At 54.0% G+C, this 110,799-nt stretch overlaps 6 protein-coding genes and 1 long non-coding RNA gene across 14 annotated transcripts; 4 read left to right on the forward strand and 3 right to left on the reverse strand.

Annotated features, from left to right (window-relative positions):
- Nucleotides 1-1,945: 1,945 nt before the first annotated feature.
- On the reverse strand, nt 1,946-16,630 carry HEATR6 (HEAT repeat containing 6). Its single transcript, XM_082068215.1, has 20 exons — nt 16,421-16,630; nt 15,800-15,907; nt 15,263-15,403; nt 14,233-14,348; nt 13,748-13,862; nt 13,396-13,497; nt 12,850-12,987; nt 11,430-11,728; nt 10,881-11,058; nt 10,424-10,630; nt 9,716-9,815; nt 9,170-9,516; nt 8,126-8,248; nt 7,508-7,594; nt 7,075-7,209; nt 5,793-5,915; nt 4,801-4,925; nt 4,039-4,135; nt 3,404-3,608; nt 1,946-2,966 (listed from the first exon to the last, which is right to left on the reverse strand). The coding sequence occupies exons 1-20, from the start codon at nt 16,607-16,609 to the stop codon at nt 2,416-2,418; spliced, it is 3,486 nt and encodes a 1,161-aa protein (XP_081924341.1). The 5' UTR covers nt 16,610-16,630; the 3' UTR covers nt 1,946-2,415.
- A 9,785-nt stretch (nt 16,631-26,415) lies between these two features.
- On the reverse strand, nt 26,416-32,003 carry DYNLL2 (dynein light chain LC8-type 2; the record flags this gene model as incomplete). Of its 2 annotated transcripts, XM_082068372.1 has the most annotated exons (3): nt 26,416-26,819; nt 28,469-28,607; nt 31,844-32,003. In XM_082068372.1, 2 exons carry the CDS (start codon nt 28,598-28,600, stop codon nt 26,682-26,684), a joined length of 270 nt encoding a protein of 89 aa, XP_081924498.1. In that variant the 3' UTR covers nt 26,416-26,681. The 2 variants fall into 2 exon arrangements, with proteins under 2 accessions (XP_081924498.1, XP_081924497.1); XM_082068371.1 differs by lacking the exon at nt 31,844-32,003 and having other exon boundaries at nt 28,469-28,621.
- Nucleotides 32,004-42,485: 10,482 nt separating this feature from the next.
- SRSF1 (serine and arginine rich splicing factor 1) lies at nt 42,486-46,223 on the forward strand. 2 transcript variants are annotated; one of them, XR_014185669.1, is made up of 5 exons: nt 42,486-43,110; nt 43,264-43,448; nt 43,652-43,824; nt 44,089-44,806; nt 45,708-46,223. XR_014185669.1 is itself a non-coding variant. In XM_082068708.1 (4 exons), the coding sequence occupies exons 1-4, from the start codon at nt 42,917-42,919 to the stop codon at nt 44,281-44,283; spliced, it is 747 nt and encodes a 248-aa protein (XP_081924834.1). In that variant the 5' UTR covers nt 42,486-42,916; the 3' UTR covers nt 44,284-46,223. The 2 variants fall into 2 exon arrangements, 1 of the variants encoding a protein (XP_081924834.1); XM_082068708.1 differs by having other exon boundaries at nt 44,089-46,223.
- A 10,625-nt stretch (nt 46,224-56,848) lies between these two features.
- VEZF1 (vascular endothelial zinc finger 1) lies at nt 56,849-71,099 on the forward strand. 4 transcript variants are annotated; one of them, XM_082068834.1, is made up of 7 exons: nt 56,852-57,087; nt 62,311-63,116; nt 63,717-63,780; nt 64,786-64,969; nt 66,264-66,476; nt 68,544-68,588; nt 68,936-71,099. In XM_082068834.1, exons 1-7 carry the CDS (start codon nt 57,055-57,057, stop codon nt 69,361-69,363), a joined length of 1,773 nt encoding a protein of 590 aa, XP_081924960.1. In that variant the 5' UTR covers nt 56,852-57,054; the 3' UTR covers nt 69,364-71,099. The 4 variants fall into 4 exon arrangements, with proteins under 4 accessions (XP_081924961.1, XP_081924960.1, XP_081924963.1 ...); XM_082068836.1 differs by having other exon boundaries at nt 56,856-57,087; nt 62,311-63,008; XM_082068835.1 differs by lacking the exon at nt 68,544-68,588 and having other exon boundaries at nt 56,849-57,087.
- Nucleotides 71,100-71,300: 201 nt separating this feature from the next.
- LOC309447842 lies at nt 71,301-72,735 on the reverse strand. The gene is made up of 3 exons (XR_014185674.1): nt 71,483-72,735; nt 71,411-71,444; nt 71,301-71,362 (listed from the first exon to the last, which is right to left on the reverse strand). It is a non-coding gene; the product is annotated as an uncharacterized lncRNA (long non-coding RNA).
- Nucleotides 72,736-75,861: 3,126 nt separating this feature from the next.
- Nucleotides 75,862-94,092, forward strand: CUEDC1 (CUE domain containing 1). 2 transcript variants are annotated; one of them, XM_082068838.1, is made up of 11 exons: nt 75,862-76,006; nt 84,978-85,420; nt 85,715-85,842; nt 86,620-86,764; nt 88,066-88,249; nt 88,720-88,803; nt 89,582-89,671; nt 90,280-90,373; nt 90,547-90,605; nt 90,928-90,998; nt 91,192-94,092. In XM_082068838.1, exons 2-10 carry the CDS (start codon nt 85,130-85,132, stop codon nt 90,993-90,995), a joined length of 1,143 nt encoding a protein of 380 aa, XP_081924964.1. In that variant the 5' UTR covers nt 75,862-76,006; nt 84,978-85,129; the 3' UTR covers nt 90,996-90,998; nt 91,192-94,092. The 2 variants fall into 2 exon arrangements, with proteins under 2 accessions (XP_081924964.1, XP_081924965.1); XM_082068839.1 differs by lacking the exon at nt 75,862-76,006 and adding an exon at nt 77,640-77,700.
- Nucleotides 94,093-95,593: 1,501 nt separating this feature from the next.
- Nucleotides 95,594-97,797, forward strand: MRPS23 (mitochondrial ribosomal protein S23). Of its 2 annotated transcripts, none has more exons than XM_082068571.1 (5): nt 95,594-95,753; nt 95,839-96,006; nt 96,757-96,834; nt 96,946-97,069; nt 97,344-97,797. In XM_082068571.1, exons 1-5 carry the CDS (start codon nt 95,710-95,712, stop codon nt 97,500-97,502), a joined length of 573 nt encoding a protein of 190 aa, XP_081924697.1. In that variant the 5' UTR covers nt 95,594-95,709; the 3' UTR covers nt 97,503-97,797. The 2 variants fall into 2 exon arrangements, with proteins under 2 accessions (XP_081924697.1, XP_081924698.1); XM_082068572.1 differs by having other exon boundaries at nt 97,401-97,797.
- Nucleotides 97,798-110,799: the final 13,002 nt, after the last annotated feature.

The raw sequence follows: 110,799 nt of genomic DNA on the forward strand, positions 1-110,799 counted from the left end.
ATGCTCAGAGCGCAACAGCCGCACGGGAACTCCCGCGTTATTGTCTGTGCGCCGAGTCCATGAAGTGAGAGTTCATAATCAAAACAACAAAAGAAAAAAATCACTCCACGAAGGCAAGGGGAGATGCATAACAGTCCCCGCAGCCACTGCAAGCTGGGGTTGTGGTCACCAGCGAGGAGCTTTACCCAACAAAACCTAGCCCATGGGTTGAGCAGGACGTCACGGGCAGGCCAGCCCGGTCCGGCCGAGAGCTGCGATGCTGCACGGAGGCTGCGCTGGCGCTCGGGCAGCGCGCTGGGCATTCACTGACCCACGTAACATCGCTACGTGCAAAGGGCTTTACAGCCCGAGCTTTGAACTCACTGGGTTGCTCCTTGCTGGTTTCTCGGGGGTTGCCCAGCGCCAGCGCAGCCCCAGGGAACCCCTGGGGTGACAGGTGGGCACGGGTGCCCAGGGAAACACTCCCTCGGGGGCTCGGCCGCAGGAGACACCCCCGCGCTGGGACCGGGTGGGCTGGGCACTAAACCCCTTTGTTTCACCCACACAGTGACCCCGCGCGGAAGAACAGGCGGATTGTCTTTCAAACGGAGCCGATGTGGAGCTTGAATGTCCCTTGCCACCTTGGCTATAAATCATTCCGCATGTGATAAGGTAATTACCTTCTCCTTGAAACTATTCATAGGAAAACCTATAAAGCGCCTGGCTTGTAAACACAACAATAAAGAGGCAGGACAATAAAACCTTGTCCAGGGTGGGGAAGGTGCTGCCTTTTGCTGGCCCCGAGCACCTCGTGCTCCACCAGTCCCCAGCCCAGGCTGCGTCCACCCCGCTGCTCTCATCAGCGGCGAGTGAGCTGTACAGGGCACACACAGCCCAAACTGCTCTGCCAAGCACCAAAAATGAACATGCAACACTAAAAAGACACATAAAATCATCACTGACCTTCATATCCCCATGGACAGAGTCCCTCCCAGCTCTGCTCCAGCACCAGCAGCACCCCATGGGGTTGGGAACAGGCACAGCTGAACCCCATGACTGACCCAGCCCCCCCAGCAGCAGTTCATGTGTTGCCCATGGAAATTAGACCTGAATACCTGCAGCTGCCCCCTCCACCTTCCTGTAACACATCTCTCCCCAGGGAGATTGGCCACACACTATTGGGAATCCCGGCTGCTCCCATTTGCTTCTTGGGTGCAGAAAGTCTGAGATTTCCCCGTTCAGAACACCCTGAGACGGGACGGGGGCTGCTGCCCGGCACAGGAACACCCGCGGCTGCTGCCCCGCACAGGAACAGCCGCGGCTGCTGCCCGGCCATGTGCTGGGTACCGGGTCCAGATCCACCTCACCGCCTGGGTTTCAGCTGCTGCAGAGGCCGCAGCAAACCTGGGCAAGAAACCCGCACAGCTTCAATAGGATCTCAGATACTCAAACACTTGAGCTCCACTGAAACCAGCAGCAAGGATGGAAAAACAAAGCAGATAATGTTGTATCCCAAAGAGCTTTTACGACGGGCAGGGCTCGCGCTGAGCTCTGCTCAAACATCCAGGCCGAGGTTAGGGCGGCGGGCGCTCAACTCGCGCAGGGTGGCTCATTCCTGGAGGCGTTGACTCGTCCCCAGCAACATCAGAGAGCTCCGTCCTCCACCGGCGCGGGAGCACAGCAAACGGAGCACAGCGTCACGGATCGAAGGGAACAGCACTGCAGACACACAGGGTTTAGAACATCCCTGCCTGTCCCATAAAAGAGTCAAAATTCCAGTGCCGCGGCACCGACTTTAGTTGTTGCGGCTCACACAGCACAGAACCGGCCCCTGGAAACACGCAGCTCTGAGCTCTGGCAGACAGGTGAGCGGAGGCCGCGGGAGGGCAGGCAGGTGTGAGACCCCCGGGACACACAGGCAAAGGCAAAGCCTGTTTGCTCTAAGCTATCACACAAATATTGGCAGATTTGGGTTTATTGCAGGAACACAAGAATGACAACATTTGCAGTCCTCAGAAAAACAGAATTCTTCCAGCCCCCTCCTTTACAAACATCGTTTTGAATACAGCAGCAATAGTAACAAAATGCTTTTAGATAAGCTCAGAGAACAGGCGGCTTTTATAAAACGTACAAAGAAGGAAAAGGCTTTTGTTTTCCAAGTGGTAACGCTGTAACAGGTAAGAGCACAAACAAAACCACGTGAGGACAGTTTAAGAGTTCACTAAACATAAAAATAAAATAAGTTTTTTAAAAAAGTAAAAATTATGTTCCACAGATCTTTACATCAGGCATTATGAATGATTTGAGTAAGCTTGAAATAAGTTGTTTAACACCAGCAACAGGAAACTTTTCTTCTGGATGCTCTGCGCAAAGGAGAGCAGCGTTTCTGCTCCGTGCCCAAAGCGTCAGTTATTGGTCACCAAAACACGTCTCTTTCTAAGCCTCTGTTAATTCAGTGGCATTCGCGTGGTCCGTCAAGACGTCTTCCAGATAAACAGACACTCTCAGCCTGGCTTTGCCCCCCAGCTGTTTCTCTATCCCACCCAGATGTTCAATAGCTCCTTTTAACACTCTCTCCCTCTCGCACGAGTCCGTGTGCGTTCCTGCTTCATTTTCTTCAGCTCCAGATTTCAGATATTGCAAGACATAGGATCTGATCGCATCCCCGTCGCGGGTGATGCTTTCCCGAATGAGCGGCAGGTCCGTGCTCCTGGCCAGGCTGAGCAGGTGCAGCAGCGCCTGGCAGAGCTGCGTCCGCAGGCTGGCGCTGTACTTGAACTCCAGGAAGTCCTCGGTGTCTTCGCTCTTCTGCAGGGCGACCACCAAGGCAGCCCAGATGTGGCGGAACTGCTCGGCGGAGCCGTAGCACTCCCGCCTGCCGGGGACCGCGAGCGCCATGGCCGACTTGATCCGGACTTTAAAATTCTTGCAGGACTTCACCACCGAGGAAAGCGCGCTGTATGCTTGTGTTGTCCAAGGAGCCTCTCCTGGAAAACAAACCAAACCACAACAACCCTTCTGAATCAGTCAAATATACAAAACTGTCAATGTATCTCCTAAATATTTAATGAGCTCACAGTTGCTGGTCTAAACAACAGACTCAGAGGTCATAAAACTAAAAAGTAGTTAAAAAACAGTTAATCTTCTGAAGTTTTGTAAGGGGAAAATGTCATTTGGCATCTATTCCCAGCTATAATCCCATCCTCATGTTCTTTTCTAACGTGACATCCAACTGGACACAGCAGTTACTCTATACACCTGTATTCGCAGGATCTGAGCCTGTTGCAGTGACAAGAGCTCTGGGAAAGCCACGACAGCGAGATCCAGCTCCCTCTGCTTCCTCCCCAACACACTTCTAACAGACCTTCTGATCAAACCCACAACCCATGGTGCAAACCCACAGCCCGCGGGACAAGCGACTCACCGAGGGGCAGGGCAGGGTTCTTGAAGACATTCCCCAGCGCGTAGCAAGCGTTCCAGCGCACCTTCATCGTGGCCTCGCTCTCAACGGTGGAAATAAGGGCCTGAAGAGACTCCTCGATGGCTTCCTTGAACCTGGGGTTCGCTACGTGATACGGCTGCAGGAAATGAAGCACGTTCCCAAGGGCCCGGACCGCGTTACTCTTTACCTGGAACACACATATACAGAAAAACCAGTCTGGCTTTCAGCTTATAGGCAAAGACTTTGTCAAGCCTGCTAGGAAATCAAGCTCAGAGCCAACAAGGAGCCCATCTGGAATCAGCCTGGTGTCGTATCAGGTGGTAACTCCCTAAATGCCACCAGAAAGACCATTCCCTGCAGATGGTCAAAACAACACCACCAAACCAAAAAACCCCCACACACTGTGGAAAAGTGCAATCAAACACCCTGCAGGTCAAACAACACGGGCAGCTCCAAAGCCCAGCCCTCAGGAGAGGCTGCTGAGCTGCAGCTCCCTGTCCACCGGGGCAAAACATCCCAACCCCAACTAACTGGTGCCTTTTTTCCTCTTCTTATTTTTTTAAATGCAAGAGTTAACCACCCCATGGTAGCGCCACCCTCCTTCCCCTCGCTCGTACCTTGTCTCTGTCCCTGGATGCTTCAGTCGCAGACCGTAACATTTTCAGCAGGAGGAGATCAGAAAACTCCTCTTGAAAGCGCTGTCCCATGGTTTCCCTGGGGGAAGAGTCGCCCTGTGAGAGCCCAGCCCCGACAATCCGGCCCCAAAGGTGTGAGACGATCCCTTATAAACGCCTATGAACAACCTTCACTCTTCAGAGGGCTAATATGTAAGGCAGACCTTCCTACATGTGACCACTATGTTTATTAATTTAAAACCAAACTATCAATGCAAGAAAGCCGGTTAGCAATGCGTTGGGTCTAATAAAAAACAGAGGGCAACGGATTGCTCAGAGGCAGGAATATAGGATAAACCGTTTCTCCTGTTAAAAATGTAACAGTAGGTTAGAATTCCTTCAGTCTTTGGCTTGAGGAAGTGTTAAATATTTATTAATTTTACTTCTGTGTTATGGTGAAAGTGAAGTAACCAGGGAACACGCAACTCCACACAGCAACACAGGAGAAATAACAAACTGAAAAGGAAACTTGGAATATACTCCAGAACTAATGATCAGAAAGACCTAAGCCCACGCAGTTTAGTAGAACTCAACCCCAGCTGGACATGGGATACTTATAACACATTTTCATATGCTGAGAGACACACAGGCTGAAGAGTGCTCAAAACAAAGCATCCAAGCCAAATTTGGGCTTTTTGTGACCCTGTGTGACGCTGTGGGAAGGGGGCAGGGGGGCGTTCCACGGGCCGGGCCGCACTCACGTACATGTTGATGATCAGGGTGTCTGTCAGGTTGCCCAGGGACCAGGCTGCTTTGGCACGGACGTTCGGAGACTTGTCGTGGAGGGAATTCAGAATAGCGTTCGCTGTGTCTGCCACAAACATCACGTCCTAAAGGCAAAAACTGCTGCAAAGTTAGAAAGTTTTAAAAACTCGGGTGATTTCCTCAGTAACATACACATTGTGGCCTTTCCAGGGCAAATGGTACCTGCACACACACCAGATCTACTCGGTTCTTTTGCAGGCAACAACCTTTAAGAGGTTTCTGGTGCTCGCTGTACATCTTCGTTTGGCCCTTCGTTACCAGTCTGGGCCCACACACTGACAAAGTTCACCCCTCTCTCAGGTAGTTGTTACTGAAAAGCTTCAATGCATTATTTAATTTCATTGGTGCTCTAGTTACCGTGGATTTTAACACAATTACCTGGACTGCCAATCTTACACTCATCAAATCCCGCTCTTAATCCCGCTTACACTCATCAAATCCCGCTTCTCCAAACTCCCTGCTAAGTTGCCTGTCCAATCTTTGCTTCTATGGCACATCACACTTGCTTCTCATTCCCACGCCTATGGCAAAGGATCTTCTTTCAAAATATTTTGGAATCAAATCTCAGTGTCAGCTACTGCATACATTTTGTATTACAAGCACTCAGTTAAGGCCACATTGCAAAAACTACAGAGTCTTCCAGCTGAGCCAAGCTAAGATCAGGTATTTTGTGGAAACAAGCCAGCATTTTTCCCTAGATAAGCCTTACTTCTTAGTTTTAAGCAAAACTGAAGCCTTCACATTAAAAACTTGCACCGGTTCTGTTGACCACACAAAGGCAGGAGGTCTGGAGACAGAAAGGAAAAGCTAAATGCACATACAGACCAGAATCAAGAAAGTCAACTCATTCCAAAAGAACTCACCCCACATCTTATGGTTCACCAAACCAGTTATAAAATGGCTCAAAATAAGAAAAATAGGCCAGTTCTGACCTGCCGAAGGCAAGAGAAGAGGACGTAGACTCCCAGCGCACGCGCGGCAGCGGCTTTTACCAGCGGGTTCTCGCTGTGGTTCAGGCCCAGCAGCAGAGTGACACACAGGATCTGCTGGTCGTCCTGCAACGAGGAGCAGTGATGGCACCAGAGGGAAACCAAGAGAGCTCTGGCCCACAAAGACAACCGGCACACACTCTGAAGGACCGTAATATGTGGAATGTATAGAAGCTACCATTCAGAGACCACTCTTTTCTTTAAAGTAACTGAGTGGCATTTCAGGATGCCACGTGGGAAATGGGAATGATTCCAGCAAACATGATCTTGTTGTTGTTAGATGAGCCCACAAAGGAAACCAAAATACGACCTATCATCCAAACGCAGAAAGCATGGCCCATCAGTGGTAGAACAGACTGGATCGGCTGCTTTTTCCCGTCTTACTTACCTCACTCTTTCCCCTTCATTAACAAGGACAGCCAGGCAGATTAAGTTCATCCTGGACAGATTGTCAGTTTACCAACCCATGACAAAAATCCTTGTTTCATCAGAGCAAAGGGTCAGAGTGGGCACTGACTTGACCCCACATGGCCACGGGGACGAGAGAGCATATGTGATCAAAGTACAGGGGGATGAAGTACACGCTGTACTTGGAGAAACCAGAGGGAGAATTCCAGAGATACTGCTGGACCGGCAATTCTGGGGCAAATGAGATCTGGCAGAGCACTCCCCATCGAGAAGGGCACAGTGACACAAAAGGAGCTGCACAATGCAGCGGTGACACACTGCCAAGGCTTTTATGTTTAAAAGCATATTTAATGTTGCAAAAGGAGAGTAAGGCCAACACATTTGTTTGCTCCTGCCAGGGCGATCGCTGCAGTTTAGTGTTTCAAAAGCCAGCCAAAAGAAAAAACCATGCAAATTGGTGACCAACGTCAGCCCATGGCTGTTTGCTCGGCTGTCGCATCGAAGACTTAACCAGCAAAATAACAATCCTTCACCCCTCCTTCGTGCAATGCCGTTCTTGCCCTCCATCTCCCATGCAGCATCGCCAAGGCGGAGTATTTGCGGTGGGGCCAAATGGCTTCTGTGACCCACAGTTTAATTATTTGACAGACTACGCCCAACATTGCTTTTCCCAGTCTTCAATAGTCACAACTTGTTCAGAATGTACAAAAAATCTGGAAGGTTTCTCTGCTCTCTCCTTGTAAGTTTTTCAAAGGCTTTACACTACTGCAATCTGGTAGCCAGGTAAAAACGCCCCGATTCGAGGGCACGCTCCTACCTGCAGGCTGCTGAAAGCTTCTGGCAAGATAGAGGACAGGGCATCGCAGGCGCTTGTCTGAAGAGTCGCATGTGGAGAGTTCTGAAGAATCCCAGGTAAAGGGCCATTTAACATCTTCGTCCAGAAAGTCACAACCTACAGAGGAAGCAGCCAGGTTTGCCTATTTAAAGTCAGCAGTTATGCTCCAGTTCTACAGTAGATTGTCTTTTTCTAAAGAAGAAAAGAAAAAACCCACAACACAACACATCTGCCTATAGACAAAAACCGGATACAATAATAATGCAGGAAGTCTATAAAAATTGTGCATATCAGCACCTATAAAGCCACAGGGTACCGAGTCCCTTTCTGCTTTCCTGCAATTGATTTATGTCTCTGTGGCAGCAGCTCTGTGCAGAGCTGAAGGAAGCAGCCCCAGAGGAGCGCGCACACTCACCCGGCCGAGCGGCACCCTCTGCTCGGGGGACACGGCGGAATCGGGTTTGTACTGCTGCAGCACTCCTGTGCCCAGCTCCTCCAGAAGCTGCAAGGAAACAAAAACCAACCAGATCTTTACCAGGGATGACTCAGGTACCATGGAACTATAGCAAACTTCACCCAGGTAACAAAAATAAAAGATTCAGTATTAGTTTGGACCCTATTCTGTCCCTGCTAGTGCAGAAATGAGAGGAAAATCCTTTCTTACGTAAAGTCTCCAGCTAGAACAGCGTAATAAATTGCTGTGCAAAGAGGAAATCCCGCTGAGCTTTCCTCTGGGTGACAGACTATGGCTCCTGCCCCAGCTGAGGCTACGTCAGGGAAAGGCCAGCGCTACAGTCTTTGCAGTTCCCAAGCTTCCTGGTGACTCAGCAGAGCAACAAAATTCTGCTAAGAATTCAAGATTGGAAGCAGAAAGCGCATTTCTCAAAGTGTCGGGGTACTGCGAGTGCCAAAGAGCTACAGCAGGCGCCCAGAGATGCTCTGGATATTCACCCCGCTTACCTGCATTAGCAAAGCACACTAACAGGTAAAACTGACTTGGCAAAACAATGTTGATGTTTCCTCCTGTTCTTACTTTGGCTCCATGAAGCTGAATGGATGGATCCATTTCTTCCATGCACCTGCAAGCCACTTCTCCGAGTTCTAGGAAATAGCTCTGAGCCAGAGAGAAATAACCTTTCACAAGAAGAGCCAACACCTACACACAAAACAAAGAAAGTCCATTCAGTGTCATTGCCTTCTGTTAAACGAAAATACCCCGAATACACACAGAGAGGATGTTAATGGGCTAATCAACACCTGGACCACATATTAAACTCTGATGTAACAGATACACCTTGCAGCACAACTTCTAGAATTATACAGCTAATTAAAAACCTCCCTATTCCATTATCTTGTTCAAAAAAGGGCCACAAAAGCACTATCAGGTAGCAACACCATGAATTATTTACTGTTGAGGTCTCCTGTAGCTAAAAAACCAAGCAAGACTGCCTGTAAGAGCAACATATTCTGTATCACCCGTAGTATTGCTGCTGCATTCTGTGAAGCTGAGTTTAACAAATATTCACTGTTGCAGAGTTAAAGTGAGATTTCTGGGGATGCACGTTACAAAATAGTATTATTTTTGTAGTTACAAGAAGAAAAACAAGGCCAAGTCTCAACATTCACAGGTACTGCTTTAGTCGTACCAGCACCGCTCCATAGTTCCCTGCAGACTGTTCTTTGGCTGCAAGGTTCTTCCCCACTGTTCTCTAGCAAAACTTGAATTTAGATTCTGTATGGAGGAGTTTGCATGGGGAAGGTTCGCAGCCTTCACCAGGTCTCAAGACACGCAGACAAATAATATTTAAAATTAATGAAAGCAACAAAAATCACAGGCTGATGCGCTTGCTACAGCGGGTGTTACTATGGGACAGTTATGCTGCAGCCACAGTCACACAATCAAAACGTTATTCCCCAACGCTGCTCTGTCAGTCACGGCAGCACAGACGCTGCGTGAGTCTAAATCTCACTGAAAGAGCGAGGAGCAAAGGCAACCCATGTCCGAGGCCTGGCTGACATGAGGTAGTTTGCTGTTTTACCAAAATGTTCATTTTACAAACCTCCTGCTCATCCCCACCTGTAAGGCCTCCAGCCGAAGGGGACAGGGCTCATAAACGCTGGAAAAGGCTAAGTTGGCATCGCTGTCAGAACAGGAGTCCTCTCTGGGCAGCACGATGATGGAAACGCAGAGGCAGAGGAGCCAGCAGGGCTCCGTGCACACCGCGGGGTTCTCTGGAGCGCCCCCCTCCGAGGGGAGCCCCTTCCTCCACGCGTCCCAGCTCCAGCGCTGAGGGGTTGCGCTGCCGCTGTTATTCAGCCCTGCGGAACTGGGCTGCTGCAAAAGTAACTGCACCTCTGGTAAAGGTGCTTGGACAGATACTATGGCCCCTAATAACGTGAGACTGGAAACTCGAACATTCACATCTGCAAGAAAGAACAGGGCAGGGGAAGAAAATCCAGTCTGTTAGCATCTGACCGACACTTCGGCATCCTTCTTCAGTGCTTTTTGGATGAGACACATCATAACGTACAATTTGACAGCAATGCACGTTTTGCGGGGAGGGGGAAATGCACAACTATTTTGTAATAACCAGTGTCAAATTAAAGTATAACATATCCACACCTTTATGGCAAATGTATGGCTTTATCTGGTTCCAAACTCTCGTCAGCAACCCAGGTTTTAAACGGCTGTAAGGTGCATTTGAAACCAAATTCGCAAGGCACTGAAACACACAAAAGAACATACATGGAGCAGTGGTTACAATGTCAGCCTGGCCTCCAACAGATTTGTTCTTACATTTGCAATTTAGGTCATTTAGACAGCTAATTATCTGAGGGCACCTGAAAACAAATGCGCCAATTATCTGCTGTTTCGAAAGCCGGTTACAAACTTGGCTCCTAAGAACAAGTATTTAACTACTATGACCTGGCATTAAGACCATGGAATTTCAATAGTTCTTCATGACAATTGGGATTCCAGTTTCAAAGTTTTCAGAATCATTTCATAAGTTGATTCAGCTCCAGAAAGACCCCATGAAAGAAATGCAGGAACAAAAGAGTTGTGCTGGAGAGAAAAGAAACCCCAGGACTCTGCAGGAAGTCCGTGAAGCCTTGGGAGACGACAACAGTCAACAGGGTGTTTCAAAAAGATGGACTCGATCTGAAATCACTATGTGTTACAAACCAGGTCCAACTTTTTAAACGACCCTGTATTCCCCACCTCACCTTAGTCCCCAACAGCTCCAATATTCGTGTAATCTTTCTTCAAGACGTAATGTAGAGAAAAACATCATCTCTTGGGCAGCATTTGAAACAGGTATGGTGCAGTTACCTTGACAATCTGTGTCAGCGTTTGGGAGGAGGACTCTGCCACCAGGGCGAGCAGCAGGCAGCGGTGCAGCTCCCGCACGCTGGACGCGACGGTGACCGAGAAGGGAGTGAAAGCTCTCTTGTGGTCACTGGCATCTTCGGCAACAGAAAGAAACTGCTTAGAACCTTCCAGGATGGCTGAGAGAACTTGAAGAGCACAGGCACGGGTCTGAAACGACAAGACGTTTCTGTTACCCACTTTTAACACCTCCTCCAAGCTGATGGGGAATGTTAAGATTTATAAAACTAATCCTTTGTTTCCTCAACCAATACATCCTCTTATTTCTGGTGTTACGGTGATCAAGCAATACAGATACAGTAGCCAAAGTACTTACTGAAGGCCACAGAAAACAACTCTAAAGATTAATAAGGGAAAAAATACAAAAATACAATGCTTTCTCTACTCAGAACTGCCTCACCTTTGGAGAAGGGTCCTTTAAAGCAATCGTCATCAAGGACACCGACTGGGGGCTGCCAATACCGGGTGCATCGGGGACAAACGCTGACCAGTAGCCGTAAAGAACTCTTTTTTCTATTGATTTTATAGTGGAGAGGAAACAGGCTAGAGCCCCTTGACGAACATTGGCTTGGTAAGATCTAAAAACAAACAAAAAGACTAATGAAATCACAGCAGTGCGAAGTAATGGATGTAATCGCTTTCACATCCGAGAGTGGCGAGCTGTGAGAAGAATTTTTTTAGACCAAGAGTAAATTCACTTTCAAACCAGCACAAGAAAACTGGAAGGCGGTAATTCGTATCACCACAGAAATCAAAAGGCAAAGTGATTTCTCCAAGAGTTTTGATTAAGAAAAAAGCACTAAGATCACGTGGAAGTGTCTGCACACATGTAAAAGTTGTGCCAGATCGACAGGCGCAAAAGCTGGGCTTTAAAATGACACGGGAGCTTAAATCATTACGAACAGCACGCTCTGCTACCGTGCTTTCTGTTCACATCGACGGCAATCACCTCACTTTGCTCTGTATTCCACCCTCGGCGTCCGAATACTCCGACTCGCTGCTGCTGATTCTCTTCCAGGCGGCGCAGCGTGGGGACGAGGGCTCCCTCCCCGCGGGCACGGCGGCCCCGGCTGCAGCGCCAGTGCCGGTCCCGGGCTCCGCACGGGGGCTGCTCCGCACGCCCCCCAAGTGCAATTTCAGCATGTCGGCTCCAAGCGCTGATTCGTTTCCTGCATCACCCAAACCTTCTTTTCCTTCTTCCGCAAGCTCTCCCTTCTTTTGCTTCCCTTTGGACTTCTTCCTTCGGTTCTGTTGTAAGACAAAAAATAGATTTTTATTTCAATCTTTTGAAGAAAAGACATGCAAACATTTTATAGTTGTAAATCTCAGGAAAAAAGGTCTTAACTGAAACAAAACTAACTGCTAATCCACCATAAAAACAGAGTTTAAGATAATAAATCATGTCGTCTGTATAGAGCATCAACATTAAATTATACACATTTCTAAATGAGTTTTCAGATGAGATTTAATTTAATCAAGAGTTATCACAGCTATGTAGCCGTCTTCCGATGCAACAATACTGCACAAAAGTGCAATTACATGAATGTGCAATACTGTACATACAGAAACTGCCACTTCTCTAGCATCTGAGAGTTCGCAAACCTTGCTTATTAGTAGCAACAGTACATCAGTACAGAAATATCTTAGTGTAAGTATGCAGTTTATATCTAAATAGCCTCAAAAATTAAGCTTTGGCCTCTTCATCAGCAAAGCAAAAGATCTGCAAGAAAACTTTTAGTTAAAAATCAGATTTCACACAAAAGTGATTAAAGAAGAGAAAGAGTAAACACTTCTCTAGTTCTTTTTAATTTACAGTAGGTATTTAACATGTCAAAGAAACAAGTCAACATGACTATGCAACTTCATTTTCTTGAATGTCTTTCAGATAATCGGTAATCCAAAATATTTACAGGGTTAAAAAATAACCTGCAGAAGGATTAAGCAGAACAGATGGGGGAGGGAGGAGGAAATCAGCCTCTAGATGAACTTGACTTCCCTAAGAAAGAGTCAAACTATTGTGCAAGTGTCAGAAGGGAAAATGTAACTTATAAAATAAAAAGCTTTGCCTAGTCTGCAGGAACCAATCCCCTGTCTGTAGGCCAAGAATTCTTGGCCACAGATGAATAACTGATGCACAGAGCGTAACTCAGGAAAGCCAGGCTCTGCAGAGCCGGCTGCTCTCAGCATCCGAGCGCACAAAGCAGCGCAGAGGTTTACAATCAACACCTTTACAGCAAAGAATGTGAAATGTATCACATGCTCAGAACACAAAGTGCCTTTTAGCCACTAATATCACCCCAGGTAACGAACAACCGCAGCAAACACACACACAACGAGCAAACGGTAGCATCGGTATAATTTCAGCTTACCCCTGTCTGCTTAAAGGCGGCCGGTTCCGATGGCTCCTGTTTGGCGGGTGACCTCTTGTCGTACTGTGGCAGCGGGGCCGGGTACAAGGCTGCGGGCATTTCTATGCTCAGTCCCGGCAGTCCGTGAAACATGCATTTCTCGAACAGTCACAAAAACGTTAGCATTCTCCCCCTTCCTGACGTACAAAGATTTACTATAAATACTTGGCTGTTCATCAAGTTTTGTTTGGGCTGGTGATCCTTCCCCCAGGTCTCTCCTCTCCCCGTCCTACTTAACAGCTACGCAACACCTGAAATTCAACCATCTCTAGAAGGATCTTAGCAGGTCCAAAAAAATGAACCTCCTGTCTTTCTATCACATTTTTGTGGGAAGTGCAGTTAAGATGCTGTGAGAGAAACTCAATCCCTTTCTCCCTCACACAACGTTGTCCCCCACGCTCTCTCTGCTCCCTCCTCGTCTTCTCCTGCTGTTTCCCACTTCACAAGCACCTGGAACATGCACCTTCCTGTGTCTGCCTCTTCCTCCAAGCAGATTTAAGTATTTACCTTTAATACTGCAAGAAGAGATCCAATTTGGTCAGTTTGCATTAGTTTCATCTTCCCACCATTGAGAAGCGACTGGATACCTTTCAGTGCATTTTGCAGTAACTGGAAACCGAAAGACAGAATTACTTTTCCTTCCCAAAACACTGAATGTTCACCTCTTTCAAGTGACCTTCTAGGCACTTATGTTCTTGCTCAACATAATTACTGGGACAGTTACTCATGATTATTAAAAGAGACTATTTAAGCAAAATCTCAGTTGACAACATTCCAAATGTCATACATTCCAAATTCCAACATTCCAGCAGCACAATCTCCTAATTAGATTATTCTAGACAATTAGGCTTACACTCACCATGCAAAAAGTGATCTCATCTACATCAGAGGTTTTTGAAGACTGCAGCACACTGAGAAAAGTTTGAAAACAGACGTTTCTGTAGGACTCATCCAAGTATGGCTGCCCAGGCACGCTACAAGGAGAGGAGACAGATGGTTGATTCACAGTCTGTCCCACAGCTTTAGAAAGTTACACCAGCTCAGATCCAAGTGGTCCATAATCCTTCCTTTTTTTTTTTTTCTTTGTTTTCTTATGTTTAATCAGAATTTCCTGTATTTCAGTTTGTGCCCATTGCCTCTTGTCCTTTCATTGGGCACCACTGAGAACACCACTGAGGACTTGGCACTGCTGTGGCATCAGCATGTTTGCATGTGGAACAGAAAAATGGATTAATTGAAAAAGAATCACTGACAATAACTATAAAAACAGAGCACAGCGGCTGTGCCAGCGCTCAGATGTACATCTAAAGCATCTGCTCACCATCTGAGCAGGCTGGTACGCACCTGAGACACAGGTTGGCCATGCCGCGAACCGCTGCCCTCCGGAGCTCCACGTCTGCCTGAGCCGAATCACTGAACTGCACCAGGAGCCCAGTCTTGCCCAGCAAATCCGGGAGATACTAAAACAAACCAGCAGAAGTCATTAGGGGTCAGTGCCCTTCCCTCAGCCTCCCAGCTCTTCTGTTTGGTAACTAGACGTATCTATGCTACAAAAAAAGATTTGTCAGCTGCAATTTCAGATTCCACAGACAGATTATAGAAATGACATGAAAATATTAATTTCCAAAGGTCTTTTACTTTGTATTTAAAAAGTATTGAGCATGAGCATAGTTCAGATCGAGTCCAAGCTTATCCTTTCTGCCCAGACATAAAATTCAACCAGTAACTGCCGTACCAGACTGCTGCGGTTACACAGGCTACAGACCCACGCAAGCTGGCAGCTCCAGAACCGCCAGCATCACCACCCCGAGCTTCAGCCCAACACCAGAAACTGCTCCGCAAGCTGCCAAGAGCTGCTGACAGCAGAATTCATTGCATCAAACGCTCCCGGTCATGCTGCAGGAACAAGGAGCTTCGTGCAGACCTCATGGCTGATACCCAATAGTTTCCACTTTGAAACGGCTTTGAGCCCATCGCACACAAAAGACCTGATCTGGTTACAGGATAAATTTGAGGGTCCTCAGTGGAGCCTGCTGAGTAACGAGCAACATGAAGCTCCCTGTGTTCTTCCTGCCTGATCCACAGGCACATCGGGGTGGTCAGTCTGGTGCCTTTCTTTGATAGTGCGCCTTTGGCTCAAGCCAGATATTAAGTGGTCTTGATTACTGGTATATACACCTATCACACCTCAAATTCAACTCTTCTACAAATATCAGTCACTATTTAAATGGGATTATTCTTAACATAAAAGGTGTGGTGATTTGAGAACATGGCACTTTTTTATTGTCTTTTTTTTTGTAGGAAAAAGAAAAGTAGAAACAGCAAAAGGGTGTAAATATTTTTGTGGTTACTTTCTCTTGGCTTGTAAACTCACCTTCTGACATTTAGGTCCATTATTGTAAACAAGAGCTGCTAAGGCTTGCAGAATTTCCACGTGTGTCCAAGAGTGGCACTGCTTAAGAGCAGAGATGCAGTAGGAGAGAAGAAAATTCAAGTTCTGTTCATCAACCATCACCTGACAGAGCAGAAAAGGACTGTGGTCAAGAAAACATCATCATGTTGGAGTCTATACACGCTGATATATTGATTACAGACTCGGGTGACCTGGCTGTTAAGATCGCACACAATCAGAATCAGTCGACACTTAAGAAGTGGATATATCAAAACAAGTGTCCTATAGCCAAGAGTATTTCCAATGGTTTGTCATTTGTGACTGAGCTGTTTTCTCAGCAGGAACCCCTCAGCCATGCTGGAGCCACAGATCAGAACCTTAGCTAGGAATAAATAAGCAATACAGTGAAAATCTGAGAAAGTCGGCATGAAGGTCGGCTCCACAACCCCGTAAAAAGACAGAAGGGCTTCCCAGGGAGCCAGCACAGGGAAAGCAGGGACAAGGCCAAACCTTCCATACCTGAAATCTGTTAAGTAAGTGATGGATGAGCTGACAAAGTTTGCTGACAAGATGTTCCTGATCAAGGTGAACCAGCTGACAGGCTTGGACAAGCAGAGCACAAACATCCTGGAAAAGAAAAGCCTCGGTTTATTATTTCGAGACTACAAAGCTGGGTGGAAACCACATCATCAGCTGAGACTTCGATCACACAACCCGATCTGTGCGGATATCACAGACATCAATACGGAGAATGTAACGAAACGGATGGAACTGCAGCTCGTGAGCTTCCCCTGCGGCAGCGCGGCCCACGGCCCCACGCGGGACGTGCGGACACGGGGCCGCAGGGCGGCTCAGCGACACCGGGGGCACCGGGGCTGACCCGCCGAACTGCGGCACAGAGAAACAGAGCTGGATCGAGGGGCAGGGAGGGAAAGGAGCATCGTCCACAACAATTACTGCCAAGTTGCGTGACGTTGGACCCACGTGACGTGGACACCCGCGTGACGTGGACACCCGCGTGCGAACGCATTCTGCCCCCCCGCCCCCGCGGCCCGGACCCCCGGCCCCGCCCGAGCGCCAGCACCGGCCCGTCCCCCCGCCGCCCCGGCCCCGGCCCCAGGGCCCCGGGCCCCGGCGCACCTTGGCGCTGGGCGCGGCCGCCGGTGCCGGCCCGCAGCTCTCCGAGATGAGCTGGTCGAAGAGCAGGTGGAGCTCGGTGCGGCGGCCGCCGTCGGGCCGCTCCGCGCCGGGCTGGGAGCGCAGGGCGCCCAAGCGCTCCAGGTACCGGCGGAAAGAGCCGCCCGGCTCCTCCGGCCGCGCCGCCGCCATCTTCCGCCCTCCCGGCAGCGGCGCTATGGCAACGGGAGCCCTTCCGGGGCGGAGGGCGGAGAGCGGCTACGGCGGCCGGGCCGGGCCGGGTGGCAGCGGGGACACCCGCGCAGCAGTGACACCCACAGCGGGGACACCCACAGCGGGGACACCCACAGCGGTGACACTCAGAGCGGTGACACTCACAGCGGGGACACTCACAGCGGGGACACTCACAGCGGTGTCACCCGCACAGCTCTGTCACCTCACAGCCACAGCAGTGACACCCTCGGCGGTGTCACCATCCTCACAGGTGCCCAGCCTCCCTGTGCAGATTTCAACCATCGTGGGCACTCAGTGTTTCTTTAAAACCCACCGTAAGGGATCGATGCGGCCTGAAATCAGCCCCCCGGCTGCGGAACCACAGCCCCCGCCCTGTCCCGGGCCCGCCGGTGCTCGGATGTCACACATTCCCGGCACCGGGGACACAAGGGGCTGGGGGCTCGGAACAGAAACCTGCTCATGTTAAGGATATGACTCCAACTTTGATTTCTTGCTGGTGGGTAACATCAAATGAACGGACTCCCCGCCATTCCCTTGTGAGGAGGATCCCAGGAGAGAGGCCAGGGACTGGAAGGCCACGGTTGATGGGGAAATACCCTGGAATGGGGACAAGTGTCACCGCCCTGCGCACAGAGGAACTGCCAACGCGGGGACCCGCGTCCCCCGAAGGGAGCGGGGGGGCTGCAGGCCGGGCACGGCGTCCCCTCCGTCCCTGTCACAACCAGGCGCAGCCACCATTGGTACCTCACTCAAGTTCTTACCTCCGCTTCACCTCGCTTCACCTTCCTTTCGTTTCCTTGTCGGGCCAAGCACCTCGAGTCAGGAAAGTATGTGCTGTGCTCCCAGTACCGCCGCCTCGGCTTTCTTCTGTGCCCTGGGCTGTCTGATATGGCTGATTGCTCTGCTTCTTACCTCCGTCGTTCCATTTATTCCTTATTATTTGTTCCTCCAAAGTCCCTAACAGGCCTCTGAGGCAGGCACAGTGAAACACGTAGGAGAGACAGCCTCAGGCAGCACCACGTATTAATATTGTGCTCGGCTGATTTTAGAGAGCTCTTTGCCATCCCAGCCCAGCCGTCGCTCTGGGGAGAGCCGCTGTTTGATATCCTGTAAGTGCTCTGCGAGCCACTGTAAAAAAAAGACTTATTTTATTTTGTGATTTATTCTTTTTAAAACTTCTTAATACATATTTAAAGCTCTTCCTTTCTTCTCGTTCTCTGTTTTTAAAATGGTGCTGAAATTCACATTTTTGACAGCAGCCCCCGCTTTTGTGAGGCCCTAATAAATCTGTGACTGAAAGCAGACTCACACCGCTGCCTGGGTTTATAAAGCAATGAAACCAGCTGAGAGCTGGGTAAAGACGCTGTGGATTTAGGGAATAACTCACTGCAGCCAGCGATGTTACACCAAGACACATTTTACCAGCGCCTAGAAAGCCTTCGCCCCAAATAAAAGCAAACATTGCAGTATCCAGCAGTGGCCATGAGGGAAAATAGCAAAAGTCGGTAACTGTTAACCGTGCTCAGCTACTATCATGCAAATACATCTGGTTCAGCAGCTCAGAGACCGACTTCAAAGGACGGAGAAGTCATTAGAATCACAGTTCAAAGAAAAAGAATGAGCAGCTGGCTCAGGCCATCTGGTAGGGGACATAAAATGGGCTCTTTCTTCCCCAGTCAGTCTATGAAATTTTCATTAATTGTAGGAACACCTTCCAACATTAACCAACATAATATTGTTAAAAATGTAAGTCTTATTAAATCATCAATACCCCGGTCTTAGGAAAACAATGTAGCTAGTCTGGTGGGTTCTTTCCTCCCCTGTAATACAGCATGCCATCATTACAATTTTAGGTTGGTGTTTTCAAAGCAAATTAGTGGGAATTGGATTCCTCAGCTCCTTTGAAGGTCCCAGGGAAGAATGTGGATAGGATGGCTCCCCAGGCGGCAGAGGAATCTCCCTCTCTGTTGATTTCAGGAGCCACATTTGGCTTAAAAACACGTGCAGTGAGTGTCCTCCTGGGCTGTGCCGCCTGGGCTTGTTTCTCCTGGGCCGGGTCCCCCCAGACGTCCCAGCCAAGAGAAATTGCAGCTCAGGGGTGCCAGCACAGCACAGCAGAAACCCCCGGGCTGGCTGTTTCTGATCTCAAGGCCATCAAGAGCTCCCAGAAATTTATATTCCTGCTGAATACATGGATGAGATCCTTGAAATTCAGGCAGGTGGTTTGATAATGCAGGGATGCTGACAGCTGCCACGGGGAAGCCAAATTAAAGAGGAGCCACGATAGATAGCTCAAGGGCATGGCAGATACCTGCTGGTTTCAACAAAGTGATAACCTGGGAGCTGCTGCCGGTTCTCTCTGCCTCCTCCTCGCCTTCCAGATTTGTCAGCTGTGTCTCTTCCTGTAACAGGCAAAATAGAGGGAGTTCATCTTAATCTTGTTGCTCTGGGAACATAACTGGCCCAAAACTCAGGGGGAATTTAGGAGGGTTACAGTCCCAGGCTTTCTTGGACACTGCTGTTTCTGCCTGTCTTGCCTTTGGTTCTCTTTCCTGGGACTGTCCAAATTTACTGACTTTTCCCATCAGCAGCATTTCAAAGCAGATCGAACACCTGAACCCAGGAAAAATCCCCGATCCTCTGACATGCTCATACATGTGGGGAAGTCGATGTGGCTGCACCAGTCACCTGTGTTTTGCCTGCGCTGTGCAGAGCATCGCCAGGCGTTACACAGCGGTGTCACGACCTGTGCCGTCCTCAGCCATGCTGGTCCTCCGGGGACCGGCTCAGGGTGGGGAGCGGCCAGGCTGAGGACAGCGGGAACACAAGAACCACTCATCCCAGAGCTGAGCTGGGGGCAGGGGCTGCCCGGGGAGCCCCCGGCCGCAGGGGGGTCCTGCAAACCTGCACACACAGCCACCCCATCCCTGGGAGGGGGTTTAGCGAGTGCCCCTGCCTGCGCCAGGATACGCACCGTTCCCCAAAGGCATCTGCAAATACAGCGTTATCTCTGCTGGTGCCCGAGGTGCCTCCCAGCGCCTTCCCGGCTGTTTTCCCAAGCTGCTGGCCAGCTGACGGGACAAACAGCGCTGGCTCCGGGCTGCTTCGCCACTGAAGGACAGACACAAATACTTGAAATACTTTCCTAATCTCATTTTCTCAAACAAACAACTGCTGGGTTGTCAGGGATGTCACTCCAAGGCAGCAGCAGCGATGGGACGTGGGGATGGGACACCCCAGCCTGGACCCCCCAGTTGGTTCCCTGAGCCCTCCCCCTGGGTACAGGTGCCCTGGTGATTTGGCTAATTAGGATAATTCTACCCCTGCACTGAGGGCCATTAAAACACCTTTCACGTGGAAACCCCCGTGGGTTGGGGTCGCCAGCCCTCCTGGGCTCAGGATTCCGGAGCTGTTTCTCCTGGAAGGGCTGCAGGCTTGATTTAACGCGGCTTTCCTCGCCCGTGCGCTGGGAACGCAGCTGAGGCTGGTGCGCAGACTTTGGAAACGCTGCCGCCGCCTCCTCCTCGCGATCCTCTCCCTGGAGCTGGGAATGTTTCCACGGCTGCCTTCCCGGGAGGCGCTGGGGACGCCGGGGACGCCGCTGAAGCCTGGCTGGTGGCAGCAGAGCCCGCAAACGCCTCCTACTCTATACTAAACAGTGCAGGCTCGCTTTTTCAGTTTTGCACCTAAATCTTGTTTTCATCCATTGCGCGTTTTCAAAAAAGGTGCCATAAATTAACACAGACAAAAACTACTTTCCCAGGCCCCAGCGGGGCGAAGGCGCAGGGGCTCCATCCTCCCGGCCGGTCCCCAAGAGGCTCCGGGGAGCGGGGGACCCGCAAGCGCAGGGACGCGCCGGGAGCTGGCGAAAGCGCTCTGCTCGCTGCCCGAGCGCCAGCAGCCTGCCAGGGCTGCACAGCAAACATGAGCTAATCCCAACAAAAATAGGAGTGAAATCATAATTCATCTGCATAATTCATGTGCATAATTTTATCTTTGCTGTATATTCTCCAGGGATGTATTCTAGAAAATGCTTTCTTTCCCCTCCCTTCAGCGCTCACGTCCTTCCAAAAAGTGCCGTAGATGCAAATCATTGGAGGCAGCGAGAGGTAGTAGCTTTGCTAGGTTACTAAATAAATGCTAAATTTGTCTGAGTTTCTAGCCTACGTCCTGGCAAATTATGCAGATTGAAGCTGTTGCATAGACATGCAGGCTTGTAATGATCACGGGATTTTAATTGCTTGCATTGTGAACCCTGGCTACTGATTGTATCTGCATGGAAAACTCTAACAGTTTGCACTTGCAAATGCTAAAAATGTTAAACAATAATGGCAATTAAGAGATAATTATAGTTATTCTGAAGCAAGGATTGGAGTTAAGACTCCAAGACGACATCCCAAACAACTGGGAAGCATTGACTGCACAGACTCCAAGCTGCTTTTTCTATGATGTGAGATTTACCAGATTTAATTGCTTAATGATTTTCTATAAAATATTTAAGTAACACGGGATCTTTAGCCAGCCCAGGCTCTGCCTGTATCGCACGCGTCAGTCAGGGGACGGGGCAGCGCCGCAGCCCTGGCCTGGAACCCGGAGCTCGCTGAGTCACACTGTGGTTTTCTTCTGCTAATTACAACCCAGCAAAGGTGCAGGGACCCCCTGCCCGCGGAACCACCAGCACCCGCGGCGGGGACCCTGCTGGGCACAGACACATGGGTGCCGTCCCCCAGTCCCCCTGCAAGCTGCCGTTTCAGAGGAGACTTTGCAACGTGGGTCCAGGTTTACCCCGTCCACGCTGACCCACGGCAGAGCAGACACTTTTGGCCAGGTCATTGTGAACCTTTAGAGGAAATAGGACTTTTAAAACCAGATTCAGAAAGAGGTTTTGTCCTTGTGGAAGCATTCTGGGCTTTCCTCAAAAACAAAAAAGGCATTTATTTTTTTGCAGAGCCGCGTTCCGGGCTGGGTGCCAGCCGCCTGTGCGCAGGCTGCGGCGGAGGCACGGCCTGGCTCCGTGTCAGCCCCTCCGTCCTTTCCTGCCAGAGCAGGCAGCAGGCGAGCAGCGCGGCCAGACGGGGAACGGGGCAAGATGGGCGCGAGATTAATCCCCAAACCTGTAATCAAACACTTTGTGGAAAAATATCTGTGTAAGAAGGGATTTCCATTCCTCTGACTCAGCTTAAGCAGCACCAGGCTCAAGCCGGGGTCACACCGTGTGTGTCAGCAGGCGCTCAGCCCAGCCTGGGGAAACCTTCCATGGCACCCGGCGGTGCCCAACGCTGCTCCCCCGGGTGCCTGCTCAGGCCGGGGTAAGGGATGTGAAATCCCTTCCCGAAAGGCCCCGGTGCAGCGCGGCGCCCGCGCAGGGGCTGCGAAGGGTGACATGTCAGCAGAGCACCCGTCCAGCCGTGCAGATTCCAGCCCCGTCCCTGTGTGGGACGCCAGGGCTGCAGGAACAAAGGGCGGCTTTCACTGGCTCACCCCGCGCAGGGACCACCGTGGCGAATTCCTCAGATGCTTTTATGGGTTGCAACCAATGCACGGGGAGAGCAGGGCTCCCAGCGATCTCCTCCCCCTGAAAGCACTTCATTCACACGCAGGCTGGAAGGAGGTGAAAGAAAAGGCCGTGCCTGTGTTTAAATGCAGGGGGGGCTTGGATCTCTCCCCCAAATCCTCCCCACCTGGCAGGCTGAGACTGAGGGCACACAGGCTGGCCGGGGTCTGGGCGAGCGGCTGAGTCGCACTCGGGCTGCTCTGCAATGGTCATAAATCAACAGAGACACATAAGCAAAGGAGGGAACAAAGGACATGGAGCGATTCCATGGCATCTGGCAGGGGAGGGCCGTGGTGGCCGTGCCAGAGGATGGCGGCTGAGGAAAAGCTCTGAGCAAGCCTGCAAGGGTCCCAGCCCCACGCCGTGCAAGAGGACAAGAGCCGGACCCGCTCTGAGGGGCCCGTGAGCAAGTGCTGCTGCTGCACGGGGCAGCGAGGGGCCAGCACACGGGGACAGGGGACACGGCCGAGCAGGGGACACGGCCGAGCATGACACCCGCCTCGCCCCTCTGCGGCACGCTGCGCTGCTCCACCATCGATTTTTCCACAGGCCACAGCCAGCTCTGGTGCATTTGCTCCATGTCCCCAGCACTAGGACAGAAAGACGTGGCCTGCAAGGCCAGAACTGCTTCCAGAGGCAGGAGAAAAAACAGCTACACCAGGGCTGGACAAGACCTGTTCCTCAAGCTTAACTCAGGACCAAATCCTGCAGAGCGGAGCCTGGGGCCGTCCCCCCCAAGGTAGGGACAGGACAGGGATTGGTGCAGGGTCTGGCAGGGCTGCTCCCTTCTCACCCCCATAGGGGTGCTGAGCCCCCCAGTGCTCAGCACAGAAACACAGTGCCTGCCGTTGGGAACAAGAAGGGCTGGGGAAGGCACTGACCTGGTGATAAGCAGTTATTTGTCTCGTTGGTAATGAGTTATTACTCAGCCTCAGCTAGACATTGCCTTAAGGGAGGAAACATCTGATCATCTTTTAATAAACAGTCGGCTCCTGCAGCTCCTGTATCTATAAAGCGCTCCAAGACACATGGCTTATGCACAGACACTGCTGCTATGAGTCACAGGCTGGAAAAGGGTGTCAGAACCGTTGCTCAATAAATAGAACAAAGCAGGGAAACCTCGGGTGGGCAGGGATGGCACAGCCCCACATCCTTCATGGAGTGGCACTGGTCTCCTAAGGATTTGCCCGTCAGACTGAAAGTGAGATAAAAATGAATTCCGTGTTTTGTCTCTTCATTTCAAATCTCCTGCAAAAGCACCGTGAAAAGGAACACGCCTGTTGGGTCCCGGGTTCACCAGCGACAGGCTCTGCTTCCACGTGCTCGGGGGTGATGAAGCCTGCAGGGGCAGCGCTGCAGGCTCCGCTGGGAGGGAAGGGGAGCACAGCCCTGCAGGCTGCACGTCCCCACAGGAGCAGCCTGCGACACCCAGGCCCTGCGCAGGATTCCCGGGTGGGGAGGACATCACTGTCACTTTGTCCCTTCCCGAGTGTTGCAGGTGGTCACAGAAGAAGGGGAAGAATATCACACTAGGCAGGCATGGAGCAAGGCTCCCGCTAATGGGATCACACGCCTCCTGTGGCTTCACAGCGTGCCCCCCCTCAGAGGAATGAACCCTGGATAACGTCTAGTACAACATGGAGCACGGCTACCAGAAACCAGGCTGTCCGCTCCACAGGGCCACAAAACACTGCTTTTGTAAGGCCACATCTGGAAAAAATACTTGACATGAGGAATTGAATAACTTGATTTGTACAAGAGAAAACAATGTGACACTCTCCCCAGCCAAGAACCACACTGTTCCCCGCAGCAAACACACACACACACACACACATATATATCTACAGGCACCATCCCGTGCCCAGCACCTCCGCCTCCCCTGCAATCAGGGGTTTTGGAGCACTTGTAAGGCAGGACAGTAACATATTAACATTTAAATAGTATTTTTGGCCAAACACATCTGGAACGTTTCTTCTGCCAGATGTTTTCCCCATATACATACCTTCCACTCAGTGCCCCAGATCCAGATGTTTCCAAATAACTTCATGCTGCTGTTGAAAGGGAGTGGCCGTCCTTGGGACACTGGTGGCCTCTCCAGCACAGCAGCAGTTAATGCTCACAGGCATCACACCAGACACCTGAGCCTGGTGGAAACTGGAGACAAAGTGGAGCTGGCAATGGAAAAAGTGAAAGCCAAAAGCCATCAGACAGCTGCCAGGAGCAGGAGGCGAAGGCAGCGGGACAGAGAGCTCCCCGTTAAACCTCAGCCTGCTCTTGGCTGCGCAGAGGGAGTGCTGCTGAACTTCAGGCAGTCTGCATCTTCCAGAGCTACACAGACAATGGCTCAAGGGGACGGCTGAGGACACGGCACCGGTGTCACACAGGGCTGAGCAGGGCTCAGGTTCACTGCCTAACTGCTAGAGGTGGAAGCTAGAGTTTATTTTGTTCAGCCTGAAGCAGGATCCTGCTGCAGTGACACATCCAAGGAAGCATTAAACCCACTTTCTACTTGCATGTGTCAGTCCTGGGGCACACTGCCCCTCCTGCAGCACCCTGGATGCAGCCACACATTCCTGCAAGTGCTGCTTTCCCACAGACACAGCTCAGGCTGGGATGAGTTCCTGCCTCCTTCAGGTCATCGGCATCTTCCAGGGCAGAGAACTCCCTGCTCAGCCTCACTGGCCAAGTGCAGTTTTCTCTTGGGACAGCTGGCAATGAAAAAGAAACTAGAGGCTGTTTAAATGTGTCAATTCACCTTTAATGTTTGAAAAAAATAAATGGTATTTGAGCCATTGCAGTTATGAAGGGAACAGATCTTGCTCCATGAGAGACTGTGAACAGGTTCACATTAGACTCATGCTTGGAAAAAAAACAAACCCAGAACATTCTCCTTTCAGATCCAGAGCAGACTCCTGAACAGACAAGACCACAAAAGTGCCCCAGACAGTCCAAGGCACATTACCCCAGTGCAGACATTTCCATCAACATGAAGTTATGACAGCTACATTCTTTCTAGTTACAACATCATTCTATCAATATTACAAAGTTAGGCATACTTTGGATTTTGCACAGAGACAAGAAGGACTTTTACTTCAGGAAGTAGTCAACCTGGGTCAGCAAGTCATTTCCCAATGAAGAGCTCCCTCCCTCTGCTCTTCCCACCCCAGCAGTGACTTGTTACCAACACCAAATTATCTCAGAGACACAAGTCAGGCTCACCAGCCCCGCAGTATTATCTATGCATTATTTAGCAAACCAATATATAGACCTTATGACAAGCACCAGGTATTTACTTGCCATCGCACAGGATTTCTGCACACCCAGATAAAAAGAACTTCCTGCAGCGTAATCCAAGAGTCAGTACATACTAAGACAACATCACTGCTGAACCTATTGGAGACCAAGACATTTGTCTGCCTTTGAAGCAGATGTTACATGAGTTTCCTTCACACAAACATCACATGTAAATTTAACTTCTTGGTACTGTGCTTTAAGAACAAAAGCAGATATCTGAACATGGAGGACAGTCCTCCAGAAATAGCTTATCAGCTACAGAAAATTAAAAAAAAAAAAAGAAAAGACAGTGGCCACTTACAAGTCTTCCACATGACTAGCTTGCTTTAAGGAGAGCATCAAGTTAAGGCAGTGTTGAGACAACTGGCTAAGAACATGCCAAATCGAGCTGTTGTCAGCAGTCACCAATTTGATATCCTACTCCATTTCAGGGACAGGCCACGTGGCTTTAGATCTCAGCATCAAGGTCTAAAGACTTCAGCCCCAGGATGCTGCTTTCAGCACAAGCAGCAGCTCAGGCGGATGTTTGAAGTCTTCTAGACCAGGCTGAGTTGCTGACAAGCCTAGGTCACTATTTCAGCAGAGCCAATGTTTTCACACAGCGGTGGGCACAGAAAGAGCGAGGGTGCCAGCTGCAAGTCTGGTTATCACAGTCCGAGGTGGAGTTCACCTTGGGTGTGAAAGCCATGGGATCAAGAGCCACCCACCAGCTTTCAGGGCAGGTCTAAGCACCTGCCCGCGGTTACTGGGAGAGCCAGCTCTCTGCAGTCTGCAGGGTGGGGACGGAGGCTCACACTGGCTTTGCTCCTTGTTACAGGATTAACAGTCTAATAAAACTTGGTAAGGATGTCAGGGTCTTTTGGCCTGCCCAAATAAGTTTTCCCAGCCTCAAAGAAGGAGTTACCACCGAGGGAGCTGTTGTGGAATAGTTTTATTTCTTCCCACGTAAAGGCCATTGATTAAGCATTTACAGGTTTCCTAGTGCAATACAACCAAAAAAAAAAAGCAGTAACAAAAAAAATGCCGCCTTCTTCTCAGGCAACTAAACAGAAGTAGATTTTTACTGCAACATATACACATTAAATATAGTATACAGTCCATGCAGCGGCATAGCCATGTTAAAGGGAGTCGTGGCTTCAGCCATCAGTGCATTACAGTCCAAACTTCACTTGCTCCTACTTCCTATCCAGACTTGAAGAGAAGAATTGCAACCTGACCCAAGTAAAAATAGATGAAGTGCTTTGTCTCGTGTGTTACATAGCTGCCAAAGTTTCTGCCAACAATGCAGTGCCAAGTTGGGTTGTATTTCTTGTCAAATTCCTGAAGAAAGAGAAGAGAGGCATTAAGGCCAAGAAAGCCCACATGAAAATAGTTTTAAGTACATACTCTTAGCTGGTTCTGTTCACACACTATCGCCTCTCCTCCCACCTGCAGCATCTTTAGATTCCCCAAAGCCAGACACTATTATATTAAGCAAGGTAGTGACTGACACAACCAGACCTCTGCACTGGATTGTTTGAAGACTCCAACACAAGCGAATTATCTCCTGAGACTTCGAGCGCCCATCAGCCCTGGAGCAGAGGAAGCAGGTCTAAGAGCTCTCCCTGGTGCAGTGTTATTCAAGCCCTGCGTGTAGGCTCAGGGGAATATTCCTCCTCTCCCATTCCAAGCCCACTCACAAACACAAAAAAAGACTTTGGCATGTCTGCCCCAGCAAGGCATTTGAGTTTAAAGGTCACCTAAAAAAAGGAAAGAGAAGTCTGGCTCTTCTTCACATAAAGGGGAGAAAATCTGCATTGAAACAGAGAGCACATGAGGATCTAAGAGCTCAGAGGTGAGCAAGCTGAATGCTGGCTTAATAGTCAGTCTTGTAGTCAGCAGGTAGGATAGGGTTAAAGACCATTCTCCTCCCTCTAATTAATACAGAACTACCAAGATCACCCTTCCCTCCCCTGAGACAGAGCCAGAAGAACAGACTCAACATTCAAGATTAAAGCCAGTGCTAGTTCTCAGACACCAGCAAGACACTTTGAGCTCTTTGCAGGTAACCTTTGAAGTACAGAAAAGCTTTCTTGCCAGGGCACGAAGGTGCATTGAATTGCTTCCCTCCTCCCAACACACTCAGGAAATAAAGGCCAACTTCTTGGATGCCTTCTGCTGCACTCACTCACTTTACAGGCTGCTTCGCCCCAAGCACTTGGAGATAAGTCTTGCCTCTGATCAAAGTGATCTGAGAAGTTAGGAGACACCTTTGAATCCTTTACATTCAAGCCTAGATTACAAGCAAGGCCCAAAAGCTAGCCCAGGCACCAGGACTACATAGCCTAAGCAGCACACTCTGCCCTTTCAAAAGCACTTTGTCCAGCCATCAGAAGTGGCTACAGGGGGAACTGACAGCTCCCCAGATGCCATCAAGCTTGATACTTGTTAAGTTAATGGGCTCCTGCAAATGGGGAAACAGCCCTCCACAAGCCAGGGCAGCTGCTCGTGCTGGTTTTGAAGCAGCACCTTTCCCAATCCTGCCAGCCAGCACAAGGCTCCATCCTCCTCCACACCACCTGTCCCAGAGCCAGGAACACAGCAGACAGAACTGCACACGCACAGCTGCCCACCCAGAGCGAAATGGAGTAATCCCACCCTGCACTGGTGTTGCAGGTCCAGCAGCAGCATCTGGGGAGCAAGTGCTAAAGAGAGACTGAGCCAGCTCTTCCTGGGCTGGCAAACCCAGAGGGGCAGCACTCACGCTGCTCAGAGCTTGCCAGAACAACACACCAAGCCCTGCTCTGCCACAGCCCTCCTCTGACCTTGGACAAGTCACTCCATCTTCTTGGGAACAGCACTAAAGCAGCAAAGAAGAAAGCATCTTCTCTCTCCCAAACACACGAGTATGAAGTCTCAGACACTCAGGCTCATGACCAGCACACATACTGAGCAGCTTCAGGAAGTCTCAGCCAAAACAGCCCCCTTACCTTTTTTATATACGCTGCAATGTCCTTCTCTATGTTGTACTTCTCCATTGCCTGCGTAGCACAGTCAACAGCATCCTGCTGCATGTCCTCAGACATGTCGGCATTCTTTATCACAGCCTTTCTGTCAGACATCGTGAACCTAAGGCAGAACATAGATCGCTTTAATCCCTTCCCAAGAAAAGAGAAGCTTCCTGTACATCAGAGGTTGTCCTTTCTGTGGCAGGCTGTGTCACAAACTGATACTACAACCAAGGTGAGTTTACCAGGGTGGCCTACAGTAGTCCTAGGCTAAAATGCCCCTTATAGTCAGAGCACTGTGGTGCTGGCAATGTCTGGAGGTTAGATCAGAGACAGCCCAACATCAGCACCTGCAAAAAACACATACAGAAAAAGCTTACGTGGGAAGAGGTGGGATCTGCAGAGAGCCACAGCCCTGCTGAACATCAATAGCCTAGAGCCAAGTGTGCCTTCCAGGAGCACCAGTGGTTTGGAGCATCATCTGTTCAGAGCCTTGTGAGAGACGGATCCCAAAATACAATCCAGCAGGGAAGCTCAGGAAGCATGTTAACAGCAGCGGTGCTTTTTATTCCACCCCATGCCAGGATTACAGTCACTGCTGCGAGGTTAACCTGGAAGGAGTGGTGTTCCACATTCAGCCAGTCACCACCCCCTCACCTCACGGCTGCTTTGTCACTGAAACCCAGACTTCAGCTGTTCCCATGGGACAAAGCTGGTCTGACGAGCCAGAAACTGGTTAACACCACGCTGCAGCCTGGAAACAGGGGCAGCAAGCCCCACACAGAGCTGGCACAGCAAGGGCCTGGCAAAGCCACCGCCTCTTCCTCTCCCTGTCTGCAAACCACAACACAGATGCTAGAAACCAGCACACAAGTGCTGCCCTGACCTGTACGAAACCAGAAAGGGGTGCACTGGAGCCAAGCGTTTGGCCACCTTGGTTCAGGTGATTCATACCAGTCACTGAAGCCATTTACACATAGATCTGCTGTGGACTTTCCAGGGAGATGTTCAGCATTGGGAGGTTTTCAGTGCAGTTCATTTTATTCTAGAAAACGGGGATCTGGCAATCCCAGCCCTGCAGCCTCTCTTCAAGCAAAGGCTGCACCACACCCCCTGTGGAAGGAGCCCTGTGCAGCCCTGCTGCTGGCTGGCACACCCCAACACCCCTGCAGGCACCGGCCCCTCGCCCCCAAGCCACCTGTTATCTAGGCGACCCATCCAGCATTGGCCTGCACTGAGAAGGACCACAGCAGCTCTTACCAGAGCATATTAAAACTTGGTGGGAATAAGCTTCTTAATGGCCAGGAGTGCCTCCAATTAAGCCTGCAGAGCACCATTAAGTTTGCTAAATCCTTTTACAGTGCTGTAAGTCTTGAGTGATACTACCAAGTATGTTTTGAAATAGTGAAACTACACATTTTTAGCTCTACTGGGGAGTGAAGAAAATCTGCTGCACTGATCGCTTCCTGGAGCAGTCCCAGAAAACTGAAGGAGTAGCTTTGTTACAGCAATTAAAGGAGGCTGCTACCCAGAGAGAAAGAGAATCCAGTTACATAATTGCAGCCCTCTGATTACAATACTTCAATTCTTCACTCTGCCTGCAGTTGAAGACTTCTGTTGCAAGCTTAATTTATACATTTTAGATAAAATGTTTAATGGAGCATTGCTATTAACACACACTAATAGCATCAGGAGAAATGACAGGAACTGAGCACAAACACTAGAGAGCACACACGCCTACCACAGCTCTGGAAAAGCCACAGCCAGACCATTTGTTTCTCTCCCTGATGTGGTTTAAGCCAGTGGGTTTTAGCCTGTGGCCCAGAAACCCTGGCAGGACAAAACATGGTTCAGAACACTCCAACCAACTGCCTGTAGATTTGGATTCACTATCCAGGAATCTGGCAATCCCTTGGAAAAAGTCTCCTGGATGTCCAGCCCACAGGAAAAGGGCAGTAGGGCACTTGTGGGTCACTCTTCAAGGAAAGCCTCTTTAAGGAAAGAGGGCAATCAAGCTCTCATGCACATCAGGCCTTTCTTCACACACTTCCACTGCACCAGGAGTTCAGAGGGCACTTCCCATTACATAACCAGTGACCTGCAAAAAGCATCTTCCTTCTTCATTGTTCAGGCAAAGAGCATCTCAGTGCATTATTCCTCTTCAGCAGAGCTGCAAAAGCTGCCCAGCCTAGCACCACACTGCTCCAGGGCACAGCATCCTTCCCAGGCCAGTCATGACAGAGGCTGGCAGCCAGAGGGAGGGTCCCCACAGCCACCCTGAGGCTGCGAACAGCTCTGAGAGCCACCCCATCCACCCACAAGAACTTCACAGAGCAAGGGCCCCATCTCAGCACATTCCCGGTGGGGTTGGGGACATCCTGCCCACAAGGCAGCCCAGCAATACCACATACACACCTGATCCCTAAACCACAAGGCCACAGCTGGCCCTCAGGGTCTTGCCACCCAAGTCTGGCCCTCTCTGAGGAAAACCACAAAGCCCCAACACCCCAGGCAGGATGGCATCTTAATGGAGGAAGACCACAGCTCTAGAAAAGCCACTCCAGGGCAGAACGAGGCCTTGGGAGGGGAGGAAGCACAGCTTCCGTACCAACACCGCTCCCCATCAGGGCAGGGTGGGCCTTGGGAGGGGGATTAGGCCCAAGCCAGCACCCAAACCTTCCCTCATCTGGGTACAGTGAGGTCTTGGAAGGAGGACAAGGCCCGGGCCCAGCATCCAACCACTCCCCCAGCAGGACAGGATGGATCTTTGGAAGGGGGATGATACTCCAGCTTGGCCACCACTCCTTCCCTCACCAGAACAAGATGCAGCTTCAGGAGAATAAGGCAGAAGCCCCCACACCCACCCCTTCCCTCCCCAGGCAGGATGGGGCCCTGGGAGCTGGATGAACCCAAGCCCAGCACCCACCGCTTCCCCAGCAGGACAATGTGGAACACGAAAATGGGGACGAGGCCCAAGCCCAGCACCCACTGCTTCACCCACCACAGCAGGACAGGGCCCTAGGAAGGGGGGAGCGGCACAACCCCTTCCCCTCCAGGGCAGCAGCAGGCCCGGGCAGACGCTCCCAGGAACCGGGCGCATGTGCAGGCCGGAGCCCTGCGTGACCTTCACGGGGGGAGCCCCGGGGGCACCCGAAGCAGCGGTGACCTTGCCCGGAGCACGGCCAGCAACGCACGGGCGGCAGGCTACCGGGGCGGGCTCCGAGCGCCGCCGGGGACCGCTAATAGCCGGAGCCGGCAGGCCGCCACGACCTCGACCCCCTCCCCCGGAACGGCCCCGCCGCCACCTCACACACGAAGCGACCGGTCCCCGCCGCCCCGGCGGAGGGTGTCGCTCACCTTCACAGTGACAAGGCCACCCTGGGAGGGCGAGGCGAGGCACAGCAGCGAAGAAAAGGTGGGAGGAGACCGGAACCCGTTCGCCTCTGCCCGCTCCGTTCCGCTCCCTTCGCCGCGCCGAGCGCTCTGCGCCTCGCCGCCGCGCCGCGCTCAAATACCGCCCCGCCCGCTGCGGCGCGCGGCCCGTCGCTCCCCCATTGGCTACGCCGCCCTGCGCGCCGCGCCCCCATTGGCTGCACCGCGGCGCAGCCCGCCGCCCCGGCCCGTCCGCCCGCGCTGTTCTGCCTACATCCTGTTTCATCCCACAATGCCGCGGGGCCAGCGCGGGGCGGGGCGGCGCGGGGCGGTGCCTCGCGGGGGCGGGGGGGGGCTCCCCCGGTGCTGTGAGGAGCCGGGGCCTGGTCCCGGGGACCTGATCCCCGGGGGTTCCAGCCGCCTTGGGGACCCGGATCCCCGGGGGTGACCCTGAACCTCTGGGCGGGACTCATTGCTTTGGGGAGACCCAGTTCCCTTGGGGGGAACTGCCTTGGGAGAGCCGGACCCCCCAGGGGTCCGTGGGGCGTTGGGCCTCACACCGAGCCAGGTCTCACGGGAACAGGAGGGAGCAGCAGGGCCGGCGGGAGCCTGGCACAGGGATGTGACACTTGGCTCGCCCAGGCAGGACTCTGCGCACACGCCTCCCCCCAGCTCCCACCTTGGTCACTCCATTCCCTTGAGTGGAGGTGCCAAGAAGCCTTTTGCAGAAGCCACCTGAAGAAAAGCCCAGCGAAACAAAAAAGTCCCTGTTCCCATGCTGTCCTGCTTCCCGCGCCCTCCCCGTTCCCACGCAGCGCTGCCCGCCGTGGACAGCGGGAAGGTGCTGCCTGGACTGAGCTGCCTCAACGAGAGCAGGTTTAATTGCATGGGTGGCCTTGAGAACCAGGGAGACCACTCCGGCTACTGAAATCTGTCTAATTCGATTGCTCCAGGAGGAGAGGCTGATAAGAGCACTCGGGGGAAAGGCTGGAGTTCATGGCTGTGTTTTCACTTTGTGAAGAGACGGCCCAGGCACGGGCCGATCCCTCGTGCTAACGAAGTGGATGTTTCCTGCTGTGACCTTTGCAGCCTCTGAGATACTGGTCAAGACTCTCAATAGCAAATAAAATATTTACTATTCCAGACCTGAGCTTCAGCCTCAAGATGAGCGGGAGCCAGTGAGCAGCAGCAAAGCGAACAAGGACTAACGCTGCGGGGCTGGACGGCGCTGAGTTTGTAAGGACCATGGCTGCTGGCATGGGACCTGACCTCCAGCCTTCAGATGGATAATTTGAGGGCGTCAGCCTGTAATCCCAGGGTAAACCACATCATCCCAGTTACATCCTGCATCCCTCCCCAGAGCCTTCAGCAGCAGGAGAGCATGGAAGAGCTGCCCAGCAGGCTCAGCGCTGCCCTTTGCACATGACGGAGCGTGGCCTTGACGGAAAAAAGTGCTTCAAATGCCACGGAGGGAGATGCGTTCCTGAATAGTGACAAAAAGCATTTATTTATAAATTCCTCCGAGTGCACTATATAAGGCACTTCACAGGGATTAGCAGGAAAAGGGCCTGGCTGTGAGGAGCCCTTTGCCATCTAAGGCTGCGCTCCTCCTGCCCCATGGCCACATGCTTCCCCACGGGACGCGTTTTCCAATCCTGGGCGATTTCGAGTCAAAAAACACAGACTTGGTGTGCATGTGCCCTAAACAATGCAAAGGTTTGGAAAACCAAAAGCTGGGCTGACAGCGCAGCTGCAGCGTCGCACCAGCTCCGCTTCCACGCTGCACCTCCACAGTGACGTGCCATTTTTCTTCTTATTTAATCCAAACCCACTTTGCTATGACTTAGCCCACAGCTCATTGCTGCAGCCGCCTGCTTTCGGCTGCCCGAACAGGTTCCTCGCCAGCCACAGCCTCCCCAAAGCCGCCCGAGTTATTTTTTACCAGGAGTCAATTGTTTTGGCAAGTGTTGTGCAAACTGCATTACAGAGGGTTTGCTGTCAGTCCTGGGCTGCTTTGATCAATCTTGTCTGCGAAGCAGTTTTCTGCGCCCTGGTTAATGTACGTTATTATCTCCCTGAATCCCTGCTATAGAACCTGAATAAATCCTGTGGAAAAAGAAAGTGCCCTATAAAAGGAAATGCTCTGTAAAACTGCAGCGGGAAGCTGCCACCGCCAGTGCTGAGGGTTTGATCGCTGTAAGCAGTCCGTTAACATCCGTATCAGACCCCATGTCCCTCTGTTCATTGTTCACAAATTTGGGATGATAAAGCATTTTCACCACCTGCAATTCTCATCACTACAAAGATGCCGTCTGGTGCATTTCTGTCTCCCAGGGGTTGCTCTCACATCCCCCGAGAAATGGGACCCAGGTTCTCCCCACGCCCGGCGCGCTGAGCACCTCGTCCCCACGCCTGATCCTGCACCGCAGGAACCTGGAACTGTCCCCATGTCCCCAGCCAGGTAAGGAGTCACCCCATTTCTGCTGCGGGAGCCGTGGGGTGGTAGGCGTGGGGTGTTGAGGTGTTCCTGCCTAGAGGGGAACGCTCCGGTATCAGTGGGATATCGCTGCTCTGGCCCGGAGCAGAGACAGCTGCAGCGTGGCACCACGTCAGGGCAGCCTGGGCTTATCTCCAAGGCAAACGGGCTTAAAGTGTGACAAGATCTAGACGACTTTTTGTCTCAACATCGCTTTCCACGAGGTAGCATGCTCCTTGCCATCCTGCGAGCATGGCAGAAAAAAACTAATACTAAATGACTTGTGAGCCTTGTTAATATGTATTCAGGTCATCTGCTCTCTTCAAGTTTTTGCAAGTGACTTGCGGTGTGCAGTTCATGCAGAATCCATAAATAAAAACATCTCTCTGGAATCTCGGTGCGGTTGTATCAGCATGTGAGCATAACAAGTGCCTTTGTGCGTGCGCAGGGACGAGGGCTAAGCCGTAAGCCTGCGGCTCCCAGCACCCAGCCCAGGCCCCGAACCAGCTGGATGTGCCAAGAGCTGGGAACTCCCTTTAATCTGATCTCTCCAGAGGGGAAAGGTGGGTTTAGAGACAACATAAACACCAAAGCAAAAGTCACCTCAAAGCCACGTGCTGTGTGACCGTGTCCCATGGCTGTGCAGGGCTCCCAATCTGACCATGAGGCACAGGGCTTTTGGGACACAGGTTAAGGAACAGAGTTAATTTGACTTCTGCCCTTGAACTTCTCCATTTTTTCTCTTCTGTCCTCTCCCCATTACAGCATTTGGGCTGGGTGCTCCTGTGCAAGCCCTAAACCCAACACAGTTTATCCGCGAGGGGTCCTGCCTGCGCATCAGAAGCTTCCTAAAGTTTTCAGACTGTTGTGATGACCTGCTCTGGCCTCCATGAGCCACAGCACGGCCCAGGGTTGGGTTTTTGTGGTGGAGCAGAGCCCAGCGCTGCCCTCGGCTCAGCTCGTGGTGCTGGGATGTGCCCAGGGGCTCTGGGCTGGCTGTGGGGGCTCATCCTGCACATCCCTGCTCCCTCCGTCCCCAAGGTGTCCCCGTGCCCAGGACACGCTGGGCGCTCATGGATGATCCAGCTGGGAAATCTCCTGTAAATCACTGGGTGCTCATGCATGAAATAATGGAGCAGTCATGCACGCACTAATTGAACATTCATATGCAAAATAACTGGGCGCTCATGCGTGAACAACTTGGGTGCTCATGCACGCACTAATTGGGGGCTCATGCATGGGGTAATTAGGCAGTCATGCAGGTGTTAACTGGGCATTCACAAGTGGACTAATCCTGCGTGAACTAATTGCGATCTGTGTGCAGGTTCTCTGCTCATGCAGGATCCTTGTGGCTGCCCTCCTGACCTCCAGAGCACCCATACATGATTAATTGGGTGCTGATGCGTTCAGTAATTGGGTGCTTATGCATGAGCTCGTTGGGTGCTCAAATGTAAATTAACTGGGCACTTGTGCATTCACTGATGGACACTCACAGGTGAATTAACCAGGCACACATGCATGATCCAAGCAGGACAAGCTGAGCCTGGTGGAGCAGCAGCCCCGCACAGGGACAGGGAAACCGGCCAGCGCCAAGCACGGGATGGTACCGCACCAAAAATCCCCCTGGTTCCCCCGGCACGCGTGAGCTGGTGGTTCTGTCTCCCCGGCAGCCTCGCTGCCACGCGTGAGCTGATCTCACACCTTCCCCCGAGCTCCGCGGGGCGTAGGAAGGAGCTGCTGCCGCTCAGACAACTGAAACTCTGCTTTGGCACAGCGTAAATACGAGAAGCTCCAAAAGCAGGAGACGAGGTCTCTGCTGTGTAAAATGATTTGGGTCAGTCTCACTTCTGCAGTGATTTATTTAAGCTCTAGCAGTTCCTGGCCTGAGTGAGGGAAAAAATGAGGGAAAAAAATAGAATCCCCCATATTTACACGATTTCTCTGTAATGTTTACATCGTGGAAGCTACAGCATCATCTGCCAGTGCCATTTTAATCCAGGCTGCAGACGTTTCCACTACACACATTTCTTGGAGTTGTTCTTCCAGGTGGAGCAACTTGCTAAGCACAAAAGCTCAGCCTGCAAAAGCCTGCGAGTGGCTGGTTCTCGCTGGAAGGCACGTCCTGTCCCTCATCACTGCGGCCTTTACCAGGAATAATTCTGCCTTCCTGCAATCGAAAAAGACCAGTGTGAACGGAGCAGAAGCAAAGCAGCCAGAAACAACTCACTGCGGGTGCAACTCTGCAAACTGCACCAGCCCGGGAAAGCGGGACCAGAATGGAGGGATCCCCCAGGACGGGCAGCGCAGGCAGTGCCGAGGTGGGCAGCTCCGTATACGTACATATAGATCCAGCGGGCAGGGGTTCGTGGCGCTGTGACACAGCTGCCAAAGCCCCGGCCCTGCCCTCAGTCATGTTAGTGCTCTCACCAGATCCTATGGAAGGAGCTGCAACAGTTGATCCTATCAATAAATATACATTTTATACATCCCTTCGGTTTGTAATATCTCTCTGTCTACAAGAGGCCACGAGGGATTTTCTTTTAATGAGAGGAATGCTTAAGGCCACTCCGTCTGCTGCTGGATCTGCCGTGGGAACGCAGCGGGGAGAGGAGAGGTTGTCCTCGTGCCGAGCTCTGCAGCAACCCACTGCGAACCACCAACCTGAGTGTCCAGGACGTGCATCTCCAGTTCAGCCCAGTCCCACCAGTGCTCGGGGGCACTTGAGCTCCACTGCATCACAGCGCTCACCCCGTGTTTCACTCCAAACAGGATTGTTAGTGAGCAAAGCTGCTTCTGCCCAGGAGGATGAGGAGAAGCAAAAAGGGGAATAATAATGAAACAAGAGCCCTAGGGGAAAAAAAATACTCACTGACGTCTTTGATGCTCTCGAAGCAAACACAAGTATACGGAGGCACCGCTTTATGTTCACCCCCAGGACCAGGAGCAGACATTTATTGTTCCTTTTCTTCTGCTGTTAACAACACAGAGGCCTCAACGTTACCCAGAGCGCTGGGGTTTGGGTCAACTGGTTCCTGTGGGGGAAATGCAGCGTTTACCGGAGCTGCTGAGTCCCACCCTCCCCAGGTCTCCCAGACCTCAGCCACGGAGCTGCTGCTCCTTTCATCCTTTCTGTCTCACGTGTGGTTATTTCCAAGTATAAAAATGCTAATATGCTTCCTGGGAAACTAGCAAAATAATATCCACATGTTCATGCCTGGGTGCTGCCTCTAAAATACAATTATCTGCTATTCTTATTTATTATCCTCAAGCAACTGCACCCAAAAGGCATATTAGGAGAAAAAAAAAAAAGCTTCTTTTTTGCATTTCACATTTCAGTCGGGCTATCGTAGTACCAGTGAGTCCGGTACCACCCCAGAAATGAGAACGGCCTTGTGTTTGCTCTGCGCTGCAGGGCAGTGACGGACGGCCACCTCCACGCCTCATTCTCACCACGGATTTTAACTTGCTCATTTAAAAGCAGTTGGTTTTGCACCTTTCACCCTCTTGAAGAATGATTGGGATATGAACTCTGACGTTTCCTAAACTGGGGATATCTGGATAATAAAATGCTGTGAACCAGCATTTCCAGTGGGAACAGCAGAACCTTTCAGCAAACTGCTCCCACCCCGGGCCTTTCGCAAACAGCTGGGTTATTTTTCCTCATTTGTTTGCCTTGCGTTGAGCTCCAACAGCTGAAATGCGCAGCTCGGCGGTGCTCCTACCTTGGGCTGTGTAACTTTTCGTATTCCAGCGGTTATCGCAATCCCTCGCCTTCCACAAATGTTTACACAAAGTTCTGCAGGTCAACGGAACAGTTCCTAAAACTTTATTTGTATTGAAAAATATTCTGCTTGAAATCAGTTTTAATCCATTTCTCACTCATTCTGTTTCCATGTATTACAAAAATCAGCGACCCCGCATTGATGCCACGGGGGCCGCGTCCCGTTGTCTCTTTTCAGAGCGCGGGGGACGTGGGCAGCGCTGCCGGCGGCTCTCAGGGAACCTAATGGAAAAGCTCCTTTTAGAAACCACTGAGGCCAAGCAAATCGGAGTTATTTTTGGAGAACAAAATGATTCAGCTCTACGCGCTGCCGAGGCTCAGCGGCACGGCCACCGGCACGGAGCAATCGCTGCCGCCGCAGCCACGGCACAGCCGTGTCCCGCTGGGGACGGTGACAGGTGCCACACACGCCAACCAGAAGCTCTCGATGCCGCCGATGCACACGTACAAAAGGCGTGGGAAGGTGTTGGGGGAAACGCAGGGAGAAGTAAAAATAGCCATAGAACAAGGAGGAAAGGAGCAGCTGGGGGAAACCTCGCTGGCCCGCCTGTGCCTGACCACCAGGATCCTTCGGAAATGAGCAGCCCAAACCAAACGCTCTTTTTTGCTTATTTTTTCCTTAGCAGGTTTATTTTCATGACCAGCTTGCATCCCCAGGGCAGGTTTTGGGGGACCCCAGCGGGCAGGGGAGCGGCGGCTGCGCTATTCGGTGCCGGCCGGCAGCAGTGGGGACAGGCAGGAGGAGCCCGCAGAGCCCTGTGGGAACACAACTGCGTTCCCAGGGAAAAAAATCAATTAAAACAGGTTGGGGCTCAGTTAAACCTTTCAGCCCGTGCTATAATAACTGCTGCCTCATCCCCTCCCCGCCCCAGATGTGGTGCAGTGCCACATGGGAATCGAAGGTGAAAATCGCAGGAACATCAAAACAGGCAGCAGAAATCACACCAGAAGCCCTGATTTTTATTTTGTAATTAACCTTTAATTGCTACTAGCAAGACAAATAACCACGCAGGGTTTAAGTAAACTCCGCTTCCGTGCATCCCTTCAGCTGGCCCGGGTGAGGAGGCAGCAGCTGTGTTAATGAAGAATGAAGAGCAATGTGTCAGAATTCCTAAAAATGAGCATTTTCAGGATGCCTTCCGGGCGTGATTTGAACTCGGGTGGTGTCATTTGAGGAAAATGCCAGTGGGTGCCGCCCGCTCTGCTGGGTGCCTTCTCCTCTTCAAACCCACGTGTGTCCTTCCCGGCCGGATTTCAGGAAAGGTTCACACTCAGTGTGTTGTGCGTTTTGTTTGCATCAAGACATGCTACAGCACGTATTTATGAAACCTTTTCACTTACATTTAAATCTACATCAATAAAATAAGCTCTGCCATTGTGGTAAACCTTTTCAAACTGACGCACACTTTCCTTGTCTTAACAATGTGCTCTGAGTTTCTCTGAAAAAATCACAGGCTGTATGTTTGCATCCTTTTTTCTACATGCAAATTAATAACTGCAGGCACTATTTAAAATCAAAGCCCCCCAAAAGATCAGCTTTATGACACTATCTGTGTGGTTTCGTGTTACTGTGGAAATGCCAAAAGAAACCACTCAAGCCGCGCATTCAGAACAACGGTTACGGGTGGGAAACAGCAAGTTTGGACAACGCAAAGCTCAGCTCTCAAAAAAACCACGTTGCAACTAAGACGCTGTTTTCAAAATGACCCTTTTCTTCCAAACAATCTGAGCTTTGACGAACAATCATTGTGCAACAAAGTAAGATTAGTCGCGACTAATCCCAGCTGGACCGTGCTGCACTAAGGAGGCGATTTAGGAAAAACAGGTTCTCGGGGAAGTGGTGAAACACGGCGGCCGCGGCTCCGCCTGGGAAAACCGCTGCCTGCCAAGCCCTCCGTGTCGTCATCCAGAAAACTGAGTGGTGATAGAGCATTTTAGTACTTTTGCACAAAAAGAGCCACTTGCAGCACGGGGCCGGCTCTTTGCGAAGAGCGAGGGTGCGTTTCCACACCGCGGGGGCGAAGAGGTCTGGGCGGGAAGGGGACAGAAGGCAAGTCGCGAAAACGCCAGAAAAGGGCCCAAGCGCCGCTGCAGGTTTTTGTTGTCGCCGCGGGAAGGGCCTCGAGCAGAACGAGGGGCGGCTGCACCAACGCTCCCCCAGCACATCACCCGCGCACGTTCCGCGCCCAGAGTTACACAGTTCATATTTGCATTATTCATCAATACTCTCCCTTTGAAAGGCCTGGTTTTCATTACTCTGATTTTGAGACCGAAAGTTGTCGTTTTACAGCAGTTGCCTTTTTTTTTAAAGCAAGATCATTTGCCGTTTCCTTCCCACTAATTTATTTTCTACATAATTAATGATTCGCCACATACACATTGTGCCAGAAAGCCAAAAGCGACTCTGACAAAGCAAATAAATTCTCTGCAGCTTATCCAGCTGTTTAAAGCGCTCTGCTGATAACAGAGCTAAAAAGGGAACTAGGAAGAAACCATTCGATATTCCTATAAAGAGACACTTCATTAAGGTAATTAAGGCAATCAGTTAAAGCAGTTATGAGGATTATTAGCACACAAAAGAAAACATGCAATAGGGTTTTCACAAACCAGGCGCGCTTACTTTATTTTATGACGCCTTTAAGAATAACTTTCAGCCGTTTAATAAGCTTTTGAAAACAAAGACTCATTTCTTGGCAAAGGACGGAGGCTTCTCCGCTCCTGGGAAAAGCACAGTTGGGTTTTTGAGATTTTTGTTGTTGCTGTGAGTTTTGGTGGTGGTGGGTTTGGTTTTGTTTCCAATATGCAACAAGTATTTTTACTGAGCTGGCAAATAAGTGAATTAGCTTGTTAAATAGTGCAGGTCCTGAAGATGTATTTACCACAAGCAGGCCCTGAAGTTCCGTAGCTCAACGCTGGAACCACAGTCCCCCTCTCACCAGCTGGAACCCCCTACAAACAGAATTGTGAAACCACAACACTCCTAAAAATGCAGAAAATCCTCAGATGGTTGGTGGTTGGTATTTTGCAAACCACCACTTCTGACGCTGGGCTTTCCCATCCCATCTCCCAGTCTTTATCTAAACCACCACCAATTCGCAGAGATATTGCCCATGTTAAAAATCACCAGAGCAGCCCACACGACGTTAACCTACACGAGAAACAAATGAAAGGCATTTGTAACAGTCAAACGTGACGTTACACCAAAAATATTGTTCTAACTGTAAGTCAGCAGGATTGCTGTTTTCTAGAGGAATATGCATTTTTAATTAACACATGAAAAATGAAGTATGCACGACAGACTCCTAAAGAGGCATGACACATTTTTCAAAATCCCTTAATTAACTTAGGAGCCTAAAGGGTTTTTCTACACGCTCAGACACTTCAACTCCATCACGGTGGTTCTGGTGACTCAACCCTTCCGGCCCCACGTGGACTCGCGTGTGCACAGGATACAAAGGGATAAATGACAGAAATCCAGGCTAGAGACTACCAAAGTGACGCTAATTCAAACATTTTTTAAACGTCTCCCTCCTGTATCTTGTGGATCACACAGAAAAATTATTTGGCAATTCAATGTGACTTCAGCTGTACATTATTGTCTTGCCTCTTCTCCAGAAAACCCTCTTCTGCCTTCTTTTGCACATTTTTCATGTAACTCTGTATTTAACTTCTGAAGACGCACCGCACAGCACAGTTGTGCAAGGGCAGAGCCCCCGGAAAGGCTTTAATGTGTCCACTCCAGAAGCGACTTTGCCTCAAGTGCTTTTGTTTCTCCACTTTTATTAACTGCATAGACTAAAAGTGAAGTCAAGGACATTCTCAAGGTTCTGTCCAAAGTAAGTGTGCTCAGCCTAAAGAGAACATCGGGGTGTTCTTCAGAGCTGACCGTGACACGGTTTGATGCAAGAACGACGGTACAGTGCTAATGGAGAAAACCAAACAGAACCCGACAGGCCTAAGACGCGACTTCACCGCTGTGCTGAGCGCGGTTACACAAGCGGCCGCACCCCCGGCCGAGCTCTGTGCCCCCGGGGCGGCCATTTTACCTCAGCGTGGCCACGCCGAGCCCAGCCCGCCTCCCCCCGCCCTCCCGGGGAGCGGGCAGAGCCCTCCTCCCCACAGCCCTCGGGCACACCACAGTGTGACAGAGCCACGACAGGGCCCCCGGCGCAGCCGCAGCCCCGCAGCGGCGGCCCCCGCGCCGCGCCCGCCCCGCCGCCATCCGCCCCGCGGGGCATTGTGGGACACACCCGCGCTTTGGCGCCAAGCGCCCCCGCCGCCGCGCTGCATTGTGGGACACACCCCTCCCCGCCACGGCCGGGCCTTCTTGGCGCGGACGCCGCACCGGATGTGACGCCACACGGCCTGCCGCCATAAAAAAGGCGGCTGGGGATTGCGTCCTTCCCCCACCGGGAGCAGCGGGAGGTTTTCCGAGGGAGAACCGGGCTCGCTGCACTTTCGCGCTCAGCGGCGGCACCGCCAGCACGGGTTCGGCTTCTGAGGCCGAGCAGCTAAGGGACGAGAGAGGAGGAACTACTTTCCTGCGGCGCCGCGCATGCGCATGAGAGAGGAGTGAGGGCGCGGCGGAAGGCGCGGGCACCGCCTGGTCGTCGGAGAGCGCGGACGGTGCTGCGTCCCGGCGTGAGATCGCTGCGCGCAGTAGGACCGCGAGGGGAGCCCCGGTCGCCATTTTGAAGCGGTCGTTGGGGGAGGCGGCGTGTGCGCTCCCGTGTGCCCGGCCCCGCGCCCCCCGCTCTCCGCGCCCCGGCCCTTCACCGCCGCAGCCATTGCCGACCTTGCCATGTCCGGAGGGGGCGTGATCCGCGGCCCAGCCGGCAACAACGACTGCCGCATCTACGTGGGGAACCTGCCCCCCGACATCCGCACCAAGGACATCGAGGACGTTTTCTACAAGTACGGGGCCATCCGCGACATCGACCTCAAGAACCGCCGCGGGGGCCCGCCCTTCGCCTTCGTCGAGTTTGAGGACCCCAGGTGAGCCCCCCCCCCGTGTCCCCCGGCCCCGCGTGCGGCGGGAGCGGCGCCCGGAGCGGCCGCGCTGCCGGGCCCCGCGCGGGCGGCGGCGGGAGCGGGAACAAAGGCGGGGGCGCGGGGGGTGAGCGCGCTCACCGCCCCCCCGGCCCGCAGGGACGCGGAGGACGCCGTGTACGGCCGGGATGGCTACGACTACGATGGGTACCGGCTCCGCGTGGAGTTCCCCCGGAGCGGCCGGGGCACCGGCAGAGGCGGCGGCGGCGGCGGCGGGGGAGGAGCCCCCCGGGGCAGGTACGGGCCCCCGTCCCGGCGCTCGGAGTACAGAGTGATCGTCTCGGGTGAGTCGTTGCTCTCTTTTCACCCAAGTGCTCCCCCGGGGTCCCGGCGAGGGGCCGTGCAGCTCCGAGCTGCCGCTTCAGCAGCATCGCTGGGAGGAGTCCGGGCCCGGTGGGGCCAGCGGCTCCTCTGTTTCCTGCCAACTGCAGCTGCAGGAGATGAGAACACAGCTTGGTTTTAACGGGATATCTTGCTTTTGATTTAGGGCTGCCTCCGAGTGGGAGCTGGCAGGATTTAAAGGATCACATGCGTGAAGCAGGTGATGTATGTTATGCTGATGTTTTCCGAGATGGCACTGGTGTCGTGGAGTTTGTGCGGAAGGAAGATATGACCTACGCTGTGCGAAAACTGGATAACACTAAATTTAGATCTCATGAGGTAGGTTTCATACTTACTTTCTTTGGCCAGAATTGGATACAAGGGGCTTAACAGTAGGATCTGAAGGTAAGGAACGTGTGGAATTCGTTGGTTAGGTACAAAGCAGCTAAATTACATCTGTGGTCAGCGTATCAGGAGATGGGCTGTAAAGCTTTGATGTCTGTTTCCGTGCCGTAGTAATTGATCTCTTTGGTCTGTCAGCATGCCTAAAAAGATGGCCCCAAAGCCTCGACTTTTCAATCGAAAGTTCTGTCTATTCAATAGGGAGAAACTGCCTACATCCGTGTTAAAGTTGATGGCCCAAGAAGCCCAAGCTATGGAAGATCTCGGTCACGCAGCCGTAGTCGTAGCAGAAGCCGTAGTCGAAGCAACAGCAGAAGCCGCAGTTATTCCCCAAGAAGAAGCAGAGGATCTCCACGCTACTCTCCCCGCCACAGCAGATCCCGATCTCGTACATAAACGATCACTAGCTCTGATCTTTTTGTAGAACCCCATGTTGTACACAGTTCTCCTTTACTTAGTACAGTCTTTCTTTTTTTTTTTAATTCCAACTGTTTTATTCGAATTGGCTGAAGTGTTGAATTGCATACTTGTGTAAAATCCCTAGTGAGTATTTGCTCCTTAACATCAACATTCCCCTTACGTCTTTGGTAAATTGTATTTTAATTGATGTCAGTCAGGCTTGTTCCGATTTAGTTCTAGTTCAGTACCAACATTCTTCACGCTGTGGTATTGCTGTGTAAATGTCTCCGTGTTCAGCTATGGTTTACACGAGCTGGGGATGTTGGGATGTTTGTGGCTAACTTGTCTCTTCTGGGGGAATCTTATATTTTATCTTGCCTTTTCGTGTGTCTTTCTGTAGACATATCTGAAGAGATGGATTAAGAATGCTTTGGATTAAAGGATTGTGGAGCACATGTCAATCATTTTAGGATTGTCAAAAGGAGGATTGAGGAGGATCAGATCAATAATGGAGGCAATGGTATGACTCCAAGTGCTATTGTCACAGATGAACTTGGCAGTATTGACCTTATACTGAGAGACAGGTTAATTGAGCACGTGCACCTACGTGGCACTTCAGGCATGTTCTGGTTACTGCAGACTACAATTGCTCTTTTCTTTAAAACGTTTTGGGGGGGGCAATTGTGGCTAAGTACTTGCTTTTGTAATTCTCTATTCCATTCTAGTGGTTTTTTTAAAGGAATAACTGGGACGGGGGTGGGATATTGGTTTATTTTGTCATGCAGCATTTGGTTACAAGTGTTAATGTTCTGTAGTATTTGTACACTTGTAGTAGATCAAGGGTATCTTTAAATCAGAGTATAATATCAATACTGCTAAAATCTGCATGTCCTCTGTGTGACTGATACAACGTTACTATTTCATTTTTTAAAGTATCAGAACGAAAGCAAAAAAAAAAATAGAAAACCTAGTGGGGAATAATTCGTTAAGTCTCAGCCCTGCCCCCTCAGACTAATGCACAATTGACTCCCGATAAGTCTGGAACCTCTGGGTAGTTAACGTGGTCCCGTCCAGCCGTGCAGTAGGTCGATAGCTGTACCAGTAAAGCTTTTCCAGTCTCGTAAACATTTTTTGCAACCACAAAACCTGTAGCGCACCACCATGCGAGCGATGAGTATGTTGGCATTTTCAGTTGACGTATTGTAAATATATTAGAGTGTTTCCTCCAAATAGTACTTAACATTTCTAAAGAAATTATCTGAGCATCACCATTCAAAAGTTTGTTTTGGGGAATTGATAGTTATTAATGTACATCTGTATTAATTGATGGCAAACATAACTGATCATTCCCCAGAATCCTATTTTTTCATTACAGTATCTAACTTTTTGCCTCCTCTTTTTTGGTTTTGCTGGTTATAAAGGTTTGGATTGGAGAGGGCTCACTGGATCCCAATCCTTGGAGCTGGATCATTGGATTCAAATCATAATGTGGATAGGATAGGGAGGCTGAATTACCAGGATTCATGGAGCGGGATCAGATTACCAGGAACATAGGAGTGGATTCCTGCCCCAACCAAACCGCATTCGTGTGGATTTTTTTATTCAACTCAATTGGCTATTCCAAAGATATTTTTTTTTCCTATTTTTGACGATTGGAGCCCTTAAGATGCACGATGGAGTTGTTCATTTTTTTGGTAAAAGGAGCAAAGCGAGGACCTGGAGAGGTACGCTGGAGCAATCTCCTTGGAAGGATTCAGCACGAGTAGATGGTAAATGTTAAAGGGGAAAAAAGGGGGGTTTGTTTAAAAAAAAAAAAAAAAGTAAATCAATAAGTCATTTCTCTAAATTTAACGACAAAAATTGGAGTTAAAGATGAAGTAGGTTTTCAATTGGCTATTGCCTTTTTTCTTTGACAAATAAAATTTTTAAAAAACGCGCACGGCTGTGGTGGTTTGTTGCTCGGAGCGCGGGGCTCGGCTCGCTGCCCCAGCTGTAAAACCCAGCGCCCACACAAAAGGCTTTTGTGCCCAACAGAGCCGTAGTGTTCGCAGGACGCCTTCGTGTTCGAGCTGCTCCCGGAGAAAGGATCCGTTCCCTGGGAAATGGCTGGAATTTACTATACCAGGAGGGGAAAAGAAAAGAATTCTGGCTGCTCAAAAGAGGATGCTTGAGTGGGAATGTTGTTGCTAAAGATACTGAGGTATCACAAAAGGAAAATGGGAGATTAATCAGGCTCAGCACTCCCTGGTGTCCTGGGGTAGAAACGGGACAGACCTTCCTGGTGCTGCCACTGCATCCCAAATGATGTTGCTTGAGTTCTAATATCTCTGATTGACAGTGAATTACAGAGCGGTGCCAGGACAGAGCAGAGTGGGTTTTCCTGCCCGTGTCCTGGGGTCCTGGGGGTGCGGAGAAGGTGCTGACCAGGTTAATGCTGGAGCAGGATTTGTGTCAATATGGACACTTTCTTGCACATGGATGAGTGTTGGGCGCTTCTGTGCCGTGGGGAAATGTGACCTGTGTGGGTTGAGGCAGGAGGGTCACGTCGTGTAAATGGGGTTTGGATTTGGGGCAGGGTGAGCAGATGTGGGTTTTAACCCAGTGCTGGGAAGGTGCTGGGGGTGGTGACAGGTGGTTTGTTACAGAACGTTGTGGCCCTGCAGAAACTCCGTGTTGCCCAAGGTGTGACCATGAGATGAGGCTCTTCTCAAAAACTGTGGAATCCGGGTAGCAAACCCTGTGCTGAGGGGGAGGGAAAACGTGTGTTGTGGACAGAGCGGCCTGAGGTGGCTGTGGGGTGAGCGGGGGCAGCAGCTGGGGGGCTCTGGCCAGATGTTTGGTCAGGGTGTGGGTGTGATGGAGCGGGTGATGCTCGCCTGGGGACACGGGGCGCAGCGGTGAAACAAGGGGAAGTTTAGCCCAGAAAACCCTGAACTCTCCTGGGCTTTGAGCGGTTCTGCCACCTGCGAAGGTGAAATGGGAGTGGTTGTAAAGCCACAATTACGAGTGTGCTCAGGGAAACAAAACCTCCCGCAAAAGGAGAGCTGGAGGGCTGGGTTCAATGAGCTGGAGGCTTTGCAGAGGGTTGAGCTCTGAGGGGTTGGAGGGAGAACTTGGTGAGATTGGAACCAGGGAGAGGAGCTGTGACCGTCCCCTCTGAACCGGTGTCGGTGCTGGCCCAGGGGCTCCAGCAGAGCCTGTGGTTCTAAGCAAGTTCATAAGAAGCTAATTAATGTGCTGGAGCACTAATTTAAGTCCTGTCAGCGCCTCGGGAGAGCTCCGTGCCCTCCTGCGCTCCCCCGGGGAGCTGGGTTCCTGAAGCCTGGGATGGCAGCTGCTCCTCTCCATCTTCGTTTCACTTGAAAAACAGCCAGAAATGGAGCAATGTTGGAGTGTATCTCATTTTGGCTTTGTGTGCCGAGGGGGGCGAGGTTGGCTCCCGCAGCAGGTGACCTGCTGGTCCGTGTGTCCGTCCCGGCCCCGCGGGCCGTGACCCGCCCATCCCCTTTGTCCTCCCGTGTGTACCTCACACCGTTCGTGCTGGTGTTTGTAAAGCACTTTGAGATCCTGTAATAAAACTGTTTGTGATGCCGAGCTCTGCTGTGTTTCATGCCTTTAGATGCTTTTTTTTTTCCTGAGAAATGTTTTCAGTTGTTGTAAACAGCCAGAGGTGCTGGTGATGGAGCAGGAGAGCCCCCGGCTCAGCTCGGCCCCGGCTCAGCCCCCCGGCCCCGGCTCAGCCCCCCAGCCCCGGCTCAGCCCCCCGGCCCCGGCTCAGCCCCCGGCCCCGGCTCAGCCCTTGTCCCTGGCTTCCCCACCTGCTCAGGTTTTCATTTCTGGCTCATCCACAGCAGCAAGCACAGCTCACCATCTTCAGGGGGAGTATCATGTTCTCTGATGTAATGGACTTTACAAGTAGAGGAATGAAATTAAAATCTCAGAAATGCACTGTAAACCGTTTCTGATAGTGCGAGGAAAAGTTAGCTGGAGGAGTCTGTGCCTTCTGCCCTGCTCAGTTTTTAATTACACCGTGTCTCGGAGTTCATTAACTTCGTTACTGAGATGGTTTGGGGTGAGCTGGGTGCTGGAGCCATCGCTGCAGCCGGGGAGCCCTGGGCCACCCCCCTTCCCCTCTGCGTTCTTGGGCTGCGGATGGAAACGAACCCCGGGAGCACCATCGTGGCCCCACTGGGAGCGCTGCCCTGGGGCACGGCCCTGCCGGTCCCCTGGGAAAACCTCCTGCCAGTCCTTTTAACGTCTCACACGAGGCAGTGGGAACAGGTTCCGCTGGAAGGCGGCAGTCTGGCTGCCGTTGGCTGTTCTGCAAGCGCTTGTTCAGGAACGTGTTCTGTAGGGTCTGAACAGATCAATCAAGGGGCCCAGTGTCTTTATTAAATGCATTTATCCCAAAACTCAACGTTTGCGAGAGTCCGTTGGCTCTGAAGAAAACCAAAAGCAGCAGCAATTGGAAGATGGTAAGGCCCAAAAACCCCTTCTTGAGGAGGGGGCACCCAGGCTTCACTCCCCTAAACCAGTTTATTTTCCATGGAGAGGATGGGAGCGGGTGGGTTCCTTGGCCGGTTGCGCTGGGCTCTGCGGTGCCACCGCACACGGGAAAACCCGCCTTTCCAGATGGTCCTGAGCTCCCCATAGTGCCGCTTTGTTGGGAAACTGAGGGCGATTGTCCGCCCGGAGCCGCTGCAGCTGCCGGCGCAGCCAGGACGGCGCTGCCGCCCGCGCCAGCTGCGCCGGAGCGAGCCCCGGCGCACATCACTGACAGCAGAGAGCTCGGTAAACCCAGCACCGGCGCTGAAATGGAGAGAAAACTTGTGGTTTCTCCTAGAAACCAATTTGGGTTTTCTTGATGGTTTGTTTTGGTTTTTTGAAGAGACTTCTGCTTTAGAACAGGCGGCTCCTTCATTGATCTGCTCGTGTTTGGTTGTGGCGCGAGGTTTCTTACTCCCGATAACAGCCGGATCGTTTTCAGCTGTACAGAAAAATGATTGTAATTGCTAAATGAGCTAAAATAGCTACAGCTTTGGTAAAAGTCCACTATGTAAAATCCCCGCTGCACCTGCGGGGTGAAGAGCGGTCGATCCTGGATTGCCATTGAAACTTGTGAATAGCTGGATTGAAAGATGTATCAAGATTCCGCGAAGTTCCGTGTGTAACAAACGTTCCCCAACGTCTCCCCTGCATGGCGGAGAAGGTGAGCGAGTCCCAGCATGGAGCCTGTTGAACCCAGCGCAGCGTGTGTGTCCTGCGGGGTTTGTCTCACCCTGCGGAGACCGAGAGAGACATGGAGCCCGACGGAGCCAACAGAGCCTGATAGAGCCAACGGATCCCAATGGAGCCCGATGGAGCCGACGGAGCCTGATGGAACCTATGGAGCCTGACGGAGCCCGACGGAACCAATGGAGCCCAACGGAGCCCGATGGAGCCAATGGATCCCAACGGAGCCCGATGGAGCCAAGTCCCCCAAGCTGCAGCCCAGCCTGGCCCGGGGTCCCCTGGCTCACCCCTCCCAGCCGCAGGGCTGCGCATACGCAACAGTTGTAGGGCTATTAATATAATTTTATGCACTAATTTGTGTAATCATTAAAGAGTTGAGAAGGGCATTGTTCGCATGAGTAATTACCTCTGTGTTCTAATAGCTCTAATTCATCCCTTAAGTGAGTTTCACATTTCTATGAGTCAGCTCAGGGTAGAACGTTTTTCTCTAAAGCCCCGTTTCCCGCAGGACTTGGACGCGTTTGCGGAGCCGGTGCCGGAGCCGGTGCCGGTGCCGGGCCATGCCGGTCGGGCCCCGCGGGCGGGTGCTGTGCCCGGCCGTGCCAGCGTGGCCGCGGCGCTGGGCCGGCTCCCGCGCCGGTGCGCTCGCTCCGCGCCAAGAGGCTGCAGAGCGCAGCCGCCTCCAGCGGAAACTTCAAACCCAGATACTTGGCAGTTTGCTGAACTCTGCGTATTTTCCTTCTGACAAAGGGCAGGTCTGTATTTTTCTAGTGATTTTGTTGTTACTGTTTTAAACTCGGGGAAAAGCTTCCTCCGTGCAGCTCTGGCGTGGATTTGGCTCTGCCCGCCCGGAGCACGCCGCTGCCGCCCCTGCTCTGTGCGGATCCGTGGGGCCGGTTCCCGGGGCCGGAGCAGAGCGGCCCCGCTCGCAGGGGTGACAGAGAGGAGCCGGATGCTCATCCCGCTGCATCGGCTGAGCCATGCGGACAAATGCACAAACATTGATTATTTTGGAGCAATCCATAGCTGCCAAATGAGATTAAACAACAGCCAGGTCCCGGAAAAATAAATAAACAGCAAAGAATAAAGAAAATGGGGCAGAGTGTTTGTCCCAGGGGCCCGCAGCCAGCTCGCTGGGTATTAATCCTCACCGCTCCCTTCCCCAAAGGATTTTCGAGCTCTCCGCTGCTGTTAATCGCAGCAGCCTCGCAGGGACGGTAAAGCAGCTTTACCCGCGGTGCCAGCTGCGCGGGAGGCGGGAGCAGCGCCCGGCGCTGCCCGTGTGCCGCTGACACACCAGGGATTAGCGCCAGCATTTCCTCGCCGGCCTGGCCGCTCTAATTCAGCGCCTGTGGGGGTTTTTTCCCCTAAATGCGCCGCCCCAGCGCGCGCCGGGAGAGCCGGGCGGACGGTGGGAAGGGAGCGAGGCAGCCGAGGTTTCCCCGCCGCCCTCGGCCCCGCAGGAATTGTGACTAAAAATGGTCAGCGGTGGTGAAGCGGAGGAGCAGCCGCTGGGAGCCGGTGCACGCTCTGTCTGGGCAACGGTTCAAGTCAAACTTTGGGGATTTCCTGGGCGGACGGTGCCTCGGGCAGGTCGGCGAGCACCCGCCAGCCCTCCCTGAAACATCCCGGTGCAAACCAGAAAACCCTGTAGACCTGCATGTTTTTGTGTAAATCATACACGAAGCATACATAAATCATATAGAAATCATATACAGGGTGTTTAAAAAAGATGGACACGCAGCCTCAAGGTTGGACAGGTCGCACAGGACCCCAAGACTTGGCACTACCCTTGGTCCCCAAGACCCCCACACATTACACCCTGTGACTTTTTCTTGTGGGGAAACATCAAAGAGGGTGGTTTTGTGCCACCGTTATTGACTGATCCAGGTGACCTCAAAATACACTGCCCTAAAGTTTGGTCCATCTCTTGGACACACCCTACATATGCGTAAAACTGGGTATTTGGTGTCGAGCGTGGGCAACGTGCGCTGCTCGGCATCGCTCCCGCTCCGCGCAGCCTCCCAGGGCGTCCCCGCGCGTGTCCCCGTTGGGCGCGTTGTCCCGGTTTTGGGGCCCGGGCAGGCGTTGTGCCGGTGCCGGGGGACGGTGGCCGCGCCAGCAGCGTGTCCCCAGGGCCGGCGCGGTGAGCGGCAGCGACGGCGGCTCTGTGGGAAAAAACTTGTGACGGAGAGAACCAAAATAACAACAAAGGGCTGCTGGGCGCTCGTGGCGCGGGGCGGCTCAAGGTGCCGAGCGGAGATTAGCGCCGGCGCAGCTGAGGACAAGGAGGTCGGAAGAGATAACGCCGCTCTCCCGGCGCGCTGCTGGGCTGGAGATCCCCACGCTCCTCGCCACGCTCCTCACCATGCTGCTCCTCGCCACGCTCCTCGCCACAGCTCACCGGCTGCACCAGCCACACCATCTGGCAGCACCGAGCGTCTCCTGGCGTGTGCCGGGCCGGGGGACGCGGCGGAGCCGGGCGGAGGGGATCCGGCCCTGGCGCTGCCGTGTGCGGGGCAGCAGAGCTCGGGCTGCGGGGACACGGGAGTGGGGATGGTGCTGGATTCACGGGTGGCGAAGATGAGGGAGGGTGGTGGAGGATGAGGGGTCCCATGGCGGGGACCGTTGGGGCACCCGCGGGGAGGGAAGGGTTTCGAGCTGCACGGACCAGGGCTGAACGCCCAGAGTGGCCATAGCGCTCCCGCTTTTCCTGCTGATGGGGACAACGGGCACCCCGGCTCTCGGGGGGCCCTGGGGGTGCTGGGAGCTGTCACGGCTCCATAGGGACCTGAGGTGGCCCCATTGCCAGGACAGCGTGGGGACCCTGTGGCACCGCAACTCCACCGCTGTGGGTGTTGCGCTGGCTTTTCCAGTATCCCCCCGTACCCCCTGCACGCGGCTGCTGCAGCGACGCACGTTCCAAAGTCTGGTGCTGAAAACGTGAAACTGGGCATCGAGCATCATCCAGTCCTCGCCGAGCCCAGCGACGAGGCTCCCGCCCTTCCAGCAGCTTCTCGCTGCTCCTCCATGGATCGGCACCGTGCTTCGCTGCGGTGATTCAGCCGAGCTGGCGGGTAATTTCCTGCATCCTATTTTCCTCTTTTGAAAAGTGGAGCGATCTTTCAGATGTGCTAATTATGAGGAGGAGACGGCGCTTTCCGCAGTGGCAGCGCTCCCGCCAGGCCCTGGGGCAGGCGCAGGCAGGGAGCAGGGCGGAGGATGGATGGAGGGATGGATGGATGGATGGATGGATGGATGGATGGATGGATGGATGGATGGATGGACAGATGTATGGATGGATAGACAGATGTATGGATGGATGGCAGCAGGTTTGCGTGGCAGCAGAGATGACGACTCCGTAGCTGTAGGAAGATTTTATCATCTCTTTTTATCTTCCCTGGTCAGCTGGGGATGGAAGTTGGGGCTGCAAAGAGAGAAACCAGAGAAGACATGAAGCCGGGAAGCAGCTGAAGGGAAAGTGCCCGCAGGGAGCACATTCTCGGCAGTGTCGCTGCAGCTTATTTACACACTCGAGGGCTCTTCAGCCTCATGGAGCTGTGAAACTCAAAGCCCGCTGCGTCGCTCAGGGAGCGGAGCACAAACTGAAAGGGGCTCCTCTAAAGCTGCAATATTTGACAACATTTTCTATTCTTAGCGATGCAGGCACATGCTCGCCGGAGGAACCCGGAGCGCGGCGTGCGGGCAGCAGGGCTGGGGAGGGCGCGTTGCGGGTCCCGGTGAGCAGGGTCGGGGCGCAGCGCTCGCCCAGCGCCACTCGTCCGCTCTACAACCACGGGAGATGCGCAGACAGCAGAAAAGCAAATCATTATTATCACCCTTGTCCCACTACAGCTCCTAAGGCAGAGGGGGCTTCTGCGGGGATCATTGTGTAGAACAGGGAGAGTTCAGATGATCCTCCCGGGCTGGCGGAGGGAGCTCATCGCTCATCCCCTGCCCGGCATCCTGAGCAGGCAGGACAGCTAATGGCGCCTGTGCTAATAGGCACTTTATTAACTGTTTCGTGGCCGTGCGCAGCGGAGGCAGCGGCTCCTCTCTGTACGAGTCGTGCTGTGAATTGGTTTGAGGGGTTACTCGTGAGGGTCGCCCATCCCGCCCGGGGGCGGCAGGAGGCGCGGGGGGCTCAGCGGCAGCGGCGTTGGGCTGTGGCACTGAGGCAGCCCCGGGAGGGTCCCCAAAACCAGCCTCGACCACGGGGCCCTGGCAGCGTCCCCGTCCTCCCCAACAGCGTGGGGAGTGCTGAGGGAGAAAAGAGGGAAGATTTGTGTTGGCAAAGGCGGGAAGAGCAGCCTGGGGATGGTGGTAAACGGGCCACATGGTTCCCGCTGCCCCAGAAATCCCCTCTGCCCGCCCGCCGCGGGGACCCGAGCGCAGCGGGTGCTGCGGGTGCTGCCGCCGGCCCGGCTCAGCCACTCAGGGAGCTGCAAGGTATGAATCAAATAACACAATACTTCAAGCCACCTGTTCTGTGGGTTTGTCCAAAGCAGTGCTGCTTTAATTAAGACGGAGAGTTTACAAATCTAACCTTTGTTTATTCTGCTTTGGGGCATATATAATGTAAATACACGCTTTCAAACACTGTGGCTTCTTATATTTCCAGTTATAATTCTGGGCAAAGGAACATTCGTCAGGTTTGGCATAGACTTGCCCTCTACAAACACAGCTCCTGCGAGCTCTTTTCCCCCCGGGGATTTTCTGCAGCCCTTCGCTCGCTTTGCTCCCACCGCGGCTGTTCTGTCGGCGACCGCTGCTGCGGGACGTGCGGGGTGCGGGGGGGCCGGCGCTGCCGAGGGGAAAGCGGCTCCAGCTCTGCTTCCCTCTCCCCCGACTTCGTAAGACGGCTTTGAGTCTTCTAGGTTTTGTTCCTACATCCCCTCTTGGTTCTTTGGTTGTAAAAACAACAAGAACGTGGAGTTCAGCCTCCTACGTGCTCATCGGGATTTCTTCGATGACTCACCGATATGCTTGGGTAGTTTTCTTAGCCTTTAACTGACGCGAGTGTGAGCCCTTAACAAAGAGAGCTCTGCCAAGTCTCCATTAATAAGCGTTAACAAAAATAACTGATCGACCAGGAGATAACTAACCGGGAGCAGCGCGGTGTCCCCGCTCCGCTGCAGTTTCCTCTGCCGGGGACGGGGTGACGGGCAGGAGCAGGAGAGCTCCCAAAGTGCGGCAGAGCGTCTGCCCAGCACAGCGAGCGCTACCAAACCATTCCGCTCCTTGTTTTTTGGTTTGTTTTCCTTAATCCAGAGCTTCTGCAGAGCAAGGGGGGGGATTTTGCACGTTTCCAGTGCTGCCCAGCGGATGCAGCAGTGTAGAGGTTTGGAGTTTTACCGCGGTGCAGATGGGGCTGGTCCAAACCAAGCAGGTCCCAAATTCCCCGGGGCGGATGGGCTGTCAGAGCCACGGGTGACCCCAGGGGCTCAGGCCCCTCCAGGCAGCCGGTTTCCCCTGGACACACATCCACAAACTTCCCATATCCACAAACTTCACACATCCACAAACTTCCCACATCCACAAACTTCCCATATCCACAAAATTCCCATATCCACAAACTTCACTCTGGGGGCACAGGGCTGAGAAACTATTTTTTTTCCTTTAAATGCAAACAGATTTTGACGTAATCACTTGACTCAAGGGCTGGGTTTTCAAGGAAAAAAGCGAGCGGCTAGCCCGAGAGGCACGGAACGACCGCGAGCGTCACTCCGAACAGAACAACTACTGTTTTGCAACACTCTTGGAAAGTGAAGAAACACTCGGGGAGGGCCAAGGACCAGCACCGCACAGCCAGGTCACTCGCCCAAGGTGGCACAAGGCGACGGCCGAGCTGGGACCCCTGAGGAGCCCAGGGCTGCTGGGTCCCCGTCCCTGCTCCCCCTGCAGCCCCAGCCGCACGCCCAGCCTTGGCTGGGACCGGCCTCTGCATGGTCTGTAACACAGACAAGAAAAACCACCTGGCTCTCCCGTAGGGGAGGAAGTACCATGGGAACCTTCCTTGACACCAGCAGCATTTGGCGCTGCCTGCTGGGGTCCAGCTGCGCGGGACCCTGCGGCCACTCGGCTGCATTTCTTCACACGTTGGCTGCTTTTGGTGAAGCGGGTGCCGCAGCAGCCGAGGCCTCGATGGGCAGCGTGGCTCAGCATGGACGGGGCTGAGCAAAGAGGACTGAATGGAGCCAGGGATGATGATGATGATGATGATGATGATGATGATGATGATGATGATGATCAGTCCCATAAGCCTGTTGTGACCCCCTCCAGTCGCAGGGAAGCCAGCCCTTGCCCCGTGCAGAGGTCTGCTTGCCAAACCCCCTCCTGCTGTGTTTAACCTCCCTCACTCGTGTTTTTCTTGCGCTCACCAAATAGACCCCGGACACCCCTCGGTGCCCCCACACCCCCCCGTGTCCCCCGGGCCGCTGGGGGGGCACACGGAGCCCCCATGGCACGGGGAGCTCAGGGCCCGGTGCTGCCGCTGCCAGGGACGTGCCTGATGTGTATAAACATGTAATTAACGGTAAGTATATACTTAATTGCTTGTGGCTTTGATTTGCATTCAGGTGCTGCGCTGGAGATGCCTGAGATAGAAGCGAACCCGGACGGTTCGCAACTCGGACGGGTGTTGATGGGGAAGGGGGGGCTGCACAGCCGGGCCGGGAGCGCCGCGGGGCGGGTGGCGGGCCCGGGGGAGGCGGCAGCGGCCGCCCGGGCGGGCTGAGGGGCACCCCGGGCGGGCCGAGCGGCACCCCGGGCGGGCCGAGCGGCACCCCGGGCGGGCCGAGCGGCACCCCGGGCGGGCTGAGGGGCACCCCGGGCGACCCCCGGGGCGACCCCGGCGCTCCCCCCGCGCGGGTCCCGGCGCTGCCGCGGGCGGGCGGGGCGGCACGTGCGGGGCCTCCTCCCGCCGCCGGCCCGCACCCGCGGGCGAAGCCGCCCCCCGCCGCCACCGCCCCCGCGGCTCCCTCCCTGCGCGCCGGGCGGGGGCGGCGGGCGGGCGGGGAGGGGAGAAGAGGAGGGCGGGCGGCGCGGGCGGCCCCCGCGGGCCGGGTCGGGGCGCGGCGAGGCGGCGGCGGCCCTGGACACCTCGGCCGCTCCTCCATCTTCTCTCGCCACAGCTCGCCTCGGCTTCCCCAGCCCGGGACCGGCCCATTGCCAGCCCCGCGGGGGGGGCGGCCGGCCCGCCGCGCCGCCCCGGCCCCACCGCCCGCCCCGCCGCCCCGCCGCGCCGCCCCGAGCCCGCCGCCCGCCCCGCGGTGAGGGGAGCGGCGGGGGCGGCGCCGCGGCGGCCCGGGCCCGCGCCGCCCCGCCGGGCCGCCGCGCCGCCGCCTCCCCCCTCTGGGCCGCAGTGGTGCAGCCCGGAGGTTAGCGGAAGCGGCCGCTCGGCGCTGCCATGTTGAGCCGCCGCCGCCGCCGCCGCTTTGTTGTCGGCTCCATGTAGCTGGGGCCCGGGGGAGGGAGGGGGGGACCGCGCCGCCGGAGCCGCCGCCGCCGCCCGCCGAGGGCCGGGACGCCCCCGCCATGGAGGCCAACTGGACCGCGTTCCTCTTTCAGGTGAGGCCCCGCGGCGGCCGGCGCTGCCCGCGCCCCCCCTCCCCTCAGCGGCCGCGGGCGGGCGGCCGCCCCGCCGGGCTCCCCGCTAGGCCGGGGCTGTCAGTCAGCGCCGCCGCCCGGCCTCCCGCCCGCCTCCCCCGGCCCGCGGCGGGGCCCGGCCCGGCCCGGCCCGCCCGGAGCGCCCGCCCGGCCCCGCCGCCGGCTGCGCTTTTCCCTCCTTTCCCTGCTGCACTTTCTCCCGCCCGCCGCCCCCGAGCCCATCGCGCACGGCGCTCGCCGCGCCCCGGGATGCTTTGCCTTGCGTTTTTCCCCTAAAAACAGGGCGACGTTTATATTTTCAGGATTTCTGATTATTTTGCTCTTCCCTCCAAAACCCGAAATAGCTTCTTTTTGTTTGTTTGTTTTGTTTTTTCTCTGTCCCCCCCCGCCAAAAAGAAAAACAACAAAAAAACCCACCCAGCCTTCCACCGAGCTCTAACAAAACCCCGATGGAACAAACACCGTGGCTGGGAGAATAAATTAATCCCTCTTTAAACAGCCTGACTCAGGGGCCGGGTGACGAGGGAGCTTGTTTTCTTTTAAAATAGGACGCGAGCGGGCTGGATTTCTGCAAAAACTGGCGAAATGGTACCGGGAATGGGGAGGAATGGGGACGGGAGAGCATGCAACCCCTCCCTTTGCCAACTGAGTCACAATTTTCCCCCCTTCTGTCTGCGAAAGGCTGACTTAAAAGCACCGCTGTTTATGTAATTCCAAAGAAAATCCAGTGTACCAAAAAAAAAAATCCTCCTTTGGCTTTTGTGAGCCAAGCCCTTTCAGGCCAGATTGTGTTCCGATGCCTCCTGCTCCTTTTGAGCTTGAAAACATAAAATGTGTAATTGCAGCAGGAGGGAAAAAAAAAATAAAGCTCCACACATCACCTTTCTGAAGGTAAAATAATCCTCTTTGCACGCTGGCACTGGCGGTCGCTCGCTCGCTGTCCTCGGAATTAAACCCAAACCCAACCCGTGACACGAGTTTGAGAACCTGAGTTGAATGAATAAATCCGCCAAGAGCGAGCACCATTCCTTTAGAGAGGAAGAATTATTTCCTTGCAAGTACCGAGGGATGAGTCACTCCCTCGGGTGCTCTGGCTCCGAAAACATGCCGGGAATGTTCCGGGAGCCGGTACCGGGAGCTGGGCGCTGGGTTTTCCGCCTTTTCGTGACGAATGCGGGTGATGCCGCGGAGTTTGGCCGAGGTCTCGCGAATTATTTCTCGCTCTAGCGGGCAGTTGTGATTCGCACATAGGCAACTTCACGCTAAGAAGTTAATCTCCTTAGTTTAGGGCCATCTCCCTCCGAGTTGGGGCTGGTTTATCGCCTTTCTGCCTCCCAGGCTCACAGCTGAGCGTTTTCCAGGGGAAATCGTTCGCAGGCTGGTGGTTTGGTATTGCAGCAACCCCGGCCAGAAATGCCAAGTAATACTTTCAAGTACGTGTCCAGCTTCTTGCTGCTCGCCTTTATTTTTGTGAAGGGTTCTGTATTTTGAAAGAGCGATGTCACACTTTGATTTAGGAGAAGGCTTTGCTGCTTTTAATTAAGGAGTCAGCAGTTCACTCTCCTAACGTACTCAGCTATGTGTGACTTGGAAGCATCTTCATAAAACTGTGACGTGGAAATTTTCCTCTTGATTTTTTTCCCCCCCTCCTCCCCAAATAATAAAGCTTTAAGATCTCACAATAAATGCTGAATATTGTTTCTCGAGTCGTTTTGTTAAAACCAACGATTTGGGGTGCGAGCATCCTGATGCACCTGGCAGAAAGCACCCTTAAGATAGTCCTGATGGGACTTTAGTTTTTCTTCTTCCCCTTCTCATCAGCAGCCAAGATCCAACCAGTCCGTTAAAACTAGCAATAAAAAGTGGATTTCAAAGCCCCTCCCGGCCCTCCTCCCCGGTATCAGTTAAATAACAAATACGAGCAACTGAATACACACGCTGGTTCTTTGCGGGGGGGAGTTTTGCCAAGTGTGTGTTTCAGCTGTGACGGGGTTTCTAAGGGACAGTTGAATAAGCGGTGTGTAAAGCTGTAATTTTTAGCAAAATGTTTTTAGAGGAGGTTCCAACGTTTTAATTTTAGTCTTGCTAGCAATGGGATACGTGCCTGTAAATTGCCCCTTCCAAATAAAGCTGTTTGATTGTGTTGAGGTGGCATTTTGATGAATTGTATCTTTTTAAAGAAACAATTGTGACACTGAATAAGCAGCTCCTGTTTGGATCTTATTAGTCCCTGAAATGAGTATTTGGAAAACCACTTTTAATATCTCCTCGGAAAGTGAAAGTTGTATTTGTTAATGTGAGGAGGACTCATCCATCAAACGGAGCGTTCAAGATATGACTCATGCTAATTTGTTGCTCTCACATTAAGGCTGGAGCGCAAAAATATTTTAGCCTCTGGCACTGGAAGTTCACGGTGCCACATCCTACCACTTCGGGTCATGAATTACAGTATTTTGTTGTTTACTGCTCCCCAGGAAAGAAAAAACTAGTGATAGGACGAGGATATTTTGCAGGAGAGCCTGTCCCAGGCGATCAAAATATCGCAAAAATGTTGACTTGCCGTGACTGCTGGGTCAAGTGAAGCCGTGGTCTGTGCCTGAATAAAACCGGCTCGTGAAAGGCGTGCAGCAGGTGCCGCCTTCCCTCCTCGAACAGGGACTTAAAAAGCACTGCCCGAGCCTTTTTGAACGGGCTGGGGCGCAGGCAGCCCCTGGAAACTGAGGCACGGGGCGCGTGGCGGAGGCTTCGTTAGAGACAGCGCTGCTAATGACGCTGCCTGCCTGGGAACCCAGATAAGCAGGCTTACATAAGCAGTGGCTTCCCAGCCTGTGGCCTGATGAATATACATTGTTTTATGGCCACCGTCTCTATCGGTTCTGTAGGAATAAGTGCATCGTTACCTTGAAGTGCTGATGATTCTTTAAGGCTTAAAAATATCCATGAACTGCATAAGTTTGAACCTTGTCCAAAGGATTTGGGCTCTATTATCCGATCTGCGAGCTCTGCCTTTGAAACTGTATCTCTGGAGCTATCCTTAGGTGCTCTTAAGTGTCTTCTGATGCAGTTTAACAACATTGTTTAATGCTTATTTAAAGTTGGCTGAAAAGCATTTCAGAATTTTTTAAAATTAAAGTTGTGTTTACGGAGGCAACTTGCTCAATATTGTACTTTCTACGTGTATTGTGCATACTCTATTCTTTTTATGCAATGTAGGTGTCTCAGTCACTTTTTTAAGAACATGGAAAACTAAATGGTTGAAAATGCACAGTTGTCACTGAAGCCTGGCAGAAGTTTAGCGGAGAGGCTGGAGCTGGGGCCGTGCCCTGATTTAGCAGCGCAGCCTCCAGGAGAGTTCAGCGTTGGACTCTTCAGCAGCCGCTGCTGCAAACCGGCCCCTCGGGCTGGTGCTTGAGGTGGCTGCTGGGTGTGGAAACACTCAGCTTACCTGTTGCATCCCAAGCTCCGGCAGAGATGGGACGTAAACCACAGGTGAAAGCGGACAGGCTGGCCTGGTTCCTAACGATTCCGGCGAGTTTTGTCTCTTGTTCTCACACCGAATCTGGGATTTCTCCCGTGAACCGTTTTCCTGTCAGATAGGCTTGAGGTGTTAGGGAGCACGTATTCGTACCCACGTGTTCTAGTGTTTGTGTCCGCCGGTGGCTTTTATCCAAAGGTCGCCTGCCAAAGGAGCGGCTGCAGCTGCGCGCCGGGAGAGTCGCGCCCAGGTGGCTGGAGCTGCTGCCGTCGGGAAGGGCGAAGCGGCCGGAGCTTGGATGCAACTGAGAAAAAGTCCCAAAGTGAGCTTCTAGAAATACTGTCGTCTCCAAAGGACGCGATGAAATGGATTCAGTATTAGCCTGAGTGTGCTTCATAACGCTATGCATCCTCAACTGATGTAAAGGTAGCCGAGTTGGGGGTCCCAAGCCAGCGCAGCGTTTTATTCATCTCTCGCAGCCTCGAGTTGCGTTGTTTTGTGAAGGGAACCGTAGGGAAGAAGTCCTGGAAGGCGGCAGAGCTGATCTAACGGGAACACAAGTTTCCTCAAGCTCAGCTTCAGACCTGGCACGCTGCGTTAGTGACGAGACCGATTTAAAACTGGTCTGATGAGACTGAGGCACATCTTGAATACAGATGCGCTTAAACTGGCTTAAGGTGCTAGAGTGATTTATTTTAATGCTCCATTAGGCTGAATTGGTCTGTGTGGTTTCTAAACCACTTTAAATTTGTATCTGCCAGGGTTTTGTCCCAGTCTGACTGCAGGAGTTTTAATAACAGCGTTTTCCGCCCCAGCGCGGTGCGGAGCTCTGCTGGGCGGTGGTTGCCGGGGCAGGCTGGCGGGGTCCCCTCTGCCCCCTCCCTGCAGCTTCTCCCTCTGATTCCCCAGCTCACATCAGCTGGTCTTGGCTGTTTCGAAATGGCTCCGAGGGCTTTTTTTTACCCCCAACCCCGCCACTGTGTTCTCCAGCATCTCTAGATGTCTCCCAGTGCTTATCGATTAGCTTCTCTTCCTATCAAGAAGAAAAAGAACATGTCGCTATTCTTATTAGTTTCCAGACGCAAAGAGCACAGTGGTCAGTGTATAAATGTGGCGGGAACCTGCTAAATATAGAAACGTGGCTTTAGACGGTTCTCGATTGGTGTTGCTTTGGTTTCAGTGCTAACACACTGGCTTGAATATGTTGTTCAAATAAGGTGCTTTATTGCATCCTGGCTCTCTGTGCTTGCAGTTTAATTCTCAGTGTGCACTAAGCTGGGCTTTAAGGTGGGGCATTATGTTGCAACTCCCATCAGTACATTCATAGGCTCCAAAGATAGTCTCAAGGTGGCATCTGATATGATCATTATCAAAACAAGTTATCTGTTATGTAAAGATCAAAAGCTGTGTTAGTAAAAGATCTGACAAGCACCTAGTTGTTTTTCCTAAGAAGTGTTGCCCTCCAGAAACTTAATAATGATTTGATTGTTCGGTGCGTGCCATCCTGCGCTTTCCACAGAACCTGCACGGTGAATGCATTTGAAGCGCGAGCGGTTTATCCTGTCCAAACCCCAAATTATGTAACCTTTTCCAGTCGCTACTTCAATGGCTTTTGCTCTAGAATGTGCTTTCCTGTAGTGTGTAAATGTTCTCACCGTGTCAGAGTGAGCACCCATCAATAGAATTTAAGTGTGAATGTTTGGTTTTAGGCACACGAAGCCTCACATCACCAACAGCAGGCAGCACAGAACAGTTTGTTGCCTCTCCTGAGCTCTGCTGTTGAGCCACCCGATCAGAAGCCGATTCTGCCCTTACCAATAACGCAGAAACCTCAACCTGCACCAGAAACATTAAAGGATGCTATTGTTGGGATTAAAAAGGAAAAACCTAAAACCTCCTTTGTGTGCACTTACTGCAGCAAAGCTTTCAGGGACAGCTACCATTTGAGGCGTCACGAGTCCTGCCACACAGGGATAAAGTTAGTGTCACGGCCAAAGAAAACTCCCACCACAATGGTGCCCCTTATCTCGACCATCGCTGGTGACAACAGCCGAAGTTCATTGGTTTCGACCATCGCAGGCATCCTGTCCACAGTCACTACGTCTTCCTCTGCCACCAACCCCAGCAGTAGCGCCGGTGCAACGGCTATGGCGGTCACTCCCACGGTCAAGAAGCCCAGCAAGCCCGTTAAGAAGAACCACGCTTGTGAGATGTGCGGAAAGGCCTTCAGGGATGTCTACCACCTCAACCGGCACAAGCTGTCCCACTCGGACGAAAAACCCTTTGAATGTCCAATTTGCAATCAGCGCTTCAAGAGGAAGGATCGCATGACCTACCACGTGAGGTCTCACGAAGGTGGCATCACGAAACCCTACACCTGTGGTGTTTGTGGAAAAGGCTTCTCGAGGTACCATGTAGAAAATCCCAGGCGAGCTCAAGTATTGGCTTTTCATAACCAAGAAGGGTTAAGCTATCATAGCGAGGGGCTAGGAGAACCAGACATCTTAGAAGATTGGTGAGGGGATAAAGAGCCTTGTTTACCTCTAGGGTGTGGGTCTCGGTCTGAGCCAGATTGGCAGTGGCCAAAAGCGCTCGCTCTTTTACGAGAGTGTTTTGAAATGATTTCGCGACCTTACCCAGGTCCCGTAGGACACGTGTCTGTGTCGCTGGTGGTGACCACAGAGCCCCTTGACCAGCCTTTGCGAAGGTCCATGGCCGAAGGGGGCACGGCAGGCAAACCGTCCCCTTGTCCCGTAGCAGGGCTGGGTGTGCGGGCAGAGCGCTGCGGGGGAGCTCGCATTGCTGCTGCCTCTGGTGAAAATACCTGTGCTTGCAACACAGCAAACTGCAACCTGTAGAGCTGTTGATCTGTCACCTTTACACACGGTACGACCCAACGTACCATTTTCAGGTGTGTAAGAAGCACGCGGTTCAGTTTTAAACTGCAGGCTGGGTCTCAGTGTAACCATGTGTTACTCAAGCTGAAAGCCACTGCGGGGGCACTGGGCCGGGGCTGCGAGGGGCGGGCAGTGCAGCGTTCAGCACCGCTGCCCGAGTGTCCTTACTGTGTATTTGTAACAATATGCATTTTCTGTTCCTCTCTTTTTTTTTGCAGGCCTGATCATTTAAGCTGTCACGTTAAACATGTTCACTCAACAGAGAGACCCTTCAAATGCCAAGTAAGGGCTAAAATGATTTATTAAGAACAATATGTTGTTGTATTGTTAGATTCTCAGGTGAATAATCTTTTCAGAACTGTACTTGCTCCTGGAGTTTTCTTTGGAAAGCTCGTTTAGGAATAAAGTTGCATCCGCCTTACGTAGCAGCAGCACTGTAGTTCTGATGTAAGTGTAGAGGCAATTTAAAAGGATGCTGTGGCTACTTTTTTAGGAAGATTAGCGGCATTTTGCTCTCTTGGAGAACAATACAGGTATGCTGTTTTAGCGTAAGCTTAACGTAGTATTAGAATTGTAACAGCGTCCTCAGCTCAGGGCTGATGACTGGAGTAATGTGTGCAATGTGGTTTTCAGCAAATTTCAATTAAATATGTTTCTCAATATACCCATTATTTAAAATGGATCGGAATGGTTGATTCTGGATCTGTTATTTAAAGCAAGTTGTCGTAAGTTGATGACTTGAATATAAGACAAATAACTTGACTGCCCTTGAACAATTAACTGTTTTGCTTGGAATATCCATGCTTGTACTAGCCTGTGTTTTAGTGACTCATCATATTCAATAAATGTCTTGTGTAAAATGATAGTGTTAGAAAAAGGTTTCATTTCCTTCTTCTGATTTCGATAGGAACAGGAGTAATTGAGCAACTTAAGATATCAAGTTCGGATTTGTGCAGTAAAAATATTATCGAAACACAACTTTGCCCGTTGTAGAGTTTTTTAATAAGCTACCTCCCGTTTTGGTAGGGACGGCAAGTCGCTGTTTGAAGAAAGGTCAGCTAGTATGGAGTATGATTTTGGCCTGAGTGTCTCAGAAGCCAACTTCCATTTTCAGTCTCTGTTCAGCAGTTTGATTTTGATTTCTCTGTCAATGCAGATAGAACCTAAGGTTGTCAGTATCCTTAGGATATTGTTTGCACCTACGAGGTAAACCAGGCTTACAGTGGGCATGTAATTCATGTGCTGATGCTGTCTGTGCTTCAAGTGTAACTCTTGTCCTTCGTCTAGACGTGCACTGCTGCCTTTGCCACCAAAGACAGACTGCGGACACACATGGTGCGCCATGAAGGAAAGGTATCGTGTAATATCTGTGGTAAACTTCTGAGTGCAGCATATATCACCAGCCACTTAAAGACACACGGGCAGAGCCAAAGTATCAACTGTAATACCTGTAAACAAGGCATCAATAAAAGTAGGTGAACGTTTTAAAAACATTTCTAATAACAATGTGTTTGCAAAGGGAATTGCCTTTGGTGATGTTAAAATGCAAAACCATGCCCATCAGTCTGGGTATTTGCACCTATTAAAAATAGATATTTGATAACAGGATCTTCTTCAGCTGAAGAAATTGGCATATGCGGAATGAGTTTGCTGCTAGACTGTGCTCGTATCCCTTAGGAATGCCCTGCACTTTGTGAGAATAACCCATCTCTTGCAGAAAAGAGTTCCCAGGTTTTCTCAGCTTCCAAGTTCAGTGCTGCTCCTGAACTGTACAGGCCTACAAGTCCAACAGATGACTCTGAAGTTTTTAGAATATTTAAGAACTGCTAAGATCTGCCACGTTTGAAGTTTGGAGCCTCATCTAAAGCTCATCAAAATTAGGAGAAAGATTTCTCTGCTTTCTCTGAGCTTTTCCCTGGGGCTCAATGATTCCGTTGGCAGTAGCGGACAAGAAAAGCATTTAAATCCAGCCCTGATACGTTTGGGGCGTTCGTGGCATCTGGCGGGCGGTGTGCAGTTCAGATGAGGTGGTTGTGATAGTTCCTTCTCGTCTCAAGCCCTGTGGAAGTGCTGCAGCCTGAACCTGGGAGTGCCCAGTGAGCAAATGAAGACCTGACTTTCAAATCTTCCCTATTAAAATACCTGTAACTTAAGTTCACCCACATGGTCAGTGATACAAGATGGGTTTTCAGAGCAATCAAGAGGGAGAAGTAAGGAATATCTTTGGAAACTTTGTCCTTAAAGCGTTTTAAACAGTATTAATTTACAACATCTTTTCAGTTCCTGTTACTCCTGCATAATTTGAAGGTACCGGGAATGTCTAAAATGCCTGATTGTTGAGCTTAAACTGAACTTTGGATGTGAAGTATTTTTCGAGGGGTAGGGTTACAGCTCTGGCTCCTCCGCCGGTTCGGTGGTGCTAAGCCAGTTCACGAGGCATTTACAGCAGTTGCTAGAGGTGCAAATGACGAGCTGTAATGTGGCCAGAGAGTAGTAACATGCTGTTCTGTGTGGTAGATGTAATTTAAACATTTTTGACAATGAAAGCAGACTTATATTTTGGAGTTTAGATCTTGGAAAAGTAGTTTTTATAAAACATAGAATTAATTATATTTTTAAGCACCGTTTTTAAGCACCTCTTGTGATTTTTGCTCTTGGAATCCTGCGAGATTCCACTCACTCTTTATGGAAGAAGCCTTTCTCATCTCAGCAGAAAACAGAGTAACTTTTCAAGGTGAATTTGTGTTCTTACTTAATTGGCATAGCATGCATGAGTGAAGAGACCAGCAATCAGAAGCAGCAACAGCAGCAGCAACAGCAGCAGCAACAACAACAGCAGCAGCAGCAACAACAACAACAACAGCAACAGCAGCAGCAGCAGCAACAGCAGCAGCAGCAGCAACATGTCACAAGTTGGCCAGGAAAGCAGGTAGAGACCCTGAGGTTGTGGGAAGAGGCCGTCAAAGCCAGGAAGAAAGGTAAAATAAACCAGTATTTTCCGTCTTGATTTTGTAAGACACTGAAGTTAGCAGGTGTGTAGGGAGTTTAAGGTGTCAGAATAGGATATCTTACGTGAAAATGTCATTCTCAGTGTTAGAAGTCATAGGTAAAAGGTAGTGGGAGGATAACAAGACCAAAATTAAGGCTGTTGTAAATGAGCTCCTCATTACTTACTTCCCTCTGCTCTCTGTGCTTGCGTGTGTACGTAGCTGTCATCAATCACAACGGGATGTTTGTGCCTGCTCCGAGGCAAGAGTGTGTTTTTGTTGCCTTGCATGTGGTTTGTAGCTGTGTTTATGCATATTTACCCTTGTTAACTTGTGTGTATATATATATATGTATATATACACACGCCACACCCTCTGGTGTTGCATCAGCAGCAGTTTGCATGCAGGTGCTTTCTGTGTCCCTTTCATCTTTTCTTTGCCAGTTGATTCCATTCGCTTTAGCATCACATAACTGTCTGTTTGGAACTCAGACTTGACTCCTCTCTCTGCTTCATTACAAAGTCAACTAAGAGGTGATGATGTTTTTCCTTATTGCTGCTCCCAGCTCACTCTCACCTGTGCTGCTGCACCGGAGGCTGAACAGCCTCCGATTGTTGGTCAGTGTGTCAGCTTTGTGAAGAACACGTTGCTTCAGTGTAGTGTCGTTAGGGTTACAGCAGTTTAGTCTCAACAATTTGATTTCTAATGCCTATCATGTGACTCGTGGATTTACATGTTTTAGCCAAAGTTCTTAGTGACCACTTACTGTTTTTAACCAGCTGTTTTTAGTAATAAATGTTTTTGACTCACCTTATTTTTTTCTTTTCTCCTGAACTTTTCCGTTTCTTCACTCTTGTTTTTCTTTTCTAGGTCTTGTTTGTGTGTTAGGCTGCTAGCTCCTTTCGCCTTGATTGTTATTCCAGTTGAATTCTGTGATCAGACAGTATAGAACAGCTTATTCATGTTACAATGCAGTGATAACAGAAACGTTAAATGTCATCAGGCCACTAAATAGACGACGCAAATGGGTGTCAGATTTAGCAAATCCTGCTTGTTCCTTCCTACTGTGTCTTGTTCCCTCTTCCCTGTCTGACTGAGATTACTGGCTGTAGTTTAAGAGGAGCAGCGGTTTTGGACAGAAGGGCAGGTGAGGGAGGCGGGCGGGGGGAAGTGTGTTCAGACTGATGTTAGTTTGATTTAATTGGGGCAGGGGCTGGAATGTGTCTCTGCGTGTTCTGTGCTTGGCAGGCGAAGCCAGACCAGTCAGTGCCAGTGCTGCTGCTTCTCCTCTGCTAGTGCCGCCTCTTGTGTTGGCTTTACAACACTAGATGGGATTTTTTTTTTAGTCTAATATGATTTATTTTCACTTTTTTTTTTTTTTTTATTCTTTCCCTTCCTTTCCACCCCTCCTAGATATGGACTTTGAAGAACCAACAGTAACCCTTGAGTGGGGCTAATGTTGCTTTCAAAGTTAACTCTGTCTTGGTTCATTTGTCTTGCCCCAGTGGACTCTTTGCTCCTGGCTTAACCTCCTGAAACGCGGTCTAGACTGAGCTTGGTGTCCTACCCTACAAATGCGGAATAAGACACGACTCAGACGTGCCGTAGCGTTGATGTAGAATGTATTTTTGTTGGTTTCTCTAGCAGTCATCCCTCCCCTTTTCCCGCTTCTCTTTTTGGAGCCTCCCAGAAGGGCAGAGCCGGCAGGTGGTGCTGACGGATGCCCGGTGATCCCGCCGCCCGGACGCTGCCCGGGGCCCAGCCACCCGCTCTGCCTTCCGCGGCACTTAATGCCCGCTTACCGCAAACAGAGTCACCAAAAGCACAGACCTAAAAACCACAGAGCAGCTGAGTGTGGAGCTGTAGCGGGTGCGAAAGCTGAGGAGATAATGGGGGCTGAAAGATGTACTGACTGGGTAGCCGCAAAAACTGTTAAGTAGAAGTACTGTGATCAGTGGAACGATTTAGTAGCAATAATTAAGACTGAAAGAAGCAGGTGAATATTGAAACGGGCTTTGCTTATCAGTCCCTAATAATGACTTTTTAAAACCTTCACAGAATGTCAGTTCACCTTTGAGAAGGCTATAGAGTACGTACCATTCGGTATGTACACTCTCTCCTCTATTTATAATGTTCCTCTTGGGAGGATTTTTTTGATTGTACGATACTGTTTTTGTGAACATCGAAACCCTCTTTATAAGACAACCTCGCTTGATTTCTCAGGGAAAAAATATTGCATTGAAATGAACTGCATGAGAGTTTGTATTTCTTGTAGGCTATAGAATGTTAACAGTTTTAACTTACTAATAATTCTAAAGAAAATTATTTGAGAATTTGTACCTGTTCTTGTTTGGGTTTTGTTTTTGGTTTTGTTCTTGTTTTATTTTTAAATCTTGTCCATGATTTTTCATGTGTTAAAAACTTTTTGTCTCTTTATGTCTCATTTTTAGAAGCTGCTAACTTGTGCCAAACCTCCACTGCTGCTACTACGCCTGTGACTCTTACTACTCCATTCAATATAACGTCCTCTGTGGCTTCTGGGACTATCACAAACCCAGTCACAGTGGCAGCTGCAATGAGCATGAGAAGTCCAGTAAATGTATCAAGTGCAGTTAATATATCCAGCCCGATGAACCTAGGGCATCCTGTAACTATAACCAGTCCATTGTCCATGACATCTCCATTAACGCTCACCACACCAGTCAATTTACCCACCCCAGTAACGGCTCCAGTGAACATAGCGCACCCCGTCACCATAACGTCCCCCATGAACCTCCCCACGCCCATGACGCTGGCGGGTCCCCTCAACATCGCCATGCGGCCGGTGGAGAGCATGCCCTTCCTGCCCCAGGCCCTGCCCACCTCTCCCCCCTGGTAAAGAACTCCTCAACAGTATTAAAAAAGGATTAAAATGGAATCCTTACCAGCAGTTCTTTTTTTGGGTTTCGTTTGGTTGGGGTTCTTTTTTTGTTTGTTTTTTTTTTGTTTTGTTTTAGTTAATAATAAATTCAGACTAAGACACTGGGGCAACAAGCACCATCGGAGACCGTAGTAGCATCTTCCTTCCCCTGTTGATTTGGCTCACGTGGTTCAAACTTGAGTTTCACTGGAGCACTTCATTTAAAGTAAGTTTTACCTTTTAGCTGACTGATGCTGAGTTAGAGCAGATGCTTATTTGCCAGAGTTAAAAAAAAAAAAGTTATTAAAAAGACAGTTGTATGTTTTATCCCCCAAATTTTAACGTAGAAGATGATTTGACTCTAAACACTAGCGAAGAGCCCTCTGTGTGTTTAGCAGAGCGGATGGCTCCTTTTGACTCGCCAGCCCTTCAGTCGCTGTTCCGGAGCTAGTGTAGAATCTTTGTCTGTGTTGATGTTTTGTTTTGGTTTTGTTTTGTTTCTTTTTTAATGAGTAAATGCATTACAATGTTGTCATTAAAAAAAAAAAAATGCATTTTGGAGAAAATATGCATTTTACCTTTGGGAATATGATAATTTCAGGCAGCATTCCCTATGGGAAAGGTGATACCAGCTCTGATATGCAAAGCATATGATAACTTATCATTCTAACTTCAACATATAATAGGGATTGTGACCTGATATTTGGAGATGTAAATATTACCCAACATATTACCCTAAGGGAATATAGCATTGTAGTCAACATTTTTTAAAAAAAAACTTATTGTTTGGTGAGAAACAGCCATGGCTGACAGAAGAGGAGTTGAAATGTATGTACACATGGTCTCTCAACAGTCAGACCCCTATGGGACTCTTATCTAGGAGCAAAAGGAGTGCTTTGGAACTTAAGAAATCTTGCTTTAAGCTGGAAGATTCTGGAGGCCCGGGGTGTGATTTTTACGCCCTGCGCCTCCCGGGCAGAGCCTGCTGGTGGTGCAGCAGGGGACAGACGTGTTAGTTGTTCACTAGAAGTTTTGTCTTATATTAAATTGTATACAGTTTTTATTCTAACCACTAACTAGGTAGGATGCCCCTCCAGGACAAGCAGAGAGCGTCTTTTAATTTCTCCCCTATTTCTTAATCAAGTGTTGTGCAAATCTGTTCAACTTTGTAAATATTTGCAAACATCATCATTTTTACGTTATTCTTCTCTTGTGTTAACACATTTCTATCAATTTGTGGGAGTTCTGGGGTGATGGTTCGAACTACCCAGCCCAGAACTCCGCAAATGGTCACACATGTTTAAGCTACATGTGCTTTTTATTTCTTAACCTGTTTATCTGTACATAAAGTAGAAAGCAAAATCTAGGGAGACAGATATACTTTTTAGACTATCATGTCACATATTCACGTTTTTAAAACTTTGTTTTAAAAAAATAAAACACCCTAAACCCAAGACTCTACATTAAAAAAAAAAGAGAAAACAAAAGCCAGTTGAGCTGTTTTTCTGTGAACGGAGTTGGAGCTGTGGAGCGGCGGAGCCGAGCAGCCGCGCGCGTCTCCGGCGCCGGCAGCAGCGCCGGCAGCACAGGTTGCCGGGCCGCGGGCTCCGGTGACAGGTGTCTGTGTCACCGCGGGAAAGCGGTCGAGGGGCTTGGACTGCAGAGCAAAACAAAAACAAAAAACCGAAAAAAAAATAGAGCTTAGTGTAAAATAATTTTATAAATGATCTTTTGTACTTTAGGACATCAAATTGTACAACTTTTGTATATATAAAAGCTTAGGAACTTTCTGTTTAGCAGAAAGGAAACACATTCCTACACTTTTAATGTATATGTTTGTTATAATGTCCATGTAAACATATGCCCTATGTTTGTGCCTTTTAATTAGTTTGTCTCAATAAACAAAACTGTAGAGAAGAACATGTAGCTATGACTTTGTTCCCACTCAGCTGTGCCGAGGCGGCTGCCGCTGCCCCGGCTGACCCGGCACAGCCTGGCACAGCCCACCAGACCCGGCACAGCCCACCAGACCCGGCACAGCCCGGCAAACCCGGCACAGCCTGGCAGACCTGGCACAGCCCGGCACAGCCCACCAGACCCGGCACAGCCCAGCAGACACGGCACAGCCCACCAGACCCGGCACAGCCCGGCGCAGGGCACGCGCAGCCCCCCATCCAGCCCCTACCCCGGCGCTGCCGCCGCCTCCCACCGCTCTGCCGTGGTAGCTCTAGCGTTCCGCATCTGGGGGAATCGCAAAGATGACCCGTAGGTGAAGTTTGGGTGTCCGTGAGCTTAAAAAACCCAAAAGCATTAAAAGCCAAGATGCAAATGTGTACTAGAAGTGGTTATCTATGAATGACTTACAATAAACAGGTGTGAGACTTAATTGTATGTTGTTAATTACTGCAGTATTGACAGCGGGCGCTCCGTCCAGCCCTGCTGACGTTATTTTTATCCCAGCAGAGTAGCAGTAGAATAAACACATTAAACACCGGTAAGGAAACTTTTCAACGTGACAAGAGGCTTCCCAAACCACTAACCACGGCGCTCGTAGCGTGGGATAGGAAAAGGGCTGTTTCCTTTTTATTCTATGTTGGTTCTGCCCGAATGTACCTGGTTTATGTCCACGAAGCTACGTTAGCTAATTGTCAACCTGTTCCATTTGTACTTGGGTAAACATTTGCTCCGTACTGTGTGTGAATGGTTCCGCGGTGTGCTCTCCGCTGTCTCGACGCAGACGTCAAGTCCACGTTGTGATGCCATCGTACCAAATACATTCAGCTGGTTTTATTTTGACAAATGAAAGCTACCTGGTCCAATAGTTGATACGGCTTGCGTGCCGCCCAACCCGCAGCGCGCCGGGAGACCACGCGGTTCGCGCGGCAGCTCGTGGCCCCGCGGCACCGCAGAGCGGAGCCTCTGAGAAAATGGTGGATGCAAAGAACAGATGCTCCTGTTACAGCGGGTTAGTTTCTGTGCAGCTGATGCGCTTAGCCGAGTGTTTTTCATGCAAACTTTTAAGCTGGAGCTAGTCCAACACCCAGGGAAGCCTATTGCTGCCACTGATTCGAGCGGGGTTTAGATTGAGCCCATTCAGGTCTCCTATTGCAAGTAGTTCAATGGGGTGGGGGGGTATTTTCTGCTTCTTAAGTTTCCATGAGCACTCAGTTAATGGCTCAGCACCGGCTGCGAGTGGGAAGGTTGAGTTTTGCCAGGACAGTCGGTTGGATGCACCGGAGCTCATCCCGCGCCGCCGGGAAGGGAGGGTTACGGCACAGCCACCCACGGTGCCAGGACTGTGCAAACGGGTCCCCGTGGGCAGGGGGGGTTCTTTATTCGGGACGCTCCAGAGGGCGTTCGGAGAAGTCTGGGATTCGACCTTCGATGTCTTATCACTGGAGTTATACCTGAGTCTTGTCAGTTGGGAAGATTTCTGTTCAGTCAAGATCACAGGCAAGAGACAAAACAACGTTATTCTTGGCGTAGGAGTTAAATTTTATTTGCCATTGTTCACAAATAAATGATTTTTTCTTCCCCTCTTAATAACTTTTTCTTTAGAGCGGCAGAAGAGAAGCAGCATTGAACGTGTGTGCGTTTGTCCACGGGAGGTTTAAAGCAAAACACCAAAAAGCCCGTAAGCTGGTTGAGCCGCAGCAATCCCGGGTTACGTAAAGGGCCCGGGCTGCCGAGGGATTAGTCGGCGGCATTACCGGGGCTGATAAACCCTCCGCGTTCTGCTCGCTCTCCGCTCACTTTTATTTTAGAAACAGTCGCCCCGAGCCGCGTTTTGAAAACCGCCTGGGGTTAATTTCCAGGCGGTCAGGGTGCGATTCCCACCGCTGGGACCTGCGGAACATTCAGGTTTTGAAACGCATCCGGCACTCTGATATTTTCCTATGGTAGCGCCGAGGGTCCCGCTCGGGAGCTGCGCTGCGCAGGAGCGACGCAGCTGGTCCCGCCGCAGCTCTGCCGCGCTTACGGCAGCTGACTTTATCCATCTCAAAAATAGATTTAACAGTATTTTTGAAATGCAGCTATTAAAAGCACTTCAGATTTTTAAATGCCTTTGAGGTCTGTCTTGGTGCTTAAGCGGACCTTTTTCCTGGTGCTTTTTAGGATAAATCGCAGGCATAAAAATCTCTTCCTAATCGTCAGGCAGAGTAAAACTTAAAACTTGATCTCCTCCTATCCATTTAATTCAGGGTGTTTGTACTTCTTATCTTTGGATCGTTCGCTCAGAGCTTCCAGAGCAGCAGCCGAAGGCAGACGGAGGAACTACGTGCTAATTTTTATGTCAAAAATAGCTTTCACCTTTAAACGCGCGAGGCTCAATGGCTGTTTTCTAATTAGAAAAAGAATGCCTGAGCTCCTGTTGCGAATCCGTTTTACAGCTGTGTTCAGGTTGGACTGTCAGCCCCTGGGTGAAGCTGAGTACTGAGGTCCTGACCTAGAAACAAACCTTTTTTGGTGTTGGTTTGGAAAAGCCACAGCGCCCGCGCTCCTGCGCAGCTCCCCAGCCCGGGCCTGGGAAAGCTGCCTTATGATCTTTCAAAAAGGACAGAATAGGTTTCTGGGCTCATTTGAGCCATTTTTGAAAGCTCTGGGTTTTTCTTTAAGGAAGCGTGAATGCTTTTTGAAAACCAGACATTTGTAAAACATCTCAGCGTGGGCAGCTGAAATTACTGCTTGCGTCAGAGTGCAGACCTCTGCTTTCCTCGCAAAGCCCGTGCAATAGCTCCCCCAAATCAGCCCATTCAGTGCAGAAACAAGGGCCATTCTCAGAATGTGTGGCACCTTTTGTTGTTCAGAGAAGGCAGAAATACTCCATTCACCTTTTCATTTAGTTGCTCTCACCAGCTGTCAAGACAAAAACATTTGTGTTCTGTGTTGTCTGTGCAAGGTTTGTTTTTCAGGCAATTACCAAATTAGTTGGAATCGGATGAATTAAATTCACTATTTTAATTCTTCATAGTTGTGTATTTCTATTCCAATTTCTTTTTACTTCCTAGCGTCATTAGCAGTTAAACCCATATCAAAGGACAGTAAAGAAATTTGATAAAACCGCCTGTTTTCCCTGAAACAAGCCTGGATTAGGACAAGACACGGCAGTCCAAGCTCGCTGCGAGGCGCCGTGGCACAGGAGCCTTGCACTTCGGGGAAGCAAACGTGGCACGTGGACACTGGGAAAGCCAAAGGTTTGCCTCGTGTTTTCACTCTTACTGATGTCTGTGCTCCTTGTCCAAGCCTTGCAGATTTTTACCCAGCCTAAGGGCGCTTGGCTGCCCGGCACGGACGAAACGGCCGAGCGGGGAAACACCATCTGCACGGAGAGTGTCCCGCGAGAGCTCGGCGCCCTCCCAAAGGCACTCGGGGTGCAGCGCCCACGACGCGGTGCCGAGCGGGTCTCGCTGGTGCCGCAGGAGCTGCGGGCGCCGGAAGCGCCGTGCTCCCAAAGGTGCTCGGGGTGCAGCGCCCACGACGTGGTGCCGAGCGGATGTTGCTGGTGCCGCAGGAGCCGCGGGCGCCGGGCTCGTGTCCGCGAGGGTTCGGAGAGCTGCGAGGGAGGTGGAGGCCCCAGCCGCTGCTGTTTGCGGTCTCACTCTGGTCTCCACAAAACGGGAAGTGTTTCCCCAATGTAAAGCGTCTCCTGTAATGTGTAAGAGGAGATCGCTTCCCGCGCAGAGCTGTTCTGTGGTGCGGCTGCGAGCTGTCAGCCGCTGGATACCAGAGGTGGCTGCTTTCTGTCTGCGGTCGAAGTGATGCTTTCTTCTAACTCATCTCTCGTGCTCAGCCCATGGGGCAGGGTGTCGTGTCCTCCTCCTCATGCCAGTGTGCTCAGGGCTGGTGGGCTGAGATCCAGGAGCCCAGGGTGCTCAAGAGGCGCGGAGGAGATGGAAAAGCAGCCCTGGAAGCCGCTCTCCTGGGGATGCTGCTGGGCACCGGGGCTGCCAGGGGAGCGCTGCGGGGCACCGGGGCTGCCAGGGGAGTGCTGCGGGGCACCGGGGCTGCCAGGGGAGCGCTGCGGGGCGCCGGGGCTGCCAGGGGAGCGCTGCGGGGCGCCGGGGCTGCCAGGGGAGCGCTGCGGGGCACCGGGGCTGCCAGGGGAGCGCTGCGGGGCGCCGGGGCTGCCAGGGGAGCGCTGCGGGGCGCCGGGGCTGCCAGGGGAGCGCTGCCCAGCGCCGCAGCCGCAGCCGGGGTGTCGGGGGCCCTGAGCCCCCAGGGCCGGGCAGACCCGGGGTGGCAGCGGGGGCAGGAGGGACCGGGCGGTGCCGGCCCCTCGACGCCCCCGGCCTGGCCGAGACGGGCCGCCACGCTCCCCGGGGGGGACACCCGGCGCGGGGGGACGCGATCGGATGCGGGGGGGGGGGGTCACCCAGGCTCCGGGGGGGCCGCGAGCGACCCCCGTCCCCGCTGCATTTCGGCCCGGCCGCCGCTAGGCCCCGCTCCCCGCGCCCCCCCCGGCCCGGCCCGGCCCCGCCGCGCCGCCCCCAGCTCCCGGCACGGTGGCCGCCCCCGCCCCCGCCCGCCCGCCACGTCCGTCTCCCCTCCCGGCTCCTTTCCATGGTTCCCGGCGTGACTGGTGCCAGCCGCCGCCGCCCCCGCAGCGCGGCGCCGACCGCCGGTAAGGGGGGCGGGCCGGGCTCTTTGTGCGCCGGGCCGGGCCGCGCTGGGCCGGGCCGGGCCGGGCCGTGCGGGCGGCGCCTCTCGGCCTGCACGGGCCGCGGCCGGAGCCTGGCGGGCCCCGCCGGGGAGGGGGCGGCCCCGGGGCTGCGCTCGGCCGAGCCCGGGGCTGCGCGGTGCGGCGGGGCCGGCGGCCGCCCCCGAGCCCCGCGGTTCGGCGTCCGGCGGGGCCGGGCAGCGCGGCCCGGGGCGCTCGGCGGCTGCGGCCGGGCCCGGTGCCCGCGGCGGGGCCGCGCCTGTTGCGGCTGCCCGGGCGCACCCTCCGGAGCCGGGCGGTTGGGGCCGCAGCCCAGCGGCCTGGCCCCGCCGCTCCTGCCGGTGGATCCTGCAGCACCGGGAGGGTCCCGCGGGGCCGCCCCGCCCGGGGACAGCCCTGGGGGCGGCGCGGGGGCGGCGGGGCTGGGGCCGGGAGGGCAGAACGCGGCGATGGGGCAGGACCGGGGTCCCGTGTCCCCTCGTCCCCCAGCGGAGCCCCCGGAGCGCGGGGTGCGCGGGCAGGGCTGGGTCTGGCGGTTCCCGCTGCGGGACACCGGCCCCTTCTCCGCGCCCGGTTCGGGGAGCGGTGACACCTCTGCCGGTGGGGCAGGGCCGCAGCGGGGCCCCCCCCGGGGGTTGGGCACCGCCCGGCGCGGGGCAGCTCGGGGACCCCGGCCCGGTGCCCGCCCGGCTCCCGGAGGGCACGGTCCCGCCAGGCTGCTCCTCGCCCGGGGCTCCCGGCCAGCGCCGGCATTGCCCCCCGTGGGTGCGGGCAAACGGCGATGGAGAAGGGGTTGAGAGCTGCCTCGGCTGTGGAAGTCACCGTTCACAGACACGCTCCCGTGTGCAGCCCTGCCAGACGGCTTGGAAAGCTCCTTTTTATTATTTTTTAAAAAACAACAGATTCACACCTCCTCCTCACACCTCCTGCTGCCGCTGACACGGAGCGCGCAGGACGGAGCGGGAAGGGTGTCCCCCGGGAAAGCCGCCGTCCTGGGCCGATCACCGCGGCTGCGACGGGGGCGTCGGTGGCGGGGCTGTCTGGCTGCTGGGCAAGCCGGGGCTCCCCTCTCCTGCCCCTCTCCTGCCCCTCTCCTGCCCCTCTCCTGCCCCTCTCCTACCCCTCTACCCCTCTCCTACCCCTCTCTTCTCTCTCCTCTCCTCTTCACTTGTCTCTAACAACACGGGCTGCAGCAGCATCTGCGTCCCGGCAGTGTCTGCCTTGGCCACATTGAGGATGTGCCCAATGCCGGCAGATCCTTTTGCGCCAACCCCTGGGTGCCCACAGCCCCTTCCCAGTGCCGGAGCCTCCAATTACCAAAAGCGTTTCCTTCAAAGATGGGTTGAAGGTGCCTGTCCTCTTCCCAGCCACAGAGTTCCCGGGGAAGTTTTGACTTTTTCAATGTTTTATTAAAAAAGAGTCTTCAAATTTAAAAACCCCGATGAGCCGGTGTCTGAGCTCTTGCCCTGACCGGATCTGGAGCACGCGGGAGCGAGCAGGGTGTCCGGCGCGATAGCGAGGGCTCGGTCCTTATCTGCCTGTGCAAACAGCCTCTGCGGGGGGAAGATAACGGGGGGCGCTGCGGGTGCTGGCATTTGGAGGGGAGCGGCTGGGAGAGGAGCCCGAGGGTCACTTGTGCCCGTGTCTGTGCTGTGAGGGTAAAATCCCGGAGCGGGGCCTGCGGGGAGGGGGCTGCTGCCGTAACCTGGGGTGCGCGCTGGCTGGGGTGGGGCGCTCGCGGTCAGAGCTGGGAAACTTTTAGGCAGTGTGAGTTAATGATGATAATTGCGAACTATAAAATAAGAAAAATGCTTGAAATAATAACGCAAAACCCCTCGCAGGTGTACAGAGCACTAGGTCCGTCTCTTGTGGCCCAGCCGGGGCAGCAGTGCCGCTGTCACGGGGAGCGGAGGGACGGTGCCGGAGCTGTGTCTCTGCTCGCTGGCACTGGGCTTGCTGCAGTGGCTCGGGGACCAGGTTTTCCCATGTCTCGGTCCCGTTTTTGGCTGGTCGGCGGGTTCCCTGGGGTCAGCACCAGAGCTGGGCTGTGTCGGTGTCCCCACCGCTGCTCCAGCAGTGACCAGCAAAGCCGCCGGTGTCCCACGTGTGCCGGCTGCCCCCTAATCCCTGTCCCTTCTCGGGGGCTCCCATGTCCCCCCCGGTGTCGGTGGTTCCAGGGGGGACAGGCTGCGGTGTCCCCATCCCCGGTGCCCCCGTCCCACCCCGCTGGCCGCCTTTGATGCGGGTGAGTGACAGGTCTATTGTGGCCCCTTTTGTGCCTCCTTCGGTTCTTGGGGTCCACACAAAACCTGCCATGGAAACCAAAGGCAGCCGCTGCCCCAGGAAACCCACAGGCGCAATTAGGAAATGCAAATAAGAATGCAAATTCCTATTGCTGCCTTCCAGGGCCTGGAAAGTTGTCCCTGAGCCACCGATGTCCCCGGGCTGCTGGTGTCCCTGGCTGCGGGGATGGGGACGGTGTTGGGGTGCGCAGTGAGAGGAGGGCTGATGGGATTTTGGGGTGTCTCAGGCCCTTCCCCGCACTCAGCGCTGGGAGAAACGGGGCATCTCAGCCCGTGCTGGGTGGTGACTCATAAGCGACAATATGACATGGATATTTTTTCCATCCTCTCAGTTGCCCAGCGACAAACAAACAAACAAGCGTCTTAAAACCCAAACCAAGCGCCTTGCAGAGCTGTCCCCTCGTGCCGTGGCTGCGTGGGGCTGGGCTCCGGTGCGGCCCCGTGGCCGGCGGATCTTCTGGGGTTCGTTTTGGGGAGATAACTGTGTTTCTCGCGTGCTCTGCAGCTGCGGCGTGGGAGCCTGGCAGAGGGGAGGCTGCCGGCTCACCTGTAAGGACCCTCCTCGCCAAAGCGCACTGAGAATAGGTGGAAAAGGAGGTAAAATCCACCCACAAATAACTCCGGGAAGCACAAAAGCTTCAGGCCTTCGTTTCTAGATGGTGTTTATGAGCCATAGATACTCCGGCCCTTCCTCAGGTCCCCAGAGGGGTGTGTGTGGGTGGAGCGGGGCCGATGGAGCTGAAGAGGACAAGGGAGAGTGGGGAGGATGATTTGGGGAATTCCCCCCCGGGAGGAAGCAATAACACTTTATTTTCCCATCTGCTGGAGGAGCTGTAGCCAGGGGCGGCGGAGCTGAGGTTGGCATGTGGAGGGCATCGTCCACGGCAAGAACACGTGTTGGGAAGGGCACATCCTTTATGCACCAACCTGAACCCAATCTAGTGCTTTAACTGCTTAAACCCAGGCATTTGCTGGTGGCTTTTCCTTTTCCAAGCTGAAGCCCCTTGGTCCTTTGCAGTCAGCAGCTGAAGTGGTGCGGGATGTTTTCCCTCAGCCCCGTGCTGCTTTATTGCTGGGAAATGAGCTCTGGCTCCTGGCAATGGCGTTTCCTCCTTGTCCCTGATGGCGTGTCGATCGCGGCCCTCGCTCGCGTCCCCGGGGGGGCACACGCAGCCGGGCACGGCGGCGCCGGAGCGCGCCCGCTGTCCTCGGCGAGGACACGGAGCTCCAGTGGGGGAAGACAGGCAGATGGTGTCCAGAAAACGGAGCGTGGCACACTGCTAGCTGGGTTACAGGGACAGGCAGGCTCAAAGCTGATTGAAAGCTTGAAAGGAGACCGAGAGCTTATCTGAGCCTTGGCCTGGCTTCAAATCCAGTTTAGCATCACGTATGATTTCTGTATGTAAACTGTGACGTGCTGGGGTGGAGCAGGAGGAGCGGAGCAACCTCGACACTTTGGCTTTCGGGGGCTTTTCTCTCCCCCGTGTGCCCTGTTGGGCCAGCGACGGCAGAACCTGTTCCTGAGGCTGGAAATGCTTCTGCAGGAGGGGCCTGACGTACTGGCATTCATTAAATATCCGTCCCTGGCGAGGTGTAGCATTTCAAGCAGGTTCTCCTCTGCTGAGCAATGTCACCCGGTGCAAGGGAGGACAAAAGACCGGCGCAATTACAGTGCGGCACTGTGTCCCGGGACAACGAGGGTACGGCAGCGCCCGAACGGTCAGCTCAGTGCTTTTCCAGGGTAGCTCGCAGCAGCCATGTGGCTTAGCGGCTCATAAAAAAACCGCTTCATTTGCAACTTAATTAGTCCCATTCTTCCCCTCCTCTTGGCTCGCAGGGATCCCCACTCGTGAGCGCGGTGCGCAGAGGCGCCGTGGGCTCATCCTGCGTGCCAAGGGACCGGGGACCGTGCCGGGCGGCCGGTGTGGGCGCCGCGCAGGAGCCTCGTCACCAGCTTTGTGCCACGCAGCACGGGGCTGGGGGGAGGGAGAAGCAAGGGGTCCTGCCTGGGAGGGCACTTGTGTCTTCTGCTTCACTTCTGCACCCAAAATACCCGCGCCCGTGGCGTGGAAACTCCGGGGCTTTCCTCCTGCAGGCTGTGGTTTGGTGCCCCGAGGGATGGGGCCCCAGCAGCCCAATGAGCACCTTTAAATCTTGTACCAGACCCTGATGGCCAGGGGCCCGTCCTGGTCAATAATTCACTGTGTGTCAGTGAGAGTTTTACTTGACTAATTTTGTTTCCATAGAAACTCGCGCGGTCTCGCTGCTCCACCGACCCTTGGGCAAATCAATATTGTGGGTTTCTTTCGTTTGCTCATGAAGTGTCAGCCCTTAAACCCTGACGGCGGGAGGGCAGCAGCCGGAGATGCTGGTGGCTGGGTGGCACGTTGGTGCTGTCCCTGCCTGTCCCTGCCTGTCCCTGCCTGTCCCTGCCTGTCCCTGCCTGGCTCTGGGGGATGCCCAGGGCCAGATCCTGCAGAGACGCTGAGCCCCAGCGGGCTGGGGCAGCCCAGTCTAATCCCAGCCCAGTCCAGTGCATTCCCAGTCGGTTCCTGCTTTGCAAGGAGCTGGAGGGGACGGGGCTGCCTCTGCTTGGGCTTTCTCCATTTTTCCCCTTCCATTCTTTAATTTCTTTGACCCTTGACCTAAAATGACAAATTATCATTTGCGAATCAGTGGCACTAATTAGCTGGTGAGCTGGGCTGCCCCTGGCCTGGATTTGCCTTCGCTCGCTCCCCATTAGGGGCTCACTGGCCAAATCTAACCCCCAAATTGCCCCGAGGTGACTCCTTCGCACACCTTGCGCAGGGTCCGGCCCGGGGGAGCCGCACACCCTGTACCTGCAGGCATTTTGATTTTCTTTCACTCCCACTGCCTCCCAGCGCTTTTGTGCCGGCGGGGAGCATGACAGGAGAAGATGGGGTGAGCGGTTACAGATGAGTTCGTGTGACATGTGGCGCGAGGGGGACACAGTGGGCACGGGGTTGCCTGGGCTTCCCCCGTGCGGCTGGAGCTGGGTGGGTGAACCGAGGCACGAGGCTGGGTGACGGACGCAGGGCTGTGCCGCGGCACCGCGGCAGCGCCGGGGCCGACCCCGCTGCGGTCACCGGTGCCTCCGCACCAGCGCTCGCTCCTCGGGGCTGTTTCTAACCAGCCCTAAGCTGATTGTTCAGCCGGGATGGGTGTGTTTTGATGTCAGGGGTGGAAGCCGGAGCACAAAAGGTCTCCGACGTTCAGCCACCTTGCGGAATAATCTAATATTGGCCTCTCTGCTTCAGGCAACGTCTTGCATCTAATTTATTACATGTTGACGCAGGACAGAGTTGAACAGAGGCGCAGTTAAACCGTACATAGGGATGCTGGGTTACTCTCATCGCTCACACTTGCTTGACCTATTTTTTTCCTTAATCTCTTCCTGGAAACCTTATTTCATGTTTGAATTCCCTCAACTATTTTAGGAATGTCGTCCTACCAAGATCAAATTACCTTCAATGAAGCCAGCGCAAGGCGGCCTCGCAAGGCGGGCGGCTTTTTGATTAAGATCTAGTGCTACCTCATTAAATCCAGGCTTAGTTTGGAGGGGACGGGGTGGCGGCTGTAATTCTGGCCTGGCCAATGTGTGTGAACGCCGGGATTAGCGCGATGCCGAAGGGCCGGGGGTTGGCAGGGGGTTGGCAGGGGCTGGGGACGCGCCGGCAGTGCCGGGACCCCGCGGCTGGGCAGCCCCCGGTTTCCTGGGGAGCTGGGTCTGAGCCGGGTGCTGTGCAGGGCCCACATCTGGCTGGCTCACAAAGGGCCCCATAAGTCTCTCTGGAGGATGGCACGGCCCTGGGTGCCCCGGGGCAGCCGCGGCCGCCGCCGCTTCTCCCGAACATGCTCGGTGCGCGTGTGGGAGCGCGGGCCTGGCCGCCGGCGCGGCAGCGCGGCCGATGCCGGGCGTCGGGACCCCAATCGCCCGGGGGTCTCCACGGTCCCTCTCGGCTGCTCCTCTGGCTTTGAGCAGCTCCCGCGGCCGGGAGGGAGTTTGGTTCTGCGGAGGGGTGGGTGCTGCCAGGCTCCAGACGGGGCTTCCTTCTGCTCTCCTCCCTGATCGCTTTGTGCTGTCGCTGAAAAGGGCTTAAACCCAGGCATTTTAATACGTGGGAGGACAAGTATTAAAGGGGATCCTCAGGTGCCTATTTGTTTTTGTGAGACAGGATTTGCTCGCAGGCCGTTTCCCAGGCTCGGCCGGGAGATGGGCACATTCAGCCCCTGAAGCAGACGGAAAGGTGCACGGCAGGATTTTGGAGGCTGAGAACGTGTCCTGCACATCCTCAGTGTGTGCTCTGCCTTTCAGTTTGCTGGTGGAGGCGACTGTAATTTTTGCTCCCGATCATTTACTTTTCATCGTCATTTCAGTCCTGTTACAGTTACACCTGCAGCTGCGTGCCCAGATTTCTCGTTCCTTTGCAGGCAGAGCTTGACAAATCTGCTCTGGCCAAAGCTTTTCTTCCTGATTTAACGTCCCTAGTTCCAATACGTCCTCTGAGAGCCGGAGGAAGTTCCCCCCAGCCGCTGGGCAGCCCCCGTCTCCGGATCCTCGCGCAGCTCCCCTGTGTTCGCAGGGATGAGCTGCAAGCGCGGCGTGGCAGCGGCAGGGAAGGGGCCGGGCTGGTTTCGGGGGTTTGAGCGATCCCATCTGCTGTCTGAGCTGCAGCAGACACCGGGGACGGGAATATTTGCGCTTGCACTCGGTGCCAAGGCTCCTCCCCGAGCTGCGAGGGCTGCGAGCGATCGGTCCCGCTGCTTTTACAGCTGTTCCCCGTTCGGGCCGCGTTCCTTGCGGAGATGAGCAACTGTTGTTCCCAGCACGATGTTCCCGGTTCCAGCAGCCCTGGGATGATCCAGCTGCTCACCCTGACGCCACAGGCGGCTCCTCGTGTGCAGCCCCGGCCCCAGCGGCCCCGCGGGCTGTCCCGCCGTGGGAAAGGTCCGTTTGGGGAGGTACCCAAGCACAAAGACCCCCAGCCACAGGCCCTTCTGTTACTGTAAGAGATGTTAGGATTTTTAACAGATCTGGGGGTTTCCAAGCACGTTCCTGGTTTTGGGGGCTGATTTTACTGTTGGAGGTTCGTGGGCTAGCACGGCATTGCTGAGCAGAAGCTTTCATCTTCACATTGGATCGTGTTGTGGTGTATCCAGTAAAGCTGTTTTCCCCTTGATGTCCAGGCTCTTTCCCCATCCTCTTGGACCAGCCAAATCTTTTACGGAGCCTGTGATAGTGGTATAACTCAATTTAATATGTGACTAAACCAGCCACGCAATATTGCAATTAAAGTATAATACCGGAGGTGCGAACAATGCCGCCTTTTTGCTGTGAATGAGTCACGATAGCAGAGGAGGAACCCAGAAGCCGTACTTTATTAATTGACTCCTGCAGATCTGTTTGTCCTCATGAGCAGAGCCAGGCAGGGCTGCCGGAACCGCGTCGGCTCCGTGCTGGGTGCGGCGGGCAGGAGCAGACCTGGGGCGGAGCGGCTGCGGGATGGACACAGGGCTGATCTGTTAAACGCGGTTTGTTCGCGAGCGGGGAGCGAGCTGGGGGCTCCTGAGGCTGCTTGGGAGTTGCCCCTGGAGCAGTGAACCCCTGATGCTTCCCTGTGGGTCCTGTCCCGCCGGGCGAGCGAACGCCATGGGGACACAACCAGGGGCTGCCCCACATTGCCAAAATAACCCTTTGCCCAGGGTTCGTGGCAAGTTTTCCAGGTTTGGAGGTGGGTTTGGCTCCCGGGAGCCCCTCGGAGCGGGTCGGGGCTGCGAGCTGTGCGCCCGGGGGACGCGGCTGTCACACCGGCCCGGCCGCGGGCAGGGACAGCCCGGTGACCTTCAGAGCTGACTGCTCCGCTTAATGGCTTTGAATCTGATTATACCCTGTTTTGCTAAGAAATGTGCTTGGCAGGTTCTTCTGAATTAAATACCATTTTAGGGACAGTTATCTTGAACTCTCTGCCTGCTGCTTAGGAAAAAGCCTTTGAAAATGATATTATGGATCAAAAGTGTTCCTGGGGTAATTCTGTTTCAATGGTGGAGTTAATCCAGGACTGAATTTGGCCCTGCATTTCCAAATGAGAAGCAGTAGCTGTATAATCTGTTTATGGTTTTAAAGTGAATGTTAATCTTGGATTTGGTGGCTTTTCCCAAGGGTCGGCTTGCCGTGCTGCCGAGTATCGTAGCCCCCTGCTCTGGAACACTGAGCCCATGCCAGTCTTTTGTTTTAAAGAGAGATTTTTACTGTGTTTTTAATACATGTCAAACCTGGAAATGTTAAGCCTGTGGAGCTCTCGGTGGTGGAGGTGATGCCGTTTTTCTTACCTGGCATTTTGTTCGTACAGCACCTGGCACAGCACATCTGAGCTCCGGCCCTGCCGCGGGGATGGGACGGTCCCGCGGGGATGGGACGGTCCCGCGGGGATGGGATGGTCCTGCGGGGATGGGACGGTCCCGCGGGGATGGGATGGTCCTGCGGGGATGGGACGGTCCCGCGGGGACGCGGTTTGATGGGTCGAATTAAATCGAATCCCTGTTGAGATGGGGGATCTCACGGTGTCCTGGGTGCTGTGTCCCGCGGGTGACTCTGTCCCCTCTCCCGGCAGGTGGGAGGATGCTGCAGCGCGCCGGGGGCTGACGCGCGGAGCGCCGGCCGTGGGGAGCAGGACCCCCGCCCGCCCATGCTCCGCGCCGGCCGCGGGGGCAGAGCCCCGTGAGGAGCGGCGGCGGGCGCCCCCCTCGCCGCGGCCGCCGCGCCATGACGAGCCTCTTCCGCCGGAGCAGCAGCAATGGCAGCGCGCGCGGCGGCTCCTCCGCGCAGGAGCTCAACAACAGCCGCCCCGCCAGGCAGGTCCGCCGGCTGGAGTTCAACCAGGCCATGGAGGACTTCAAGACCATGTTCCCCAACATGGACTACGACATCATCGAGTGCGTCTTGAGGGCCAACAATGGCGCCGTGGATGCCACCATCGACCAGCTCCTGCAGATGAACCTGGACAGCAGCGGCTGCGATGACAGCTCGGACTCGGAGGACAGCATCCCCCCCGAGGTAACCTCGGCGCTCGTGCTTTAACCCCAGCCAGCGACTGAGCCCCACGCAGCCACTCGCTCATTCCCCCAAGGCGGGATGGGGAGAGAATCGGAAGTGTAAAGATGAGAAAACTTGTGGGTTGAGATAAAGGCAGTTTAACACGTAAAGGAAAAGCTGCACATGCAAGGAAAGCAACACAAGGAATTCATTCACTGCTTCCCATGGGCAGGCAGGTCACAGATACATAGAATTATGTTGCCACGTGGGGAGTGTTTCCCCGGCTCATCCTCACCCTGTCCTCTCGTCCTGCAGATCTTGGAGCGGACGCTGGAGCCGGACAGCTCGGACGAGGAGCCCCCTCCCGTCTACTCCCCTCCCGCCTACGAGAGCCAGGAGTTCGGCAGCCGCTACCCCCGCGCGCCGCCCACCCCCCCGCCCAGGTGAGCCCCTCGTGGCACCAGCACCCGCACTCCGCCTGCGCGTTCGCTGGCCCCGGCACGGGGCGTCTGGCGTCACTTCGTTAGGGCTGTGTGAGACGAAGCCGAGGGAGATGAATGAAGCTCACAGCTGCCTAAAAAATCCCTGCGAGGCCCTAAGAAGCAAACAGCTGAGGGGCCCAGAAAGCCGCCATCTCAGCACGTGGAATGGCAAAAATCAGCTCCCCGGGGAGGGCGGCGCTCGGCTCCGCTCAAAAACACCAGGTGCTGCCGCCCAGGCCCCACGCGTTGTGGCTCTTGCACCGGAGACTGCGGGGTGGTTTGGCTGCTGTCGCTGAGCCCCCGGGGTCCCTGGCTGTCCCCTGGCAGCAACAGCGTGGGCTTGGGCATGTGCGGGTGCCCTGGCTGCTCTGGGCCAGCCGCCTCGGACGAAGGCGCTGACGGCTTGTGTGACATCTGGCGAGAGACGTTCCTCAGCTTCCTAAGCAGAACCCTGCGGCGCTCGGGCTCCCACGGGGCTGTTTTCTGCGAGTTCGAGCAAAACGAGGAGGAGGAGGGAAATCCAGCGCGCGCGGTTGTGGGCAGGCTTGGAAAGCAGCTCCCCGAGGTTTCCAGCTGGCTGGGAAAGCCTCTCGCTCCCAGAGCTGCCGCTGAGGGTCTGGGGGCGTGCGGTGGTTCCTGGGTTCCCAGGAGGGCCGGCAGAGCTGGGCAGGGGCCGCCATGCAGCACACGTCGGGGGTTTCTCCCTCCCCAAAGGGTCTCTCTGTGCTTTCCCCGCAGGACGGACGTGCCGGAGCCCGGCAGCACCGCGGCACCCGGCAGCACCGCGGCACCCGGGCGCTACAGGAACTGGAACCCCCCGCTCCTGGGCAACCTCCCCGAGGACTTTCTCCGCATCCTGCCCCAGCAGTCGGCCAGTGCGCAGGTGAGGCTCGCTCGCTGCTCCCGGCTCCGCGGTGCACGGAGCACCATCCCCGTCCTCAGCCACCCTGAGCGTGCAGCATCGGTGCCCTGACAGCTCCTGGGTACCTGGCGCGGGCTAAACTGAAAGTTTTGGAGCGCTTCGTGCTGTTCAAGGCGAGACTGAAGTGAGCAAGGTGTGAAAGGGAAATTTCCAGCGAGGCTTTGACACTTTCCTGCTGTTAGACCAGCGATTAGCACCAGAAATACTGCTTGTACCTGATATTTTAAATGATTTGAGAATGTAACCTGCTGCCCTGGTGAGAAGCAGCTGGACTTGGGAGGAGCAGCTCTGCCAGGGAATCTAGTGCAAAGCAGAGGGTTTGCCCCTGGGAAAGAGGAGTCCCGCTGTGCTTTGTGGCGGTTTTGTGGCCACAAGGCCTGGGGACAGGCAGCACCCGAGGGGAGCGAGCGGCCCTCGGCCCCTTTGGTGACACTGGAGCCACCCTGCAAAGGGGGCCAGAGCCCCCCTGCATCGGCTCCTCGCTCCCGTCTTGGCTCCAGAGGCAGCGTGCCGCATTTTCCTGAATGATTGCCCTGGAAGTTGAGCTTTGCGGGTTATATTGCCTTTCTGGGAGTAGGAACATGCCAATTCATCTGGGCTCAGGGGAAGGAGAGGAGCAGCTGCCCTTTTCTTTCCCCGATAATTGTGTGCTTTTGCTTTTTATGGCTCTGTGAGAGCAGCCACAAATCAGCTGAATGTTGTGGGCGAGGATGAGGTTGCGGCTGTGGAGCGGCCGCACCGGGGCTGGGGGGGCGCGAGGTGCCGCGCGCGGGGACGTTTGTCAGCGGGAAATCGCAGCCGCTGCTTTTCAGACTTTTTTTCTCACCTCCACACCAGTTTCTGTCGTGGCTCAACCCCACGGTTTTAAGTTAAAAAGTCTCTGCCAAGGAGCATTTCTGGAGGCAGCGGTTCCTCCCTGTGCCACGCTGAGCCGGGACCGAGAGATCCCCATTCCCGTGCGCGGTGTCTGTCCCTCCTGCCTCCTGTCTGTCCCCCTTCCCGCTGGGCAGAGGTGTCACTGCCCCGTCCCCCTTTGTCCCCATTGCAGCAGCACCAGCCGGGGAGGGGACGGTGCGCTGGGTGTATTGGGGACCCTGCTGGGGAGCAGCAGCCGGTGGCTGTCGGGGCTGGGGGTGCGGTGGGATAACAGAGGAACAGAAGGCCAAGCTCAGGCTGAGGCGCCGCTGCAGGGACCCTCCTGCACGCTACGGCACAGGCACCGAGGCCACCGACCCAGCGCTGCCGCGTTCTCCTCCTGCCAGGGCTCCCGTGGGCACCGGCAGCCGGAGCCGCAGGGACCGGCCCCGCGGGGCCAGGGCTCGCTGGAGCAGGAGCGGCGCTGGAAGCAGTACCTGGAGGACGAGCGCATCGCACTGTTCCTGCAGAACGAGGAGTTCATGAAGGAGCTCCAGAGGAACCGGGATTTCCTCCTCGCCCTGGAGAGAGGTGAGAAGCGCCTTCAGAAACATCTGTCTCCGCTTTTCAGGTGCATGCCTCCCCAGTGATGCTGGCCACCGGCAGCGTTACCCTGCCTGTGCCATGGTGGCTCGTGCCAGGCTGGTGGCGGGTGGTCCAACCCAGTGATCCACCCAGTGGTCCACCCAGGCTGCTCCTGCTCCGGGTGCTCAGCGCCTGCCGCGAAGCTCTGCTCCCCCGCCTGCCTCTGTGCTGGCTGTGGCAACGCGCAGCAAAATCCAGAGCAAGGAGCCTGGGAAATGTCCTCTGAGCGCAGCCCGGCCGGTGCGGGGCTGGGTCAGGCTGTTCTGCGGCTGCCGAGCTGCGGGGGACAGGAAGGCCCGTGTCCCTGCCTTGGGTCAGCCTGTCCCTGCGCAGCCGCGGGGCTGTGCGAGGAGAGGGGAGCGGAGCCGCGGGAGCTGCCTCAGGGGGCTGATCCAGTTGGGCTTTTTGTTTTTCAGATCGATTGAAATATGAGTCAAAAAAATCCAAGTCGACCAGTGTTGCCGTGAGCAATGACTTTGGTTTCTCCTCTGTAATATCAGGTAACTGTCAAAGATGCAGGTTGAGCATCGGCTCTGAGCAGCTCCGCTGTCCCAGCCCTCTGACCTGGCTGCAGGGGGAGGACACTGGCTGATCCCTCCCTGCTGCCCCCCGGTGCAGGAGAGGAGCTGGGGGTGGTGGGGATGCGTTTGGGGGTGGGTGCTGCTGCCCTCCCCATGGGGAGCTGCTCCCGTGTCCTGCGTCCGTCCATCCCTGTGGGCAGGAGCCGCATCCAGCTCCCAGGGGAGACAAATCCCCGCCTTGTCCTGGCTGGAGCGGAGGATTGTGCCTGGGAGACATAATGACTGTTCCCAGTAAATCCTGATTAACCTCGGGGAGCGGAGCAGCTGCCGCAGTCAGAATTAGAGCTGGTGTCTGTCGATGTCCCGGGGCAGCTGGTGGGGCTCCGGGTGGGCACATGGCGCTTCGGGGCACCCAGAACCGGGGACAGGGCGTGGGCCAAGGGGAGGGGACACCAGCACCTGGCTCTTGGGGTCTCTGGTCCATCTGGCCGAGTCGATGGGCTGCCTGAACTTCTAATCAGTGGTCCTGCCACCCTGGGTGCTGAGCATGGGCGTGATCTAACACCCAGTTAGTGCCTGGGGTAATTGGCAGAGCCCCATCCTGGCAGAGCCCTGTCCTGGCAGAGCCCCATCCCAGCACAGCCCTGTCACCCCAGCTCAGCTCAGCTCCTGGCAGGGCTGGAACTGGGTCATGGAGATGATTTGTCTCCGGCCTCCCCTCGCACGCACTCCCGGTGACCAGATGTTTGCCTTCCAGGTGACGCAGCCCCATCCGTGACCAGCGAGGCCGGCGGGGCTGTGTCTGACGATGCCTTATTCCGAGACAAATTGAAACACATGGGAAAATGTGAGTTAATTTGCAGGTCGGGACGCCCGCGAGGGCTGGAGGCAGCTGGGGCCGGGAGACGGAGACGCGGGTCTTGCTGCCCCAGCTCTGCACTGTCCGTCTGTCCCTGGTGCACATGTGGGTTGTGGCGTGAGCCGAGGATGCGGGTGGTGTTGGGGAATAGAGGGATTTCTGAGCAGTTTGTATGAATCCTAGAAAAGCAAGCAGAGGGTTTGCTGGAACTCTCCCTTTTCCAATCCTTTCAAGTCACAGCCCGATTCTCCCACCACAAAACAGAGCCAGGTCTTTGTGCAGCCCAAGCTGGGCTGCAGCCAGCTGGGACACGGGCTGGATGGGGGTCAGTCGTGAAGGGGAGGGCATGAGAACCCCAGGGAAAGGGTAAAAACATCAGGGACCAGCGTGTCCCTGCCGGGGGCAGGACCCGGCTCTCCCAGCCCGGCAGCCTCGCACAGCCCCGGCGTGCCAGGCAAACGGGGGGTGCTGCCATGGGGAACCGGGGTGCTGGGGCTGTCACAGCGCCGGCCCTGGCTGTCCCCTCCCCATCACCCAGGGCAGCTTTGGGGAGAGTTTTGGGGGGAGACCCTCACCTGGCTGCTGCTTCCTTCCAGCCACACGCAAGAAGCTGTTTGAACTCGCCAGAGCCTTCTCCGAGAAGACAAAGATGAGAAAATCAAAAAGAAAACACTTGTTGAAGCACCAGGTGTATCCTAAAAGGGCTGTGGAGCTGTGGGGGTGCGGGGGCTGTCCTCGGTGCTCCCCAGGACTCCTCGGGGCTGGCGGAGCCTCTCATGGCTGGGCTGGGGGCTGGGGAGGGCGGTGGTGGCACCGCGGCCACGTCCCAGCTCCACAACTGGTTTCCTTAGCGGAGGGCACAGGCTGGGGACGGCGGCTTCCACGGCAAATCTTCTCGACGACGTCGAAGGACATTCGTGTGGTAAGAAACGCCGTGCCTTGTGGTGCTGTGCTCCGCACGGTTCCCTGGGGTCCAGCGGTGCCGGCCCCATCCTGCCCCGCACCATCGTCCCGCTGGGCTGGGCTGCCGGGGGCACGGCCACCCCGGCAAGGGGCTCGTCCCCGGTCCCGCGCGGCTCTTCTGGGAGCCTGCGCTTTGCCAGGGTCTCTGGAGACAGGGATCTCTTCTGGGCAATCCCGGGGTGTCCTCCCTGCTGGGCCACCTCACGGGGCTGGGACCGCGGCAGGGTGGCCGGTGTCCCAGCATGGAAGTGGCCACAGCCCCGCTCGCCTCTGCCTTGCAGATGAAGATTTCCAAGCGCGGAGGCAGCAGCTGCGGGAGGAGGAGGAGACGCCGAAGGAGGGGCAGTAAACGGTGAGAGGCACCCGGGGACGAACGATCCCGGGGAGCATGTGAACGGCTCTGTCTGTCCGTCTGTCTGTCTGTGCGGAGGAGGGAGCTGGGTGCTCTGGGTCAGGTGCAGAGCGTGTCCGGGTGGGGACAGACCCCGACAGCGGGTGCCGGGGCCGCGGTGTGGCTGAGGCTGAGCCGTTCTCCTCCCCTGCAGATCCGGCGCTGGGTTTGTGGCTGGCACAGAACATGCACAAGGCTTCATCAGAAGATGGCTGAAAAAGCAAAAAGTCTTACCCAACAAATAACCCAGATGTTTGGCTGTCTCCCCTCCGCTGCAGTACTCCTCTGAAGTACAAGGATTGAAGTGAGGCACAATAACAGCAGTTTGAGAACAACTTCTATCTAGCAAATCAGCCAAAAAGGAAAATATAAAAGGAAGCAAGCAGTGGGCAGCTGCTGGAGCTGCTGGGGGCGGTGGAGCTCGGCCTGGAGCGGCGGCTGACCTGCTCTCGTGCGCCGAGCGGCGTCGCAGGGGAACGAAAATCAGTTGTACTAATGAGGATGCGTTCACACGTGGGACCTGCTCGGCCGGAGCACTCCTGAACATATCTCTGTAGCGACCTGATGTCATGTTACTCTGCACACAGGAGAAACAAAACGAACAACAAAACACGTGAGAAAGAACCTAACAGCCTTGTCTACTACTGCTAGGAGTAACGAGCAGAGATTCAGATCAGGTAATAGTCAAATAATATAAATTGTTTATAAAAGGAAAGGCCTTCTTTTCCTAGGCGTTTCACCTTGAATTAAACCTTTGCCTTCGGCATTGCTAAAACTGCCTTGAAGTCCGGACGCTGGGTGGGCCGCGGCGTGGCTCACCGCGGGGCAGGACGGACGGACGGACGGACGGACGGCGGGGCAGCACCATGGCTGGATCTCGCCTCGGTTTGCCCTCGCTGCCGAAGCAGGACGCGTCCCGCCGGGTGCGGTGTGCGGGATGCCGGGGTGCCGGGCTGGGCGCCGCGGGTGAGCTGCAAAGCCTGAGCTGGGGGTTTGCGCCTGAGGGTGCTGGAGGATTTTCGGCACGGGGAGTTTGCACAAGGGCTCGCGGGCGCTGCCGGGTTTGGCGCAGGGTCCCGTGGCGGGGACAGCACCGTCCCCGCACTGCGGGGGCTGCGGGCAGCGCTTGAACCGTCACAGCTTTCAGAGATGCTGTCAGGCTAAAAATAATTACATAAACATCCCTTCCCTGCGTAAGTAATGAGTGACGAGCGTAAAGTCAGAAATCGCTCCCGCCAGCACATTTTCTTCTCCTTTATCGACATAATCTGTTTACTGCGAAATGCGGGAGGTGGCTACAGACGCGCCTGTTTCTCTTTCTGGCTTCTGCGAACCAGCACAACTGTTGCGAGCGCGGAGCCGCGAAGGCGGCAGACGCAGGAGCCGCAGCCATCAAACACGCACGCAACTGTTTTCCCTGCCTCTCGGCGCGGTTTGCTAACAAAAGCCCACATGGCAGGCGCTGCCTCCCGACCGGCTCCTTTTTAAACCCTCCTGCAGCCCACACGCCTTTGAAGCCAAGATTTCCATCCCCGCCGGCGGCGCAGCCGCGGCACCTGTTGATCTCCATGACCGTCACCCCCTGATGGGGATCGGTGGGGACCTTGGTCCCGGTCAGGACTGGGGCTGCTCGGAGGTCTCTGGGGCGCAGGGTCTGGGTGGTGTCTCGTTAGCACAGACGAAGCGCTGCCGGCGGCACCGGGGCTCAGCCAAGGGATGCGCTGGGCTGGGAGCCCCCCAGGACCCCAGCGAGATTTGGGTTCCCAAAGTCCAAGCCCAGAAGAGCCACCCCATGGAGCTGGTCCCAGCTTTGGTGTCTGCTCCTATGGGAAGGAGGATTGGGGAGCATCGTCCCCTGAGCCAAAGAACTTCACATTGGAGTTCAAAGAGGCACCGTGCGCTTTGCACCGGCTGCTCGGCACTGCGGTGGTGACGGTCACCAGCAGCAGCGTGTGTCCTCGCGGGCTCAGGTGCCAGCGTGGCTGTGGGTGCAGGGGCTGAGCGTGGAGCTGGGGCTGGGGACAGAAGGTCCTTTATTCCCTGGGCGGGAGGTTGGTCCCCAGCCGGTGGAGCGGGGATCCATCCGCTGGCTCGGGGATCCATCCGCTGGCTCAGGGTCTGTAGGAAGCTGCCGTTATTCCCTCCCAGCCCGGAGCGGCTCTCTGCATATTTGGAAGAAAATCAAGCTTGGAAGCGGATTAGCTTGTCAGTGTTCCAGCGCCTCGGAGCTACCAAGGGCTTCACTTCCAGTGGCGCTTCCATGAGTGCGGGAAGCACCGACAGGGCTGGGGAGGGAAATTGTGCTCCCAGCCGGGAGGGTGTTACCGGGGCTGCGCCGGTGCCGGGTGAAGCACTTGTGCCAGGCGGTGCCTTCCCTGTGGGTTTGCTGTGCCGAGCCGCGGCTGGGGGATGGCGCTGAGCGCTGTGGCGCTGGGCAAAGCCGCGTTTCGCATCACATCCCTGGTCAGTCCTGCTGGACCCCCCGGCAATGCCGCTGATCCCGCTCTGTGCACGTCAGCTCACGTCACCGCCGCGTCGTCTTGGGGGCTGAGCCGTCGTTCGGTGGTGGCCACACGCGCCAACCACGGAGGGTCCTGCGCCAAAAGTGGCACCGCAGCCGCGAGCCGCGGGCTCGGGGATGGATTTGCTAACGCCATCCAACAACTTGCCCCAAAATACCCTGGGCTGGGCAAAGCCGCGCTGAAGGAGGTCGCTCTGTAGCCATTGCGAAGTATCTCGGAGGCACAAAGCATCGTTTTAATGGAGGATGAAGAGTGATTGTTTTTATGTCATTTAAGGAAAAAAAAAATCAGGTCTAATGAGTAGAAAGGCCACTAAAACCGGCTTGGAAGCCAAAATGCATTTCTTACCTAAAAATGTACAATCCTCAGTGACGTTTGTATCACTTCTATACAAAATGGTTGAAAAAGAACACAACAAAACAAATCCGTGACGTTTGTAAGTGTTGCTATTTTAGAATTTATTTCCGTAAGTGATATTTTTCTTAAAGATCTTTAATAGTAATTCACATAATAAAGTCCCGTTGTACTCTTAACGCTCTGGTGCATTTTGCTGCCACTTATTTACAGCCCAGGGAAAAAGAAATAAATCAGGGCGGGGAGGGAAACGCTTCTTCCTTTGTGCCCGCTGTCCCTCGTGCTGCAGCCGCCCAGCAGCCGCCTGGCCCGGTGCCTCCGGTGCCTCCGGTGCCTCCGGCGCCTCCTGCTCAGGACGGCGCTGAATTCGCACCCGATGGTTTTCTCGATGTCGCCATCCCCGGGGAAGCTCCCGGTGCATCCGTGGTCGGCTCCGCGTGTGGGAACCGTTCAGGACAGAGAGGAAAGGGAAAAACACCGCGGTTAACCCGCCCCGTCCCGAATGAGCCCGCTGGGGACGGGGCGTGTGAGGCTTCCTTGAACCGTTTCATCACAGCGACTCCGCCAAACAGGCTGTTTGGCTCCTTTGCATCGTCTCCGGGTGGAATGGAAATACGTTATTGGGATGAATTATTTCTGAAATGTGTTACTCATCTCCGGTCCCGCACGTTCCCGCGCTGCGCTGAGGTCGCCGGGTCTGCTGGGGGAATCGCGTCCCCCCCGAAGGACCCACCTGCGCTGGCCCTGGCTTTCCCTTCCCATCCCCGCACCAGGCTGCGGGAGCAGAGCTGCTGCTGAGCAGCTCCTGGGAGGCTCAAAAAGCAGCCGGAGCGCAGGAGGGTCTGCGGGGACGCGCAGGTGCCCGTCAAACCACGCTTGGGGAGCTGGCCCCTTGTGTCCCAGCCAGCGCCAAACCCCTGGGTCTCCAGCCCTTCGTTTTGGGGACAAGTGAGGTCTGGACTGGGCTGGGCAGAAACACCCCGGGGCAGCCCCAGTCCCCGGGAGCTGCTCTTGGCCGCTGGCGGGATCAGCGCTCCCAGCACCTCGGGCGGCTCGGGAACCTTCCCTGGGAGAGAAGGGGCTGGAAACACCCACAGCCTTAAGTGTCAAAAGCATCAGAACGCTGGAGAAACGCAGGACGGGCTGTGCGGGGAGCGCGCGGGGCGCAGAACGCGCTGCAGCCGGAGCCGCCCGCACGTCCCCGGGCTCCGCGCGGCCGCGAGTGTCATTTCAAAACCGTGTTCTAGGCAAAACAACAGCTGAGAAATCCCAGGAGTGAGCTCCGCGGCCCGGCGGTGAATGGGGGTGGAAACGCGCTGCCCCGCCCGCCCCGCGCTGCGGGAAGGACGGACGGAGGGCAGGACGGACGGACAGAAGGGTGGAAGGAGGACGCATTGATGCATTTCCCCCCGAGCTCAGCCCGTGTCCCGGCACCGCGCTGCGCTGGAAGGCGCTGGGAGGGCAGACACGGGGCGAACAGCCTGGGCGGAGCTGCTGCGTGTCAGAAATCACAGCAAACCCAGCCCGGCGCTCCGTGCCGCCCGCACCGCGTGCTGCCCCCTCCCGGCCCGCCCAGCGCCGCTGGGGCGCAACCCGGCGCTGGCCCTTTAAACTGATCCGGCTGAGCCGCTGCTCGGCCATCGGCCGGCGCTGCCTGGGCACCGCCCTCCTTCGGCTATTGGCTGCGTGCCCTCGCGGCGCTGGGCGAGGGGGGCGCGCGTTTCCGCTGCCGGGTTAAAGGGCAGCCCGTTGCTAGGGGGCGGCGTTGCTAGGGGAGGCCTGGCCGCCCGCGCGCCATGGCGGGGAACCGGCTGCAGAAGATCGGGAGCGTGTTCAGCCGGTGCGGGGCGGCGGGTCCGGGCGGGGGGGGCGGGGAGGGCGGGCGGGCGTCCCCTGAGCTCCCCCGCCGCTCCTCTCCCCGGCAGGACCCGCAACCTGGTCCGCATCGGGGTGATCGAGAAGCCGCTGTGGTTCGACGTCTACGCCGCGTTCCCGCCGCTGAGGGAGCCCGTGTACCGGGTGCCGCGGCCGCGCTACGGCAAGGTGCAGGATGTCGTCCCGCCCGTCTTCTACCCGGAGGACCAAGTGCGAGCGTGAGTCCCCCCGTGTCCCCCCGTGTCCCCCCGTGTCCCCCCGTGCCCCCCCGTGTCCCCCCGTGTCCCCCCGTGTCCCGTCCCCGCGGACCGCGGCCGCTCCTGTTCACATCGCACGGAAGCGGAATCGCGCGGGTTTAAAACAAGAAAAAAAAGTCTGGAAGGAACGTAGACACTGGGGTGCTGGAGCGAGTGGAGAGAAGGTAACGGGGCTGGAGCACAAGTGTGATGGAGACTGAGGGAGCTGGGGGTCCAGCTGGAGAACAGGAGCTGAGGGGAGACCTTCTGATCTCTGAACTGCCTGAAAGGAGCTTGGAGCCAGGGGGGGTCGGGCTCTGCTCCCCAGGAACAAGCGCCAGGAGCAGAGGAAACGGCCTCAAGTTGCGCCAGGGGAGGCTGAGGTTGGATCTGGGCACAGTTTCTTCCCCAAAGGGCTGTGGGGCATTGAACAGGCTGCCCAGGGCAGTGCTGGAGTCACCAGCCCTGCAGGGCTGGACAGACGGACATGGGGTTCTCAGGACATGGGGCAGGGACAGGGTGGGTTATGGTTGGACTCCATGATCTTGAGGGGCTTTTCCAACCAAAATGATTCTGTGATTTTATGATCTCTGTATAACATAACGGCTAATGGAAAAAGGAGAAGTAGTTAGGTGAATGCTTTAGCTGCCCCTGATGTTGTTTATTTACTCCAAGACATATCCCTCTTTGATGGCTTGAAATATGAAACTGTTTTTATTTTTTTTTGAATAGGAAATTTTACAGAATTTATGGCAATGGCCCAAGACCTTTCGACTTGTCACAGTCAAACTATAAATCTACTTGCCAAAGGTGAGATTTATTTATGATTATAAAAGGATAAATGGACAAGTCTCAGAAATATTTCAGTCAGTGAACCGAAATGTTGTTTGTGGGAGTAAAAACTACAATATTGAAATCCAGGTTTGTTGAAAAATACAATGAACTGAAGGAAGGAGGAAAAATTGAAGAGGAAAAATTGTTTGAAGAAACAGGAAAAGCCCTTTTAGCCAGTGGGATAATTCTGCAGAGAAGAGGAACAGATAAAGTAAGTATTAAGTATTCACAGGTTACTTGGTCAGTGGATTTTATCTTGTAGCTTGAAGTCAGCAGTCTCATTTTGAATTGAAATTCCTTGCACTGGTGATACCTTAACATTGTATTGTACCTTAAAAATAATCTAAGCATGAATTAGAACTTTTCTACCAGCTTTTTTTGGACACACAAACCGGGGCTGTTGCTGTCCATTGCTCCCTTCAGTCACACCTCAACAGGAGCTTTTCCTGACCCTGTTTTTGGTGACTGTCTGCCTGTGACTGTAGGTAGCACAACAGGATCATCACAAGGTTGAAACCAGGGATTCTGCATTACACCTGCAGCTCCAAACTGTGCTGGAAGAGATACAGGAGAAGAAGAAAGGTCGGGAGGAGCAGGCGCCAGAGTCGGCAGAAGTGCAGAAGGAAGATCCCATTCCCTCCTGACAGCGCTGGGGATCCCCGCAACACCCCGACTGTCGCTGCAGGAGCCGCCGCTGCAGGAGCCGCTGCTTCTGCCTCCGCAGCCCGGGGTTGTGAGACGCGTGTTTTGGCAGAACGCGCCTCAGTTCCCCGGCTCTGGTGCCTTCGTCGTGCTGTGCGGGGCGCGGGTTCTGCCACCTCCCCGTCTGTAAAATTGGAGATAATACATTTTTTTGAGGTTCAAGACCGTGATCTCAAATGGTGGCTTGCAAAATACAAGTATAAAAGTGGCAAATTAAACGTTTTCTTTAAAAATTGGCAGTTCCTTTTCTTCAGGCGCCTTGTTTTCAGCAGTAAAGATGTCTCTTAACTTCTCGTGTGCGGTCTGGCCCTGTGACAGTCCTGCTGTGGAAAAGGCAGCTGCTGCTGGCCTGACGTGTCCCAACAGCCGTCCGAAGGGTCAGCTTTTTATAGCTGATGGAGAAGAGTTGCTATTTATAGAAACCTAACAACGTGCTCTTCCTACTCCATCATTTGCTTAAATTCAGAAGGTAACAATACCAGATAATGGGACTTTTGCTGGTGTTAGTGACTCCTTACTGAAGTCGGTCACCTCACAAGTGTGAAAGACACGATGTTACAGCTCTGCTGGAGTGAAACCCAGAGCTGCTGCGGGAATAGACACAGGGACCTGGGCAATGGAAGAAAATAACGATCTCACCAGGAGTCACAGCCAGATGGAGGTATCTGCAACCCCCAGGGCCTACCTTCATTGTATTAAAGATTTAAACTGTTGTTTGTGGGGTTTTACTTTTTTTTCTGCTCTTATTTTTGTTTGTATTTTTTTGGTGTGTTTTCTCTCTTTGTGATTTTTTTTTTTTCTTTTTAAAAACAAACTGCCAACACCACCAGGTGTGAGTCACGTCAAACCAACCTCTGGCTCTTCTCCCCAGGGCCAAGGGTGGGATTTCCTTTTGCTTTTGTACCTGCCTTCCAGGCGCCTTCTCCATGACACAATCCTGCGATGCTGCTGTGGTGTGTGAGGCGAAAACCTCTCTTACCGATCTGTGGTCTGTGGCTGTTAAGAGCATTTAAAAATGTCACTGGTTGGGGTTTGTGTGGCTTGATCCCCTTCCTGGTCAGTGTAATTACAGTAGGAGCACTTGGTTATCCTCAAAGGTCAAACTTTATTCCTAGTTCTGCTCTGTAACTCTAGAGGGGTGCAGGATTTCACTAGAGAGCTCCAAGCCGCCTGTCCCCGGTGCAGCACAGAGGGGAAAATTTGGAGCGTTCTGTTTTGCCCTTTTTAACTGTTGATGGTGCTCTTAGCTTGCCAAAAATCGGGAGGCACTTTAAAAGATGCAGCAGTGCTCTGAAGTCAAACACACCGACACACGAGAGGTTTCTCACTCACAAATTACTGTGAGACATTTTTCCTCTGTCACCTGCTGTCACAAGCTTCATTCTTGTATTTTTACTGAGCTTGGCTTGAGCAATAGCATTAAATTCAGAACACAGACTAGAGCAGAACGAAGTTGGAATTCATTTTCTCCTTTATTCTGTGCTGGAAAAAGCCCCAGGGGCAGCTCCCAGGCAGAGCTGTGTGGGGAGCAGCCACATTCACCCCATGGGCACCTGTGGCCTGGGGGTGGGAATGTGAGACACCTGAGTTGGTTTTTTTTCCTGAGTGATGATGGTGACTGCCCAGCTGCTTCCCATTAGTGCTAATGAGCACAGGTGAGGAGGTTTAGTGCCCCTTGCCTCTGTGTGCAGCCCAAACCTGCTGTGCCCAGCAACCAAACTGCCCTCGGAAGGTGCACAGGAGCTGGGGTTTGTGTGGCCTGGCTGTGGGACGGGGGGATGGAGCTGAGCCGTGTGCTCCGGACAGGTGCTGTGCTCCTGGAGCAGGTACGTGGGCACGTTGGCTGGGAGAGCTGGGAATGTGGCGGAAGGGGCGCTGGAGGAGGCTGGGAGTCCGCGCCCGCTGTAAGTCGGGAGGTGATTTCTGGAAGTTAGTTTGGTTTTCTGTGCTGGGGATTTGTTAGAGCTGGTGCGGGACGGGGAACCTGGTGGGGAACGGATGTGAGCTTGAGTATCTGGTGCAATTAAGAGAAAACACAATTAAGACCGGAGTTCTTTCGATGGATGCATTTGCTGGGCTGGGACTTTAGAGGAACAAAACGACTTTAATTAAGCGGTTGGAGCGCGAGGCTGGGCCGAGCCGTTCATTATTTACCGAGCGTCTCCCCTCCGGCCGAGGCGGGTTCGGGGAAGGGCCCCCGCTCTCCGCTAGATGGGGGCCGCGCTCCGCCGGTCCTGCCGGTCCCGCCGGTCCCGCCGAGCCGGGGGCGGCGCTGGGCACCCCCCGGGGCGGCCGGGGGTTCGTCCGCCGTCCCCCAGCGCTGCCCGGCGGGCACCGGGCGGCACGGAGAACACCCGGCCCGGTGCCGGCGGCTTTGCCTTGATCCTGCGGGCGGAGAAATGCCGCTCTCCAGCAAAATGACCTGAAGAGAAATGTCGGTTTGCACTGGGGGCTGACGGGTGCGCAGCTGGGGGGGCACAAAGGGAACTGGGGCGGGAGGAGAGCCCCAGGGGACAGCAAAACCCGGCGCTGAGCGTCTGGCCGGCCCATGCTGGGGAGGCAAAGGACACCGATGTGACCTTGTCACTTGGCCTTTGCGGGCAGCCGGTGCGGTGATTTCCTCCTGTGCGGGTGAACCTGTCCTCTGCGGCCGCCAGGCTCCGCAGCCACAGGGCGCTCGCGTCTCACAGTCCTGCACCCGTCATGGAGCAGCAGGATGACCTTTCCCGGCAGAACTGCTGACCTCCTTCCTCCTGCACCATGAGTGCTGTGTGTAGCAGTTCCTCTCTGATGGCCAGGCTATTTTTAAGTGACAATAAATGCCAAAGTATCAGTTACAAGGTTCTTTGCTCCTTGAGGCATCAAAAAGACAAGACAATTGCAGGCAGTCAGTAACCCCTTCTGCAGCTCTGCGAGCCGGGCTGAAGGTTTTCCAAGGTCAGTTCCTAAAATGGTGGTTCTCACCTGAAAAAGTGAGAGTGAAGGACTCTGCCCGCTCTCTAGCAGGTCCCACCACAGGGTCCAGAATCTCAGTTGCAAAGTCTCCTGCTTTTGTGCTCAGTCCCCGTGCACGGTGATGCTCAGGACAGCGTGTCCCAGCGGTGCTGCCAATAACCAGCTGAGCTGCGGCCGCAGCGTTTGTGGTGCTGGGAGCGGAAACCTCTGCCCCTTTGGAAATGGAGGGGGCTGCCATTCCGTGTCCGCTGCCCAGAGTCAGACCACGTCACCATCCCTGGAGGCGTTTAAAAGACTTGTAGATGAGGTTCTCAGGGGCACGGGTCAGAGGTGGACTTGGCAGTGTTGGGTTAATGGTTGGACTGGATGGTCTTAAAGGTCTTTTCTAACCAAAAGGATCCTGTGACCTGTGCTGGTGTGTTGCAGGCAGGTCCTGCACAGCTGCTCTGCAGCGAAGTCACTAAAGAGGCAGCAAATGACGTGGGTATGATGGTGCAACAAGTGGCTGGAGAAGAAGTTCTAGGGATGCCGTAGCGTTGCTTTACCAAGCGGCGTCTGTGCTGGAGCGAGCTCGCGTGCAGGATGTGTCCCACTGGAGCGATCGCCTCCGGTCCTGCCATTCAGGGCTGCAGGACGGGCTCTGCGCTTCAGCAGGGTTTTAATCCAACGGCAGCTGCTCCCCGCAGCGCTGCACGAGCCCTTTGGCAGGTCACCCGCACCGCATGTGTCCCTGTGCGGTGACACGGCTCTGGCCACGCTTGGTCACGCGCGGGGGGATTATCCGCTGCTACGTGCTGAGGGCGAGGGAGCTCGGCATTTAATAGGATCAAGTCTTATGTCTGGGGCAGCCAAAAAAATTCATCGGCTTTGCTGGAAAACCAGGTGATGTGACCTTGCCAATGCCAAGCTTCGTCCAGGCAGGTTTGAAGCATTTAGTGATTTAAGAATGTAGCTCTAAGTAAGATATTAAAATGTTGGTGTTGCTGCACTGTAGTATTCTGTGACTTGCCTCTGCCCACACACTCACATTTGGTCTTCAAACTGCCCCGTTTTGAGCTTTGGAATATTCCAGAAAGCTGTATCTGTTAGGATCTGAGCTTGAATTCGATGTGTTTTTATACTTGCCTTCTTATGCAACACACGATGAAAGATGCGCTGAGGTCTGTCGAGGAGTGACGGCCTTTGTAAGCCAGGGCCGAGGCAGCCCCAGTGCCGGGCGCTTGAGTCGAGGCAACAGCCGCCCTTGCACCACCGGAATTTAGGAAGCTTTTCTCTGGGGGAATTGTGGCTCTCCTAGGGGAGTGGGGCTTGGTGCTGCTCTCCGGGTTGCAAAACCTTAGTGGCATAGGTTCCTGCCATCTGCCCAATTTTGGTTTTAAATAAATGCTTTTGTAACAGTTGGAATGGGTGATCTCTTTAGTGTTTTTCTTCTGCAGCACCAGAAATGTCCACGTCAGTTCTAGGATGGATAAAATTCATGACGATAACCCAGGGCAGGCAGGAGGGCTGGAGCATCCCTGTGGGACCAGCGGGTTGAGCTCGGTGGTGGCTGGGGCTGAGGCAGCTGGCTGCTGTTTTACCAGTGAATTTTAGGTACTTTCAGGGCTTGACCCATTCCTCGCTCAGTTTTTAGCCCATTGACACAAGCCACGGCTGGTTTGGCTGCCCAGCTCTGTTGTAGCCGGGCTGGCTGGGAGGGCTGAGCCCCGGGGACCCCGGCTGGGAGGGCTGAGCCCCGGGGACCCCGGCTGGGAGGGCTGAGCCCCGGGGACCCCGGCTGGGAGGGCTGAGCCCCAGGGAGCCCGGCTGGGAGGGCTGAGCCCCGGGGAGCCCGGCTGGGAGGGCTGAGCCCCGGGGACCCCGGCTGGGAGGGCTGAGCCCCAGGGACCCCGGCTGGGAGGGCTGAGCCCCGGGGACCCCGGCTGGGAGGGCTGAGCCCCAGGGAGCCCGGCTGGGAGGGCTGAGCCCCGGGGACCCCGGCTGGGAGGGCTGAGCCCCGGGGACCCCGGCTGGGAGGGCTGAGCCCCGGGGACCCTGGCTGGGAGGGCTGAGCCCCAGGGAGCCCGGCTGGGAGGGCTGAGCCCCAGGGAGCCCGGCTGGGAGGGCTGAGCCCCAGGGAGCCCGGCTGGGAGGGCTGAGCCCCAGGAACCCCGGCTGGGAGGGCTGAGCCCCAGGGAGCCCGGCTGGGAGGGCTGAGCGCCAGGGACCCCGGCCGCGGGGCGAGCGCGATGCTGGGTGCTGCAGTTCCATTTATTTTAACAAATACTTCCACAGTCATTCAAGGACGAGCAGGCTGCATCGTGTCCCCGTGGCTGCGAGGGGACAGCTGAGGCGTGTGAAGGCTTTGCTGGCCCCGAGCGATGCGCAGCATCGGGACAGCCGTGAGAAACCCCGCGGCCCCGTCCCAGCGAGGTGGCAGCAGCGTCCCCTGGGGACGGTCACTCCCCTGCCTGCTCCCCCGGGCTGGGGGTTTGGATTCTCCCCAGGCCATGGTGGTGATTTGGGGGTGTCCTCTGTGCTTGGGAACCGGGAGCATCAGAGTTGCTGGGAAGGTCCCTGCGCCGGCGGCTCAGCTGCCCTTGCTCCGGCTGTCTCCCGGTGCTGCTGCTGCCTCTGTGCATATTGCAAGCTCATTCTGATGTGCGCTAATGCTATTATCCTCCAGAAATTGAAATCAAGTCTGAACCTATAATGTTTCACTGGGAGGGAATTGGGGTTATATATTCCTGTGTACAGCAGCATTCTATTTCAGTCATAGCATTTAATTATGATTGGTGTGTTAGTGCCCACCAGAGCATAACAAATTGTCATTATGTTATTCTGCTGAGTCTAATTTAATTGGCAAGTTGTCACAAAAGCAATTATCCATCATTTATTTTGTTGCCATAACCACATCTTGGAGAGCACCTGCTGTCTGAAGTGGAAAGGCTCTGCAGTCTCTAGGTCCTGGATTTCTTCCCCTTGCCTGACACAAAGACACCATTTCCTCCTCTTATTTAAAAGCACGTTCCTGGTTTGGCAGCGCGGGCCGCGCGTGGGCCCGAGATGCCGGAGCAAACGTGCTGTGCGGGTGGTGACCGGTGCCAGGGGTTTGTTGGACGCGCAGATCGCGGGTGCTGCTGTCCCCTCGCTCCTGGAAGTCAGGATGAAATAGGGAGAGAAAGGGAAGTTTGAAGACGAGACTTTCTCTGCCAGCAGAAAATCATAGAATAGAATAATAATAAAACACTTGGCTTCTTGCAAATAATTTTGGGGAAGAAGTGTGTGGGGGAAGCCCCCAACCCACTGCTGGTTTATTTTGGGGGGTAGGAGTGTGCTCAGAGATGCCATGAGGAGCAGACGGGGTGCGTGGGCTCTGCCCTGGGACCCCCAGCCCAGCCAGACCCTCACCCAGGAGCTGCTCAGCCTGGATGCCCCTGAGATAAAGAACTGATGTCTGATGTTTGACATCCCCGTTGGCTTCATCCTTGCGGCCTTGGAACCAAACTGCCCCCACTCCCTGGTGCCAAATGCCCCTCTGCTCCCCCTGCCCCTCCCACGCCCCTGAGCCGCTGCAAACCGGCGCCGGAGCCGCCGTCACGCCAGCCGGGGCCACCGTCACGCCAGCCGGAGCCACCGTCACGCCAGCCGGAGCCACCGTCACGCCAGCCCGGTGCTCCGCAATAAGCACCTTTCAGATAAGGTATCTGGGTTCCCATAGAGATTAGGAGGCTGGCGAGGGAAGATTAGTGGTTTCTTATAATCCAGCAGGCAAAGCGATGTCCAACTTTCCAAGACCAACCCAAAACTGCGGATTTTCTCCTTCCCGAGAAGGTGCGTGGCTGTGGCCTGTTAACATTGTAGATTGCGGCTGATGGCATCTCAAAATCCGGCCAGACTAACGCAGGCTCGAATGAACTCGAAGCCTGTGACTCACTGTGAGAAACGAGTAAATAAATGAAAATGTGTTTTGATGTCTGTATTCCTTTCAGTTACTCCCCTCTCCGCCCTGCCTGTAATCTCTTCCCCTCTGGTAGTTCTGATTAGCTGCTAATGAGGAAAGATGATTTTGTAGTTAAAGCACAGAGAGATGGTTTTGTTCCTGGTTCTGCCTTGATTTCCCCGTCTGTAAGCCAAGATACTGTTTATTTCAGATGGATGTTGCAAAGCTAAATTAGTCAGTATTTGCAGAGCAATTTGCTTCAAGGGCAGGGTACAGTGCCTTGAAAAGGAAGGTTAAACCTGAGGAATCGCAGCTTTTCCCTCCCGCTGTCCCCACTGGGACCGATGCTGAGCGCCGTGTGTCCGTGTGTCCCAGCGATGGAATCCTGCCCTGTGCTGAGCTCTTCCCCTCGCGCTCACCAGGACCACGTTTGGAACTGAAAGCTGGGGCAGGAGTGTCCAGCCTCCCTCCCAGGGTCCCTTTCTAATCCTTGGAGCACTTATTTCAATGAATTTTACTCTCCTTTGCCTCTTGGTGCCACTTTTGCTTCTCCTACCAATGTAGTCCCGACAAACGGAGCTCAGAGCAGAGCACCTCTGCTTTCTCCACCTGCTGGCGTTGTGGCCTTTGTTGCTCCTGTCCCCGCTCGTCCCGGTGTCTGGAGGAGGGACAGCGGTGTCTGTCCTGGGCACAGGGTGCCGCTGAATTGGGGCGATGGGGGCTCGGAGCTGCGGCAGCGCAGCAGAGATTTGTGCGGCTGATTTATGGGTGAAATTCCTCCAGATGGGGAGGGGGGAATCACAAAACTGTGGAGTGTGATGAATAACTCGTCGCAATGTATTATTTAGCAAATTATAATGAAAAGCAGAAAATATATGGAGGAGAGCAGACAAAGACATTCCCCAGTTGGCAAGTTTTTGACTGTTTAGAGCCAAGAAACGGATATTTAAGAGTGTTTGGGAATTTCCATGGCTTCCCGTACAGATAAATCACCCCTCTGCAGACGTATTTATTGGGTGCCCCGCTGATGTGTTTGATCCCAGGGGACAAAATCGCCCCGGAGCTGGTGGGAGGCTGGCGAGCGCCTCGCTCCTGCCGCCGCTGGGGTGCAGCCTGCGTGGAGGTTGCGTTTGGCTGCTGCTGGTGTGTGAGGCGCCCGTGCCGAAGGGGGAATAGCGAGATGACTTTATTTTATCCATGTGTGATGTTTGGTTGTTTTTTTTTTTTTTTTTTTTTAATTATTATTTTTATTTGATTGCTCCCGACTCCTGCCCCAGGGGTGATGAAGGTGCTGTTCGGAGTGGGTTTGCTATGGCAATGCAGGATGTTCTCTCTGCTCCGTGCTCTCAAGATATTTAAACTTCTATGGTCTAGCGGGAGAAAATACGTCGCCGTGTTTGTGACCCTGCCTGCCGGCCCAGGGCCTTGCAGACCCCTCCGCCCTATCGGAGCCGCTCCATCGGGGGTGTCCCAAAAGGTCCAGTGGGGCGCAGGGTGGGAGGTGACGCCGAACCCCTCGGGCATTGGCAGGGAAGGGAGGGCCCGCGCAGGGTCCTTGTCGCTCTGCCTCCTCCTGTGGTCCCTCTGGGGGACTTCGGTGTGCTCTCGGGTGTGTTGGTGGCGCGGGGGCTCTGCACGGCTGCCGGGTGTGATGCTCATTGTCGGCACGGCTGCGGGAGAAGCTGCCGTAACCCCGTCCCGGTTCTCCTGAGCTCTGGTGTTGTTTCTGGTCATGCAAAGAGGCAGGAAAATCAGGAGGTGGTTGTGCAGGTTGATGATACGCTTAGAAAAACAAAGCTGGTATTTGATTTTGAAATAATCAGATTGAGGAACGAAGCACCGTGGCTGTTCCTGAGCAGAGGTCGGGGGCGGCAGGACCAGCGTCCCTCGCTCCGCAGCCCCGGGAGCAGCCGCCCTTGTCCCCAGGCGCTTCTCCAGCCGAGCGGGAGCCGGTGCCGGGTTAAGCCATGAACTTATATCTGGCGATGAGCTCGGGGCTCCCAAGGTCTCTTTTTGTCTGGGGCGCCGTCCGATCGGCGCGATCTGCGAGTTGCCGCAGCGGCTTTATCGGCAGCACAGATAACGTAGGTGCTCTGGGTTGTACGGAGGAGGAGGAGATAAGGGGCTCGGAGAGAACTTGACTGGGTGACTAAGATAAATTTGCTGTACTACAGGAAATCGAAATATGAAATAAAGATCTCAAACAACTGAAATATTTAAAAAGATACAGAAATTGGCTGCGCGTGAGAGCCATTCTGAGCGAGCGGCCCCCACCAGGACCGTCCCTTATCAATCCATCACCCGGCCCCGCTGAATTTTATGAAAGATAATAGGGTGGAAGGAGAGTTGAAATAGAAACTAGCCATTACAGGAGGCTGAGTGACAGGTTCTCTGTGCAAAACGCGATCATAATTAACAAGAGAGCGAGGGGAAGTTTTCCGCTCTCCGCGGCTGTTTGCTGCCCGCTCTGGCCGTGGGGCGCGGGGGGTCCCGTGGGGTGCGGGGGTCCCATGGCGCTCTGGGTGCTGGCAGCACCCCCAGCACCCACCAGTTTGCAGGTGTTAGCAAGTGGTGTCGGAAGGAAAGCAAACCCGCCCAACGCGAATACTTCATCAACCAGCCGTAATATCTAAGAAATACCCCGGAACGAGGCACTTTGGCACGGGTGTGAGACCCCGTTTGCCTTTGGGCGCCCGCCGTGTCCTTCCCACCGTGGGTCCAGCAGCATCTTTTTCCTTATTTCGGTAGAATTCCCATAGCACTGCAGCTGCTTCTTAAATTCATGGATGGCTTCATGGTGGGGGCCTCCAAAATAGCAGCTTTATAAAATGTACATGCTTTTGCAATTTTTGCAGCAAGCAAGGTTGCTTGGTCTCTGTCCTCAGCTGCTGACGACTCTTTATTTTCTCAGCGCAGGACCTCCAAATTCCAGCCTGGACCGCCAGCCCTCCCTGCTCTATGGGGTGTCTGGGGCGCTGTGAAAGGTAAGTTGCATCTTCTTAATGTCGTGTCTGCCCCCCTTCCCTTCCTTGCTGCACTGACAGCCTGGGGGCCGCAGCCCGCGCCCCCCGCTCGCCGGCAGCAATCAGCCCTGCGCGCCGGCAGATTGCCCTGTCCCTTCCAATGATCTTTAACTGCGTTTTCCGCCGCAATCAGAAGCGCTTTCTCTTCGGCCAGGTGGTCTTTTCCCATTTGGCTCTTTCCAGCCCCAGGCCCCAGGGCAGTCACATCTCATCACGCCTTCGCTCCAGCCATTTGTACCTCCTGCTTTCTCTGTTGCCACCAATTTATTTGCAGCCTCTGCTCCCTCCTGTGCTACCCACAGCCTATTTGGGGATGAAACAGCCTTCAGAGCTCTTATTCTTATTCTTATTCTTATTCTTATTCTTATTCTTATTCTTATTCTTATTCTTATTCTTATTCTTATTCTTATTCTTATTCTTATTCTTATTCTTATTCTTATTCTTATTCTTATTCTTATTCTTATTCTTATTCTTATTCTTATTCTTATTCTTTCTTAATTCTCTATTACTCAGCATCCTTTGGCCATCCGGGCTCTGAACCGTCTGGTTCCCCGTGTTCTGCACCCGCACGCTCCTGCTCTGCACAAGGTGTCCCCGGTCACCCTGTGCCCTGACGGTCCCTGACGGTCTCCTCTGCCTGGAGGGTCCATCCTGGCCCATCCCCAGGAGGAGGCAGCACAGCCCCCCCCACGGGCTGTCCCGTTTGGACTCCACACTAATGAAGACAACGGCCTCTTTGTCGTTAGCTTGCCCAGCCGTCAACCTGTGTTAGAAATCATTCCACAGATTACGAAACGCAGGATCATCCGCACTGTGTAACGATAAAAAAGAAAAATATAAGGGTATGGAAATAAAAGATGGCCTTATAGAAAGTCCGTCCTGTCTCCAGCGCATGAAGCATCAACTCAGCAGAACACTCTAACTGTGTGATTAAATATAAGCTTGCTCCTAAGTCTGTCGCTGTTCAGCAAAGCAGTTTAGCGGTGCTGAGGTGCTTTGCCGAGCGGGGGTTTTTGCCCTCGTTCTGTTTTCCCTGGGCAGAAGAATTAAACTGGTGTTCGTATCACCTATTAATAAGGCAGCGAGTAGCCGCGGCGGCACTCGTGCAGTGCAATAGAGCTCATCATTTTTCTATATATGAGCAATTAAGCTGCACCAGGAGGCCTATGTCTTTATATCATCACCTAATGACAGTGTGAAAGTATTCAGGGGATGGAGAGGGAAAAATATCGCATCCATATTTAATTGGCAAAGTTATCACCTTCACTTCAGAGCCCTAACTTACAGCCCTTCTGGCCCATTTCCAAGGCACATCTATTTCTCCAGCCTGGAAAGCGAGTGAAGTGTCCTTATATTATACTTCTGCAAGAAAATACCATTTGAAAGCTTGTGAATATGCTCGCAAATGCAGTTAAGCAACAGATAGGCTCTTTTCTTTGCAACAGATGAAGATATCTTTGAGCTGCTAGATTCCTTTCATTTTTTTTAAGGAAATTATTTGTGTTGTATTATTCTCCAGCTCCACACTTGCCTGTCAGATTAGATTTTTGATTGCACTAAAACAAAAAGCCATCTGGAGCTCCTTGCATCCCGCTCTCGGTACCGGCGAGTGGCAGCGCGACCCTTCTCTACGCAGCCTTTGGTTCGTCTCAAGGTCTTTTTTGTGTTTTTTTCAGTAAATTCTCCAGTTCGTTGTTTTCATCCCCCTGTCCCCTGAGTCTCTTTAGTTCTCGGTTGTGCTCCTTGGGGCTCAGCATCTTCCGGCCCGGTCCCGTGGAGCCGGGCAGCACAGGGCGATAGGGACCGTCCGCTCTTGTTACACGTGTGGGGAAACCCACCGCTGCTCAGGGACCGTGTCTGTCCAGCCGAACACCTCGATCCGCAGCTGCTCCGCTCTGGTTTGTGAGCCCCCAGGTCCTCCTGGCAGTTTGCGACACTTTGCTCACGCTCCGGGGTTGAACTGAAGTGATTTGTCTTTTTCTCCCTTTCTCTCCTCAGATGGAGCTGAGCCCCGGCTGAGATGGGGATGGATGGACCCACGGGTTTTATAAAGCACCTCGGGACCCCCCAGCCGTGCCAAGTGTCCGTGTCACCGACATCTGACGGCTCCTTCCAAGGGTTCTTCTTGCATCTGTGGTGGAGGAGAGCTCCAGCACCCACCAGCAGTGACGGTGAGGGACCCGAAACCGCGGCGGGAGGGCAGGTCTGGTCCCTGTCAGCTAACACTGGGAATAACCACAGAAAAATCCACCGGGAAAGGGTGATCATGGCCACCCGGCCCTTCTTGGCTTGGCCACCCAACCCACCTTGGCTTGGCCACCCGTCCCTTCTTGGCTTTGCGGTGCCCTGTCGCAGGGAGTATGGCTTTACCATGTTCTGAAGAGACAGAGAAAGCAGAAAAGAGAGAAAAAGGAGAGGAGAAATATCGATGAGTTCCATCTCGTCCAGCCCGGTAACTAGCCTTTGACACTTCGCCACCACTTCAGCCTCACAAAGCCCCAGCTCTCTGAAGATTAATTGATGTAGGCCACTCAACCTATTTTCAAATCCCTTTCAGTTACCGTTTAAAACCTTCTGATTTATTTTTTTTGATAAAGTCAGTGAGGCTTTTTATGGATTCTCAAATGATTGTCCAGCTTGACAAATTGGATTCTTAAAGCTGGTTCTTTAAAGAAAAGGATGTGGTTTGACAAGACAAGAAACAGCTCATCTTTGAGACAGGGGGATAAATAAAAAAAGAAAAATCCCATTCTTCCAGGCGGGTGTTACTCAATGAGTGTCGCGCTCGTCACTGATAATCTTATCTCTCGGTGATGGGAAGGGACCCTCACAAAGGGGCCCGGCCGGGCTGGAGGGCTGATATGCCTCTGATTAATAGGACTGTCCGGTGCGCGCGGAGCCTCGGGGAAGGTGATTAATGCCATTTGATACGAACTCCGACCCCCCCTCGCCACGCGGTGCCGGGGGCGCCTCCTGCGCCGGTGATGGATGGACTGTGGCCTCCCGGTCCCCGCGCGGTGCGGCTGGCGGGGGGGCAGCTGGGGTGTCACCTCTGATGGTGCTGAGCTTTGTAAGGTCGTGTCAGTCAGCGCCGCAGTCCATGTTTCTGATGGAGTTTTTATTGTCTGTGCTCAATCCCCACGTTCCACAGGAGTCCAGGTGCCCATCGTGTGACCCCAAAGAGCAGGACCGTGTTCACGTCCAGTGCGGGGACGGGGCAGCGGCTCCGGAGCCTGAGCGGTGCCGCTCTGGTGTTTATGAACCCCCACAGGGATGCGCCGGTAAGATCAGTTCTGTGCCTGTTGGCACCCTCTTGTCTACACCGCGACGGATGCGAAC

The sequence above is a fragment of the Streptopelia decaocto genome (assembly GCF_964273445.1).
Source record: "Streptopelia decaocto genome assembly, chromosome: 18".
Classification (NCBI taxonomy): domain Eukaryota; kingdom Metazoa; phylum Chordata; class Aves; order Columbiformes; family Columbidae; genus Streptopelia; species Streptopelia decaocto.

Coding starts and splice junctions, on each gene's coding strand:
- CUEDC1 (XM_082068838.1), top strand. CDS start 85,130: ATGACGAGCCTCTTCCGCCGGAGCAGCAGCAATGGCAGCGCGCGCGGC. Junction 85,421..85,714: donor AGGACAGCATCCCCCCCGAG/GTAACCTCGGCG, acceptor CTCGTCCTGCAG/ATCTTGGAGCGGACGCTGGA. Junction 90,374..90,546: donor CACTTGTTGAAGCACCAGGT/GTATCCTAAAAG, acceptor CGGAGGGCACAG/GCTGGGGACGGCGGCTTCCA.
- MRPS23 (XM_082068571.1), top strand. CDS start 95,710: ATGGCGGGGAACCGGCTGCAGAAGATCGGGAGCGTGTTCAGCCG. Junction 96,007..96,756: donor CCGGAGGACCAAGTGCGAGC/GTGAGTCCCCCC, acceptor TTTTTTGAATAG/GAAATTTTACAGAATTTATG. Junction 97,070..97,343: donor AGAGAAGAGGAACAGATAAA/GTAAGTATTAAG, acceptor CTGTGACTGTAG/GTAGCACAACAGGATCATCA.
- SRSF1 (XM_082068708.1), top strand. CDS start 42,917: ATGTCCGGAGGGGGCGTGATCCGCGGCCCAGCCGGCAACAACGACTGC. Junction 43,449..43,651: donor GTACAGAGTGATCGTCTCGG/GTGAGTCGTTGC, acceptor CTTTTGATTTAG/GGCTGCCTCCGAGTGGGAGC. Junction 43,825..44,088: donor CTAAATTTAGATCTCATGAG/GTAGGTTTCATA, acceptor TCTATTCAATAG/GGAGAAACTGCCTACATCCG.
- HEATR6 (XM_082068215.1), bottom strand. CDS start 16,609: ATGGCGGCGGCGCGGCCGGAGGAGCCGGGCGGCTCTTTCCGCCGGTAC. Junction 15,404..15,799: donor ACTTACTTAACAGATTTCAG/GTATGGAAGGTT, acceptor CTGCTCTGTCAG/GTGATGGTTGATGAACAGAA. Junction 5,916..7,074: donor AAGCTTTCAGCAGCCTGCAG/GTAGGAGCGTGC, acceptor TCCTCGTTGCAG/GACGACCAGCAGATCCTGTG.
- VEZF1 (XM_082068834.1), top strand. CDS start 57,055: ATGGAGGCCAACTGGACCGCGTTCCTCTTTCAG. Junction 63,117..63,716: donor CCAGACATCTTAGAAGATTG/GTGAGGGGATAA, acceptor TTTTTTTTGCAG/GCCTGATCATTTAAGCTGTC. Junction 63,781..64,785: donor AGAGACCCTTCAAATGCCAA/GTAAGGGCTAAA, acceptor TCCTTCGTCTAG/ACGTGCACTGCTGCCTTTGC.